Source organism: Pipistrellus hanaki, assembly GCF_964339955.1.
Source record: "Pipistrellus hanaki genome assembly, chromosome: 11".
In the NCBI taxonomy this organism is placed as follows: domain Eukaryota; kingdom Metazoa; phylum Chordata; class Mammalia; order Chiroptera; family Vespertilionidae; genus Pipistrellus; species Pipistrellus hanaki.
In genome coordinates this window covers 20,423,024-20,567,202 of record NC_140513.1, presented here as the reverse complement: position 1 = coordinate 20,567,202, position 144,179 = coordinate 20,423,024, and the positions used below count along the sequence as shown (strand labels likewise).

Genomic DNA, 144,179 nt, shown 5'->3' with positions numbered 1-144,179 from the left:
AACCTTAGAAGAAAAGGAAACAATAGGATTTGGGATTTCTTTTATGTTACTTATCCTAACCCACTAGGGCATGAATAGAAACAGAAACTCAGAGCAGAAGCTCTGTCCATAAATAAAAAATATATTTGAAGTGAGAAACCTCCCTCACCAGCTGTGTTTCAGGGACATGAGTGTAGTGAGCATGATATAGGATAATAAGGCTCTCCTGCGGTTGACAAGAACCCCTAAGTCATCTTACAGAGAAAGTTTAAAAATTCAAGGGCAAACAGAAAGTCAGCAAAACATTAAGTGTTGTTTTGGTATATTGTCACTAAAAATAAGTAAGAGAGTTTTTAACTGTCACTTAAAAGGAATCATCATATTTAATGGGGAATATGTTTGTGAAACACCTAATTTGTGGTATACTAGTTAAATAAATACAGAAATAATGAGAAAAGACCTTTAATATTCTCCACTTCAGGTCTTTTTATACTCATCTCTGTGTGGTAATCATTCTGACATAAAATATGTTGGAGTTCTTAGGAAACATGTAGCCTGTGAAAAACAATTGTGAAATGACAATCTTCTAACCTAATTACAAGACTGTGTCTCTTTTGGAATCTATTACTGTCATCAAATATTTACCTTTTTGTTTCTCAGGGTGTGCTTTTTGCTTTTTCTCAACCTACTGATAATGTTATTTGATAATTTTTAACAAAAAAAGTGTTTAAAATCATAAGTTGGTAAAAAATAGAAAACTCAATGGATTAGAACTACAGTATACATTAAATCAGCAGACTAAGAAGTAGGGACCAGCCAAAACTGGTTTGGCTCAGTAGATAAGAGCATTGGCCTACAGACTTGAAGAGCCTCAGGTTTGATTCCGGTCAAGGACATGTACCTTGATTGTGGGCACATCTCCAGTAGGGAGTGTGCAAGAGACAGCTGATCGATGTTTCTCTCTCATCTATGTTACTAACTCTCTATCCCTCTTTCTTCCTCTCTGTAAAAATCAATAATATATATATATATACATATACATATATATATATATATATATATATATATATATATATATATTTTTTTTTTTTAAAGAATTAGGGACCATGGAAAAATCAATCAAATGAACAGTCATGGTTCTTATTCTGTAAGATGAAACGTCACTCTCCTTCCAGGGGGGGAAAAAATTCAATGAAAGAAAGTATAAATTATGTGATTATATGGGAGAGATTGAAAGTTGATTGAATTTAGGGAAGGTTATAAAGAAATATTTACTTTAAATTTTAATGTTTTAATATAAGGCTATCTTAACATTTCTAGACCTCCAAAGTTTTTTGCTCAACATACATATGACAGGATGATATCCCATAGTGGTAATGTTGTGGGGTTATTGTCTTTTTCTTTTCTTTTTCTTCTTAATGGAACACAAAGTGTCATTTTCTCTCTCCCAGCGCACTCCAGAGCAGAAATAAAGATGAAATGCTCATGAGCTAACTTACAGGCTGTTTTTACTCCCTCACAGAAAGTGTATAAGGCTAGATCTGACAGAGAGCAGAGTGGATGACCAGGTCCACCACGTGACTCTGTTCAGTGGGAATATTTTTTACAACTGTATCTCAAGGCCTCCCATCAATGTGGCTGTATTGCAGCCACTGCCCATTTTTGGCTAACACCCACAAATCAAGCATACCTATCTGTTAGCCAAATTCAAGTTTTGTTTTCTTTTTCCTTCCTCTGTGTGGTCATAGATGTAGGCTGATGGAAGGACAAACTGTGTTGGGCCATCTAACTTACTGGTATCCTCTGACCCTACTTCGTCTTGAACACAGGTACCATCTTCATCTTACAATGGGCCCACCTGACTTTATTGACCTGGTAGATCTAACAGAATTCAACTCATAATGTAGAGCTCTGGATGCATGGTCATTCCATCACTATAGGACCTGTAACACTGGGAAGACTCAGAGAGCCAGGAGTCCTACTGTCAACCTACCTTTGGCAGGACTCCATTCATTACCTGGTCCCTGGATGTTCCTACTCTGATAAGATCCATGATAATACTTGTGATTCCAGGTGTCACTATCAACACAGAGCCTGCATCCAATAACCTTCAAAATGTCTAAATATTACTCTATCCCTGAGACACAGTCTCTTGAATAAATCACTTAAGAATCTTTGAGGAATACATAACAGTCTATCCCTGCATGGTGTGGTATGGTACTTCTTCCTGGCAGTATGACTATCTCTTCCGTCAAAAGTTCTAGGTCAAAAAAACCGACACAGATTGAGAATCTTGGCAAAAGATTATGGCTTCCGGCATAAGTGGCCCACCCGCAGTCTTTTGAATATGCCTAATATATTTGCATATATTAAGCCATGCTCTTGATGACTGCTAATCTATAGTGCCACTAGGGATACTATTCTATTCATCATCTCTAAGCATCCTCAGTTGCTCCTCTTAACTTTTTGCTCATTAAGGTAATTGTGTCTCCTTGCTGCAGCTTTGGGACATCCTCCTCCTCACTGTTATTAATATGCCAAGCTTGTGACCATCACCCAGGGATGATGGTGCCTATTTCTTCAGTGCATCCCTGCAGACCTCAGTGAATGGTGTGCTTCTTGAAGTTTCCCATTAAGCCTCTGCTGAATCTTCTGGCCTCACACAATATATCTGTCCAATATGTCCACATTCCTGAGCCTTTTAATCCCTTCCTAGACTGTTGGCTACTCATGCCTCCAACTGGCTTCCTGAAAGATAATAACTTTCTTTTTTTTTATTTTATTTATTTTTTACAGAGAGGAAGGGAGAGAGATAGAGAGCTAGAAACGTCGATGAGAGAGAAACATCGACCAGCTGCCTCTTGCACACCCCCTACCGGGGATGTGCCTACAACCAACGTACATGCCCTTGACCGGAATTGAACCTGGGACCTTTCAGTCCGCAGACCGATGCTCTACCGCTGAGCCAAACCGGTTTCGGCATAACTTTCTTGATATAAAAAACAATCATAGGAAATTTTTCATTATAAAAAATGGAATTTTTATGCGCCATAACTTAACTATCTTATTGTTGTGCTGTTATAAATATTACAAAACATGGATTGTGTAAGTTAGAATTGAATTGCATTATGAATTTTTTTATTTTTGCAGTGTCTCATTTTGTTATTCATTATACCCTTCTGTTTTATATTTTATTAGTGTTTGTATCTTATAAGTAAGTCTGGTGGTCCAGTTAGGCAATTTTTGAATACAGAATGTGAAATGAAAGAGGAAAATTCTAGAATTAGGCCTATAAACCATTCCTATATGGTTAGTGAGGAAGAATTACAATCTTCTTAGTTATTTCACAGCACTAGAACATAAAAGGAGACCCCCCAAAAAAGCTCTTTTATAATAAGGGAAGCTATTTATCCATAGATTTTACATGGGCTATTAATTCAAGTAGTCTTGTTCCATTGCGTGTTTTCTTTGGCAGGCAAATTAAAATGCTGCAATGCCTCCAGAAGTCCCGGAAAGACATTTAACTACACACTGTATCCATTTGACAAGGAAAAGTGCTCATTATCTTAAACATCTATTGGAATTTCAAAACAGAGTAAAACTGTTGTCAAGAAAAGGTCACATTCAGTAAAAAGTCTCAAAATCAAGTTACTAAGCAACAAAACATATCACCTAGAAGAAAAGTTACATAGTTGATGAGAAACTTAAAAAAAAAAAAAAAAAAAAGCCAGCATATAGTGAGTAAAATAACATTCAGTAGGAGAAATTGAAAAGGTTCCGTTCTTGAAAAAATATGTCAATACAGTGATGACATGTCCTAAGATATTGAGTAGATTTTTGTGTAACGACCTGAAAAACCAGAGCATTTCTATCCATATTGATGAAAAAATAGATTTCACCAATAATGTCATACTATAGCATTTGTAAGATTTGTAAATGGTGGAGAAATTCAAGAAACATTTTACTACTGCAATAAATTGCAAAAAAGCAGAAGTCACGATATGTTTAATGTTTTGTTTTCATACTTGGGGAAAAAAATAATGTTCTCATATCTTAGAGAAATTACACTGCTTCTGTCCTGGTAATGTGCATCAATGGTTGGCTCCTTGAGAGGGTTTTTCTTTCTAAACCTAATGCACTGATTTTTTTTTTTTTTTTCAGAGAAGTGAAGATGAAATAAGTGATATTCTGGTTGATGCTACTGAAGTGATTAGCTTTTAAGCAATGACCATATTACTTGAAAATGTTTTAAGAACTGTAAAAACCTTGGAAAAGAGCATATAAAATGTTCCTCTAAATGCAGAAAGCTGGTGACTTACCAAAAAAAGACTTCTCGATATGGTGTTTGAACTAAAATATTTATTATAGGAGTGCTAGTACTTTCAAAAAGTAGTAGATGGATTTTTCTGAGTGCTTGAAAGAAGCCTACAGAAACTAGTCTACTTATAAGAGGGACTTTTTTTTCTCTCACTTGAACTAGTTGAACACATTTGAAATATTCTTGGATTTAAAAGGAAACTGCATTGCGGGGAGGGGACATCATATTGCAAAAGAAAATCTTATAAAGTTTCCACTGCTGTTTAAGTTTGAGTGTAGGAATTGATTCAAGTTCTATTGAAACCACCTAGGAGAACTTCAGGGGGGTGGGGGGGGGAATGAATAGTATTTTTTTCTCTCTTTAACACACATGTATGATGGGTATGACTCTTATTCTGAAACTTCTGCTCAGTCTGAGAAGTTGACTTCGAGAGAAAAGAACTTTGTGAGCTACAGACTGATCCAGTATTTAAGATAGTTACTCCTTTGCCTGGCTAGTGTTGCTTAAAGGTTGAACTTTAACCTATGGCCCAGGGATCACAGTTAGATTCCCGGTCAGGGCACATGCCTGGGCTTAGGGCTTGATTCCCAGTAGGGGGTGTGTTGGAGGCAGCCAATTAGTGATTCTCTCTCATCAGTGACGTTTCTCTCTCTCGCTCTCCCTTTGAAATCAATCAAAAATATATATTAAGATATCCCCTTGCCTTAGACATGTTCTAGTTTATCTGTGAATAAAGAACCCTACCATTCAATTGTAAAGCAATGGACATTTTGGTGAAGTTTCCAAATTTTGACATGTGTGAGCCAGCTTTTTCATTTAGCAGTTATCAAGGACAGAAACTACCTTATTTCTGTTAAAAATGAAATTTGTTTGTACTTATATCAAACTTCAACCAGAACTGAGAATCTGTGCAGTAAAAATGAAACACTGAGTTCATATTAAAAGGTAAATCATTCTTCTACTTTCAAAAATTATACTTATAAACATAATCATATAAAATAGAGCAAGAAGCCAACACCTGTATAATAAATAGGGCTAGGATTAAAATTGACATGATCATATGTCACTCAGTTTAAAAAAAATGATCAAAGCTGTACATAAAATTGTGTTTTAGGATACCCATTTTATCATCATAATATCTTGCTTTATCATTTTAGTAATTTTATTATGTTATCTTTATTTAAAGAAATTTATCTATCAAGTTGACCCTTAGAAAAGAAGCAGTTATTTAACACAGGCAGATTGCAGCCCACAGTTTTCATAAATAAAGTTTTATTGGAACACAGCCATGTCCATTCCTTTATGTATTTTCCATGCTGCTTTTGCTTTACCTCGGCAGAATTGAATAGTCAAACAGAGCCATATGCCTTGAAAAGCATTAAATATTTACTATGTGACCTTATACAATAAGAGGTTAATAGCCATTATTTAACAAAAGTTTAATATTTACCTTATGAGTTTTAACTAATTGTAAAGAAAAAGGTAATCTAGGCTTAAAAACCTAATTAGGTATTTGTTTGTTTTTCCCTGAGAAGTTTGGCTGTAAAGTAATCTTTGATTTAAATAGAGGAAAAACCTGATTAGCAGTTTGTTTAATATAAATTTGTGTAAAGATTTTTAGGCCTACTTGGATAACATTTTTAAAAATCAAGTAAGAAATTTAAGAAAAGAAAGAACTAAGCTGTTCTTTATAACACTGCTGGCTTAGAGTTTATTTTCTCTGTGGGGAAGCAGAACTACCCCCACCCCTAAAAAAAGAGAGGTTAATAATTTGGGGCTAAATAAAGAAATCCATAGAAAAAATATCATTCTCTATTCAAAAAAAGCATTGGCAATTATTGTAGAATGATTATACCTACTTACTGATAATCTTAAGGTACTCTGGACTATTACTATAATAACTTTTATGCAGGGGCTCTCTGAAACCCCACAATTATTTCAATAGTTCATCTAGAGTAAAAGGATTAAGAAGGGCTACTCTTAACAGGTTATGGAAATAAAACGGAAGGGAACCAAAGAGCGATCTCTCTATTAGTGGGATTTACCCCCAAACCCCCGAAATCATCACTGATGGAAAGCCTGTCTCTCACATGTTCTAGAAATATGTTAACTTATTTTTATACAAGTAAAGATTATGGACACAGGAAATAGACACATGTGGAGATGGAACTCACCATCCAACATAATAAATCGGGCAGAAGCTGTGGAGAATATCCCTAGGAGAAGCACCTTATAAGAGGAATAGGTCTCGCCAATACTGGTTTGGCTCAGAGGATAGAACGTTGGCCTGCGAACTGGAAGGTCCCAGGTTCGATTCCAGTCAAGGGCATGTACCTTGATTGCAGGCACATCCCCAGTAGGAGGTGTGCAAGAGGCAGCTGATCGATGTTTCTCTCTCATCGATGTTTCTAACTCTCCATCTCTCTCCTTTCTTCTCTGTAAAAAAATTAATATTATATATATATATATATATATATATATATATATATATATAGTATATATATATATATATTGGTGTTTTATTTTAAAAAAAAGAGGAGTAAGTCTCTCCCATTACCAAGAAGAAGGAGCGCACCTCTGATGAGGAGAGGGAATGGGGCAGATTATGACACATAAGTGAGCAGAGGCCCAATGCTGATTCCTACCTCTTACCTCCCTGAATGCAAACATGGGATGCACCACAGAGGCAAAGTTAAGAAACAGAGCTGAGAAGATATAGCAAGACAGAATGAGGTGCCACAGGTCCAGAGCTTTCTTCCTTTGCCATAGTTTCTTACTGAGTACCGGCCATAGGTGGGTTCATTTGTAACAGGGAGCAGAACAGCATTATATTTTATCTTTATCTTAGCAGAGGAAACTGATGATACCACTCAGTAGGTGGCCTAACTAGTCGTTATGGCCAATCCCAGCCAGTCATTGTCCATTGAATACAAATTACAGCTGCATTTAAACATTCATTTGTGTCAAAAATATTTACTTAGCCTAACCAGTTTGACTCAGTGAATAGTACATCAACCAGCAGACTCAAGAGTCCCAGGTTCGATTCTGATCAAGGGCATATACCTTGGTTGTGGGCACATGCCCAGTAGGGAGTGTGCAGGAGGCAGCTGATCAATGTTTCTCTCTCATCAGTGTTTCTAACTCTCTATCCCTCCCCCTTCCTCTCTGTAAAAAATCAATAAAATATATATTTTTTAAGTATTTACTTAGCAGAGGCAATTCATTTGCTTTACAGACTAACTTCATCTGTAAGCATGTTTGCTTACTCTGTTCTGTTTGGGACTCAACAAGTTTCTTTAAGAAAAAGAACAGAGGAGAGGGAGAGGAAGAGGGAGGGGGGAAAGGAGACGGAAGAGAGAGAGAGAGAGAGAGAGAGAGAGAGAGAGAGAGAGTGAGCGAGCGCAGAGCTGGTAAATTGTGGAAACAGATTTTATTGATGCCAAGAAGGGAAGGCATATAATTTGCAAAGTATCCACAGGGCCCTAAAACATGATTAGTAAAACACATTGAAAACATTTTCAAACCTTTTCTTAATTGTAGCAGATGGTTGAGCAATAAATTTATATTTCCAGCTAAAGACTGTTCTGCAAAAATATTTGTCTTGAGCCTAGGCTGGCCAAAACAGTGTTTCATCACTCAAAGAAGATTATGTTGGTATTAGTGAACTATTAGAATTGCTCCCTCAGTGTCTGGAACTATTATTATTGAAATGAAAAACCTTAGTATAATGAAATTTCAGACCTAAAAAAAAATTCTATATTCTTCTCATTTTATATGTAAGAAAACAAAAACATAAAAACCAAACAAACAAAGGTTAAGTGTTAATGCTCAAACCACCTAGCTATCCTATTGACGAGCAGGAACCCAAGCTTGAAACATCTGATTTTTAGTCAAGTACTATTTTACTCACCATTCCATGTGTGAAGCCATCAGTAATACTGAATTTCAGAGATTCAACACTAGCTTGTCCAAACTCACACAGCTACTCCAAGACCCTCTCACTTCAGATTCTATTATTTCTGCACTAGGTTCCATATGATGACTTTAAAAAAAAAAAAAATCTCCAGGAGAGCATGGGACAGAAAAAAGAACATTGATTTTTGGGATTAAGCAGACCTAGCCTAAATTCTAATCTTAATACCGTCACTTGATAGTTGTATTCCCTTTAGCAATATACAAATCTCACCAAGTGTAAGTCATCAGAAGATCAGTTAGTCATCCATAAAATTACACATTGACACTAACATCTTAAAGTTGAGATGTGTTTTAAATGAGAATACAGTTGATTCTTGAACAATGCAGGGCTTGGGAGTGCTGACCCTCAGCAGTTAAAAATCTGAATAAAACTATTGACTCCCTCAAAATGTAAGTCTTCCCTCAGTGCCTATAGCAGACAGGATACAGGACCTGCAGATACCAGATACCAGAATTCACAGATGCTCAAGTTCCCTGTATAAAATGGCCTAGAACCATGCATACAGTAAGCCTTCCACATCTTCAGACTGAAATTTCAAGTATTTATTGGGAAAAAAATCTGGGTATATGTGAACCTATGCAGTTCAAGCTCATGTTGTTCAAGGGTCAACTGTATATATAAAATACCTAGCCTCACATAACAAATATTCTATAGATTCTAGTTGGGTTTATAATCCTCTCTGTCAACATCAAAATTTTCAGATTATTTAGGACATTGGTCAGCAAACTCATTAGTCAACAGAGCCAAATATCAACAGTACAACGACTGAAATTTCTTTTGAGAGCCAATTTTTTTAAACTTAAACTATAAGGTAGGTACATTGTTATTAACTTAATTAGGGTACTCCTAAGATACCCTTTGCTAAAAACTCAAGGGGCCAAGGAGCCGCAAGTGGCTTGCAAGCCGCGGTTTGCCGACCACTGATTGAGGATATATGTTGCCAGCATCACATTGATTTTAAGTAGAGAGAAGAAATTTTTCTACTTTGTGCAGACCACATCATCTCTGTACTTATATCTTCAAGTCAGTGGTGGGGCCTGGAATAGGAGGAGGAACTAGCACAAACAGGAAAGTAAAAAGGGTATATCCAAAACATTTGTATTCTTCCCACAAGTGATTGAAAACATCAAAAAATATATATAGGCTTTGAATTCTAACGCCCTCTATTTCAGCCCCTGTCATTAGTTGTAGCTTATGATCGGACCCGCCCCTGGAGAATGTTTCTCACACCCAGAACCTTCTAACAAATGCACACCCACTCTCCCTCTCCTCCCAGTCATATATCTGGAAGAAATATGCCTTGCACCTTCTAGTCAAAATATGAAGCTCTGTGAAGAGAGAAAGCAGCCATAAGTAGCCATGCAGACTTAGGGGAAGCTGGCTCTTTTGTGGGTTCTCTGTGGTTGGGTGCCTTTCACCAGTCACTGCTATCCATCAAGATGCCAGATGGCAATTTCGAAATCCTGACCTGGTGAGGGTGACATTATATTCCCATTTTAGAATAACCAGCCCTCTGACACTTACAGAGGTTAATACGGTGACCACTTTCACAGAGCTTGGAAGTGGCAGAATCAGTCTTGGTAGGATATGCATTCAAGAGAAGAGGCTCCAGAATGGATGGATCACCAGAGCAAGGGTTACAGAGAAAGTCCCCAGAACTAGAGTCAAGAGACCCAGAAACAGAAGCGGCAGCCCTTGCCTGTGATGGGGCTTTAACTTCTGTCGGGCTGTTGGAGCCAGTTGACAGACATGATGAACGCCGGCAGTGTTGGCAAGAAGCACGGGGAAGGCAGAGATTCCCTGTTGGGCTGTGGCTCCGATATCTTCCTAAAGTGATCTGAGCTACAAATAAAAGTATCAACGATACTAAAAAATTTTATATTTTTTCCACTGAGGAAACAACATTGACGTTCTCCCAGTTAATGTGTATAGAGATCATCAAGACATATCAGCTAGTGGTACAAACATTTAGTGGCTTTAAACAACGCAAATTTATTATCTTACGTTTCTATAGGTTGCAAGCCAGAAACACGGGTCTCGCTGAGCTCAAATCAACGTGTCTGCAGAGCTGTGTCCCTTCGAAGGCTCTCAGGAGTGATCTATTTACTTAACCGTTCCTCGTTCCCAGGGCCTGCCTGCGTCCATTGCTCATTGACCCTACCCTTTGGTTAAAGCACTGTACTCCAATCTCCACTTCCCATCAATACGACTCCAAGCTCAGACTGACTCTCTTGCTTTCCTGTTATAAGGACCCTTGTTATTAATTGAACCCATTTGAATGATTCAGAATAAGCTCCCTATCTCAAGATCTTTAATTTAATCACATCTGCAAAGTCCCTTTTATCATGTAAGGTAACATATTCCCAGGCACTAGAGATCAGGATGTGGAATCTTTGAGGGGCCATTATTTTATCTACCAAAAAGGTCTTAATATTTTTTTATTTGCAGCTTTAAAAACAGAATGAAACCTATTCCTCTTTTGTATTTGCCTACTATAGCTTCTCTCTGCTGGTGTTCAATGCTGGAAACTTCAACAGCATCAGTGACTCCTTCCTCTCATTCCTTCCCACATCTAAATTCTAAAACATCTAAAAATGTCCCCTCTCTATCCCATTTGCATCCTTAATACAGGCTCTTTTTTAAAAAAAAATGTTTTTATTGGTTTTAAAGAGAGAGGAAGGGAGAGAGATAGAAACACTGATCAGCTGCTTCCTATATGCCTCCTTCTGGGGATCAAGCCCACCACCCGGGCATGTGCCTGACTGGGAATTAAACAGTGACTTCCTGGTTCATGGGTTGGTCAACTCTCAATCAGTGACCTACACCAGCTGAGAAATTCAGCCTCTTTTTACCTATTTCCTGGATTATTTCAAAGCCATTCAAACATCCTCCTATCAACAATTTCTCCCTGCTCAATCTTTTCTGCAAAGCTCTTCCACAATTATGACTTAACACACAATATGAGTCAAACTCTATTTATAGCCTCCAATAGCTATTCATCAGCTCACAGGATGAAGTCCATACACCTCTGTTTTCAATAAAAATCCACTCACAGTCTTAACTGCAAACTTTTCTTCTTCCATCCCCCTTTAACATACCCTATGTCCCAGCCTCACAGAAATCTCACTGTTTCCCAAAGAGGTCTGTGAGCACTTGAGGATGCTTTGACTTTACTCATCATATTACTCGGTGCCCTTTATCTTCATCAACCTAGCGAGAGTTAAGTCAGCCTTTTCATACACCCACCTAGATAACTTCCCAAATTCACCTGTCGATCTCATTGGGAATTTTTTCTCAAGATGCTGTACACTGCCAAATCAGTCATTCCCATCTATGTCAACAACAATCCCTAGTTCTCTTTATCATTACACCTATAACATTGTTTTTGTTATTACTTGTTTATTTATATCATTATATGCCATTTCCAAACTATGAGCTCATTGAAGGCAGGGCTGAGTCTCATTCTTATTTCTTATCCAGTGCTAAACAACTCCTGGCTCATAGTAGGTGCTCAATCATATTTGTTTTTGTTCTAAGCAAAACTGGAACTCAGTCTGGTCCTTTGCAGAACAGGAGTCTAGTGACACCTGGGAATCAATTTACTAATATTGATATGCATTTTCAACTTGGGATGAATTGGGGTAGAAAGAGAAAAATAATTTCTTATTTTTTCTTTTTTTCTGTTTCTTTTTGCACTAGTTCCTGATTTGATCCAGCCTAAGAACTACATCTGACCTGATCGAAAGTACAACAACAGAAAGAAGCTAAACAGATCATAAGAAGGAATCTTGTAACACTTTGGGCGAGAAGTGCTAATCCAGAGGTTCCCTAAGCAGAATTTCACAGAGGTAAGTGCAATGCCAGTGTCCACCCTACTACAGCCTGTTGGATAAGAAGGTTCAGGGTGATAACTTACAGGAGAATCTCTGTTCTGATCAAGTAATAGGGGAGATTATAGCATCCAACAAACTCTCCCGCTCACAAACAGTCTCAGTAGTTATAGCAGGAGCAGGGGATCTTCTCACAAGTGGCTTTGTGCATCAGATCTTAGACAAACATATCAGAGCAGAAGAACATGGAAGAATTTATTCAGAGGTCATTTTAACTTCCTTTAAGGGGGTTATAGAAAAAACAATAATACTCTGGAAGTATCAGCAGCTGAGGTTCTGCCTTCATGCAAATTAAAGCTAAGAGACATGGGAAAAGGAGTGTTAAAGTTCATCCAACCTCATACTTACCCAAAGCTGGTGAGGCCTGAGGTCATGCTGGTTAAATAAAAGATTTAATGAATAAGTGAATAATGCATTCATTAATGCATGACAGGATGGAAGTCAGCATTTTTTTCACTCTTACCAAAATGCAAGTTTAATTTTTCAGTACAGCTCTATCCTTAGGAAATTGTGAACTCATGTCATTGAATGTCTATTTCAGTTAAGATTTAATAATTTTGCCCAGCTGGTGTGGCTCAGTGGTTGAGGGTCGACCTATGAACCAGGAGGTCATGGCTTAATTCCCTGTCAGGGCGCTTGCACAGGTTGTGGGCTCGATTCCAAGTTGGGGATGTGCAGGAGGCATCACTCAATGATTCTCTCTCATCATTGACGTTTCTATCTCTCTCTCCTTGTTTTCTCTCTGAAATATAATAGATATTTTTTTTAAAGACAATAATTTTAGAAACTTAATTCAGTGGCTGGCACTTATTTTTGTTTGATTCTTGAGCCTATCATCCTCACACAATATCAGCTGTAAGCTTTTTATAATACTACTAGATCCCAAGAGCATGAAATTCATGCACAGGTAGGGTCCCTAGTGCCTGCCGTCTGGGCCTCCTTTCCAATGGTTCATGGTTGGCCAGCTGGCCCCACTCCCTGATTGAACTCCTGGTCAAATCCCAGTTGAGGGGATAATTTGCATATTAGGCTTTTATTATATAGGATATAGCAGTTTTTAATTCATGGACATGTAGTACCGAAAAACTTTGAACTTTGATTTATCCACTATATGGCATAAAGGAAAGTTAGATAGGTAATGTGGTTTTTACTAGAGGATGGTAGACACTATATCAAATAAAGGATGATGATCTACTTAGCCTTGCTACCAACTAAGGAGAAAAAAACAAAATAATATGCATAATTTTTAAAAAGAATTGAAACATTAATATAATGTGTCTATTCTGTTATGTAACTGTCTATGGGATGCTAAGTTGAAATATTGTCTAACATTTTGCCAGTACTGGAGGGGGGGATAATTACAGATGGGCCATGTAGAAGGCAGAACCAAATCATTTTGTATTCCTTTCAATGTATTTTTTCAGTTTCATTACAGATATGACTGTGATACATAATCTTACATCAGAAAACATGTATCAGCTATCCTTAGAATTATACTAGAGTCCTGGTACATGACATTTGTGTACTTGGGGGTGGGGTCCCTCAGCCCAGCCTGCACCTTCTCACAGTCCGAGAGCCCTCAGGGAATGTCCAACTGACAGCGGGGAACAGGTCTAAGCCATCAGTCAGACATCCTTAGTGCTGCCACAGAAGTAGAAGAGGCTCCCTCGACCATTGCACTTGGCAGCAGTGAGCCCTGCTCAGGGCTTCTGGCTGAGTGGTGCTCCCCCTGCGGAAGTACACTGACCACCAGGGGGAAGCTACTGCATGAGCATCTGCCCCCTGGTGGTCAATGTGCATCATAGCGACTGGTCATTCCGCCATTTGGTCAATTTGCATATTAGCCTTTTATTACATAGGATTACATGTGTTTCTTTTAGGACTACTTTTACAAGTAGAATATTACAATTATAAAATATTTTCTGGGAGAGATGGATGAAATTAGGAATCTATGGGGAGTGCAAGACATAAAGATGGAGAGGTTTGCCTGGTCAGTGTGGCTCAGCAGCTGAGCACCAACCCTTGAACCAGTATGTCATGGTTTAATTACCATTTAGGACACATGCCTGGGTTGCAGGCTTGATCTCCAGTAAGGGGCATGCAGGAGGCAACCAATCAAAGACTCTCTCTCAGCATTGATGTTTCTATCCCTCTTTCCTCTTCCTTTCTCTCTCTGAAATTAATTTAAAAAAAAAATTTTTTTTAAAGATGGAGAGGTTTCTACTAGGAAGCTGCACTCTGATGCCACTGCCCTGCCTATGATGTTAACTGATTCTACTCAGAAAGATGTTTATTACATATCACGCACTAACTCTGTTCCCGTTCAATTTATCATCAGGAGCTAAGTGATATAACAGCAAATGCAGCAGATGTTGGATATGACAAGCCAAATTATTGGAAACTCAGCCAATAATTTCTCCTCAAAAGTAAGTTGATTTTATAATCTCCTGCATCCATTTCTTTCATAAGCAGTCTATGGGTTTTCATTGTTGAATCGGAATGCCATCTGTTTGCTGGATGCAGAGAAACTTGGTTTCTGTCCCACATGATAAGTCCACCTGTCACCATTCCACTAGCGTTCTCTTGTCATTGCAAACCACTTCTTCCAACTGCAGCATTCTCAGTCAGGACCACAGTTGGAAGGCTGATAACATCCCCTCAGGACATTTGCATATTTTAGAAGGGCCACCAAAAATTCTAAAGCTCTGAATTTGCACATTGTCCAGCATGTCTTTAAATGTGCTTTTTAAAATTAATTTCAGAGAGAAAGAAAGGGAGAGGGAGAGGGAGAGCTAGATATATCAATGAGAGAGGAACATGGATTGCCTGCCTCCTGCACACCATCTATTGGGGATTGAGCCCACAACCTAGGCATGTACTCTGACCAGGAATCAAATAGGTGACCACCTGATGTATGGGATGGTGCTCAAACATCTGGACGTTGGACAAGAGAGGTACCAATGGTGTATCTATGAGTAAAATAGACATGGGTTCTGCCCTCAAGAATCTTTAGTCTAGTAGAAGAGATAGGGAGTAAACATGTTATATTGTTAACGATGACAAATTCTATCAAGAAAATAAAAGAGTGTGATCAGAGATTATAACAAGGAAGGTTTAATTTAGATTGGAAGGTCAGGAAAGCTTTCTCTGAAGAAGGGATGTTGAAGCTGAAACCAAGATGATTGGGAGTTACGTGGGCAAAAGTAAAGTGAGGAAGGGATGAGGCTTGCCTTTCAGAAGTCTCTAGGTGGAAAAGAGGTTAGCTCTTTCCAAGAGAAAATAGGAGAGCAGTGAGCTGGTTTAAAAGCAAGCCAAGGGAAGCACTGTCAGTGGTGGCAAAGTGGCTTGAAGTGACTTCCCATACACCGAAGGTTGTGGGTTCAATTTCTGGTCAGGGCTCATAGCTGGGTTACAGGTTCCATCCCTAGTTTGGGGGCATACTAGAAGCAATTGATCGATGTTTCTCTCTCACATTGATGGATTTCTGATAAAACTGATTAAGCTGCATTTCTCTATTTGCAGTAGAAACCGTTCATATATGTATCTTTTCAATTTAAAACATTTTGAAGCTGTATTGCAAGTGCTGCATGTGTTGTAGTATATTCTGAACTTGCTAATACACATTTCAAAGGCATATTTTTGAGCACTGAAAGAATAAAAAATTTTATCTTAGGAAAAGATGAATTTGGCATGGTCTTTTCCTAGAGGAACATAGAAAAATGAAAGGGAATAAATTAATTATATAAATATCAATTATCTAAGGCAAGAGTGCATATGTAGTGTAAAACATAGGTAAGTAAGATACAATGCCTAGTAATCCCACTTATGCCCTACCCTGTATTTCTCCTTTCCCTTGTGCTTTTTATTGCTGTTTATAATATTAATAAATCAATACCTTAATTGAGCCTTCAGCTAATTTGGAGGGAAATATATTTTATTTGCATTATATATAAAATGTATATTTGGACACTTAGTTCCTTTTTTTTTCTAATACATTTATACATTTTCTCTTCTGTTAATACCAACATTTGTGAGTTGAATAGTATTTAACTCAAAAGTCCACATGCACCCATAACTTCAGACTGCAACCTTATTTTGAAATAGGGTATTCCCAGGTTGATCAAGGTGAGGACTCAGGTGAGTTCATGGAGTGCCCTAAATCCAGTGGGAGTGCCTTTTAAGAGACAGAAAAGGGCACAGAGATATACAAAGAGGAAATCTCTGGAGGCCAAGATTGGAGTTATCTATAAGCAAAGGAACACCAGAAGCTGGAAGAGGTAAGAAAGAATTCTCCGAGTGGGGCTCCCTGGCACTCTGATTTCAGACTTCCGGTCTCCAGAACTGTAAGAGAACACATTTTTCTTTAGCACGCCAAATTTGTAGTAGTTTGCAGTGACTGCCCTAGAAAAATAATGCAACGACCATTCTGTCTTGTTACAATTTGGTTTTAGCTGAACTTTGGGCTAGGAGAGGAGCCTGTGTTCACCTTAGACAAAGTGCTTTTACAATGCTTGGGTTCTCACTGCTTAAATAGAAGCTACTACTGAGAAACGATGATCTCTAGAGTATAACATTTGCCAGAAGCAAGGGTGTTGGCCGAGGTGGCCAGCACACAGGGTGGATTGAGGTGCATATAAGCCTTTTCCAGCTGAGGTGCATCCTTCGCCATCCTCAACTATGTGTGAAAACAGGAATACAATAAAAGATGTGAATTCCTGCTCCTCAAGTCATATAAGACGCAGACCATACTAGATTATTAGAAAACTAGGGAAGTTGAGGATCTATAAGTTACATCAGAGCATAGAGAAATATCTATAATAATAAAAGTATAAAATGCTAATTAGACCGGATGTCCTTCTGGACGACCTTCAGAAGGAAGCGCTGGTTGCAAGGGAAGCCAGGGTCTCCGGTGCCTGCTGGCGGCCAGAGGGAAGCTTGGGTCCTGGGTGCCAGAGGGAAGCTGGTGCTGGCAGTCAGGGGAAGGAAGGCCTACTCCTGCACAAATCTTGTGCACCAGGCCTCTTGTAATACGATAAAGTTGATTTAAAAGTATAGTAAATACCTTACCCTCTAACTGAGGATGAATCTTATTCGATACCTTATATCGTATTGCCAAGTTCCCACACATAAGACTATATATTAGACATCTAGTAAAATTTGAATAGTATTAATGGTATAAGCCATGCTTTATGACCATAATTAAATTTTTAAAATAGTAACAGTCCTAAAGACCCAATCTCTTTAAAATAAAATTAAGTAAATAATGAGAATCAAAAAGAAGAATAGAAAAGAGTAAATTCTATTCAGAGGAAAAATAATTAGAATACTGTCAAGCAAAATATATAGTATTCCTAAAGCCCTGTTTTTAGAGTAAAAAAAAAAAAAAGAATGAAAATAAAGTAAACATCTAACTAAAAGTTAAAAGACAAAAGAATCAATGCTAAGAAAAGTGGAATGCAGTTCTTTAAAAGGCAACCGTGCCCATTAAAAATCTGAATGACAAATAAACCATAGATCAAATGTTCCTGTTAGGACAAACTTAAGACACATGGCCAGCTTGTCTACTCAGCAATGACAACAGAAGATAAAATGCAAATACCTAAATTTAGAAACGAGAACAGCATAAAGCCACAGGCCTCTGGTAAAGCCTCTGTGCTGGGAGAGCCGGAGCAGCGGGGTGGGGATCAGAATGGCTATGATGCCAACCAGAAGACCTGTTTGTCAGAGTTCAAGCCTCGGGGCATTTGAGTGTTCACTCCCCTCCAGCCTCTCCCTCCCATAATTGGAGCATGGCCTACTTCTCTCTGTCCTTTCTCTCTCCAAGTCATAGCATCAGAAGTTGGGGTGTGAGAAGGCAAAGATTTAAGAGGGAACTATTTGTCATTGGCCTCTTTCCTCCTATGGTTTGTTCAGAACAATTTAGGCCTAATTAAGAGAGGTTTAATTGTTTCACTTGCTTAGGAGTGTTCGGTTTAGCTAAAATATAACAGAAAAACTATTTTTTCATTAACTGATCCTGCGAGGTGTGAACCAATGCGTTTATTCACACACACGTCCTTTATCCCTGACTCTTCACAATTCGTTTTTTGGCGTGACAGCAAACAACAGGATTTTTTTTATCAAACACTGAATATTTTATCTATGATGTTAGAGACTCTGGTTCCTACTTAAGTCTTTTATTGTATTTAGCATGTAGTCACCCTGTTTCAGCTTAGCACAAAAGTCCTGTCCTACTTTTGTGGGCTTGGCTCCAAAGACAACACGTTCAGAGCCTCTGCAGTACCACGTTAGTTGGCTTGGTTGATTTTGTGCCTCTGGGGCTCCCACTGGTCCCTTCTGGCGCTGTCCGAGGTGAAGGAGTCTCCCCGCAGCCCCTGGGTTCTGGGAAAGTAGTCTGAAGCCCACAGAGCAGTGTTAAGGCAGCCCGGGTTATGGCAGGATCCCCACAGTCAGTGTCCCCTGCTGCCTGTGGGGAATAGGAGTCTCAGCCCTGGGATGAAGAGACTTATCCCCTGGCCAGTGCCCCAGCTCCCAGGTGTCCTTGCGTAGGAGGAGGGAGTTCAGGCCTGGGAGAGGAAGGGAATGCTTCCTCCAAGGGGAAGGGGGAGGCGTGGGGGCGGCGCTGATCTTTGGCAGGGCTCCTGGGAGGCATCCTTTGCAGAGGCTGCTTGTTTCAATGCTGCCTATTCTGGCTGTGGGACTCTTGTCAGTCCGGGTGTGGAATGAGCCACTTGGGCCCTCTTCTGTGGCTAGCCTGAGGGTGGGAAATGCCAGCTGTAGGCTGCCTTCTTCATCCAGTCTAGGTTCCCAACCAATTCACCTTCTTCTTCTTCTTCTTGCTTTCCAGAGTTCTCTTCTGGTTGCCTTTGCATCATTGCCAGGCTTCTAGTTGTACTTAGTGGGAAGAGCAGGGAGAAATTATCTGATCATTTAGGCTTTGGGACCTGAAGCTTCCACTTCCTTCAGAGGAACGAATCAGAAAAGGTGTCAAACTCCTAGTTTTTAAAAAACAAAAAAATACTTTAAAAAAACTAATGGTGTCTTAGCTTTTGATATCTGAAGTCTGTGGACTTCTGAATCACAAAAAAAAGTAATCAGAGTAAAAATAAATTAGTTATTATAAAACAAACATATGTAGATAGACAGATAGATAGATATACCATTTAGATTTCATTTTTCATCTTAAAAATCCATACATAGGAAATTTATGGATCTAAATTTTATTTATTGCATTGAAAAATAATTTAAATTTAGCTATAAGTTTCATGAGAAAATTGGTGAAACTGATCACTAATGAGAATTGAAGATGAATTTTGAAAATTATAGCATCATTTACATAATTTTGAATAAAAGTTAAAGATGTATTTACTGAGTTTGCTGAAAGATTTTTAAAATGCATTTTTTCATTTCTATTCACATAACTTCTGTGAGATTGGTTACTAAGGGCATCACCCAAATAAAACATAGATACAGTTAAGTATATGTTATCCTGTGCAAATAATGTCATAAATCCAACATAAATAAATTAACATATAAAAATCTAGAATTTTTGTCACATTAAAAAACTTTAAATATTGGTATACATGTTGTTTATACAAGATATGTAGAGGAATTTAATATGAGGAATTGCTTTTAACCCAAAACTTTTAAAAACAAATATATTTCTATTTGTTATAGATAGCATTCCCAACTATAAAATTGTGTACTCTATAGAAAGTAACTCTGAATTTATGTATATCTTCTAATAACACATATTCTGTATGATTTTACCTCTTTTCCAATGTGTGAAGAGAACACAATTATTCTATAAGCAATATCTTGCATCGACTAACACCTTTTTCCCCTCTCACTTTCCAAAGTGAGATCATTGCAAAAAGAACTTTAAGAAAGCTTACTCAGTAGATTTTCTAAAACGGAAACACCCTAAACCTTTAGAAATAGATGAATAATCAAGTATATCAAGATATACTGTGAATTATTGTCAGTTACCAAAAGAGAGAATTCCAAGAAATACTTAACAGTGGGGAAAGCATTCAGATTGAATCAATCTGGCAAGGTTATGGCATGTTAGACATAGAACATGCTCTGTGCAGTCTTTGCAGGTTGAGGATATTACTTGCCTGGGTCAAGTATATTTGTTCTTCATCCATACATACAAGTCACCTCTTCACTGATTATCAGTCAAAATTAATCAAGTCATTCTTTTTTGTGCTTCACCTATGCCCTGAACTTAGATTGTATTATGCTTGTGGTGCTGTCTTATTTCTAACCTTGCTGTGTCCTACTTACCTTTGTGTCACCAACCACTAGCATTGAGATTATCCCACAGAGCAGCTTAGTCCTTTGTTGAATGCATAAAACAGAGAAAGAGCCCTGATTTCAGATCATGTACTCAAAACAAGTTTCTTGGTTAATTGAGGGGTTTGCACATAAGTGGGAACTCTTGAGATGGATAAACATGAAAAAGAAGAAAGCTAAAGAAAAAGGAAAACCGATATTGATTTTGTAAGTAGTATTTATTGAAAATTTATATAATGGAAGCTCTGAACACATGTTTGAAAGAGGCTTTCATTTCTTCTTGGATTTTTTCAGGTCAATTGATCAATTAAAGAGCTGTCACACTGGCAATTGATCTTAAAACTAGACTGCTCTTATCAGCAAGTCGTTTGGTTAGATTAAAGTGATATGACTGCATTTTCACTTAATTGTTTTTCCTTTGTTAATTTTTCTAAAGGGAAGGAAATGAACCAAAAGGAAGGAAAAATGGTGCAAACAGGCAAAGCACTGACCAATCATTAAAATTCCAAATGCCATTTATTACTGTTATTTATCAGGCACTCAAATTGGGCTTTCATTAGTATTTCACCTCAAGACTCTAATTGTAACTCTGTACCCTGACTGATATGATAAAAGTGTTGTGGGACTTATTGCTACCTCTCAATATGTAGTGCTTTTAGGTATTTTAAACTTTATTTGTGGTAATGGCTAGTTTACATTTCCGCTAATAATGGAACTCTGCCATGCTTACAAAATCTGGGGTGGGTCTTTCAATATTTGTCATGAGTCTGACTACAGAATTCTGAAGTTCTTATATTAGGCAGGTCTGAGGTATCCTATAGATTGGGTTTATAGAACTGGCAAAGCAATAAAGATTAACAGTCCCTCCCATCCCTCATCCCCAAATCCCCATCATGCAAATTAATGATCTACTCATTCATAACTAACCAATAATATATAACCAATAGGGCATTCAGTAGAAATTTGAAGTATAATAGAAGAGCAAAAAACATGGGGCGTTTTGGCGTAGAATGTATTTCTGCTTCATTTTATGCCTTTCCATTTGTCTTCTAAGTAATATTTTAAAATTACCTCTGAAAGAATGAGACTCAACAACACCTACATTTGAACAAAAGTCTAGCCTCTAGACAGATGTCCTGTTGCAATCTAGTGAATCTTTTGAGTTTTGAACTAATCAGCTTTGAATTGCACTGAATCTTAGGTTCTTGCTGCCTCCGTGAAAGTAATAGAATCATAGGCTTGGACTTTGCCCATTGTCTAACCCAGTTGTTCTTAGTAGAAGTGGTATCACCATCTAGGAGTGCTTTAGAAATTTTGGGGTACATTTTTTGATTGTTGCAATTATTGGGGATCTAACTGGTGTTTAGCAAGTGAGAGTCAGAGATGTCCTATCAGGTGTGGGACAGCTGTCCCAAATGAAGACTTATCTCACATTCTATCTGACTGACAAGTATCCCTCAAATGTCAGTGATTCTCAAACTGTAGTCTGCATTAGAATCTCCTGGAGGGTTTGTAATAACACAAGAGGGCTGGTCCCCATCTCCAATTTCTAATTCAGTGGAACTAGGTTGTAGCCAGAGAATTTGAACCTTTAACAAGTTCCCAGGTGATGCTAATGCTGCTGGTCCATGGGCCACACTTTGGGATTGTAAATCTAGATGATGGATAGCATGTAGGTGGAAAATCTGTTCATAGTAAGCCAGAAAACTGGGTCCAGTTGATGTGTAGAAAAGTTATTTTTACACTGAATATTTTGGTACTGCAACCAGTATATAACTTACAAGAACTGTGTTGTGTTCAGAGTTTAACAAGTGTTGTGTAACATTTTATTACCAGTCATTACCAGTGCCAGTGACAGCATCAGTACCACACCTCTGCCTGCGTTTATAGCTTTCACATATAAATATACAACAGAATAGGTTTGAAACTATTTTAACAGAACCAAATATTATTAAATTACTAGAAATGTGAAATTCAGAACTTCCTCAGTATTTCATTCATCTAAGTTATTTCAAAAAACTATGTATATACCATTGCTGTACTATTAGAGCACAGTTGTAAAAATTACATATGGAAATAATTCATTTTTACAGGTGCCATTTGAATTTTCAATCTGATTTTGATATTGTTCTCAGAAAACGGCCCCACAACTTTTCCTCATCCTCTTCATTATTATTTACTTTTCTAATCCATCTGCTATCCCCTATCACATGTCAAAGAAAACAATTTCTAAGGACCATTTCAGTATTAGAGACCTATAGAAGAATTTTAAGATGGGGCATATTTTTTTCTATCACTCCCCTTTCCTATCTCATAAAATAGTTACTTTGATATTAATTTTAAATATAGGGCCCACTTCATTTGTAGTTTTAACATATTCTCTCATTGTATCAATTTCACCATCTCTGATTTGTTTTGATGTGTTAACTTGTTTTCAGATAAGGTTATTTTTCTTTTTTTCCTGCTATATCCAAATAAGTCTGACCTTTTTTAATTGACTCTAAGACTAATTTCTTATTTTAATGTAAACCTTTATATCTATTCTTCTATTTCCTATACTACTTCCTATAGAATAGCTTCTGATCACCTGGTATCCAATAAATCCAAGCATTTATTATTAAAAAAAAAAAAAGTACAATTTCTTACCTCTTCAATATTTTCTTCTGAAGAGTCACACATACTTTGTCTGTAGATTCTATTACATTTTAAAATGAAATGTATTTTGATAATTATTGCCTTTATAATTATTCAAAGTCTATATACATTTGGGGGGTATATTATTTTCTTTTTAATTAGAACACTATACCTGTTTTGCTGGGAATTATATTTGTAGTAGTTTCTGTTATATGTGAATTTCACTTTAGGACAAGAGAGTATTAAAATGTTTATTATAAAGAGATGTTGGCCCTGATAAAACTGAGAACCATTGATCTAGTTCAGTCTGTTGAGGTATTTTTTGTGGAAATAGAGACTCACTGTGAAAAACTTAATATATTTATCTGAGAAGCCACAGCTATTTAGAGAAACCAACCTTTCTAAAATCTGAGTTTACCAATTTAAAATTCAATAGTCATGCAACTAAAAAAAAAATAATGTAGTTGTTTTTCTTTTTCTATATTTCAATGGAGAAGGCAAGAAGCTGAGAATAGAGTCATTTCTAATCATGGATTATAATAGCAACTGAATTTTCTTCATGGCTTCAGGTATAATTTTTCTATGGTAAAATTCATTTATAGACTTTCTCCAATTAAAATCTATAAATCCACAGATTCTTGTTTGAGTAAAAGAAATTGTGTTATAGATTATCCCTTTTTCATTATAGCATAACTTTGTTCTGCCTTGAGATGCTAAGAATTGGGTTCAGGCAATGTTTTGAAAGGGATACATTTCCAGGGAAAATGCACAGAAATGGAGGCAATCATCCTCAACTGACAGAAAAGAGTGGTGAACTCAGAAAGGCCAAGAACTCCGTCAATACGGAATCAGGCCGAGCACAATGAAGTATCAGATTATTAGATAGCGGCCTTCAAAAGTGCAATACTTACAACCCAGGAGGAGTTTGGGTACTTTGAAAGCTGGGCTCAGCACTTATTAAGCACTCCCATTGCACACATCAGAGATTGCTGAGCGTTGGTCCAAAGTTTACTACCACAGGATGCAGTGATTGAATATGTCTTTGTATGGGACCTAAAGAAATGAATCATTTTCAGCAGCTGATATACTTTAAACGTATTACCTTAGCCTTCTACAGAATCAATGCCACTGCATGGGTGTTATTGCTGTGGTCATTGTTATTATTGTTTTATGGTTATAGTTTTTTTGTTTATTGTTTTATGTTGCTCTGGGAAGACTCGGGGGTATCAGTGGCTGAATTGTGTGGCATTGAGGTTGCGGCCATTCTCCCCACTTTCCTGTGAACCTCTCTGGTGCTTCCCCTCACGAGAGATCCACTAGCCATACCCTCTGGGTTCCAGAGGCCTCGCCTGCTGAACTTTTAGTGGCTTTGCCCAGCTGAGGTCAGGGCAAAATCTGGGACAAACTGAGTTGTATAGCTCCAGAGTAGGGACACCCTTCCCCATCTTTCCTGAAGCCCAACCTTCACTTCCCTCTTATGAGAAAGAGAGAGAGAGAGAGAGAGAGAGAGAGAGAGAGAGAGAGAGAGAGAGATCACTAGCCCCATCCTTTCTACACCCCAAGGTCCCACCCTGCTGAACTTTGTCTCCTGCTGGCAGAATTTGAGGCAGACTGAATTGTGTGGCTCTAGGACATGGGCCATTTTTCCCTCACACATCCATCCAATACATAGCCCTCCCTTCATATGGCCAAAACTTAGTCTGATTGGGCTGGATAAACTCTACTGGCCTCACCCTGATGACTCCCTGAGACCCTTCCCCAACACAAAATGTGTGAGCACCCAATGGGTGGCAGCTAGATTTGGTATACCCCGGGGACATTTGCTGAATGGCCTCAGACCCAGCACTGGCATCTAGGTTTGAACCCAAATAGACACTTCTCCAAAAAGGACATACAGATGGCCAATAGACATATAAAAAGATGTTCAGCATCACTAATCATAAGAGAAAATACAAATTATAGCCATAGTGAAATATCACCTCATTTTTGTCAGAATATCTGTTATCAATAAACAAGTGTTGGCAAGGATATGGAGAAAAGGGAACTGTTGGTGGGAATGCATATTGGTGCAGCCACTGTGGAAAGCAGAATGGAATTATCTAAAAAAAAAAAAAAAAATCAAAAATGGAACTATCTTATTACCTAGTGATTTTACTTCTGAGAATATATCTGAAAAAATCCAGAATACTAATTTGAAAGAATATATGCACCCCTAATGTTCTTTGCAGCATTATTCTACAACTAGAGGCCTGGTGCACAAATTTGTGCATTGGTGAGGTCTAGTCAGCCTGCCCGGATGGGGGCTGATCAGGGTCAGGCTGGTGGGGGAAAGAGGAGATGCAGGAGGTTGGCTGGCTGGCCCCACCTCCAATCCAGCCCCTGATCAAGATTGAGGATGGGGGGAAGGCGCGATCAGGCCCAGATCAGGCAGTTGGCCACAACAGTGCATGTCATAGCAACTGGTCGTTCCACCATTTGGTTGCTGGCCTTTTATATATATAGATAGCCAAGATTTGGAAGAAGCTTTAGTGCCCATCAGTAGATGAGTGGATTAAAAAAGCTGTGGTATATTTACACAATGGATTACTATGTGGCCATAAAAAAGAAGGAAATCATACCCTTTTCAACAGCTTGGATGGACCTGGAGAGAATTATGCTAAGTGAAATTAGTCAGTCAGAGAAAGACAAGTACCATGTGATTTCATTCATATGTGGAATCTAATTAACAACATAAACAAATAAAATAGAAACAAACTCATAAGTAGAGAACAGACATAGAGTAGGGGCTGGGTGAAATAGGTGCAGAGATTAAGAAGAAAAAAAAACGCACAAAAATTCATAGACATAGACAACTAAAATAAATTACTATTTTAAAATAAGCCCAGAAAAGTTAAACGCATAGTGCTTTTAACCTTTTCTAAGGATATCACAAGGGTTTCACTCACATCTTCAAAACTGGTAGATGAGACTTTACACCAAAGTAATTGCTGAGAAAAGAAAGAAAAGAACAATTTTTAGAAAACTGAGAGACAGCATAAAATCCTGTTGTATAAAGAGGTCCCTGTGCAATTACATTTAGTACATTACTCGACTGTGTGGTTGAAGTAGTTAATCTTTTAATGGAGATGCAAAACAGGAATCTGGGCTAGTTCAAGGATAATGTCGAAGTGTTCAGTAGGGAAGGATGTTAAGTACTCTGGTTTATTACATTCTGTTTATTGCATTTTGAATACCTTAAAATGACAATTTAATGTAGCTGAAATTATAAGGAGTACATTTTCTGCCATCTACTTCTTAGCAAAAACTTGTGAGATGTGACCAGAGATCAGAGGCTAAATCTTCATTACATTATGGAAACAAGAAATGAATTTCTAAAAAAAAATGAAAGGGCAACTCCCAGCTGTGAAGAGTTTTATGTTTGTTTTTAACAGACTTTTCACTCCCAAGCCATGACTCACATTTAAGAGTTGCCCAGTCCAGAACATACCCTTGAGGCGGAGAGCTTTAAATCTAAACTTGAGAACATTGATTTGTTGAAACTTTTGAAGGCGTAAATATAGACTTTGTGTGACCTTAGCCAGGGTGGGAAAACAACGGTCAATTATTAAACACTGACTCCCTGGAGGGTAAATCCTTTAGTAGAATAGCAGGGCCAAGAAAAAAAGTTCATACTATGAGGTGTTTTCTTTTTAGAAAAAAATAAATATGAAATATAATTCCTAACAATGCAAAGTAAGAACAGGAAGTATAAAACCTGTATTTTTTAACCCTCATTGCTATGGGATGATTCAACAATAACAATAATAACCAAGATACAATTATTATACTTATTGATATTTCAGAGAAAGAGGGAAAAAGGCAAAAGACAAAAGAGATGAGTTGAATCAGAGGGCAACAGTACAGAAGAGGAGAGAATCTAACGGAGAGAAGCAAGAAGGAGAGAGGAGAAAGAACCATCTGCTTAAAAACACAAAAGAACACATTTATCATTAGGATTAGGTTTTGTTAAAAAATATCAGAAAAAGCCAAAATAACAGTGGTTTAAACCAAGTAGATATTTATTTTTCTCTCACATAAAAGCCTAAGCAGGCAGACAGCTCTAGCATCAGGGGCCCCACATCCATTGGCATCCTGGCTCATCCAGGCATTCCCTGCCCATACTGGTATTGGTGCCACATACTAGTATGCCCAGATGGCTGCTCACACTTCTCCATGTCCGTATCTTAAACGTTCTTTGGGAGTAAAGGATAAAGAAAAACATGTCTCTGTCTATTGTCAATTTTGCCAAAGCTGCGTGCTTTACTTAATAACATAACACAACTTAAATGTAAAGCAATCTAAGAAATGTAGACATTATTTCAAGTTTAATGTTGAAGTTTCTGTTACTAAGTAAAAGGGAAAGAATGTGTATTTCCATTGACAGTTAATATAAATTTCTACCAAAACCCATCATTTATTTATTTTTTCTATGATCACAAAAAATCGGGATTTTTTTTTAAGTTATAAGATACTAATATTTCCCGATTCTTCTGAACATTCAGATTTTTTTTATTTCTAGGTTTAATAAGTAAATACTATTTTAGAAGTCAATATGTGTTTTCCCATGAAGTTTTGAATTTTTTCTTCAGATATGGAAAAAAATTACTTGAGATTTTAAAGTTTACTTTGAGGCTCTTAGAATATTCAGTCAATTTACTGTGTCTGCTCATATCCTTGATATTTTCCTCGCCCCACAATTCTAATTTACAGTTGGAATCTTAGTGTGATTAGTTAAGGCATCAAATTTCATGTATTCTTTCAATAAAGACAAATTATTAAATGGAATATTAAGCATAATTAAGTTAATTCCTTTGTAAAACAGTGCATGTAAAAAATAATTAAAGAGAAAATGCCATTTGTAATCCAATATGTCCCTATTTAGAATTATGGAAATAAAGCTATTCCTTCTCTTGGGAATAACTCTAAATTAATTTGTGTTGAAAGAAAAAAAAACACACTGAGAATTACTTTTTTGCAGTACTTACTGAAATTCATAATCAAATTCTGATGAATAGAATGTTACATGGCTTCCAAGGCTAGGCTACGAGCAGTTTCTCCCTGGCTTTCTCTTTCTCCCAGGACATGAACCTTTGAAGCTCTGAGCTGCCACGTAAGAGTCCATCTAGCCGTGCCCTCTGCTAGAGAAACTATGAGGGGAGAACACATAGAGACAGAGCAAGCAGCCCAAGAAGCTGTGGGGTATGGTAGTCACATAGAGGTTTGATATAACCACCTATTCTTCCAGAATAGATGTTATCTAATATGGGACAGGATTGACAAAGTTATTAAATCCATTGACTGACTATCTATTTCTGGCAACTTGATCTGAGATATATCTCTGGAAAACTTGAAGTATGAAGTAAAAACAAAAAACAAAAAACAAACAAAACAAAAAAAAACCTGAAAACTTAAAAGATAGGGCAGTATATTTATTTTACTCCAAAAATTAAAATAGAAAAATGAGCAAAGACTTTTTGAGGCTTTGTGACCTTTACTTACAACAAAGACCTACTCTCTTTAGGAAGAGAAGGAAACACAATATATAGAGAGGGTATAAATACAATCTATACTAATAAAAGCCTAGGTGGTCCTTGCACCCTTGCAAAATGCCCTCATGTTATCACAAGATCTGCCAGAAGATGGCCACCACAAAAAGGCTGGCAAAGAAGGGCAGTTAGGGGCGAACAGGCCAGCAGGGGAGGCAGTTGAGGGCAACCAAACCTGCAGGGGAGGGTAGTTGGGGGTGACCAGGCCTGCAGGGGAGGGAAGTTGGGGGCAACCAGGCCAGCAGGAAAAGGGCAGTTGGGGATGACCAGGCCAGCAGGGGAGGGCAGTAGGGGGCAATTGGGCCAGCAGAGGATGGCAATTGGGGGCAATCAGGCTGGCAGGGAAGAAAATTGGGAGGATTGGACTGGCAGGAGAGTAGTTAGACATCAATCAAACCATCAGGGGAGCTGTTAGGGGGAGATCAGCCTGGCAGGCAGAAGCAGTTAGGGGCAATCAGGCAGGCAGGTAGTGAGCGGTTAGGAGCTAGCAGTCCCAGGTTGTGAGAGGGATGTCCGACTGCTGGTTTAGGCCCGATCCCCCCTGTGGATGTTTAAATGTTTTTATCACCATATTCCTCTCCTTTATAGGTTCATAACATTTACAATTGCATTTATTTGTGTGATTAGTTAAATAAATTTGTCTTCCCCACAAGCTTGTACACTTCATTGGAGTATAGATTGCATTCATTTTTGCTCACCATTATTATCTCCAGCACTTCCCACATTATAGTTTATTATTTGTATTCAATAATATTTTATGAATAAATTAATGGAGTCATAGTCTCCAATTCTAAGTAATATCCAACCATTGAAGTGAATCTGGACTTCGAAATCTCTAACCTTTCAAATGTTTTGAAAAATTTTGTATCTCAGATCTATGGTGAAAAATCTTGCATCCTCACATGATATTTAAAATGCTCTTCTATGCTTTAATTCAGATTTTTAAACTCAATTATCAGAAAGGAAGTAGATAATCACTTACAAGTGAATAAATAAAATGACTGTCTTTGAAGCTCTCCATGGAAGTGGAGAGCTTCAAAGACAGTCATTTTATTTATTCACTTGTTTAATTATTTAGGAACCATTTCCAACAAATACTCTTTAGCACCTCCTCTGCATTTAAAACCACATTAGGTGCTATAGGGAATAGAAAATCAAATATAATATTCAATCCAATCTTGGGGTTCTTAAAGTTGATTTTAAGAGACTAGAAAAATCTTGTGTTGCCCTTTGAAATGAAAAACAATAACATAATGATCAAATTCAAAAGTATTTTGCAGGGAATTAATTCTCTTAGACACTTATTGAAAACTGAAGTTGTTAGATATAATTTCATGAAAAAGGCCAAGGAAAAACAAGACAAATCTTGGACTGATTGTGGAAACTGCCAGTAAGGCTGGAGCAACTGTGTGGCAGTGCAGTTGAAGAAGGAAGAGGTGACAATAATGGAGAGGTAGGCAAAGGGCAGATTGTGCAAGTTATGTTTTCTTACTCCTGAAATCTATTGGAAGCAATGGCATAATTTTCCTCTTAAGTCACCCTGGAAATAATAGAGATGATAGAATGGGATATATTAGGATGGCAATAATTTATAGAAGGCAAGGAGTTAAGCTATGTGTATTTAAGATCATATAGATATGAGACATCAGAATACAGAAGCTATAATTTCTGGTCATTGAGTGAATACTGTTGGTGGGAGGAAGTCAAGTAAGATATAGAGATATAGTATTAGTCCTAGGTTTCTTGTTTCAGAGTTTGGGAAGAAGATGGTACCATTTTCTGAAAAAGAATAAAAACTGTAGAGCATCCAGATTTATGAGAGAGGAGAAATCATGCAGTTTAAGTACATGGATATCAAGGTCTCAATGAAAGATGCAATGATAGATATCCATGTGATAGTGGAAATACACACACACACACACACACACACACACACACTGAGTGGCTAGATTATTATGATCTTTGAATGCATAATATTCTGGCCACTCAGTATATATATTAGAGTCCCAGTGCATTAATTTAATGCATGGGTGAGGTCCAGCCAGCCTGGCCGGGCGGAGGGGGAACATGGGCTGTTGGCCAGCTTGCCTGCTGGTCAAACTCTTATTCGAGGGGACAATTTGCATATTAGCCTTTTATTATATAGAATATACTCTGAGTAGAAAGATTATTATATGTTCCGAGATCATAATAATCTGGACACTCAGTGTATATCACACAGGAAGAATTAGTACAGGGTGGAACAAGAGAAGCGAATATACAATTTAAAATAAATCAGCACATGTAAGGTATCAAGTGGAAAGTTTAGATTAAGTCACAGAAAAACAGGAAGATGAGAATAGAATCCTAGTGAATACCAAGAGTTATGGCATGGAGAGAATTAGAGGAAATTGAGAAGGATTTGCCCAGAAATGTGAAAATAAACTGGGGAGGCTAATGACCCCAAACCATGACAGGACAGAGTATGTGAAAGAAGAAATAGTTAACCATGTCAGGTACTTCTGAAAGTTTGAGTAATGTAAGGACTAAAAATAAAGTGTTGGATCTGACAACTAGGAAATTATTGGAACCACTGTGAGAGCAATTTCAGTTGGGTGTCAGGCGGGAAGCAGTTTTCAGCGGGTTGAAGTGGAACTGGCAGGTGAGGAAGCCAGTTCTTCAGTGAGAAGAGATTAATTTTCAAAAGATCTGGCTATAAAGGCGAGGTGAGATATAGGCTGCATGGCAAAGGGAGGGTATTTTTATTTTAACATGGCAGAATAGAGGATGTAGATTTGCTGAAAGATACAACCAGTAGAAAGAAAATCGTTGATTTAATGAGATTCTTAAGGAATTAGAAATACATGGGATCCAAATTACAGGTAGAAAATTTTTTCTTTTATATAGAATACTGTGAAATGAAGGAAAATTGTTCAATGGAAAACCCAATGCCATGAATTTGATGACAGAGGAAATTCCCGCCCAATGCTCTCAATGTCCTCAATAAAATGGAGGGTACAACAGAAAGGATTTGGCAATAAGTGATGCAGAAAAGAGGAACTGGATTGGTGGGAAAGAAGTGTAGACTTGTATAGGGTGGAGTAACGAGTAGACAGAAAAGATGAGAATCTTTTATTTTCAATGTTGGCAGAATTGATATTGAAATTACTTAACTGAGCTTGGATCCAGTCAGTCAAAGAGGACAGCACGCAATCAACAATGTTAGAATTGGGCCCAGCCAGTATAGCTCAGTGATTAAGGAACCAAGAGGTCAGGGTATGATTCCAGGTCAGGTCACAGGCCTGAATTGTGGGCTCGATTCCCCAGTAGGGGCATGAGAGAAGCAGGCTGATTGATGATTCCCTCTCATCATTTTGTTTCTACTAGTGGCCGGTGCATGAAATTCATGCACGGGGGTAGGAGGTGTTCCTCAGCCTGGCCTACACCCTTTCCAATCTGCGACCCCTCAAAGGATGTTCTACTGCTGGTTTACAAGGAACGGGCCTAAACTGGCAGTCGGACATCTCTTACACAATCTGGGACTGCTGGCTCCAGCCACTGCCCTGACTGCCTGCCTACCTGATTGCCCTTAACCACTCTGCCTGCCGACCTACTCACCCCCAACTGCGACCTGTTGCTGGCCTGTTCTCACCCAACTGCCCCTTTACTGGTCTGCTCACTCCAAACTGCCCCTCCCCCCCACCGCTGTCCTGATCACCTCCAACTGACCCCCACTGACAGCCTGCTCACCCTCATCTGGCCCGCCTGCTGGTTTGCTTACCCCCAATGGCCCCTGCTATCCCGGTGGCCTGATCAACCCCAGTGACCTTCATTATCTCATTTAATCCTCATGGAATTTAGACAATGGACGGGTAAATAGTTCTAATCTCAATTTTTTTAAAAATATATTTTATTGATTTTTCACAGAGAGGATGAGAGAGGGATAGAGAGTTAGAAACATCGATGCGAGAGAATCATCGATCAGCTGCCTCTTGCACACCCCATACTGGGGATGTGCCCGCAACCATGGTACATGCCCTTAACCGGAATTGAACCCGGGACCTTTCAGTCCGCAGGCCGACACTCTATCCACTGAGCCAAACCAGTCCTGGCGTCTAATCTCAACTTATTAATGAATAAATTGTCCAATGGAGAGTTTGACTTGCCTACCATCCTTCATTCATTGGTAAAGTCCAAAAAAGAGCATATACATAGTGGTTCTCTGACTCAAAATCCAGTGATTTATCCATTGTATGCTTCCTGTTTCACCTGCAATGATCATTCAAAAAGAATAAAATTGCTGAGATAGTAAGTGCCAGGCTTAATATATTTCTTAAAGTACTTTGTTGTGTTGACAAAGTCCATTTAAAAAGGAGAAAACCTTTTAAAACTTATGCAACCATCAAACTTTATTCCAGTAACTAGACATGCTGGTACCATCTTAATGCAGATATTTGTAAGCAGAAAAGAGATGCTCATTTTTATCCACAGTGTTTTTCCCATCCCATCTGGCCCAAGCAATTTCCTTTTGTTTGCCTTTAAACTGTGTTATAAAAAAAAATTAATTTTACCCTGAGGGCTTTCACTATGAATCTCTAAATTTCATTCTGGTTATTTCTCATCATCAGTAACAAATTGTTCTTGTGAAGGGAACTGTGCTTATCAATTTTTTTAGTTTACAGCCCATCAGATTTTTTATTAGATTTCCACTAATAAATGCCTTTGTTTTTTTCCCCTAAGTTGTTGACAGCTACTATGATTATTTTATCATAATAATACAGTTTACTTTAGTGTATATTTATTAATTGGAAAATTACCTTCTCAAATTAGTTTATAATGAGAATGATTATGTTTACTGTCACTTAGACAAGTAGTAAATAAAAAGAGTCAATTTATCTAAATATATGTGATTAATAATTTAAAATATAAATGTGTATCTTGTAATTGGTTAGCCATACTTGCTGCAGAGCTTTCCCAACGATTTCAATAGGTGATTAGAAAAATCTGCTGATGCATAACTTCAGCTTCCTAAAGTCCTTGGAAGGTGAAAGACAAAAGAATAGAAAAATTCTATCACTTTTATTAGTTCTTTCTTGATTTACTAATCTAAGTTGAACTCAGATTTGTCATCAGGGACATACAAGTAAACAAGGCATCATTTCTGATCAATTTTGTTTTGTTTTGTTTTAAATATATTTTATTGATATTTTACAGAAAGGAAGGGAGATGGATAAAGAGCTAGACACATCAATCAGCTTCCTCCTGCACACCTCCTTCTGGGGATGTGCCTGCAACCAAGGTACATGCCGCTGATTGGAATCAAACCTGGGACCCTTGAGTCTGCAGGCTGACACTGTCCACTGAGCAAAGCCAGCCAGGGCCTGATCAGTTTTAAAATGTCACAATATTAACAAGTACCATTAATTTGACATTTTCTGGGTAATGGGCAGAACTCTGGGTGTTTTCACAAGGTATATAAATATTTTTTCATTGAGATCAACCCTGGGAGGAAAATTGATATATTGTAAGGAATGTAAGATTCCTAGAACTCACCTGCTACCCTTGGAAGCAACTGGTGGGTTCAGTCTTTCTCTCTCTCTACAAGAGCCTTATCAGTGATGGAACTACCATGCTATATAAGTGCACACTTATCTTGGCCTCATTTATCTTGGCCACTTCTACTCAGAAAAACCTGACCTTAAATGACAGTCACAGTAGTCATTGAGCTCACTGGTTTTCCAAGGCACTCTGTCATTAATTAGAATATCCTGGAGGCAATGACAGGCATCCCCCTCCACCCATCTCCACGCATTGTTGAGGGTTTGGGTCAGAGCTTCCAGACGTCATCATGCTCTGTCTCAGCCGAGAGCCACAACCACTTTAACTCCCACTACAATATTAGAATCAATCTTTAGTTCAAACAGACTTTTTTTCCCCCCTTCAGCTTTAACTCTGTCAGTAACTAAATCAGGAGATAAGGATCAGTGGAAGATTAAGACAGGACATCTGCCCTCAGAAATTCTACTGGAAAACACACTGTAAACACATTTTAATGGAAATGAATAGCACAGTATGAATTTATTTGGAGATAAAAGGTACAAAAATGTTCTGCCTTTGTTGGCATGGGGCGGACGCAGTGGATGGGGAGCAGGAGTGAAGAATGTATAACATCTAAGACAATTCCTAAAGATATGTATCGAAGTGGAATTAGAGAGGCATCACATATATATATATATATATATATATATATATATATATATATATATATATATATATAATTGAATTTTTACAGAGAGGAAGGGAGAAAGATAGAGAGCTAGAAACATCAATGAGAGAGAAACATTGACCAGCTGCCTCTTGCAAATCCCCCACCGGGATGTGCCCGCAACCAATGTACATGCCTTTGACCGGAATCGAACCCAGGACCTTTCAGTCCGCAGACCGGCGCTCTACCGCTGAGCCAAACCAGTTTCAGCGAGAGGCATCTCTTAAAAGTACTGAGGTAGACAGATACGATGTACACCCTAGTTTAATTTTGTCAGTTTCAAACTGTGGCACCAAATAATTTACCTACTTCTGTTGTATTCATTTCCTTATCTGAAAAAAAAGTTAATGATGACATGTACATTTTTCTTGTATGTATGATGCTACAATGACATAGTGTGTATCAAATGCTTAACACAGAATGTAGCACATATTGAGGTAGAATGTACATATAAAACGTAGAATTAGTATTTATCATTTCAGGGCATGTGTCATTTACCTTCAGATATTTTGATATGTAGGAAACAGAATATCAGGCTGTTTCCACAATTATTTAAAAGAAATATAACCAATATTTATTATGCAATGAGGAGACTAGAGCATATAAATGCTAGCTTGTATAATCCTATAAGTATCAGATAATGCTGCTTTTTGGTGTGTTTTTTTTTTATCATAGAGTTGTTAGAATTCTTTAAGATCCTATGTTTACATGGCCTAGACCAGCATGCTCGTATATGCTGATGTGAGCGGCTTGCGGTTATTTTGTAAATTCCTGTGGCACTACTATATTGTGGGTTTCCCATAGCAGGGACCATGAACTATCTTTGACTCTTTAGTACCTGACACAACAGATGCTCAGTAAGACATGCTTAGGAGCAACTGATAACTTTTATCCATTTAAGAATTAAAAATTTCATTTTTGTGATATGTACGTACAGGACATCATTTTAGTTTTTTTTAAATATGTTCTTATTGATTTTTTAGAACTAGAGGAAGGGATAGGAAAGGAGAGAGAGTGACATGTCAGTGAGAGAAACATTGGTCCATTGCCTCCCACACACTCCCTACTTCGGATTGAGCCTGCATCCCAGGCATGTGCCTGACTGGGAATCGAACAGGTGGCCTCTCCTTGCATGAGACAATGCCCAACTAACTGAGCCACATAGGCCAGAGCCATTTTAGTTTCTAAACTTAACATAAATAATGAGAATTACTGAGAAAATCACACAACTGGGAAAATTGATGTAATTAATGTCACTTTAAATTCATGAACACTGTGATCACCAGCCTCTAATAAATATTCACTTACCTACTAAGTCCTGCTATGTGTCTCCAGAGGCTTTTTGTTTTTATTCTTTATTCACCTACTTAGTTTATTTTTCTTTTTGTGCTAGATAATCAATTTTCCTCACTATTTAAATAAGTTAAGGCAGAGTTTTCAGTTACTTTCTGCTGAAAGCATTCCCCTTTATGGAAGCCAAATACAAATATCTCTCTTTCTCTAGCTTTTAAGGTTTTTTTAATCTTATTGCTCACCCCCTTCCTCCCACCTACAACCTGTTTCAATACGATTTACTTTTAAGCCAAACTGGAAAACTATAATTGGCCAGATTATTATGCATTCAGAGATCATAATAATCTGGCCACTCAGTGTATTTCTTTATCTCTCGTGACCATATTTTTGTCTAAGCTGCCTTTCATTTCAGAAATGCTCTCTATTTTTATTTCAGAAATACTCTATTTATTCTCCAAGCTAAAATTCTTAGGACACACTCATCTCAGATCTTATCTTCTCATGAGGGTTTCCTGACTCCTGAAACAGTTCTTATGCTTTCCTCTTTTGAACCCATATTTCAATGAGGTTATACTTGTCTCATGATACAGATTTGACTCCATGCAATAGTATTATGTAGAATTCTAAATCTTGCCCCTACACTTACTCTTCTCTTTGTTCTTTGAGCACCTGATATAAGTTAAAATTCTGAAAATATTTCACTATCTTAGTTACTAGTGAGTTAGCAATATTTTCTTATAATTTTCTAGGCACTACACTTACTTACATCAGTATTTTAAGATAAAGATTAGGGAGAAAATTAATATCAAATGATTAACACATTTTTTGATTGCTAACACATGCTAAAAATAATGATACATCTTTTGCACACATCTGCCCTAGGTAACTACTAACTACTTGGCCAAAGTGATTATTTTGGTGTTAGAGTATTTCTACAATATACATATCACATCACATACTTTGAAGAGATAAATGGAAGCTTGTCACATAGCATGCCAAATTCTTTATTGAGTTAAAAGGAATAGGAAAATAAACATAATCAGTTTCTGGTATACTTCTTACTCAGATGAAATGCCTCTGATATAGCATGCTAATATTAAAAAGCAGACTTGAAATTCTACTATTCCTGTTTAATATTCATGCTAATATTAAAAACAGACTTGCAATTCTACTATTCCTGTTCCAGTTCCTTTGTTTTAAAAAAGTTAATTTAGCAAGAGAAAAAGGTAGGGAGAAGCATGAAAAGACCTAGACTGTCTGAGTGTCTAATATATGCCAGATAATATGTTAAGACTTTTGCGTACATTTTCTCATTTTATCCTCAGAACAAACAACAAAGTTATCACCAGTATACTAATGAGAAATATGAGACAGAGAATTGTGCTCATAAATACAATTTTTAAATGATAGAGCCAGAATCTAAATCCAAGTATTGGTTAACTCATTGGTCGGCAAACTGAGGCTCATGAGCCACATGCAGCTCTTTGGCCCCTTGAGTGTGGCTCTTCCACAAAAATACCATGGCCTGGGCGACTCTATTTTGAAGAAGTGGGGTTAGAAGAAGTTTAAGCTTTAAAAAATTGGCTCTCAAAAGAAATTTCAATCGTACTGTTGATATTTGGCTCTGTTGACTAATAAGTTTGCCTGCCGACCACTGGGTTAACTAAACCAAAGTTGCCTTCACCAAATATATAAGTAAGTTAACATTTTGGCTTAAAGATCAAAAGCTATGTTTAAGAATATAGAATTTTTAGGATGTAAATTGGGGAACTCACAAGTTGGTAGAAGTGGCAAATGCCCGTAAATAATATAATATTTTTTAAAAATCCAGTAAGATTCTAAGGAGTTCAGAATCGAAATGCCTAAGTGTTTGAATTTAGATTTCACTAAAGGATTGGGGTGTGGGTAGATTATTGACAAAGTGACTATAGAAAGCACAAATGAGAGGGTACAGGGAAGGGCAAAACACCAGTAGATGGTCCATTAAAAAACAGGTATGATGGACAACTGATGCTTAATCCAAATGGGAGGAATTTTGTGGAATGAGCTTCAAAATTACTTCCTCCAAGGGTTTGGGAAACTGGGGTAGTTACCTACACACTCCCATCACTCCCTGTTTGAGGATTATCTCTAGGGCTGTTAAAAGCCCAGCACATCAGGGATTCCTTGTACTTTCAGCACTAGCACTAGAGAAAGCTCCAAGGAGAGAAAAGGAGATAGAGATGGGAAACTTGTCAGTCTGCACAGGACCAGAGCCAGGAACTGTCCACAACTCAGAGAGACGGGTGAGCAACAACACAGCCATATGTGGGGATGTAAAGGAGAGAATGTTTAAGGAATATTGAATGAATCAAGGCAGGCATCACAGATGAGATCCCATTTGAATGGGGCATTGAAGGATGGACAGAATTTAACTCAGCTAAGTACTGCACGAGGTGAGGAAAAGAAGCAGGAAGTAGAATTGCGTTTCATTCAATTTCAGGCTACGGTGACCACCTAACTTAAAACTGCAAGCCATCCATCCACCATCCCTTACCACATTTCTGAACTCCTCCTTAATTCATCTACCAATTTTGCATAGCAATTATTAACATACTGTAAAATTTGCTTATTTGTTATATTTATTGTTTAATGTCTCTTTGCTGCTCACCTTCACTAGAATATGTTTCAGGAGGGCAGGACTATTTGTCTATTTTATCCACAGATGTATCCTAAATGCTGAGAACAGTGCCCAGCACTTCAGATTGTTATCATACATATTTGTTGAATGAAAGAATGAATCTGATCATTCAGCTCTTGAGTTATTGGATGGCTAGCTCAACCTTTAATGAAGATGGAGAATCTGAAAGGAAAGGAGGCATGAGAAAAGAATTAATGAATTCTGTATAGAGCCCACTTGAATCTGAGGTACCTATGAGCCATCCCAGCCTCATTTCAGTACAATGACGAAGGACGGGGGTAGGAATTGATGCTCCCTTGACACCGTGTCTCTGCCGTTTAACTTGATATTCAGCAGCATATATTTGGTACATTTTCAAGGATCCTTTTCCTCAGGAAATCATCTATATTTATAGTATTAATATACTCTGGCAGGCACAATAATCTCACATTTTTTCTGGCATCATCTATCCTTAAGGGCCTCTAGGCCTTTTGTGCTGGAAAGTTATTTCTCTTATAGTTTTACATTTACTTCTTTAAACTGAGCGTATCTGTCACCGGAGCGGATTCTCCCTGGCAGCCCCTAATCACTCACTCCTGCCCTTAGCACCACCACCAAACTTTCCCTGTGATCACTCTTCTGCCCTGATATGCCACAGGATTCTCCTCTGATGTTGTTGGCTGGAACTAGGAGATACAAAGTCTTTAGAGAGGGACAACGTCCTTTGATTTAAAGTCTTAGGGAGTCTTACCAGCAAGACTAGGTAGAACTGACACTTATGCTGGATCTTGGATGATCAACAGTCAAAATAAATTATCCAGTGATTGCCAATGCCTCTTTCTTTTTTTTTCTTTTTTTTTTTTAATAAAATATATATTTTATTGATTTTTTTACAGAGAGGAAGAGAGAGTGATAGAGATTTAGAAACATCGATGAGAGAGAATTATCGATCAGCTGCCTCTTGCACACCCCTTACTAGGGATGTGCCCGCAACGAAGGTACGTGCCCTTGTCCGGAATCGAACCTGGGATCTTTCAGTCTGCAGACCGACGCTGTATCCACTGAGCCAAACTGGTTTCGGCAACCAATGCCTCTTTCTGACATTAAGATTATACCTACCCTAACAGGTTTGGCTCAGTGGATAGAGCATTGGCCTGCGGACTGAGGGTCCCAGGTTTGATTCCGGTCAAGGGCATGTACTTTGGTTGCACACACATCCCCAGTAGGAGGTGTGCAGGAGGCAGCTGATTGATGTTTCTCTTTCATCGATGTTTCTAACTCTCTATCCCTCTCCCTTCCTCTCTGTAAAAAAAATAAATAAAATATTTTTTTTAAAAAGATTATACCTGCTACGCCCAGCTACTATGGCTCAGTGGTTGAGCATTGACTTATGAACGAGGAGGTCACGGTTCAATTCCTGATCAGAGCATGTGCCCAGATGTATATGGGCTATCTCCTTCCCCCTGTCCTCTCTGAAATCAGTAAAAATATATTTTAAAACTTAAAATTAAAAAAAATAATAAAGTGAGAGGCATGTGACTCTTCCTTTTAGTTGAATACTGAAAAGCCATTGTAGAGTTATTAATTGGCCTAATTTCAATATTATCATGTCTCAGGGATTAGAGAAACCCAATGAGTGGGAAAGTGCTGGGAACTGTCCATCATTGGAGGAGTCAGAACACACACAGCATTTACCAAATGTTTGCCATCTTATATGAGTTTGTCACACCCTAAGATAATTACAATAGCAACATCAAAGATCGATAATCACAGGTCACCCCAATAAATATAACAATTATGAAAAGGTTTGAAATATTGCAAGAATTCTTAAATGTGACACAAAGACACAAAGTGAGCAAATGCTATTGGGAAAATGGTGCTGATAGACTTGCTGGAGGCCCGTTTGTAAAAAACACAAGATCTGCAAAGCACAAGAAATTGAAGTGTAATAAGACAAGGTAGTATGCCTGTAAGTAGATTACCTTAGTTTGAAATTTTCTTATGTTGAAGTTTACTTTTGTGTTAATGAGGAGGAAATGGTGTGTTAGGCAAAATAATAGAGGAAAACCATTGTGAATACAGAATGTTGAAAGTTTGTAAGTAATTCAAAAAAAGTAATTCCTTTCAAGCAAGCTCAACTACTTTAGAAGTATCATTTACATACAAATACCTGGGAGGATAGGCTAATTACAATTGTTTCTATCCATTGAAACCATTTCTCAAAAACATTCTCTTAAACTACATTTTTATATTCTATCATCTCCTTTGCTTAAAAATAAATAATTTTTAATACTTAATTGAATTAATGCACAGGTGGGGTTCCTCGGCCTGGCCAGCGATTAGGGCCCAATAGGGGGGAGGGACCATGGGAGGTTGTTCAGCTATGAGAGATTGTCTGTGGGAGCACACTGAGCACCAGTGCACTGACCACCAAACACACTGACCACCATAGCAATGGTCACAAGGGTTGCTTAAGCTTTTATATATACAGAGATAATTTAAATTTGTCACTAATTATGCTCCTACCCAATTCATCAGGTTTCCAGCAGTGTATTAACCAGCCATGAAACAACATTATCAAAATAAAATGTCAAAATCCCTATGTTAAGTCTCAACATCAAGAAATTTCAGGTTTTATAGAGTTGTTTGAAAAGAAAGTATAAACACTGAGTAGATATTATTTAAGTAATGGACTAGAATCCCCTCATGGACTACAGCACAGCAAGAGAAACATAGCCATGCAAACCCTGTGCCTTTATGTTATTTTTATTATTCAATTACAATTCGCATTACATTCAATTCAGGTAAACAATAATATAACTGACAAAGTGATCCCTTTGATAAGTCTAGTGCCCACTTGGCACCATCCATAGTCATTATAATGTTATTGACTATCTTCCCTATGCTGCACTTTATATCCCCGTGACTATTTTGTAACTGCCAATTTGTACTTCTTAATCCCTTCATCTTTTTTACCCAGTCCCTCAACTCTCCTGCCATCTGGCAACCATCAGTTTGTTCTCTGCATCTATGAGCCTGACTCCATTATGTTTGTTTATTTTGTTTTCTAGTTTCCACCCCTTAATGATTTCATATGGTATTTATCTTCCTCTGTCTGGCTTATTTCACTTAGCATAATACCCTCTAGGTCCATCCATGTTTTCACAAATCCATAAGATTTTATTCTTTTTTATGGCTAAGTAATATTACACTGTGTATATGTACCACATCTTCTTTATCCAATCATTGATGGACACTTAGTTTTCTTCCATATGCTAGCTTTGTAAATAACACTGCAATGAACATAGGGATGCATATATCTTTTCAAATTAGTGTTGGATTTCTTCTGATAAATACCCTGAAGTGGAATTGCTGAGTCATAAAGTAGCTCTATTTTTAATTTTTCAGGAACCTCTGTGCTGTTTTCCATAGTGGCTGCCTTAATTTGCAATCCCACCTACAGTGCATGAGTATTCTCTTTTCTCTACATTCTTGCCAACACTTATTGTTTGTTGATTTATTGATGATACCCATTCTGACAGGTGTGAAGTGATATCTGGTGGTTTTAATCTACTTTTGATAAATAGTGATGTTGAGCATATTTTCATGTGTCTGTTGGCCATCTGGATGTTCCCTTTGTAGAAATGTCTATTCAGATTCACTGCCCATTTCTTAATAAGATTGTTTGTGGAGGGAAGGGGGTTGTTTTGAGTTCTTTATGTAGTTTTATATTAACCCCTTATCAGATATATTATTGGCAAATATTTTCTACCATTCAGAAGGTTGTCTTTGTTTTGTTGACAGTTTCATTTGCTGTGCAAAAACTTTTAGTTTGACGTAGTCCCATTTGTTTATTTTTTCTTTGGTTACCCTAAGCATTTAAAGGAATGAATGACATAAAAATTTACCACCCCTTGATGACTTTCTCCAAGTGTCTCGTTACCTGACCACTAATGTTTCTATTGCTTATTTCATATGGCAAATTCTAATGTCTTTTTATCCTAATCATTACAAAGACTAAAAGGCACTTCTTATGGATATTGCGTGACTCTGCTCCTCCCTCTAATTATAATTCTGCCTCTATTCAGCCAGAAATCCTCCATATTTATCCAGTTAATGTGAAATTATCTGCAGAAACTTGAAAAGCACATCTTTAGTGTTTCTCCTAGTAATCAATATGATTATTTTACTTTTTGCATTTAACTCTGTGATATGAGGGTAGTGTTATATACTCAATGAATGAGTTTTTTACTAAGCATAATTATTCATATCAATTTTACTTTGCTTGTAATTTTTATTCTACAAGGATAATTGTTGCAAGCCAAAGACAATGGGAAATAGAAAGGCATGTTGACTGGTATAATGGGGTAAACTTAGAAGCATGCAAATGGGTCGGGATTACATAGGGCTGGTCAGTCGTGTCTGTGCCCATAATAACTCCAGCTTCTCCCAGTTCAGTGTACAGAGGAGACATGGCAATACCATGGCTCCAACCTGGCTTCTAGCATCAGGTCCCTACAGAGCACTTTTGAGTCAGGAAAGAACTACCCTTGCTTCTCTCTTAAATCAGGGAGATTTCCTCAAAGGAGCTTTACCTTTCAAACAGCTTATTGGCCAGAATCAGGTGACATGTTCATTCAGTCCATTAACATAAGGAAATATTTAGCTCAGACTACTGATGCCTAATTTCATAAACTTCCCATGCTACCTATCAAATAAAACCAGGCTTCTTTAAATTAGCCTGTAACCAATGACATGGCACTCAAAGTCTTTGAGTCTCAGCTTAGTTATTTGCAATATGTCAAAATAAATAAATGAAAGGAGAAAAAGGAGAGTGGATGAGGACCATGGTTAAAAAAGAAATTGCTGCATCCAGAAATCAAGAAATAGTAAAATGGTAGCTCCCATCCAGATTAGAAGTAAATAAATGAAAAATACATGAAATAAATGCTTAGCTACAATGGTTACACAGTGACATGCCTCTCTGTATTTTTAGGGAGGCTATTCCAACACTCTTTGTGAAAGAGGTTTTTATATTGCTGAAAAATATATATTGCATTCCCAATAATTATATTTGCATAAAAATATAGAGAAATGGGTCAAGAAAGTAATGCATCATTTACATTTAAATATAGAAAGCGCATTTATATGCATGAATTTAAGCTCACCTAAATAGAGACCATAGCTTATATCATGGCATACATCCAGAAGTCAAGCCTAATGCATATAAATAATTATTTGATTTCCATATGAATAGTCACTCATTTTGTATTTATTTTAAACACTATCTACCACATTCTGATTTGTATTTGCATATACTGCTATCACCAGCACAGCGATTGTAAAACAATGGTCTATGGCAGTGGTTGGCAAACTCATTAGTCAACAGAGCCAAATATCAACAGTACAACTATTGAAATTTCTTTTGAGAGCCAAATTTTTTAAACTTAAACTTCTTCTACTGCACTTCTTCAAAATAGACTCGCCCAGGCCATGGTACTTTGTGGAAGAGCCACACTCAAGGGGCCAAAGAGCCACATGAGGCTCACGAGCTGCAGTTTGCCGACCCTGGGTCTGTGGTATCCAGATAGAGGATAGATGGGGCCAAATGAAAAGGGAAGAGAATATCACAGCCTTTTAAAAATGCAAGTTTCAAACTGCATGTTCTCTGTGGCATATTCTGAATGTCAACAACTGCTGTATTATAGTTTCTTTACTTGGTCCTAAGCTGGAACTCATTTTTGTTTCTCAACAATATGTTATCTTGTTAATTATTTTTCTTTCATGTAAAGCATTGATTGTATTAGACATCCTTATACATAGATTGTAAATAATAATAAGCAACTATTACATAAAAAGGCCTAAGCTTCTTATAACAACTTAACAGTATGATCCACCAAATGTCCATGGCCCGCAATAATTTTTCTTCATGCACACTCCTCTTGGGTCTGTCTAGTCTAGAATTTATGCTGATAATGAGCTTTGAATACTGATTTTATATGACACAAGGTCATATTGGAGAGCTTTTTATCAAAATAACAGGAGATGTAATCTTAAAATACACCTCATCTATACAGCTGTCTTTAATCTCTGGGGATAAATAGTGACAAATGAGGCTTAGTTTTTGACTTGTTTAGCTGCTGCTGAAGCAGAGTGGGTGTTCTAATGGAGCTTTTAAGTGGATAATAGGCATGCAGTGAGCATTCTGAGGTGTGATAATGAGCTCTATGTATGGATGCAGGACTATATTTTTCACTGTGTTTCTGCACAAGAAAGTATTTGCAATTTATAAGAGAATCAGAGGTCTATTTACACGGCCACTGGGATGTGTGCTAAATTTCCTTATGCATTTAAATATCCCTATTTTCACACCCACTACAACTATTATTTAGTTTGCAGATTCATTAAGCTACACAATGTGTTCTTATTAACTGCCAAAGGAATCATGTCAAATTAGGTGTGGATTTTTATTACTTTAAAAAAAAATAGCGCATAATAATGCAACATGCTCACCATGGTTAAATCACAAAATGGGTGTGAGAAGAAAAAACTCTGGATAAAAATCTTTCATACAAGCCTTTAAATTAATGTATTGAATGCGCTCCAGTTATAAGAAAGCACTAGTTGTGACTTCAGTACTGGTTTGATGAAAGTAAATCTAGATTCTCTAATTGCTGAAATATGACAGACTACGTAAATGACTATAACCAGGATATAATAGGCATGGAATCCTGACAAAGAAACTCTTGCTCTTGCAAATCTCATTGTGGTTAGTGTAAACGAAAGAGAGTAAGCAAATGTTAAAGTAAAAGCTAGCATGGGGTGCTCTGACAAAAAAAAAAATTGTCTGGTTTCCTAATAAAAACAACAGTTAATTTCCTGCAAATAAGAGAATGTGAAAACATATACATAAGAATGAGATTTATAATGCCTTATGGCTGCTATATTTCCCATGATATGTATCCTACAAAGTGTGGGAATATGATATTATGGAAACAGCATGGACTTTGGTGCCAATAACTCTGAATTTTCATCCTCTGTATGACACTTCCTAGCTGTATGATTATAAACTATGTATCATCTTTATTTTCAGTGTTCTTCTTATTAAAATGTTGCAGAGGGTGTAAATCTGACTTAACTGATGAGCTGACTTCTATTTATAACCCAAAATATTCTGAAAGGCTCTCTAAATACTGAACACCTAGAAAGTATTTGTGTGTAGTTGCTTTTTAAAGCAGTACTGGACTCATAAGAAATAAAACAATTCATTAGCCACCCCTACATTTTTTTTAATTGAACTAAAACCAAAAGGCTTGATTGCCCCAAGTACAAATTCCAGTATCTGTTTTCAGAAGACTATACATTTGACCAGCTATAAAACATTTGCAAATCAAATCTAACACTATGTAAAATATACACAATATATCCTAATACATAAAAACCCAGGTGCTGTTACAACCTAAACGACCAGACAGACAACCAAACAGGAGGCTAGGGAGCTGAGAGAGTGGGAGCTGTAGGCCCTTGGCCGCCCACAGCTTGGCGGGGGGAAGAGAGACTGTGAGTTCAAACAAACAACCAACCAGTCCAGCTCTCACAGCATGGCAGGTTCTGAGCCTTGGAGGCTGAGGAGACTCTCGACCGGGGGCTGTGAGTGTGGAACTTCACGGGGGGGCTGAGGAGGAGGAGTGTCGTGGGTTGTGGACGGCTGAGGCTGAGAGCCTTGCGGGGCGGGGGCTGTGAGCATGGAGCTTCACGGGGCAGGGTCCACAGAGGTGGAGGAGTGATGCTGGGCATCGGATATGTCCCTGATTGCAGCTAGGCCCAAGGACCCTAACTACTCACGATTTAATTGTGCACTGGGCTTTTAGTATAAATATATATAAAGGATAAGATAGCATGTGCAACTAAATGAGCATATTAATAGTCTTAGTAAGAAAACCTATATGATTATCTCAATAGATGTAGAGAACATATTTGCCAAGTTTCAGCATTCAAGAAAAACCTAGGAATAGAAAGGAATTTCCATAACAGGGTAAAGAACATAAAAAAAATAAAACTATAGTTACTATCCTACTTAATGACCAGAGATTGAATGCTTTTCCTCTAAGCTTGGAAAGAAGGCAAGAATGTACTTCCTTATCACCCCTAATCAACAACTATAATAATAAAAACATAATATGTTAATTAGACCTGACAGCTAAACAACCTCTGGCATCATTCTGGTTGTCCTTCCAGAGAAAGTCACCATGGCAGGGGCTGAGGCAGAGGTGTTAGGGGTGATCAGGCAGGCAGGTTAGTGGCTAGGGGTGATCAGGCAAGCAGGTGAGTGGTTAGGTGTCAGCAGTCCTGGATTGTGGAGGGATCACAGATTTCGAGAGGGTTCAGGCTGGGCTGAGAGGACACCCTCCCCACCACCACCACCATACATGAATTTCATGCAGCAGGCCTCTAGTGGAACTATAAGTACCAACTTGTGCAAAAAAAGCGAGAGATAGAAATGAAAGGCTGATAGACTGAATTGGAAAACAGTATTCACCAAAAAACATGCTTATCTATTTAGAAAACAGAATGGGTTTAACAAGGGCATAGGATGCAAGGTCTCTATATAAAAGTCAATCATATTTCAAAATATTAGTAAAGATGGGTTGGGCGTAGTATAGACACTCCCATTCTAAAAGGGATAAATGGGAAGGAAGAAAGGCATAGCAAATCCCAAGTAAGTCAAAACCTACCAAGACAAATTCCATCAGACTTTAAGCCCCAAGATAACTCTTTTTGGTTTGAGGCTCTGCCCTCCAAGCCTGCTAGGGTGGCAACATCACCTTTGGTTGGAAGCCATCTGGCCTGTTGAGGTGGTGATCTCTGGTGATGTCTGAATCACCCATGCAGCCTTTCTCTTTTCTTGAAGGATAGTCCAAGTTCACAACCAAATAACTCCATAGGACAGTCTGTAAGGTCTAAGAAGTCCTACAATCTTCCTTTATTTTGTTTCACCTTCTCCATTCTCTTCATTGTAAACTAGCAGTGTCTTTGCTGGTATCATCCTATCTCTATTCCTGGTCTCTGTTGAGATGGTTGATTAGATTCCTGGTTCCCCCACTCATATTTAATCTGCTTATCAAAATGTCAGTCAGACACCCTCTTGGTTTTCTCATTTTTTGTAAAATGGACAGACTGACAATTTTCTACATCTCCAAATTCTGATTTCTTCTTGCTAAACAATTCCATCTTCAATTTATCTCTCCCCTGTCATATTTCACTATAACTAGTCAAAAGTAACCAAACTGATTTTTAATACTTTACTTAGAAATCTCCTCAGCTTAAAATCTTTCAGGAAACAGGAGAGCACACACACACACACACACAGTTCAGCCAAGTCCTTTGCTGTTTTATAACAGGATAGCAGGGACTATCTTGTCTTCATTGTCCAGTAACACATTCCTCATCTCCATCGGAGACCTTACCAGAGGCCTTTACTATTCATATTTCAATTAATTTCTCTACATGATTATTAATGTATATTTTAAGAAGAGAAACACTTTCTCCAATGCTTTCCTCTTTCCATTCTGAGCCCTCACCAGTGTTACCTAAAAAAAAAAAAAAAAAAAAAAAAAGATACCTTCATAGCAATATTAGATTTTTCTAGTTCTTACCCATTATCCAGTTCCAAAGCCACAATTTTGTTACAGTGCAACCCCACTTCTCAATACTAATTTCTGTCTTAGGTCTAGATCCCATTGTGGGGAGAGGGCAGAGTCTAACCATGACTTCATTCAAACCTAATTACTTCCTAGTAGCCTCATCTCTCAGCACCATCACTTTATGGATTAGGAATTCAACATGTGAATTTTGGGAGGATACAAACATTCAATCCATAGCACTACCATAGTACCCTACCACAAAATTTATCAGATTGTACTGTAATCGCCTGTTGATTTTTCCTGCCTTTCCTGTTAGACTGTGGAACAAGATCTTTGCCAGTTTTATGGCTGTAGCCCATGCTGCTAGCACAATGATGCATGGGCTACTACCATACAACCATACATTTTTATTGAGTGACAGAAGGAATTATTATGTAAAATGGAAATATGTATTTTTTATTTTTCTAGTAGAATATTTTCAATATTTATTATATATCTCTAATGAATAGCAAATGTATTTTTATTGTTTTATACATTTCCAGTGAATTTAGAGTTCTTTTCATTAATTTAAAGTTTGTCATAACTTTTCCTGCAAAGCAGAGAAATTACCATCAGTTTACAGATCAGATCATTGAAGCTCAAAGCAAATAACATCTCTTTCAGAAATTAGTGCTAGCATTCAGATAGAAATCTCCTAAAAATCAGCAATCAGCACATAAAAATTATTCTCTTAAATGCTCTTGGTATTATGATGGTTCTGCGATGTAGGTAGAAAAAAAAGAGCTCTATATTCTTATAAACAAGTATATAATGTAATGTGGAATATGAATGATATAATTAGCTAAAATTCTTACAGCTGTTATTATTGCAAAGTAAGTGTTCTCATTTTTCAAAAAAATAACCCAAAAGACAGTTAAAATACCATTTTCAAGAATTTTTTTCTTTTTCCCTATTCAAGATATATTGAAATATTGAGGAATTGGAGAATAATTGTTTTATCCTTTATCCTAAAGTCTACCCAAATACAAGTCTATTATTCTCATAGTGTTTATTTCAGATTGATGTAAGTTTACTGCTTCAAGAACATTTAATTGAATCTATTGAATAAAGGAGATGAAGCATTTCTGGAAATAGGAAATTACACTGACATTGGTAAGCCATAGAGAATCAACCTGTAAATTGCCTTCAAGTTCTGACACCAGAGTGATTAGTTCCATTTTATTAATTTCTAGTTCTGTTTTCTATTTGTAGCACAAGAAATATTATATCAATAATGAAAAAAAGAAAAATCTCTTATAATCCCACCTTATTGAAAAATCCTTATTTTATTTTTTTATATTGTCTTGATCATAAGAAAACTAATGTTACGTGTTTGAAAGTATAGTATAAATTTTAATACTTTTTCTCACTTGACATTACAGTATAAGCATTTTTACATGTAGCTGTTCTTACCAATACTGCTTTTCAATGGGTGGTTTATAGTCTACAAATTGATATTCTGTTACTTACTGAACTGCTTTTTAGTTTTTAGACATTAAGCTGCTTTTAATTTTTCATTATTATAAGTAAGTTAGCAATGAATATTTTTGCATGTGATTTTTCCTTTTTCTTTATAGAATCTCAACAATAGCAACAACATGTCAAGAAACCCAAAAACTTTTAGTTTTTGCTATTGTGTTTTCAAAAAATTACTACCATTTATAGTCTCAGCAGTATACATTAATGCACTAATTTCAACACAAACTCATTATAAACTAATTTAATAGATTTAAAAAGATACATATTGATTTTACTTCTTTAATAGTCACATTAAATTTTGTTCTATATGTGATTGGTGGTATGTGTACTCATTATCCTCCTCCTCCTCGTTTGCAGCTCCCTGATATAAGGGTTATGACAGTGACAAGGTTACAGAGGAAAATAATAATCTTCTGAAGGGAAAATGATCCTACCCTATTTTAGGCCCTCTCTGATCTGCTGGTTTATCCTCCAACTATGTTTTAAGGATTCATTTTGTACTTTATTCTTACCACAAATCACTAATTCAGCATTTTCTGATGTTGGAAAAGATCATTCTGTATTTCATCTTGTGGATGAAGTAGAAATACCAATTAAGATGGGGATGTGTGGCTCAGTTGGTTGGGCATCATCCCATGCACCGAAAGGTTGCCAGTTTAATCCCTGGTCAGGGTACACGCCCTGCATGAGAGCTCAATACCTGGTACGGGTTGTGCCGAAGTAGTTGATCAATACTTTTCTCTCACATCAATATTTCTCCCTCTCCCGCTCCCTTCCTATCTCTAAAAAAAATAAGATGGGAAGGTGGTGGGTAGCTGCAAGCTCCATAATTGCATAATAGCATAATTATTTCCATTTGGCAAACATTCTAAGAAATAATATAAGTAAAATATGAAAAATACCTGCACTTAAGAATACCACTGATGTTATTCGTGATTGTGTCACAATAAAGTCACCATTTACACTTTTATTTACACTTTTAAGTTATATAACATATACAGCAAAATAAAAACTGATGCTAAAAGCCATAACAACTTAAACCATTTTTCTTCAAATTCCTGTTTCCTAACTTATATTTTTATGTCATATAAAAAGTAGGAATTTTTAAAGGAGGTCTTTGATCATTTTCAACATGTAATTTGTTCAGGACCATTATTTTTGGCAATAGATTTTTTTCGTGGGAGCAAAATAGAGTATATAAATTCTGCATCGCATGCTGGGGAGAAAATCAGTATGGCTACACAATTCTCATGCTTCAAGGATTTTTGCTATAATAGAAATCCACCTGAGAACTTCACTGCTTCAATGCGTCCTAGACAGACATGGTGAGAATGCATTCCCTTGAGCTTTACTTGCTGGAATGAAGAACAACTTGGATTTAGTACCCAAATAAATGTGCTGACTTTACATACAATATTAAAAGTTATCTTATTTTATCAAAGAGCTTTGAAACAATAGTCTAAAAACACCAGTATGTCCAAGAAAATTTTAATATATCAAGGTTTATATATGTAGTAAAACTCAGAGCTGAGATTTGACTCATATGAAAATAGGTACAATTTTTTCTCACTCAATAACAGAATATAATCCCCGATGACAATGAAATCTATAACTTCCCAAATTAATCTGATCTCCTGTTATAGGTTCATATGTTTCTACAGGCCCTATGAACGTGGACTTCAGTATTTCTAACATTTGACTGGCATTTTACCTTTTATACATGTCAAAGGCAATTTTTTAAATAAAGTTTATCAGTGAGAATGACTTTTTAAATATATGTATAGTAGAGGCCCCGTGCATGAAAATTCATGCATTGCGGGGGCGGGGGGGTTGGTCCTCATCCCAGCCTGCCCTCTCTCACAATCTGGGAGCTCTCAGGGGATGTCCTACTGATGAGAAGCGGGCCTAAGCCATAGTCTGGCCTCCCTCTGTGGGAAGTGACCAGGCTGATCAAGGGAAGGCACCACCCCCATCACCCTGCTGCTGCTGCCACTGTTGGCTGCCATAGTCACCAAGTTGTTTTCCTCAACAGGAACTCCAGTTCCTTCACCATGAAAAAATGACAAATTTCTTTAGGCATTTTTAAGATGTCACTTTCATAAAATGTGACATTTCTTTCTTTCTTTTATTTTTATCCTCACTTGAGTATATGTTTCCATTGATTTTTAGAGAGTGTGGGAGAAGGAAAGACAGAGAGAAACATCCATGTGAGAGGACACTTCGATTGGTTGCCTCCTGCATGAGCCCTGACCTGGGCCCCAGCCAGGGAGGAGCCTGCAACCTAGGTACATGCCCTTGATCAGAATCAAACCCGGACCCTGCGGTCCACAGACCAAGACTCTATTCACTGAGCCAAACTGGCTAGGGCAGGATATGACATTTCTTAGCCTCTCCAGCAGCAGACCTTCATTTTTTCCTCCAGGAGTGAGGTGGAAAAACCCTAGATCACCTTCAAGGATTCTTATTACCCAAGTTACCAAGAACACTGGGAATGGTGGCATACAGGAAACTTAGCCAATGAGCGGTCAGAAAAAGGTGTTTCCTCTGCACCCCTGTGTTGTCCGCCGGGGTGAGGGAGTGCTCTGAGCTGCGCTGGTCATGACTGTTAAGGCTTGGAACTGGTCATGACTGTAAAGGTGACCAGGACACATTTGCATATTCTCTCTCTCTCTCTCTCTCTCCCTCTCTCCCTCTCTCTCTCTCTCTCTCTCTTTCTCTCTTTCTCTCATATATATATATATATATATATATATATATATATATATATATATATAGTTGATTTCAGAGAGAAAAAGAGAGATAGAAACATCAATGATGAGAGAGAATCTATTGGCTGCCTCCTGCATGTAACCTGCTTGGGGTCAAGTTTGAAACTCAGGCATGTGCCCTGACCAGGAATTGAGCAGTGACCACCTGATTCATAGGTGATGTACAACCACTAAGCAACACCAGACGGACACAAGCAATTTTTTATATGGAAAAAAAAAAGGCTTAAATGTATTTTATATAACATTTAAGCTTTTCAAATTAGGGTTTCACAATTATTAAGTAGTTCAGAAAGCTCAAACAAAACTATGGGACAATAGAATTAAAATTGTGTGCTTAGCACCTGGTTTTATTATACTCTCACATCAGTCCATATTGGCTGTAGTTATCATTGAGGTTCTTTCTAAAATCTTTCATGTTTCTACAGCCTTCACTCCCTCTCAGAGGTAACCTGCTGTCATTAATTCAATGTTTGTCATCTATGGTTAAGTTTTATAATATTTCTACATTTGCGTTTATCTTTAAACAATATATATTATGATTCTACAGAATTTTTAACAATGAATGATATTACTTTTCAACTTGCTTTGTTTTATTTAACATTACGTTTGTGCACTTCGTCCATATCATTCTACCTTCTGCTCTGTTGGTTTATCTTGGCTGTATTGTTTTTGTAATATTCCATTTTCTGACTATATCACACAATTTATTTATCCACCAGTTGATGGACATTTCAATTACTTCCCATTCTTCCCTTTCTCAAACAATGCTGTCATAACATCTTGGCCATGTCTCCTTTGTTACACATGGAATAGTTTCTCTGCTAGAAAAGAAGCTGCTGTGTTTTAGGGAATATTCACCTTCAACTTTACTCGGTATTACCAATTCACAGTTCCTTCACTATATGAGAGTTTCCTTTCTCCACCTGTCCTTCCTAAAATAAATTATGTCCTTTCTTCATATCATAGAATGACACCTACAATGTCCTGTGATCCCTTTTTCTTCTTTACTCAGACCTCAATGTAGTAATCAATTATGGTAACAGCTAGGCTTTCCTCATTAAGACCATGGATTATAATTACACTGTGGGGCAGGACCATATTAGTTCTACCACCATGGTTTGCCCCAAGATAGTGATTTATTCTGTGGGAGGAAGTATCAGGAATGTTGAAAATGGAGGGAATGTTTGATTAGGTAAAGGCTGACTGCACCATGTGAATTCCCTGCAAATAAGCACACAGATCTCACAGGGCACGGCTCTAGGTATTCTGCAGCATGGGAATCAGTAGGTAAGCATCCTTCCCTCTCCACCCCCAAGTTCTCCCAGAAAGCTCATCCTGTCTTTGGAATAAGACACTTGTGCTGTGTGTTGTATTACAGTCCAGGAGCCAGCAATGTTTGCCCTCCCTCCATCCCCCACAAGGTAATAAGCCTGCTATGACTCTGATCTTCCATGTAACACCAAGTTTGCCTGACATAACAATACATTAACCTCTTCAATTTCCAGTCACCTCATTTACTACAGGAGATGCAACAGGAAATCAGAGAGGGAAAGCATTTTCTCAACACAGCCAGTAGGTAGCAAACCATGAAATGTAACTCAGTCCTGCTTCTTAGTAAGATGTTCTTTCTACTAAGCCATTCTTCCCAAGTGATTCTTCCCTTTAGTTTCCTCTGAGTTTTATCGGTATTTGCTAGACAAAATTGGGTTTTGTAACGTATTTCTAGAAATAATGTTATGTAAACATAAACTTTAGTTTCAATATTACATAGGTCCTCTGCATACAATATTCCATCCCCTGACAAGTTTAATAGCCACAGAATTTCACAGCAGGAAGGGAGCCTCAAAATGTTGGCTGAACACCGAAAATTTCCATATAAGCCAAAGGTGGAAAATTAAATGTAAAGAGGTATTTGCCTAGCGTCAACCTGCTAGCAAGTGGCAGAGCCCCTATCATCTTAACTTTTTCTAATTGCAATAGTAGAGAATAAAGGAAAACTCAGCTACAAAATCCTACCAGAGATAACTACTATTAAAATATCATTGTCTATGATACATTCCCTTGTTTTGGCATATATATAAACTTAAGTATTCATTAATAGGAGAATAGATAAATTGTGGTATGTATGTAATGCCATAATAATTACCACAGTCTTCTTGGGTTTTATTTCAGTTTGAGTATTTATTAGATGTGTGACCTTAGGCCATAATACTTAATTTCCCTGATCTTCAGTTTCCCATCTATAAATTCAGGGAAATAGTTTTGAGGATTACATGCAACACATGAGAAAACAGAGAACAATATCTGCCAATAACCCATGCTTGTTAAAGCACAGATATAATTCTGTCTAAACAAGTGAAAACATATATTGTGTGCCATTATAATAAGACAGATATTTTTACATTTTACATGTATTCTATTCTGTACACATACATAGTTATACATGTAAAACTCTATTATAAACAATGCCTGTGTGTTTCTCTTTTGTTAAAAAGACATCTATCAACATCAGCCTGAAGACTGAAGGGTCCCAGCTTTGATTCTGGGTCGAGGGCAGATGCCCAGGTTATGGACTCCATACCCAGTAGGGGGCGTGCAGGGGGCAGCCAATCAATGATTCTCTCTCATCATTGATGTTTCTATCTCTCTCCCTCTCCTGAAATCAATAAAAATAAAAAATATGATTAAAAAAAGAGAAAGATATCAGATCAATCAGAAACCTGAGATATGTTGGGCATAATTTTATCTTAGGAAAGGCATCCTGCTCAGCCACTCACGGCTCAGGGCACGGCTCTAGGGCACAAAACTAGTCATGTCCTACAACATGACTACCAGTTCAGTAGAAACATTCAGATCACAGGCCCAAATAAGCTTGTTCTCGACAATTAATTTATACGTGCATTACAGGTCAGAAAAAAGTAACAAGGTTTAAAAAAAAATCACCTTAGTTATATATTTTTAATTGTGTATTAATATTAGGAATATATATATATATATATATATATATATATATATACACATATATATATAACACAAATATATATTTAAATAGGAAAAAATATGCCCAAATGGTATCATATACTTTTTTATATTTTTTTGAATTCCCACTATGAGTTAGAATACTTTTGTAATAAGAAAATTTGTCAAAAAGAAATAAAGGGATGCCTTCTCTCCCATATAAATTATTTATAGCTGAACCCATAATACATTTTTTTAATGGAAGACAAAGACAAATCTTTGGGTGTACAACTTAGACTGATTTAATACATTACAATATGTCACAAGTTGGGGCACCCCTCTGTGTTTTGGGTGCCCATGATGCTCTAACTGCCTGGATTCCCTTTTGCCTTTTAGCTTCTTATACTCCATCAAAAGCCTAAGAAAAAAAAGGAACCTAATTGTATCTCCAGATACAATTTGTTTCTCCTTCTGAATTAAGGCTTTATTAATTACTCACTAATAATTGACTTCTCCCATCTTTAGGAGCCATTGTAACTTGAACATATATTTGTCATAAGCCTGAAACAATTTTTTGTACCTTCCAAGTATGTCTGTACCTTGGGATGGCAGAGTCTGCCTAATTCATCTTTGTTTCCTCAGTACTTAGCAGAACAGGTGCTCTGGGAATATTTGTTAAAGATAGGTAGGGAAAGATAAAAAGAGAAAAGGAGGGAAAGAAGAATGGGCTTGGATAAACTGGAGCCAGACTGTAGACAGGGACAATGGGGATTCTGCAAGAGAATTTTCCTAAAGAATTAGAATGAAAAGAAACTGGCCTCTTTTGGTGTTACATTTTTCCAATTATGAATGTGTATAGGTCTAGGGAGAATAAAAGAGGCTCTGTGTAATGAAACTGAAAAACAAAAATAGATCCATAGACAGAGAAGTCAAACCTCAGGGAAGGTAGGGGATAAAAAAAAAAAAAAAAAAAAAAAAAAAAAAGAGGCTCTGTGTCCATTGCAATGTCCGTAGAGAGGGATCCCTTTTCTGAGACCAGCATGGATAGAAGGTGATCGGGTTCCTGAGTAGGGGTGATGGGGAATTGAGAAAACGAAAGAAAGAGACAGACACAGACACAGTATGGAAAGTTGGGACCGGATGAGACCACTGTCCTCTGATGGAGAGACAGGGACCTTGACCTGATACAAAGTGCTTATTTTATACCCCCAAATACCAGGAAGTTTTACTAAAAGTCAAGACAAAGGAGATTATTTGCATGCTTGGGTGGGCCTGAGTCCTATTCATTCCTGGTGCTTGGCTAGATTTACATAATCAAACCCACTCCCCAGCACTTGGGCAGAAATGAAGGTCAGGCTGACAGCACTTCTGCCTTTTGGCAGAATGTGTTTCTAGCACGTGGCTTTGCCTACCGCCCTGGATTCAGCTGACAATTTAAAGAAGTACCCATGTGCCTTCCCAGGTGCTCTCTACAATGTCTATTTCACTGAGCTCAGTAATGATTTGGAACCTAAATAAGTGCTTTGGAATACTTCTGTTTACAAATGAACATAACACACTTCACAAGTGCAGCGATATTTGCATACTGCCAGCAGTGATGGTTCTTGCTATCCAAGGCCACTGGACAGAGTATCATTAAAATAAGGACAAAGCAATTTTGTAGGCCAGCAGCTGGGACATCCCTGTCAAACGAGCAACCCTGGCTATGACATCAGCAAATCTTGAGCGTGGCTAGTTTATTAAATAGCCGTGGTAGAAACATACTGATCTGAAGACAGTGAGAACTGTCACTGCTTAGAGCAGAGATGTCTTCTTTAGAATTATTGAGGCCAGTGGCTGTGGAATCGTGAGTTAGTTAAATTAACTTCTTCACAAATTAATTCATCATTTATTTGTTTAACACCTACTCTAAGTCATAGCCCTGAGTAGATACACACTGGGGAACAAAGCAACTTCTCTTTCTGTTCTCATGGAGCTAAAATTTTAGGAGGAGGAGGAGGAGACAGAAATAAGCAAGGAGAGGAGCAAATAAGTAATGGAATTTTAAGTATTCACACCCAGGATGATCTAGGTTTTAGCAGGGGTCTTCAAACTACGGCCCGCGGGCCACATGCAGCCCGCAGAGGAGTCTGATCCTGCCCGCCAGGTTTTTTGGGCAGTGAGCGCAGCCGACGTGTTACAGTAGGAATTAGTAGTTCATATAGTCCGGCCCTCCAGCTCTCTGAGGGACCGTGATCTGGCCCCCACTTTAAAAAGTTTGAGGACCCCTGTTAGAGAATGGTTATACCATTTACTGAAATGTGGAAGCATAGGGGTTTCAGTAGGCAAAATCAAGTGTTTGGTTTTGAACAAGTAAATTTTAAGATGCTGACTTGATATTAGCAGAAATATTGATGAAGCAGTTGGGTATAAGAGCCTGGAGCTTGGTGGATAGGTTTGAGCACAACAATGAATCTCCACTGTAACTAGCATGGGATTAGGGTTAGGGGCATTGGTAGTGCAACCTGGAGTATAAGTAAAGGCTGAGCCAATTCACAATCCCATCTAGGGCTGTTCCCCCAAATGTTTAGGAATAGTTACTCTGAAAAGAAAGGAACCAGAATTGTTTGGGGAACATCTTGGAGTAGTGGAAGCAGCAAGATTTGAGCATTTTTTATTTTTTTTTTACCCACCCCATGTTTTGAGCATGTTGATATGATCTCATTGATACCTACAAATTAGTAAGGTATGGCATGCTTCAGTGGTAGATATACATGCAAAAGTGCTATGTGATTGTTTAACAATGTCCCGATGTGATGATTCATTTTCATTGTATAACTTAATTTATAGTTAACTTCTATCAATGTCTACAGAATAGTGATTCTCTATTAGTGGAGATATAGTAGTAAAGTAGAGTAGAGTAGAGTAGACTAGAGTAGAGTAGAGTAGTATAGTGTAGTATAATGGGAGGGTCCTGGATTCAAAGCCAAAGTGAAGTAATTGCTTTTTAATGAAGAACTTGTTGCCTCAAGCTTCCGGGAGTCTTTTTAGCAGTCAGTCTTCAGCTGTTACCACCTTCAGGGATTGTTTCAGCTGCAGAGAACCATGTTTCCCTAGTTCACACCCCTAGGGGAGGGTGGTGGCACATCCAATACAAGGACTGTGTGGGGAGACCACAGAGAGAGCTATGCTTGAGGAGCCCCAACTGTTGTCACACCAGATGTTTGAGTCTTCCCAGCCCATGTGAGTGAAGCCTCTGCATGACCTCAGCCCCAGCCATCACGCGGTTGCAACTCATGAGAGACCACCAGCTGAGCCTAGCTAACCCTCAGGTGAGCAAAAGAAATGAGTGCTATTATTTTATGCCACTGTTTTAGGGTGGTTTGTTCACAGCTATAAATAACTGCAAATATAATTACATTATTTTAACTTTTTCAACCTCAATTTCTGTATTTATGGCCTGGAAATAATTTTATTAAAACTTCCGGAACCAATCTCATGAGCATATTGAGCATATTGTGGAAATAACTTTAATAGTATATGTAAACTTGGTTTATAAGCTCTAAGAGGCATTAGAGGTGCAATTTATTATAATTATCATCATAAATCATCATTAACTTGAAGGATAGTGTACAGAATACCAAAAAGCATGGCTCCTGATTTCAAGGCACAGTGACATCAGCTTTTAGTTCACAAAAACTTATCCTAACCATATAAAGATTTGTAGCACTATATGGAAAAAAATAGAATATAAATAGAAGAGTCTAAATGGTGGGGTAGAGGAAGGATGGAAATCAAGAAGTGGATTTAAATGCCTATGAGTCCCAAAGTATCCTGTTGCTACAGTGTCTTGTAAGCTAGCCTCTTCTCTCTTTTTACCATATTCTATGTTTTATTCTTCCATTATTGTTCCTAAAGCTTTCATAAAGGATTGTCTAAATGTTTCATTCTCTATTTGGCCTGTTTCAGAGGCTTAAACAAAGAGCGGACCATTTCAATTCTTTCTCAGGCCTTCTGTTCCCATTCCCACCCCGACTCCATTCCCCATTCATGCCTGAATCCCTCATGGTGGATGTAGTGGTATTTGTGAGGGATTTCCCCTAGGGCAAGGCAAATGTCAGAGTGTGAGAGCCTGGCTGTCAGGTCTACCTGTTCTTTTCCAAGTAGGAATCCTCCCTACAGTGTCAAGCTCTGACTATCTAATTATTTTAATTTTTATTTTATAGGGAAGCTATTTATTTATACTTTAAGTTAAAAGTACTCATACATATATTTTACTACCTTATTAGACCATCCTTAATTTATTTGAGATAAAGAGTAAATTTAGGAAAACCACTAAAGCCTTCATTTCTCAATTGGAGAATGAGTGGCTGTAATTCTTCAAGGGCTCTTCCAGTTGCAGGGCTTACTGATTTTATGTGAGTCAGCCTAGACACCATAACTCTAGGAAGGTGGCGCATACCTTATCTCCAGTTTCCATATTAGTTTGCTGGCAGATATGCTGCTTACATTTTTTTGTTGCTGTCAAGTGAAATAACTGCTCTGGAACGGAGGGTGAGAATAACACAAAGAAATAAAACAAAGAAATTCCACATCAGCCATCACCAGGAGCTCAGGGGCAATTTGGCTAAAAGGAGCTTGAAATGTTAAAAGAAAAACTGAAAATGCAATCTGTTTCTTATTTGCTTTCTGTTTCTCCCTTAAACAAGCACACTCTGACCCACCAAAGATTTCTCCTAAAAAGAAATACATTGCACAGCTTGACCTGTAATTTAAATCACAATTAAGGTTCCAGTTAGAATGTATGTTTATCATAAATCTGCCACAAATCCACCAGTGCTCTGGTAAATTCCCTTATCCTCTTAAACAGCACGACCCTACTTTTATTTTCCCTAGACAGAAAATGCTAAATTATAGCTTATTTATGAGCTGCATGAATAAGACTAATTTGATTGCCATTTGCAGAGAAATTCTCACCAGGTTATTACACTCTTAGATCCCATTAACTAATAAAAAATATACAAAATAAGAATTACTCCCAATTAGTTGTACAAGCAGCTTTGCTGGCAATATTTCTTTGCATTAAAAAGAAGGTGCCACCACTATTAAGAACTTTTCCACCTGTTCCCTACGCCCAGCACTTCTATCTATGCTATATACATATGCTTTTTAAAAATATATATTTTATTGATTTTTTACAGGGAGGAAGGGAGGAGATGGATAGTTAGAAACATCCATGAGAGAGAAACATTGATCAGCTGCCTCCTGCACACCCCCTACTGGGGATGTGCCCGCAACCAAGGTACATGCCCTTGACTGGAATCAAACCTGGGACCTTTCAGTCCGCAGGCCGACACTCTATTCACTGAGCCAAACTGGTTCCGGCTCCATCTGCTTTTTATAAACATTTACAAATATACTTTTTAGCCTGTTATAGCATTTATTACTAGTGGGCCATTGCTTCTCCCCTAAGAATTCACTCCAGATGAGCAGTGCCTTCTTTTTTTAACCTATTCATTGCCTTTACCTTTATTAGAAAGCAGCAAATAGCCCCCCTAAATATATTCATGTTCAACAAATATTTATGATATACTATGTGCTAGGTACCTGTGGTATGTCACAAAGGAGTGGAGGTCAGAAGAAAAATCTGGATAAAGGATTAAGGGATTATAGACGAGGTTGCAAATAATTCTTCCAGAAACGGACCAGATTCAGGATTTGAAATATAGAAATACACATCGTGGAGAAATAGAGAGAGGGGGTGATCATTTCAAGTTCAGCACGTGCAAAGACAAAGAGCAGAGAACATCGATATTTTAGGGATGACAAAAAGTCCTTTAAAATGACACATAAAATGCTCCGTAGTCTGGTTTCTGAGCTTCTCCTACACTAAATCTTGCTCCTTCTTGCCTCATATATTGTGTTTATCTTCTATGCCCTTGCCTGTGCAAGCTTCTCTATTTATAATACCTTTCATTCTTCTCTTGCTCTGGTTATGTCTTTATATGTGTTATCTCTACTCAGCTATAGGCTCCTTTTAGTCAGGCCCATATTTTACTTATCTTGGTATCCCAACACTTAACACTATCTTTAGCATAAGGTAGGCATTCTATAAGTGCCTGTCTTTCATATATTCATTAACAAAGTTAGCTAACATTATTTTTGGCATTGGTAGGTGCTTGGTACACAGTAGTAAACAACAACAAAACAGGAGATGAGTCTGGGAAAATAGGTTGAGGATAAATTGTCAAAGACCAAGCATGCCACCTTAAAAAGGTTAGAATTAAAGTTCTGTAAGTGGTTTTCACTAAAGGTCTACACAGTGATGAGATAACATATTTCTGATTTAGATTCTATTTGTAGATTAGACCTTTAGAGGGGCAGAAACAGGTGGCTAATAAGTATTGTTGAAATAGAAATTTAAGTTAGAATTTGAAGACCATGACTGCAAAGGACTACAGAATGATGTACAGAAGAGGTAGAACTTGTGAAAAAAAATCTGGTCTCTTTGGGTTTAGTAAAAACTGAGTTGGTAATAACGGAAACCAATAGGAAGACAAGCAGATATGTAAGGATCTATATATATAAAAGGCTAAGTGATTTGCCAACTAGCCGGTATGTATGACACACACTGACCACCAGGGGGCAAACGCTCAATGCAGGAGCTGCGGAGCTGCAATGACTTGGCAGCAGTGGTTCTTGGGTGACACATCCCAGAACGAGAGAAAAGGGAGCCTGATTCCTCAAGGGGCCACACAATTCCACCTTCGGCCATGGGCTATGTTGTTGCTGGGACACTGTTGCCCAGAATCTGGTTTGCTGCCGAGCTGCAGTGACCGCAGAAACCCTTGGAGCTGTATTGTGGTGTTGCCCCAGGTGCAGCCGGCAGGGAGGGACCAAGGGAGGCTGGCTCCAGGGCATGTCCAGCCCATCTCACCCAATCCTGCTCCACTGGCCACCTAAACAATTTCCTTTCAATATGTATGAATCCGTGCACCGGGCCACTAGTTTTAAATAAAAGATAATAAGCAATCATGATGACAGGGAGAACAATGAAATGAGAAGACCAGGTGAGAAAGAGAAGCCATAAGGGAAGAGATGTGACAAAGAGGAAGAGAGATGGGATGAGTGGCCTTAGCTATGAAGCAGCATGGACGTGATAAAAGCCAAGGCAATATGGGAAAACCGAAAGAACAAATATGAGATAAGAAGAACCAGGATTGTATAAGTAGTGAATAAAAATATTTTAAGAACTGGTACCAGAATTCTTTTTTAAAATCTACTTTGAATGTGGACTATGGGATTCTGAAAGAAAGGCTTGGCAAGAGTAAAACAAAGATCCCTGATGTTTTTCCATAAAAAGTAAATGAGAAGACCTCCTCCAACATAGTTGGTTGATGCCAGGGGTCACCAGCAGCCCTTTAATGAGGAATGTACAGAGTATTCCAACAGTTTCACTGTGAAAGAGAAGGCTAATGGACAGCCTGGCTATAGCAGCTAGGCAGCCTTGATTGCCTGCCTCATTAGGCTTTTATCGGAATTTTAATCTTTAGATACAATCAGTAGGGTGAGTAATCTTGGGAGGAGAATGTATTTACATTGTCCACTAGGCAAGGGCATCCAGGGATTAAGCAGAAGGATTCCAGTAAAGGATTCCTAGGTCTACATATGCACAGACTTGTTTGCAAAAGTCAAGGAATAATTAGGGGTGCTGCCTTCGACACTCCTCTAAATCTCCCCTAAGTTGGAATTCTATTAAATAGGGCAGGCAGCCTTCTACACACTTGCCTTTTATCAGAATGTCTTCCTTACAAACTTTCCAACCAAGTCTTGTATGTTCCCCAACAGATTGAAGTTCTTTTTAAAACTCAAGCGATATACTTAGTAAAATATAATTATTATTATGTTAATTACATACCAAGATCAATAACAGAAAACAACAATAAAAAGGAAGTTCTCAGGCTTGCAACTGATATAAATTTACAATATCTGCATAATTCAGGAACCACAAACAGAAATAATAATTTACCAATGCTCCGAGATCTTTAAGAGCCAATAACTCTGGCAGAAGCAAATACATAACTGCTCTGTAGGGACTCATTTACAATTTAGGGCATAAGAGACTCCCATAAACAAGACTACCCCATCCCAAAACAGCACCATGGGAGGAAATAAATCGCTATGAGTAAAGATTCAGCAAATGTTGTAAACAGCATTTATATCTTTGAGTTAGGAACTTAAAAGCTTGAAAAAAAGAATCTGAAAGAGAAGATAAAATAAAGATATTTAACTTGATTAAAGACACAAAACCCTATATAATAAAATCCCAGCGACTGAACAGCAAAATGACCAGAATGACTGGTCAACCATAAGTTCCAGAAGTGAAGATTCACGCAGGACCCTAAAAAGCTACTTTAGGGCTTCAAAGTTTAGAAAGTGCATCTGGGAAAGAGGACCCCTCCCAATGCCTGGAGGAGACCAAATATTTTCCTAGGTTCCACTTTATAACTTTAATGGTATCCTCCTATCTAATAAAAGGCTAATATGCAAATTGACCATCACTCCAACACACAAGATGGCCACCCCCTTGTAGTAAAAGATGGCTACCCCCAAGGGGACACAAGATGGCCACCACAAAACGGCCAGTAGGGGAGGGTAGTTAGGAGGGACCAGGTCTGTAAGGGAGGGCAGTTGGGGGTGATCAGGCCTGCAGAGGAAGACAGCTGGGGGTACCCAGGCCTGCAGGAGAGGGCAGTTGGGTGGGACCAGGCTTGCAGGAGAGGATAGTTAAGGGCAACCAGGCTGGCAGGGGAGGGCAGTTAGGGGTGACTGGCCAGCAGGGGAGGGCAGTTAGGGGCAATCAGGCCAGCAGGGAAGCAATTAGGCATCAATCAGGCTGGCAGGGGCGTGGATAGGGGGTGATAAGGCTTGCAGGCAGAAGTGGTTAGGGGCAATGAGGCAGGCGAGCAGTTGGGAGCCAGCAGTCCAGGATTGTGAGAGGGATGCCCGAATAGGTCTGATTCCTCGAGGGGTCCCAGATTAGAGACAGTGCAGGCTGGACTGAGGGACACCACCCACCCCATGCATGAATTTCATATACTGGGCCTCTAGACTTTACAAGGACAAGATTCCTCTGGCCTGCCACAGTTGAAACTTTCAAAAGCTTTAGATCCATGGTGATAAAAGAATAGTGCTCTATTTATACACATACAGGATAGTCTACCTTTACTTAACAGTTCTTTCCTCTCCAAATTAGGGGCGGGGGGTGGGGGGGAGCCCTTGGTCTTCCCCCTTTCCTGTGATCTCAGGAGGCAGACTTTTACTTCACCCATTAGTGATTTCTTCAAGCCATCTGTACTAACAGTTCCTTAGTATTTCTGGTATGCACTAACATTGATACAGATCTCTCCCTTTATAAGCAATTTTCATTTTAATAAATACTTTTAGTTGGAGTTAGTTAGATGTGTATATTCTTGTAACTACCCAGAAGCCTTTATTTGGCAAAAGTGCATTTGTATACATTTGTTTGTTCCTTTTATCTTAAATATATCAGCTAGTTATTAATCTATTAAACAAGTGCAAAAGCTATATCTGTCTTACACTTACATTTTCACCCAATAAGAATTATTTCACAACCTAAAAAAATTCAATTGCAGTTTGTTGGCAAATTAAGATTCTTTATTCACAGTGATGAAATGAGGGGTACACAATTGAAAATAAATACATTAAGATTAAATAGAATCAATACAAGTGAATAATAGCTATGGAGTGAAAGGGATGCAGGAATTAAGGTCAACAAAAATAACTGCTTAACTAAATTGGTTTTAGGGCCGTAATGGTTGACATTACAGGCGGAGGTGAGATATAAGAGTAAATAAATGAATTCTTAAACAACTCCACTGACCTCCAAACACACACACACACTCACACACACACACACACACACACACACACAAAGTTTTTTATTCTCAGAGAATTTGGTAGTGTATGTAAGACTGATGTCAAATACTGCAAAGCCATTCTCCAGCCACAAAGGAATTCTCCATGGATGGCCTAAAATATACTCTCCTCACCTTCTTCTTATTTCTTAGGATATAGCTCCACAGCGCTCTCTCAAACCAAGCTCTTCCTAAGTGTTAACATAAGAAAACATTACAACCTGTAAAGAATTTTTGTGGGTTTATTTGAGCCAAACTGGACAATTGCTGGGAAGCAGAATCTCAACTTTTTGGGATAATGCTCGGGAGAATGGTCGTTTTTATAAATTACCACTAAAGGTGGAGACTTAAGTAGGTTACATGAAATCTATAGTTAGAATAGGAAGGGGGGAGAAAGCATAAGGGTTGCTGGGAGACCTCTGGGATTGGATAAAAAGAAAAATGATAGACACAGTGCTTCTTTTACACTGGTAGGTGCAGGATAGTTAACCACCAACAATTCACAAGGAGCAATAACAATGAGGGAATCTGTGGTCTCTGCCCTGAGGGGTCCAGAAAAAGGGAAGTTACAGATTACCCTGACCTTCCACAGGTAGGTTATTTTAGATACAGACAATAGGCTCAGTCAAGATCTAAGTTGATTTTGTCAGGGAAGATACTGGCCTGGGACTTGACTACCAACTGCTTTTTACTGAAAGGTGTTAATTTCAGACCATCCTTTGTGGTGACTTTAGGTCTCTGAGTTTGCAAGGCCTCCACGAGGGCCTTCCCTGAGTTAGGTTAGCATGGGGCCCCTTTTCGCCCACATAACACACTAGTATCAATGTGCCCCACTCTAGGTAAACGGGCCAGTTTGTGTGTATTTTCTTAATCAACTTCAGAGACAAGAGGGGAGTTAGAAACATCAATGCTTAGAAACAAGCATGGGCTTCGTGGGAGCTGCAATCCCGGAATGTGCCCTGATGGGAATCAAACCGTGACCTCCTGGTTCATAGGTCCACACTCAACCAGAGCCACAGGAGGGGGTGGGGGGAGGAGACGGACGGGACTGGGGCACAACAATACACACTAGCACTAGTGGCACTGGATTTCCTGGAATGGAGAGGGAACTATGAAGTAAGTATTTAAGACAAAACCGGTTTGGCTCAGGGATAGAGCAGCGGTCTTCGGACTGGACTGAAAGTTCCCAGGTTCGATTCCGGTCAAGGGCATGTACCTTGGTTGCGGGCACATCCCTGGTGAGGAGTGTGCAGGGGGCAGCTGATCCATATTTCTTTCTCATCGATGTTTCTAGCTCTCCCTTCCTCCCTGTTAAAAGTCAATTATATATATATAAAAGAAATAAATATTTAAGAGCGCACGCTCTGGCAGGCTGGCTGGTAACAAGCCCCGGCTCATCCACTTACACCTGGAGTAAATAAGGTGCCTAACTCTGTGACCCAGTTTGCTCCTGTGTAAAATGAGCACAGCATCACCCATTTCAACCTGTGGCTACGGGGAGAGAAGCTTTTAAAAACCCTGGGAACCCAGAGCTCAAGGAATATTAGCTGTGGGAAACATGTTTCCAAAAGGAATTCTCTGAGCTGTTAGTTTGCCTTTGCTTATGATTTAGAGCAGCTTGGCACCCACTGCCCGCCCACACAATCTCTCCAGCGGGCTCAGTGCGGTGGCCGGTTGAATGGAATCGTCCCTTTGGACCGGAAACTCCAGAAGGAAAGGCCGCCGGGACCCGGGGGTGGCCAGGGGCAGAGCCAGGGACCGGCGCCTTCTCCGCTCCAAAGTTCAGCTTCCGGTTCTGAGGAATCGGACCCGACCCGGTGGGTTCCAGCCTCCCGTCCCCGCCGCTCGGAGGCGGGAGCTGTAGGCGCCGCCGAGCTCGCCCAGCCCGCCAAACCCGGGAGGGGGCGGGGCCTCCGGGACGCGGCCCGCGGCCGGGCTGTGCCCGAGGCGGGGCGGGCCCAGCGGAGCGCGAGGCCCGGAGGCTGAGGCGGGGGCTGCCCGACGTGTGCCTGACGCCGGCCTTCACCTATGACACCCGCTCCTTCAGCCCGCAGGCCCGAACCATCGCGTCCCCCGGGGATGATACTGTCGCCATCCCTTTCCCTATCTCCCTGTCACTCTGATTGTTCGGTGGGAGGGAAAAGTGGAACCCTCCAAGTCAGGCATCTCCTAGGCGTCAGCCAATGGACTGAGCGGAGGAGGCGGGGTCCTTTGCTCGCGCCGAAATTCAAAGGTATAAATATTTCCGGGCGGGGACGCGGAACCCGGAGCGAGGGCTGCTTCTGCCATGGTGGGAGCCGGACTCTAGGTGCCCGAAGTGGGGCCCGGTTGGCCCGGTGAGCAGGAAGAGCGTGTGGGGGCCTCGAGCGAGCGCGGGCGGCCGGCCCAGCTGCGAGGCGGGCGGGCGGGCGCGCGGCCGGCGGGGCCTAGCCTGGCATCCCTGCAGCAGGTGGGGGCCGCGGGGCCGGGCCCGGGGAGAGCGGCAGGAAGGGACTCCAGGCTAAAATTAGGACGAAAGGGCTCCTGGCAGAATGGCCAGTTCCTATCCAGCCTTGGAGTAGGGCGGGGGAGTGTTGACAGGCCTGGCGAGGCAAGGGAACAGCCTGAGTGGAAGCAAGAGGCTGGAGAACATGTGGGATTCTTGTGTTTAATAAATATTTATTGATGCAACCCACTCCCCTGCATTCAGGCATAATTGGAGCTCTCCGAGGATACGAGGCAAAGATCCGTGATGATATGTTGGATAGATGAATAGATAAATACTGTTTATAGTGTCGCCTTTAAGTTCAGTGAATGAAAAAGAAAGCAGAGTTACGGGCATGGGTTGAGGTGCTACGAAGTGGATTTAGATAGAGACGCCGGGGAGGACCTCTGGTAAGGTGACATGTGGGCAGAGACGTGGGTGGGCGAGGACAGTCTGGGCAAAGGGAATGAGTGGCATGGGAAATGATCTGTAGCCTGTTAGCTGGGTATTATAACGGTGGAAGATAAGCCTGGAAAAGTAGTTGACTTCCAGGTTGAATTAATGGCTTAATCAATCTCCAGGTAAGGACTAACGCCTGTATGTTTTTAAGTTGGAGAAAGAGAGCTTTACATCAGAGGAAGTAGCTTGGGTTGGCAGGTTACTGTTTTGTTTCTGTTGAGCTGTCACTCTCTTTTAGTCTTGCACGTGCTACATATGTATGGTTCCAGGTTTTCTCATCCCACGTACGTGTTGTTATTTCTGTTTGTACAGAACTTCCTCTGTGGCCCATTTGATTCCTAGCAAAGGTTTACCTGTTCAAGTCAATAGTGAAAATGCACATCAAGTCAATCATTCTCGAAGGATTCAAGTCCTACGCTCAGAGGACTGAGGTCAATGGTTTTGATCCCCTCTTCAATGCTATCACTGGTTTAAATGGCAGTGGGAAATCCAACATCTTGGACTCCATTTGTTTTTTGCTGGGCATCTCCAATCTGTCTCAGGTAAAGTGTAAACTTTGTGATGTTTGGGGACTTAAGTTTGGGGAAATCCTCATTGAACTCGGAAACTGTTGCCAATATTTGCATTTTTTACTTTATGTGAATTATCTCTCACTGCAGCCCTTTAAAGGTAGAGATGATTATTCAGTTTTTAAGGAGAGAAACCAGAAACTTAGATGGGTTGCGTAAGGTTCATCTTCTTATGTTATTTGGAGCAACACTCAAACTCAGGTATTCTTACTTCAAGGCAGTTAGTCTCATTCCAGAGTCTGTATTCTGTTCCCCCTACCCCACCCCCAAGGTTAAAATGCCTTTTCAGGATCTGCTCATGGGATTAGATGAATACTGAAATTCTTAGATCTGTATACCCTTGAATACCTTTATATGAACTTTTGTTAAGAAATGAGTAAAAAACAATTCAATTTAAGGTTGAAAAATTCTATGGAAAGATGCATTCATTCAGTTTGTTGTATTTTCCTGGCCCCGTTGCCTGTCCTTAGTTACTTGATGGATAATACTACATGGGTGGTTTTCCAAATGTCAAGAAACCCATTTTTAGTGCCATTTTGTGCAATATGGGGTTTTGTAATTGATAAACTTTATTTATTTATTTTAGGTTCGGGCTTCTAATTTACAAGATTTAGTTTACAAAAATGGGCAGGCTGGTATTACTAAAGCCTCAGTCTCAATCACCTTTGACAATTCTGATAAAAAGCAAAGCCCTTTAGGATTTGAAGTTCATGATGAAATTACGGTAACAAGGCAGGTGAGTGGCTAATAAATATCTGGATACCTTAGAACTTGCATGTTTGCAGTTTTTTGGTGATAATGACTTTGTTGGGGAGAGGAGTGTTTTATGTGAGAAATTTATGCATCAAATACTGACTAGACTTCTTAAAAATATCCTCCTTATGTTAAAATTTGACCATGCAAATCTTAACCTTTTACCATGAGGACTGAAAGGAATTTGAAAAGTCATCTATTATTATAAGCACTCAGCCATGCTTCATTCTTGAACCATAGCTGTATCCTTTCTGCTGGAACTCATAACAGTACTTTAGAACTTACTGTCTTCTACGGTAACCCATTCTGGTTTTGGACAGGTCCAACTAGAAGCTTTCTTTCTATAATTTGAACATAAGTGCTGTCTTAAAGTTTTATATATTAATCCTACTTCTAAAGAGTAAATCTAATTTATTCCATATTTCAATATTTAAGTGTTCTATATGTCTAAATGTTATGACCCATAAGGTATGAGTTAATAATACCTTATGAATTCATATCTGATTTACTTAAAATTGCACTAATTTTTTTCATGTGTGCTATGTTATTGCCATTTCTGTATGCAAGCAGGTTTGTGAAACTGATGCAGGACCTTATATTTTCCCTTTAAAATCTTTTTTCTTAATAGTCAATGCTTTTAGTTTGTCAAAGTTTTATTTTTAAAAGTCCTAATTTCCACTTATTCTCCACCTTAGTATATGTAATTTATAGACATCCCTCTCTGCTTTAATAAAACCTCTGGTTTAAAAACAAATTAAAAAAGCATTGACTATGATGTGACAGAATCCTGTTCTGTGTCATTAAGCATACATCAAATAATCACTCTTTAGGAATTTTCAGTAAGTCTCCTACTAATCTATCTAAAATTCCTGTCTTCATGTAGTCCATATGTCTATATCTTAAAAATTTTTGTTGCAAAGACTTTATTAAATTACTAATATAGATGTACTAGGTCTGTGATTCAAGTATATTAATATATGTTCTATCAGTCTAATAATCCTGTCAGGAAAATAAAAATTAACTTCATTCAGTATTAAGTGCTTGATGTATGCTGGGGATTCTTGAATGCACTGGGAAATAACAGGGAGAATTAAGAATGAGAAACAGATCTTGTCTTTAAGGACCTCAAAATATGAGTAAGACCGTCATACCCAATAAATGACAATGTAAGTGCTGTTGTAGAATATAGACAAACTGGTTCTGATATAAGTTCTTAGTGAACCCATGCTGGAGCTCCATATTTTTTTGCAAGTATTCACAAATCACATCGTTATTAATCCCTTTTAGAATCTTGTAAGGATTGATATCAAACTGCTTACCTTTAGTTTTTTCATATCTGACTTTTGTTCTTTGGGAACAAAAAGGTAGAAGAAGTGGGGTTAAACTCTGAGTGGAAAAAATTGCAGTCATGAAGAGGATGATCAGGAATAAAAACATATTGGAAACAAAGCAAGAAGAGGCTCCCAGTGTAGGGACATTAGGAGTTTGTGAGTGGTTACATGACTTGTTAGTAAAAGTCTCTGGACTAGAAACCGATTGTCCTGACTCAACCTTATATTTTTCTTGACCATGTCACATTTCCTGCAGAGTGGTTTTGCTCAGGATTGGTTTTGTATCAGTTGGACGAAACAAACAAATGCATGATAATGTATTTGGGAGTTTATTATCTTAGTTCAAGGTGTGTGTGTTTGTATCTTTAAAAGTACTTTTTGTTTTTTTAGGTGGTCATTGGTGGCAGAAATAAATATTTAATCAATGGAGTAAATGCAAACAATACCAGAGTACAGGATCTCTTTTGTTCTGTTGGCCTTAATGTTAACAACCCTCATTTTCTCATCATGCAGGTATTCTGTTTAATCCTTTTACCTCTTTCACAATGGTTTTGACTTTTTTTTTTTTATTGTTTTAAGTATTACGATAGGGAACGCGCTTCTTTTTGAACTTTTCCATTTTTTTAATTTATTCTGTTGGTGTTTGAGCACTTGTTAAGAAATAGGGTTTTAAGTTATTTGTACTGATGTGTTCTAACATGTTGTATACATTTGAATTTTGAAGAACATCTAGAAGTAATTTTCCTTGATTTACTTTGTTACTTACTAAAAAAAACAACACATGTTCACTCTAAAATTTTTTTAATGTTGTCTCATTATGTCCTTTTAAAATATTGGATAAGTATTTTACTTTAAATATATATTGAATTTTAAATAATTTTCTTCTTTAGACTTATCCAAATGGAAAATAAGAATTAGTGTTAATCTTGCCTTTATATTATCTCACTTGACCCATCCAGCTATCCTTTGAGAAAGTGAAGGCAAGATCAATGGCAGGATCCTGATGACACCAAAATAAAATTATTCTCAATACATCACAGCCTCAAAACTGAAAATTTACTTAAAATGAAACTAAATCTTAAGTAATATTCTCTAGAGAGTTAAATAGCAGTTTTGGAGGTGGGGAGTTTTTTTTTTCTTCTTTTTTTTCTGAATGATTTTGGCGATTTTAGCTTTGAAATAAAATATTTTACAGTTTACTATTCTATTTAAGGCCTAAAATACCCATGGGGAACATCCAGCCTGCAGGCTATATAAGGCCTTGGAAATCATTTGGTCTGGCCCTGCCAAGGCATTAGTGATGAATTAATTAAATGTTTGACTAAATATAACAGACTAAGTATTAAGTTGATAATTTTGTATGGCCCGAAAATGTTATCAATATCCAAATGCCCTTGGTAGAAAAAAGTTTCCTACCCTTGGCCTAGAAGTGTGCAGTCTATTTCTAGAAATTATTTTGGAGAGCTGTCTTTCAAAAAGACCAGGAAATATTTAAGAATTATGCTAAAAGTTTATTGATATGCCTGTTTTTGAATTGGCAAATTCTACATCAGTAGTATTACCTGTTGCAGAAATCTGGTCAGAGTTAACTTTGTATCTGTCATGGACTTCTGAATTTGTATCACTCTAGAATTAAAAGATACCTTCAAGTCTCAAAAGAAACATCTTTTATTGTATGAAGAATGGGTGTGGGGAACCTTTTTTCTGTTAAGGGCCATTTGGATATTAACATTATTCCCAAGCCATACAGAACTGTCACCTTAAAAAAATTAGCCTGTTATATTTGGTCAAACATTTAACTCACCTCTAATACTTTGGCAGGGCCAGACCAAATGATTTCGTGGGCATATTAAATAGCCCGCAGGCTGGATATTCCCCACTCCTGATATAGAAAAAAGAACTCCCAAAAGATTGATGTATTAGGATACAGTAGCTTCAGGGCAAATAAAAATGTATGCCTTTAATTTTTTATCATTATGGTAAGTTTACCATTTTATTTACAGGGTCGAATCACAAAAGTATTGAATATGAAACCTCCAGAGGTAAGAGAACTACTTGATGGACAGTAAAAATAGTAATAATACATATTGTTTTAATTTTCTAGGTAATCAATTTTTAATATGCTTTCTTCCATTATTCTTGAAAACATTTTATGTATGAATGATTAGTAAAGAAAGTTTTTTTTTCAGCATTTGCCCAATATTTTATTTTAATTTTATAACATAACCATCTGAGCCTTAGTTTTTTAATTTATAAATTGGAGTCAATAATCCTAACCCCAGGATTAAATGAGAATGTATAACAAAAGGTGTGAGACAATGTTAAACAGATTTTTTTAAACTATTAATTGAAATATAATTGGCATGTTAATTTCAGGTGTACAACATAATGATTCAATATATATGTATATATTGCAAAATGATCACTATAGTATATTTAGTATCACCACACAGTTACAATTTTTCCTTGTGATGAGAACTTTTAAGATTTAGTCTTAGCAACTTTCAAATACAGTATTAACTATAGTCACCATGCTATACATTGTATCCTCATGATTTATAAATGTTATAACTGGAAGTTTATACCTTTTGACCACATATTTCCCCAGCTCCAGGCCCCTCCCTCTGCTCTTTATTAGTTTGGTTTTTGTTTTTGTTTTTTTAGAAAGAATATATGTGAGATTATACAATATTTGTCTTTCTCTCTCTGACTGACTTTGTTTAATATAATGCCCTCAAGGTCCTTCCATGTTGTCACAAATAGCAAAATTTCATTTTTTTAAAATTGATAAATTACATCATATATACAGGCATACCTCAGTGTTATACGGGTTTAGTTCCAGACCACTGCAATAAAGCAAATCATCCGGTGGAGGGTCTTGCCTTCAATTTGTAAGAAGTAGAGCATCTATGAAGTGCAATACAGTGAGGTATGCCTATATACCTCATTGTTTAATTTATCAGTGTTTCAATGTCTTGGCTATTGTAAATGCTGCATTGAACATGGAAGTACAAATATCTTTTCAAGTTAGTGTTTTTTCTTTGCATAAATACCCCAAAATGGAATTGCTGGATCATATGGTAGTTCTATTTTTAATTTTTGAGAAACTTCCAAACTGGGAAGTTTTTCCACAGTGACTATATCAGTATACAATCCCATGAACAGTGCACAAGATTTTCCCTTTCTCCATGTACTTGCCAGTACTTTTTACAATATTTCTTGTCTTTTTTATAATAGCCATCCTAAAATATATGAGATTACATGTTATTGTGGTTATGATTTGCATTTTCCTTATGATTAGAAATGTTGAGCACCTTATCATCTACTTCTTGGCCATCTGTCTTCTGTGGGAAAATGTTTGAACACTTTCTGCCCTTCTTTGAATTGGATTTATTTGTGTGTTTTTCTTTTGAGTTTTGATGTATTTGAATATTAACACCTTATCAGGTACATAATTAACAAGTATTTTTTTCCCGTAGATTGTCTTTTCATGTTGTTGATGGTCCCCTTTGCTGTGCAGAAGTTTATGTTTGTTTGTTTATTTATTTAGTTTGATGTAGTCCCACTTGTTAATTTTTGCTTTTGTTGCACTTGCTTTTGGTGTCAAATCCAAAAAGTCATTGTTAAGATACAGTGCTCTTAATAACTGTTGTTGGTAGAGTAAGTAACTTCTAGGATACCAGGGTCCATGACTACAATTCCTAATTTCAAGGCATTTGGGTAAATGAAAGGTATTGAACCAAACAATTAAGTTTTCTCTGTAATATTTGCAGCTTCTAACATAATGATGGCAAGGATGTCAAGAAGCTAACCATCTATGCTTCCTTCTAGGAGTTTTGTGTGCCCAATATTAAAATAAATTTTGAGTGTATAAAGCAACTTTTCTCTACTGGTGTTTCATATCAGAGTTAAGCCCTATAGAAAAATCCTACAGAAAAATATTTGAGTTCACTCAAATTAATTTAATGGATTACTTAGGGCATTAAGGCATATTTTCTCTTGACGTCCCCTTGAGAAGAGTTAGTATGAAGGAATGAATGTTTTTTAGAGAACACAGGCTCATTAGTTATTGAGAAGCACTAATAAGACTGATAATTGATAATATTTTTCTAGTTTGAATATGGGGCGTGCTTATTTCCTTTAGATAACATCTTAAGGAAAAACTTCTAATTTGAAAACTGCCAAATACATAGAAGTCAAAGTGAGTTCCAGAGGAACAATCCCCTTGAAATAGGGATTGGTCCTGAGTAAAAGCTTCTGAAAATGGAGTGCTGGAAAAATTGCATTACTTATACTATTATAATTGATTAATATTTGCCTTTTTCAGAGTGCCTTTCACATGAATTATATTAGCAGTGCTCTGAGATATTATCAGTACTCTCGATGAAGAAACTGAGGCACAGAGAAAATTACTTGCCCAAGTTCTTGAAGCATGTGCCATGGTTGGGATGCAGATGTCATACCATGCTTCATGCTTCTAGGCACAAAATGACTAAAGTCTTACTTGGATAACTTTAAGTAGAAACTTCTAAAATGAAAGCTGAATGGAGTTAGCTTTTAATTTTTTTTTTTAGACTTCTATTTGAAGGAAAAGAGGAGTGAGGAATTGTTGGCTTCAATTTTAAAAGAAATGTACTCTGGTATAGCTTAAGGTTTGATGTTAGAATTGGAGTGACAGTCAGTAATGTTTCTGGAATGTGAGGGTTATGACTAACATGTACATTTTTATGCTTCATTTGATCCATTATTTTGATAAGCTCTTAGTGTGGTCAAGGCTTTAAATGATATAACTAATGTAAATTTCAATGAGATTTATTGTCTTAGATTCTTAAAACAATACAATTGTCTTTCTAGATTTTGTCCATGATAGAAGAAGCAGCTGGAACCAGGATGTATGAATACAAAAAAATCGCTGCCCAAAAAACTATAGAAAAAAAGGAGGCTAAGCTGAAAGAAATTAAGACGGTAATTAAATTTACATAAAACAGTTTTAGAAAAGAGTCAATTTTGCATTTAAAGTTTCTCTGCTCTAAAGAGGAAATCCCCCCCCCTTCCGCTTGTTTCAGTTTTCTAATCTTCTGTATTACTCCTTAAAAATTTTTTTTAAATGATAGTTTACATATTAAATATCTTTATTTTCCTTTATTTTTCAGATACTTGAAGAAGAAATTACTCCAACCATTCAGAAATTAAAAGAGGTAATATATAAATGTGAGGACAGCAAGCTAGGATCTCTCACAGTTGGTGATGTATCCAAGATCATATACATAGGGCTAAAATATGTACTTCATTTTAGGGATTATTTTCTGGGATGAGATAAAGAATTAGAGTTGGTAACCCATACTCAGCCTTCCATTCTAGAGAACATGCACTTTATATCTATTAAGTCATAATGATTTGGGATGATCTTAGATAATGATATGCCAAAATTTAAGACTCTGTTAAAGATAAATTAGATTTTTATTTTTTTTTTGATAATTAGAATTGCACATTTCTTAAAGATACAGAACTCTTAGTAACTTCTAGGATATAGGGGCCATCACTACAATTACTACTTTGAAGGCATTTGGAGAAATGAAAGGTATTGAACTAAATAATTAAGTTTTCTCTATCTTGGCAATTTATGATGCCATAATTAGTGCTTCAGGGAAGGTGCATATATAGCACATTTTGAAAGTTAGGCATATAGAAATTTACTAAATTCTTATTAAAATTTGAAATTTTTCAAAGCTCTTCTGAATCCATATAGTAGAATAAATGTCACTGGAAAAACTGAAACATCGTGATCTTGAAGGTACCCCCTCCCCTGTGTGCATGACTTAGTGGAAAACACTAGGTTACAGTTTAAACCTAAGTTTCACACCTGATTTTGCCAAATTCTTTTTAAATCTAACACCATGAAAAGGTCATTTAACTACTCTGAATTTGTTTCTTTGTCTGCATATTAGGAAATTTAATGGTTACTTTGTGTGCCCCAGATGGTCCTTAGGGTAATCAGGCTTAGTGTTGTGTAAGTGCTTAGAATAGTTACATGAATGAATGTTGGATAGGCATTTTGGTAATAGGAGTACTTTATATTATGCCATCCAAATAGTAAAACCCTAATATACAAGTTGACCAAAGACCAGTTGCTATTACGCACACTGACCACCAAGGGCAGACAATGCAGGAGCTGACCCCCAATCTCCTGGGCGGTTGCCCCACAGATTGGCCCTGATTACTGGCCAGGACTAGGGACCCTACCCTACATATTGGGAACAGTCTCTTAGATTTAAAAATTAAAACCTGGCAATGCAGCTCTGACACTGAAAAAAACAGGATGATGCAGTGATGACATGCATGGACTCTGGTTTGCATATTTTGTGGTCAGCCTGATTCTGACACTTATAACTGTGTGACAAAGCCAATTACTTCTCTCCTTCAATTTTTCCATCAGTAAGATGGGGAAAATGGTACTACTGCCTCAGAAGGATCATGTTATGTACTACTTTTTATAATCAGGGCAAAAAAAATGTGGCTGCCCATACAACAGCAAGATGCCTTTCACCTGTATGAAAAGCATGGTCACTGGTGTATGCAGCATCTTGGATTGCGAGAGGGATGTCCAACTGCTAGTCAGATATCCCCGAGGGGTCCCAAATTGCAAGAGGGTGCAGGCGGGGCTGAGGGGACCCCTCCTCTTTCATTCCCCGCTTCGCCACCCCTTGCAAGAATTTCATGCACCAGGCCTCTAGTTTTATATACTTGAGTATCTGCAGATTTTGGTATCCACAGGGGGTCCTGGAATCAATCCCTTGCGAATAAAGAGGGATAACTAGACTATTGAAAAATATATTAATGTTGTATCATTGATAGTTGTATATGCTGCTTTTATAGACTTATGAACCCCAGTCTATGAATCTATATTCACATTTCTGTGTTAATCCCAACTGCCTGATTATGAATGAAAAGAAATAGCCACATAGGATTCACTAGACTTGTAATGTTATCTAAAAAGACATAGTTTTGATGTTATTTCAAGTTTTTTAAAATTTACAATCCATGATCAATTAGTCTAAGACAAAATTCTATTATGTCATGGGAAATTTTATACATGTTGCTATAGTTTGATTCTTTCCAAGTTTGTTTAAAAATACGAATTCTGAATTATGTTTTATTGCTGATTTCTCTTTCAGGAAAGATCTTCCTACTTGGAGTATCAAAAAGTAATGAGGGAAATAGAACATTTGAGTCGTTTATATATTGCTTATCAGTTTTTGCTTGCTGAAGATACCAAAGAGCGCTCAGCTGAGGACTTAAAAGAAATGCAGGATAAAGTTCTAAAGCTTCAAGAGGAATTGTCTGAGAATGATAAAAAAATAAAAGCACTTACTCATGAAATAGAGGAGTTGGAAAAAAGAAAAGATAAGGTTAGACATACATGTTCGAACACATAATATATCCTGAACAAATACTAAATTATATACAATGGTTATTTAGGATTCACTAGGCATTGTCATTCTAATCTTTTAGAAAGTAATTTATGTACAAATCATATAAGAAAATGATGACATGAACAAATTTTAAGTATTTTGATTTAATTGTATATATTTGATTACAGGAAATTGGAGGTGTACTCCGATCTTTAGAAGATGCTCTTGCAGAAGCTCAGCGAGTTAATACTAAATCTCAAAGTGCCTTTGATCTCAAGAAGAAAAATCTGTCAGGCGAAGAAAACAAACGCAAAGAGCTGGAAAAAAATATGATTGAGGTAAGCAAATAAGCTTAATTTTATGTCACTAGTAATATACATTCTGTTTAAATTTACTGAGTGCTACGGACCAAGTGTACTTGTTTGGGTTGTGTGTGTAGCAGAGGACAAAGTGACAAAAATGGACAATACCTTCTGGGTCTTCATTCTAGTGAAAATGATAAAAGAAAAATATAGCATGTTATATAGTGATAACTGATGTGGATAGAAAACAAAGCAGGAGAGAGGATTGGGAATATATGAGAGAGGGGTGCAATTTGGGCTTTTAAGTTGGGTAGCCATTGAAGATCTCATGGGGTTATAGTTCATTTAAGACCCAACGGATGTCAGAGGACCTTATGGATAAATTTGGAGGCTGTGGGGTCACATGGTCCAGGCAGAACAGGAATTTCCCCAGGGCCTAAGGTATTGGGAAAGCAAGGACATCAGTGTCGTTGGTTAGCACTAAGTAGTAGGAATGAGGAAAGGTAATGGGATTTAGGTTCACCTGTAGTTTTATAAGGCAGTGTGAAGGACTTTGACCTATATTTCCAATGACATGGGAAGCCACTGGAGTTGTTGGTTGAACAGAAACATGACATTTCTTGTTTTAGTTGGACTACTTGTATTGTGTTTTTAAATTATATTTGTTTCAGGTGTACAGCATAAATATTAGACATTTATATAACTCATGAAGTATTCAGCTCAGTAAGTCTTGTACCCATCTGACAATATATACTTATTACAGTATTATTGATTATATTCTCTATGCTCTACAACCCTGTGACTATTTTTATAATTGCCAATTTGTGCTTCTTAATCCCTTCACCTTTTCCCCCCATCCTCCAAACCCCCCTCCCATCTGGCAACTATGAGTTTGTTTCTGTTTTGTTTATTTTTTTAGATTCCAAATACAGGTGAAATCATATGGTATTTGTTTTTATCTGACTTAACTTGACTTAGCATAATACCCTCTAGTTCTATCTAAAATTGTAGCAAATGGCAAGATCTCATTCTTTTTATGGTTGAATAATACTTCATTAATATATATGTACTACATCTTGAGCCATTCATCTGTCAAGGGAAACTTGAGTTGCTTTTGTATCTTGGCTATTGTTAATAATGCTGCAGTGAACGTAGGGGTGTATATCTTTTTAAATAGGTGTTTTGGATTTCTTTGAATAAATACCCAGCAATGGTATTGCTGTGTCATATGTTAGTGAGGACTTTTTATACTGTTTTTCAAAGTGGCTGCACCAATTTACAATGCTGCTAACAGTGCACAAGGGTTCCCTTTTCTTCACATCCTTACCCAACATTTGTGTGTTGATTTATTGAAGATAGCCTAGGTGTGAGCTGATAACTCCATTTTTAATTTGCATATCTTTGATGACTAGTGACATTGAGTAGCTTTTTCATATGTCTATTGACAATCTGTATGTCTTTGGAGAAGTGTCTGTTCAGGTCCTTTGCCCATTTCTTAATTAGACTTGTTTGTGTTTTTGAGATTGAGCTCTTTATAAATTTTGGATATTTATTAACTTCTACCATGCGATCAGATGTGTTCTTCCATTAGCAGATATGTTCTTCTATTCAATAGGTTTGTCTTTTCGTTTTGTTGATGGTTTCCTTTGCTGTGCAAAAGCTTTTTAGGTTAATGTAATTCTATTTATTCCATCTATTTCCCTTTCCTGAGGAGAAACAGATTAAAAAATATATATTGCTAAGATTGATGTCAAATAGTTTACTGCCTATACTTTCTTTTAGGTTGTGTGTCTTACATTTAAGTCTTACATTGATTTTGAGTTTGTTCTTGTAAGTGATATAAGAATGTGTTGTAATTTTATTATTATTATTATACTAGAGGCTCATGCACAAAATTCGTGCATGGGTGGGGGTGTCCCCCTCAACCCATCCTGCACCCTCTCAATCCAGGACCCCTCAGGGGACATCCCTCTCACAATCTGGGACCACTGCTCCTAACTGCCCACCTGCCTGCCTAATTGTCCCTAACTGCCCCCCTCTTCCCCCCACGCTGGTCTGGTCACCTCCAACTGCTCCTCCTGCCAGCCTAGTTGTCCCCAATGCCTTCCATTCCCACCCCCCACTGGCCTGGTTGCCCCTAACTGCCTCCCTCTGCTGACCTGGTTGCCCCTCACTGCATCCCCTGCCAGCCTGGTCATCCCATGCAGCCTGCTGTTCAGTTGTTTGGTTGCCCCTCACTAACCCCCCTGCCAGCTTGGTTGCCCCACACAGCCTGTTCTGTTGTCCATTGGGGTGCAATGGTCACTTAGGCATGTATATCCTATTTAATAAAGATGAAATATGCTAATTGACCCTCACACCATCACAAAGCTGAGGCATCCACAGCCAATAAGGAGGGAATATGCTAATTGACTGTCCTGCCCTCAAAGATGGCAGCACCCACAGCCACAAGATGGTGGCTCCCAATCCCCTCAGCCCCCTAGCCTCCCAGGGCTGGCCACAGGTGCAGGTAACCAGGGCCGGTCGAGGCTTGCACTGCCATCTGTGGCAGCAGCAGAGATGTGATGGGGTGTTGCCTTCTCTTGATCACCGGGTCGCCTCCTGCCCCTGAGGGCTCCTGGACTGTGAGAGGGGGCAGGCCGGGCTGAGGGACCCCTCCTCCAGTGCATGAATTTTCATAGACTGGGCCTCTAGTGTGTGTGTGTGTGTGTGTGTGTGTGTGTGTGTGTGTGTGTATAGATATAGACTATGTATGTGTGTGTGTGTGTGTGTGTGTGTATATATATATAAAATCTGGCCACTTAGTGTATATTGTATTTATCTGTCCACTTTTCCCAACACTGTTTATTGAAAACTGTCTTTATCCCATTGTATATTCTTGCCTTTTTGGTCATAGATTAATTGAACATATATGCCTGCGTTTATTTCTGGTGTTCCTATTCTGTCCTATTTATGTGTGTTTCAGCATTGTACTAGTATCATGCTGTTTTCATTAATATACCCTTTTAGTATTTTAGGTGTATCGGTTAATAATGTGGATTTTGTAATAAAAGAAAACACAATAATTTCAATAGAAACATCAAAAGTGCTTTATTCAAAGTAATGTCCATTACTAGCTACACATTTCCCCCATCTTTAAGGTAATTTGTGGATACTGTCCCAATAGAACTTTTCTTATTTTGAGGAAAACCATTTGGAGACCTAGTTTTCCACTTCTTATGTTTTGAAGTGCTGTTCAGAAAGTGCGTATGCCATGGATCAGAACAAGGGGTAATCTGAAGGAGCAAGTTATGGTGAATATGGCGAGTGGGTTAATACCCAGGCAAGATCTTTTAACGTGTCTTTAACTAGTTTTGAAGTGTGTGATGGTGCGTTATCATGAAGCAAAATTACTTTGCCTTGTCTTCTGGTTCATTCTGGTCGTTTTACAATCAAAGCATGGTTCAAATTGATTATTTGTTGTCAGTAGTGGTCATTATTAATGGTTTCACCTTGTTTTAGAAGCTCTTAATACACCACACCTTCCTGATCCCACCAAACACAGAGCATTGTCTTCTTTCCAAATCGATTTGGTCTTGCAGTTGATGTTGATGGTTGACCTGGATCAACCCATGATTTTGTGCATTTGGGATTCTCAAAAGGAATCCACTTTTCATTGCCAGTCACAATTCTATACAAAAACTTTCTTTTCTGCTGTTTGTTGAAGCAACATTTTACTGACGACTTTTTGGTTTTACATTTGTCTTTTGTTCAGTTTTTGGGGCACTTGTTTAAAATCTTTCCCATTGCTTGTAAACGATCGGAAATTGTTTGCTGAGCAATGTTTAATCTTTCTGCAAGTTGTTTTTGAGTTTGACATGCATCCTCACTCAATACTTTTAGTTTTTGGTCTTCAAACTTTCAGTTGACCTGGATGTTCTTTGTCTTTCATATTGAAATCATCACTTTTAAAGCATTTAAGCCAGTGTTCACAAGTATCTTGAGATGGAGCATGTTTACCAAAAGTATTCAGCAGCACTTTTCTTCAAAATAAAGTAATTAATTAAAACATCCCACAAATGCTTTTTTTTGGCCACAAATTTGACATTTATAGGCATAAAAATGTCTATGATGTTAACACCTTTTGAAAATTTGACATGAAGTTTTGATGGTTGCTTTAAGTACAACAAAATAGCATACATATCAAATCGCATATATATCAACATATGTGTAACTCCATCTATAGAAAAAATATGCATTATTAAATAGTATACCTAGTAGTTTCATATCAGGTGGCTTAATACCTCCACTTTGTTCTTTCTCAAGATTGCTTTGGCTATTTGATGCCTTTTGTGGTTCACATAATTTTAGGATTCTAGTTTTGTTTAAAATGCCATTGGAATTTTGATAGAGATTTCACTGAATCTGTAGATTGCTTGCAATAATAAGTTCATTTTAATGATGTTCCATGAGCACAGTATTCCATTTATTTGTCTATTCTTTTTCTTTTATTTCTTTCTTCGGTGTCAGAGTTTTCTGACTACAGGTCATTTATCTACTTGGTTAAATTTACTCCTGGTTTGTGGGGTTTTTGTTTTTTGTTTTTTACAGAATTGTAAATGGGATTGTGTTTTTAATTTCTCTTATAGTTCATTATGGTGTATAAAAATACAGTCAGTTTCTGAATATTAATCTTGTATCCTGCTATTGTACTGAATTAATTTATTCAAATAGTTTTTTGGTGGAATCTTTAAGGTTCTTCATAGAATCATGTCATCTGCAAATAATGACAGCTTAACTTTTTCATTTCTAACTTGGATGCTTTGTATTTTTTCTTGACTAATTGATCTGGCTAGGGTTTCCAATACTATCTATATACATATGTCTAAGCTCTATATACATATGTATAAGCAACCATTACAACAGAACAACCAGAATGACCCGTCGCTATGACACACAGTGAGCAGGCAGCAGGTGAGCAGTTAGGAGCAAGCTGTCCCTGGTTTTGAGAGTGATGTCTGACTGCTAGATGTTCTAGATGTTCGACTGCAGGGATTGAGCTTAAACCAGCAATTGGCCTTCCCCAAGGGGTCCCAGATTGTGACAGGGCACAGGCCGGGCTAAGGGGCCTCCCCCATGCACTAATTTCATGCACTGGGCCTCTAGTGTTGAATAGAAATGGTGAAAGAGTGGGCACCCTTATTTTATTCATGATTTTAGAGGGAAAACTTGTGGAGTATGATTTAGCTGTGGGCTTATCTTAGGTAGGTGGCATTTATAATGTTAAGGTATGGTTCCTCTATCCCCACATTTCTGAGAGTTTTTAAATAGATGTTGGAATATATCAAATGCTTTTGCTGTATCTGTTGATTTGATCATCTGATTTTTAACCTTCAATTTGTTTATGTGGTATATCACATTAGTTATGTGGTATATCAACCTTGTTTCAGGAATAAATTCCACTTGATTATGTTGTATGATCTTTTTAAAGTATTGCTGAATTCGGTTTGCTAATATTTTGTTAAGGATTTTTGCATCTAAGTTCATCAGAGAGATTGGTTTATAATTTTAATTACTGATTCAAATTCATTAATATTTACAGATCTGTTCAGAAATTCTGTTTCTTAAAGAAACAGAATGTCTAATTTGCTTGCAAATAACTGTGATACTTTCTTTTAATCTTATTATTTCTGTGGTGTTGTCACTTTCAATTGTGATTTTATTAATTTGGGTCCTCTTTTTCTTGAGTCTGGCTAAAGGTTTATCAATTTTACCTTTTTACAGAAGCAAATCTTGGTTTCATTAATTTTTTTAAAGACTACTTTATTTCCACTCTGATATTTATTATTTCCTTCCTTCTACTCACTTTGGGGTTTGTTTGATGCTTTTTCTGATTTCTTTAGTTGTAAGGTTAGATTGTTTACTAGAGATTTTTGTTTCTTGAGGTAGGCTTGTATTGATGTGGCTTTCCCTCTTACAACTGCATTGGCTATATTCCATAAATTTTAGCTCATTGTGCTTTCATTTTCATTTGTTTTAAGGTACCTAGATTTCTTCCTTGATCTTGTTAACACATTTATTGTTTAGAGCATGTTATTTAGCCTCCATGTGTTGGTTTTTCAATTTTTTTAATTGATTTCTGATTTCATACCATGTGGTCAGAAAATATGCTTTTTATGATTTCAGTCTTTTAAGTTTATTGAGCCCTGTTTTGTGTACTAATGTGTAGTCTATCCTAGAAAATGTTTCATATTCACATAAAAAGAATATATTTTGCTGCTCTTGGATCAAATATTCTAAAAGTATTAAATCAATCTGATCTAATGTGTCGTTTAAGGCCATTTTTCCTTATTGATTTTCTTTCTGGATGATCTATGCATTGATGTCAATGAGGTGTTAAAGTTCCCACTGTTACTGTATTACTGTCATTGTTTCCCTTTATGTCCATCAATATTCGCTTTATATATTTAGGTGTTTCTATGTTGGGTGTGTATATGTTTACAAGAGTTATATCCCCTTGTGTATGGCTGACTTCCACTAGTTTTGCATTTGGCACCTTTTGATGGACACCACATTGGGGGCTCAAGCTTGCTGCCACTTGTGCCAGATTTTTGTTAGTTGAAGCTATGTTCCAAACCTGCTTATGCCAGGGTTGGGGCCATCTGATGAGAGAGTGGTCACCACTTTGTGTGGTTGGAATAAACAATAGGTACTGAGCACACCAAGTCTTATTTGGAATTTGTGTACCTTTGAAAGATTTAAGGGAAGTCCACAACTCAAGCTTAGGCAGGTTCCTTCTGTCTAGGAGCTGCTGGAAGAGGTTCTGCCAGGTGGGTGAATTGGGTGCACTAGGGTCTCAGGAAATTACGAGTGTGAATGGTGTTAGATTAATGAAGAGCTCAGATTGGTGTCTGCCTGCACTGGGGAGTTAGAGGGTGGAGGACTCAACACAGGAACAGTAGCACCTGCCAGCACTTTCCTCTGGGAGAGAACTGTCCCTGCCCTTCCAGCCCTTGCCCTGAAGCTAGTTCTTCCCTGTGTGTTTCTTGGCTTTTTGAGCTGCTGTGTTGGGGCTCAGAGCTAGATTGTGAGTGAGTCTATGTCCAGGCCCTCTAAGACTTGCAGCGAGTAGGACTCCAGTACACACACCCCCGTTTCTCTTATATACAATGCCCATTGGTTTTCACATCGTTGTTATGGGGACTCCTCTTCCTGGCATTGGAGCTCTAGGCTGGGGAATGTGAAGCTGAGATAGGCCTCCTGATTCTTAATTGCCAGCATTTGAGACCTGCCTATTCTGTTTTTCTGCCCTTTCTACCAGTCCCAGCATGGCTGAGATGTTGAATCCAGGTTAAAAATACAAATCAAAGTACATATGTTGGCATTTCCCAAATTCTTCACTTCTTTTCTGCATTCTAGACTCAATTGTCTAGCTGCTTAATTGATAATTTTACATGGATGGCTAACAAAGTCTAAAATTTAACATATCCAAAATAAAACTCTTAAATTTACTCCTCTTACCCAAACCTGCCTATATTACTGAATTTTTCTCTTACTGGTAAAGGACACCACTGGTAACCTAATGGTTTTGTCCAGGAATTATAGGATCCTCCTGGATTTCCCCTTTTCTCTCAAATCCTGCATCTAATCCATCAGCAAATCCTGTTGCATTTTTCATCACCACCATCACCTCCCATGAGGAATACTGCAATAGTGTCCTTACTAGTTGTCCCTCCTGCTCTATAGTCTGTTCTTTACAAAAGCTAAAATACAAATTAGATCACATCATTCTTGTTCTTAAAACCTTTCAGTGGTTTCAAAGTTACAAGTATAATTAAATCCAAATCTTGACCTTGTTTTACAACTCTGTATGGTCTAATTTCTGGCTCCTTCACAGTTCCTACTAGTATAGCATAGCCACTCCTTTTATTTCAGTTAGGCTTCTGCTCAAATGTTATCACAAAAAGACCTCCTGTCATTCTTCTTAAAACAATAGCTCCCCTTAACTTTCCATCCCTTTGCTTTGTTTGCTTACTGTGTCTTACACTCTAACATACAGGCTCCCTAAGAAGTCTAAAACAATACATAATTTTATTTGGTACACAGTAAATGTCTGGTAAATATTTATTTAATCATGAATTAAACAGGTGGGCCAAAATTTCTGGTCACTTTCATATAAACAATTAGTTATATTTTTTAGGGCTGGTATCTTGAATAGTGCTCGATTAATAAAACTTAAAAAGGTGTTAAAAGTAATGCTGCCCCACAATTATTTAATGCTTAAATTTTATGGCCTTTAATAGTTTATAAATATATTCTTAAAATTTTCTAATTATAGATTTTAGAGAGGGAGAGAGCTAAACATTGTTTTGTTGCTCATTTTATTTATGCATTTATTGGATGATTTATGTATATACCATGACCTGGGATCAAACCTGCAACCTTGGCGTATTGGGATGATGTTTTACCCAACTGAACTACCAGGCCAGGGTCTAAAAATATGTTTATATACATGTTCTTAATCCTAAAATCTCTACTTTTAAAATTGGTGTAGGTTGGCTTAATTATTTAGATTTAGAAACTGATTTAGTTTTTTCAAGTGGTTTAAATTTGCAATTATGTTTCAGCTCATATCTCAGATTTGACTATAACATGAAAGTATTTCTAAAAGAATAAGAAGCACATTTATCTTAAAAATAGAGCAAATTTAAAATGGGAATCAAGTGTTTAAATTATTTTATTTAAGGTGACGGTATTTTCCTTGTAACCATGCCCACCTTCAAATTGCAGTGAAATTTGATGACATAGTGTATATGTGTATAAGATGTTTCTCCTAAAATATGACACTTTCCATTCTGAAATTTTTCCTAAAGGATTCTAAAACTTTAGCAGCAAAGGAAAAAGAGGTTAAGAAGATAACAGATGGGCTGAACACCCTTCAAGAAGCAAGTAATAAAGACGCTGAAGCTTTGGCTGCTGCACAGCAGCACTTCAATGCTGTTTCCGCTGGCCTGTCCAGTAACGAAGATGGAGCAGAAGCAACTCTTGCTGGTCAAATGATGGCCTGTAAAAATGACATAAGTAAAGCTCAGACAGAAGCCAAACAGGTAAATATAAACATTAAGCACTATGTAATTACTTTTTTTTTTGTTTGAGAAGATGCTTCACATTTATGCTTTGTTAAAAAATAATCAGATCAGTGTCAAGGAACTTACTTTCTTCTGCCACTTTATAGCATTTGCTATAATGAAATTCTAATATGTGGATTGCTAAATGTTGATAGTTTAAAGATGCTTTAAAACATAATACCTTTATAGGTTAATTGAAATTGTTAGTGCAATGAATATTTTGTTTCCAGCACTATGTGGAATATTTGAGGTTAGTCAATTTTATATATATATATTTGCTATTTTTACTGGTATCCTAAACTTGAAGTACTAAGCTTTAACAGGAACAGAAAAACATCCTCTCCATTTCTATGCTAACCACATCTATTTCTTAAAATCTTGGTTCTAAAACATGACAACATAGTCTTTGGAAGTATCTCTACCTCCCACCTACTCCCATTCTAGTCTTTGGTTTTCCTATTCTGACAAGCCTTTGAAAATTATGAAATCAATCTATTAGAATGGTTTTCAAACTTGTTTAGATAGTTGTACAACTCTTAAAATCCTGTGAATACTTTTGATAGCAGAAAGAAAAAAATTTATATATACACATTTTTGTAATGGAAGACTCAACTCTGAAAATATATATGGACATGTGTGTGTATTTGTGTATTAACCAATTCAAGTTTTTCTATTACCTATTGGCCACTTTTTTATTCAACAAAGATGGTCACAAAATATTTAAAAATCAATAGCCCCCAAAAATGTTAAAATCCTCTTAGTTTTCCTATAAATTTATTTGATGGGGAAAAGCCCATTGTTATGCAGTTTTAGAGGGAGGATATATCGATACAGACCTTAGAATACTACATGGTTTTAAGGAATAGTGTTCAATTATATAAACTAGCATTTAAATATCAGACTCTACATTTAAATTGCTGTCAATTTAGTTTCCCTTTTTCTATGTAATATTTCTCATTGCTCAGTCCAGCTTCTCTTGTTAAACATTGACAAATATACATTAGTACAATCTAAGTGGGAAGGAAGAGAACTAGTTAGATTTCCAGCTTTCTATTGTGTTTTTAATTTAACCAGTTAATGACAGGTATTGTTTTATATAATTATGAATTATTTCACATTTTATAAATATTAAAAATAGGGATTTAAATTGCAAGTTATTTAATGGTTTATGTTAAACACATTAGTTTTTATTCTGAGTAGTTTGTTGTTGTTTTTTTGAGGAGAAAATGTTGGGAAATGATTGCTCTGTTGGGATACTAATCCAAGTGGCCAACAGTTGCATTTTCAAGGCTGATTCTTTTAAACCAATCTGAACTGTCTGTCTCAGATGGTCTGTTATATTTTTCTTTGTAGGCTCAGATGAAATTGAAACATGCCCAACAAGAATTAAAGACTAAACAAGCTGAAGTTAAGAAGATGGATAGTGGCTACAGGAAGGATCAAGAAGCTTTAGAGGCTGTGAAGAAGCTTAAAGAAAAACTTGAAGCCGAAATAAAAAAGCTAAATTATGAAGGTTTGCCTTTACAGACATACTATTAGACCATTAGTAGGTAGTGGTGATTGGTGAAATGAACTAAAAGAAATAGCAAGCAGGAAATTTTTATCCTATTAACGAGTATTAGTATGAGAAATGTTTACAAATTTAGTCACAAAAATATCTAACTATAACATATGCTTTGAATTTTTGAAGACTCACTACTCAGAATTTTCTGCTCCAATCACTCTGACCTGACACTTGAAAACTCAAAAATGTCATTTGTATATTTCTACTTCAGTAGGCATTCAATTCATTTGTTATTTTTTGGAATAGAAATTGTATTATTTGTCAGAAATGTCTACTTGACATGATAGAAATTTGAATGTTAAGCATGCTATTTATTTCTTATCAGAAATTTGTATTGATATTTTGCTTCTAGAAATGCTTTGGAAATAGAAATTTGTGTATTAACCAATTCAAATATTTTTGAATATTTTCCTTAAAACAGAATATTTTAAGATTTGGTTTTAATTTACTTATGATTTACTATTTAGAAAACAAGGAGGAAAGCCTTCTGGAAAAGCGTAGGCAGCTGTCACGTGATATCAGTAGATTGAAAGAAACATATGAAGCTCTCTTGGCCAGATTTCCCAATCTTCAGTTTGCCTACAGGTATGAGATTTAAATCTTGAATTTTAGCATAGTAAAAACCAAGATCTATTTTTATTTTGGCTGGAAGGCAGTCTGAAAATTTCATGGACATTAAGGTTTTTGTATGGAAACTATTAATAAACTGCTTTACCTTAATTGCTATTTTTTTCTTAAATGTTTATTGAAATGTTTCAGGTGTGGGCAGGGGAAGTTCTTTCTTGTAAGATTTTTTTTTTTTTAATATATTTTATTGATTTTGTACAGGGAGGAAGGGAGAGAGATAGAGAGTTAGAAACATCGATGAGAGAGAGTCATCGATCAGCTGCCTCTTGCACACCCCATACTGGGGATATGCCCGCAACAAAGGTACATGCCCTTGACCGGAATCGAACCCAGGACCCTTCAGTACCCAAGCCGACGCTATATCCATTGAGCCAAACCGGTGTCGGCTCTTGTAAGATTTAATGGCTATTAATGCTACCTATCTTAGAACCAAAATGAGGGAATTTAATCTCATTCCAAAGTTTCTTTAAAGTTTTTCTATCATTAATGATATTATAAATATCCACATTTACATTTTACAATTTGACTTACTCATAGGAGTTTTTCATAGAATCTGTGGTAATTTATGTATTACAAAGATTAGAAAGTCAAAGGTTTTTTGTTACATGGAAACAATATGTACTAAAAGGGCTTTTGATTGATTTAAAAACAATAGCTGGGTAGGCATCTGGGACATTTTCCAGTTTGTTTTGTTAAATCTATATGATTCTTTCAATTTAATGTGTTGTCAGAAAGAGCTCCTGAGTATTACTATATGTATAATTTTTTTCTATTTTCTTATCTAAAATTGACTTTAGTCATCTTTTCCATTTTAGGGACCCAGAGAAGAACTGGAATAGAAATTGTGTGAAAGGCCTTGTAGCTTCTTTGATCGGTGTGAAGGATACCTCTGCAACCACAGCTTTAGAATTGGTGGCTGGGGAACGACTCTACAATGTTGTAGTAGACACAGAGGTAAATTGATTTTAATAAAGGAAATTTGTAATTGCTGGTCAGCTTGAAAATCATGTGCTGCTAGAAGATTTGGGTACTTTCTTGATGTTATAAGCTTCTTCCAGGGTTGCTTATTTTTACAAGTTAAAACTTTTCAGTTAATGACATTTTTAGTATATTACTTATTATATTTGATTAGAGGCCTGTTGCACGAAAATTAGTGCAAGGGGCTCGGCCCTCAAAGCCCCAGCAGCCTCGGGTCATTCTACTGTTTGGTCTAATTAGCATATTAGCTCTTTATTATATTGGATTTAGGTGTATTTCAGAGGAACTCTCAAGTTCACTCGGGTATCCAGAATGTACATTATCAGCCTTAGACTTTTAATTGTTCAGGATAGTAGGCACTAAACATTTGATTGTGGATTCCTAAAGGTGCACTCTTTTTATTCAAATGTTTTCTGTTATTATTGATAACATGCATGCATTTTTTATTTCACATTCGCTGTGTTTTAGATTACTGGAAAAAAGCTACTAGAAAAGGGGGAATTGAAGCGTCGATACACTATAATTCCACTCAATAAAATTTCAGCCACGTGTATTGCTCCAGAAACCCTGAGGGTCGCTCAGAATCTTGTAAGTCTTACTTAAGTATTTTATCTCTATCTTTAAAATTAGAGAACATTAATTTTGGCAGACTTAATCATATGCAGAACTACAATTTTTGCTACCATGCTTTAAAAATTAAGGTACAAAAAAATGGTGTTTCAAATTTGTAGTATAAGAATCTCTTTAACCCTTAAGTCAAGTTATATAACTATCAGATGATAGTAAAAACAGTGCTCTCCCCATTAAAGAACCCTACATAAGGCCTTGGTCCTATGAGATTATAATAGAGCTTAAAAATTTTAAGGCTTAGTGAAGTCCTATCCTTAGTAATATCATAGTACATATTACACAAGTACTTAACCCTTGTGTTACAGTTGCCTACAGTATTTCATACAGTAACATGCTGGACAGGTTTGTAGCCTAGAAGCTGTAGGGCAACAATTTGTTACTCCTAAATGCGTCTATTTGGTATAAAAATATTTTAGGCTTGTTAAGAAAGTTACCCTTTGTAAAAGATACTTTCATTTGTAAGGGTGAAGAGGGAAGTAACATTACCTCTAAAAGTTCATATCCATATAGAAGACATAGCAACCTTACCTCTGTTTACTGTGCTTTTCTGGTATCTTACTCTTCCCCACCCCAATGTCTTTAAGGTGCTGGCTTCATCTATTTTGAGGAGTCAGATTCCCCAGGTCTCTTTCATGTAAACAAAGTATTTGTTATTAAACTTTTTGTTACATTATTAAATATGTTATTAAACTTTTGTTTTTCTCCTCTTAATTTTCCCCCCTACCCCCTGTAGGAATGTCTCAGCTAAGAACCAGAAAAGTGAAGGGAAAACTATTTTTCCTCCCCTACAGATCAGTAGGCTAGTTGTGTAATAGGCTATACCATCTAGGTTTGTGTTAAGTACAATCTGATAGCTGTCGCCAACCTTTCGGACCTCATGGAAGACCAGTGGTCCTCCGACCATCGGTTGGCGACCACTGTCTACGATGTTTGAACAGTGATGTAATCATGAAACAATGCATTTCTTAGAACATATCCCCACCATTAAGTGGCTCTTGATTGTATTGAATTTCTGTTTTCTGAATAATTACAATTATAGTTTACTAATACCAGAATTCTTCAGTTTTTTTCATGCTAGGCACATGTAAACTGTCCACAGCAAGAACTGTATAGAAGGTGTCTGTTGATCTTTCAGAGATGCTTCTCTGTTAGAGTTCTTCTAAGTTGCCTTTCAATCTGTGAACGTACAAAACATAGGGCAGAGATACCCAGTCAGCTGTTGAGAAATAATAGCTAACTCCTACCCCTGGTATGATTACTGGTAAATAGCAGATGAGTATAAGGAAGTTCATTTAAAAGGCAATTATGATTGTATAATATTCAGCAGTAGAATCAGCTTCAATGGTTATTTCAAGTGCAGGAGTTGAAAAGATTGAAAGCTCAAAGTGCATTTGTAATTGAGATATTAAATGAATATTCGGTATATTTGCTGAAATTTTGAGAAGCCTTCAGTTAAAATTACTTCAAAGTATAATTGTGTTGATCTATACACTGTCAGGAGGTGAAGATGATTGCACAGTAATTGGAAGGTGGTATTTTGGGTTAGTACTTCCTTTACTTTGAAGGCTTTGGAAGTTATTAGGTCCAGTCCCAGTGTCAGAAGTAAATTGGGATTTCAAGTAACAGTAAAAATACAGCTAAATCTGTTAGCCAGATATAATGCAGCTGCTACATCGCTGTACAATGCTGAACATGTGTTACATAGTCTCCTTTATTTTGACTTCTGCTGCTGCAAAGCTTCATAAAGAATACTTAGTTGTTCTAAAAGACGAACAGAGGTAGACACTATAAATAAAGGACAGAGATTTTTAAAAAAAATTTTAACTCAGTTATTAGTTGTGTTTTTATTTTAGTGGCTGCCCTAGCATATTTAATTTGAATGAAAAACCATTCACTGTGGAACAATCATATTACTAATAATTAAAACAAAACATTTTATGTCATAATGTTGGTCCAGCATTGCTATACTTTAATTAAGAAAATCTGTCCAAATAGTCCTATTTGGATTTAGAAACTTCATAGTGGCTCCTGCTTGCTGGAAACTCTCAATAGGTCTTTGAGGTTTTAAATTTGTATTTTTTATTTTTTTCCTAAATAAAACTCTGGAGATTTCCGTAACATTTTAGAAAGTTCTAAAGGAAATATTGTGTTAGATAAGTATATTACCTAAATTTCTATTGTAGCAATTCTTACTACTTTCCTTTCAAAATTATTTTCAATAGTAAGTACTATGACACATCTGTTTTTCCCCACAGGTTGGCCCTAACAATGTTCACGTGGCCCTTTCCCTGGTTGAATACAAACCGGAACTGCAGAAAGCAATGGAGTTTGTGTTTGGAACAACATTTGTTTGTGACAATATGGATAATGCAAAAAAAGTAGCCTTTGATAAAAGGATAATGACTAGAACTGTAACTCGAGGAGGTGAGGTATTTGATCCTCACGGGACACTGAGTGGAGGTAGGTGTTATGTGATTTGCCCTCATAATTCTATGTGGCAAATAGGATGGGAGCTTTTATTATCTTTAACAGGAAATAGTAGGGTTGGAATGACAATCCAGAGTTTTATTACTAATCTAGGGATTGGGTTTTCTTTTGAATACCTACCACGTGACAGGCATTTAATAATAATATTGAGAGATTATGTGATGTCATAGTCCTCAATGAGCTCTAGTCCAAGCATCAATCCTAGCTTTTTTATTCATCTCAAGTAAATCTGTTACTTTTTGTTTTCTTTGCTTATTGCCCTATCAGAATATTCTAGGCACTGGGAAATGAACTCTTTTCCCCTCTCCCCCCAGTTTATTTGTAGCCTAACCACCCATTTTTCCTTCAGCAAACATGTTAACTTCTACTTTGTGTATTGTAAGACTGTGCTGTCCAAAATAGGAACTGTTAGCTACATGTGGCTCTTTACATTTAAATAATCAAAATTAAAATTCATTTCCTCAGTTGCACAAGTCACATTCTCAGGGCTCAATAACCATAAATTTAGGTTAATTAATGGGTAACTGGAAAATGCAGATAGAGAACATCTCTATCATGCTATAAAACCCTATTCTAAGCGCTTTAAATAATTAACTCATTTAATCCTTATAGCAACTATGAGGTAAGCATATTACTATCATTTCTAATATACAGTTGTAGAAAGTAAGTTACAGAGTGGTTAAATAACTTGCTGGTAAGTGGCAAAATTCAAAATTTGAACTCTAATTAGAGTCCGTGCTTTTAACCAAACCAAGAAGCTATATAACACCTCTTACATATTAAATGACAATTTCTTTCTAGGCCAAGAATAGTCAACAAAATTAATCTGATGATCAAATTCCCCAGTACTCAATAAGATGAGTAGTAATTACAATTGGAAGACAGACCAAATATTTTTAAATATCTAAAATAGAAGAAACTAGATTTCATTGACATGCATGTTCTTGAAATTACTGCTTAAGGGATGGCAAATATGTAGCCCCATATCATATTAACAAAATTCTCATAATGGCATTGCTAATTGACCTTTGTATTTTACCAAACCTACAGAGTTGCCTTGTCTATATAACATCTCGGCCTGTCAATGCCAGACAAATACAGTTGCTTATAAAGTGAAACCAATTTTCTCTGCTATATCAGAGCCCGGACAAGGTTATGGTGTAATGAACAGCCCCCAAATCTCAGTGGCTTACAATAGCTGTAGGTCAATTGTCTCTGTCCCATGCTAATTCCATTCTGGGACCCAGACTGAAGGAGAAATGGACAAGGGGGAAAATGTGATTTAGGGGCTGTCATTAAAGGCTTACTTTCAGAAGAGGCACATTTCCTCTTTGTTGACCAGATCAAATTACATGCCTAACCCCGATCTTTATGGGAAGCAGGCAGGGACAGTGATTAGCTTGAACAAATAATCCACCACATCTACTTAGAAGTACTTTACCAAGTATGTATGTTGTAAGATTTAAATGAAGTAAATTCTATTGTTTCATAAGCTCATTGTAAAGGATTGCCTATAGAATCATTTCAAGTATAATTCAAACTTAACGTATAATTTCAATTTGTTTTTATCAGGTGCTCGATCCCAGGCGGCTTCTATTTTAACAAAGTTTCAGGAACTCAAAGATGTTCAAGATAAGCTGAGAATCAAGGAGAATGAACTACGGGCCCTAGAAGAGGAATTAGCAGGTCTTAAAAGCACTGCAGAAAAGTAAGACCTGTTGAATTAAGCTACATATATTTATATATATTCTTTTTGGTCAAATATTTTGCATGGTAGAAAAGGAAATATATCTTTACTTAAAGAAATGCAACTTTGACTTTTTCTTCTGATCCTTGGTTTTAGTTGAATAAATTGTCAGTTGATAACTTGCTTATCAGTTATTTCATTTTTATAATAAAAATGTTTTTGTGATAAAAAATTAAACAGAAGGAAAAATTAGCCAAATATCCCCCTTTCCCTTTGAGATGTACTCTGGAGGTTGATAGCAGATACTTGGTCCTTGATTTGAATGATATGATACAGTATGTATAGCATTGATCAGGTGTCTGCACTGACTTTAGCAGCATTATGGCTGTCCTATAGCTATTTAAAATTACTAGGTTACCTATGGAGAAAGTAAACAAGTTCTTGTCAGAAAGTCCCTGCTGAAATTAAAGTATCCTTACATGTTTCTTCTGTGGGTGTAGATTATAGGTATGTATGTGAACCTTTATGTATGGTACAGGGTATATGTATGTTATTTTCAAAATTGGGATCATGCTGTTTAATGTAACCTCTTTTTTTTTTTTTTTTTTTTAACAACATAATTCATTTTTGAGTGCCTCTTCCTATGTACCAAATACTGGAATATAATGATGAATCAAACAGATAAATCTCTTCATCCTGTTTATAAATATATATATTTCCTAAATATATATCAACATATTAGTTTAGGAAACAAACTCTAAAGAAGGTTAAATTGGTAAAGTATGTTAGAGAAATGCTAAGTTCTAAGGAGAAAAAAGGACTACAGAAAGGGAGCTAATGAGCTGGCAGGACATAGGTGCTGAAATTTCAGATTTGGTGTTCAGGGAAAGCCTTGCTTAGAAGGTGGCTGTTGAATGATGTGAGTGAACACGTGTGGTTATCCTGGAGAAGAGTCCTTGTTTTGAAAGGAAGGCTTCAGGAGTATAAATCCCCCAACTTACAAAGTACATTACATGAAAGTAATTTTTTCTAGTCCCTCTGAAGCTGGCAACTGAGATAAAATCAAACATTTTATTTAGAATTCACAATGCTGAATAAAGGTTTTTTAAAAATCTACATAAAGTTAGAAATGAAATTTGTAGCATTCATCTAAAATTATCAAAGCTTAGAAGGGTAACAAAATTTTTAGGATACTGTGTATATTGAAGAAATTGTTATCAGTCAGCATGGTCATTCTAAGGTACAGTATATCAGAATGCCCATTTGCAAACATCATATACATGTATAGGCTGCATTTTACCTTCAGTAACATAAATTAACCATAAAGTGACTGAACTTTTTCTGTGAGGAAAATGCAACAAAATTTTTCTGAGCTGTGTGGAAGCTCTGGCATGGCAGCGAGTTTGTGCTCACATTGGGCTTAGAACTGTTAACTTTGTTCAGCAGTATTGGATCATTTATTTTGCAGAATTGTCCTATAGATTTATAGCACTGGAGTCAAGGAAAGGAAATAGATTTTGAAAAAATATGAGAATGGAAGGGTCAACTAAAGCTATTCTTTCATAGACCATATCAGGAACATAGGGTTTTTGTTTTTGTTTTTAAATAAACTGAAAAATTACTAGCTTAAATTATGGCTTTAATTTATGTCAAGCAGTTTGAGGCAATATACGCAAATAAGTATCGATATTTTATACTTTTTCCTCAAACGTCATAAATTTCTAATTACTTGAAATTTAACTAGATGACTTAGCTAAATATTTTTAAACAGCCAGAACTGGGGTAGATCACAGCATTTGCAAATGTTTACTCGGTGCTAAGCACTTTTAAACTATGTCTCATTAAAAAATGTAAGGGACATCATTTTTTTTTTTTTTTAACATTTGAAAATGGAGATTGCTAGATAATATATTATTATTAATGGTTATTTTTAAGGAAGCCTATTTCATTCAAAGATGATTTTTAGTGTTTTCTAAAAGTAGGAGTATTGCTGTAAATAATTATTAGTCTTAGTCATTTAGAGTTGTTAACCTTCAGCGACCAAATCAACCTTGAATTTAATTGATGCCTCAAAACTATTCTGGTAACCAGTTGTATCTTATATTGTTTATATTTAGTATGTGAGTTTATTTTAGGTAAAAGCCTGTAGTTTGGATGCATGTCTTAAACATCAGAAAAATTGTGTTCATTTGGTACAAACTTCTCTTTTTCTAAGGTATCGCAAACTAAAACAGCAGTGGGAGATGAAAACCGAGGAGGCAGATTTATTACAAACCAAGCTCCAACAAAGTTCATATCACAAGCAACAAGAAGAATTAGATGCTCTTAAAAAAACCATTGGTAAGATGAGGAACTGTGTTTAATGTGTTTCTGGTAACCTTACTTGAGTTATTTAGAGTTTATCTTTATTATGTAGTTACTTGAATTGTCTTTAAAACTTATTTTAATTATTGCATGTTATGATTACTATACTGCCAAATTCTGCCCATTTGTAAAAGTCCACATTTGCACCAGTAGCAAATGAAAGTTCATTTCTCCAACTTCATTCCTGTTCAGACTTAACTTTTTTTTTTAATACATTTTATTGATTTTTTACAGAGAGGAAGAGAGAGGGATAGAGTTAGAAACATCGATGAGAGAGAATCATCGATCAGCTGCTTCTTGCACTCCCTCTACTGGGGATGTGTCCGCAATCTAGGTACATGCCCTTGACCGGAATCGAACCTGGGACTTTTCAGTCCGCAGGCTGATGCTCTATCCATTGAGCCAAACCGATTTCGGCCCTGTTCAGACTTTTAAAATTCTCCAGGTTCTTTCAGCGTGTCATTTGTGAGAGTAACATACTTATTTTATTTTACTTTATTTTTTCTTCATAAATTTAGAGACAATATGTTTCATCCTAGACATTTTTCACAATATTTCTCTTGAATCAAAATAAGTGAGTGAAGAATACAAAGTAAGCTTATTTATAGAATTCTAAGCCTTCTGGCAATTAAAATAAAGGAAAAATATCATAGTTATTCTCTCTGTTCTGATTTTAGGAAGCACACAGATATATTTAAAAAGATGGTCTGATCTTTTTTAATAAGTTATAGGTTACATTTATCTTTTGTTATTCAATGTCATAATTGGAAATAATTTCATAGATCTTCAGATCAAATATGGCTCTCATGCAGGATCTTTTTCAACATACCATTTCAAAAATAAAGTTGGAATAGTTTTTTATGTTTTTTTTTTTTTAAGTTCTAGTTTCTTAACTTTCCAGACTGTTTTTTTTCTATTAAGAGTTGAATTTGTAAGCCATTATCTATAACTGTTAATAGTTGGAAGTATCTCAATTAGCCACATTTGCCTACTTTATTAAACAGAGGAAAGTGAAGAGACCTTAAAAAACACCAAAGAAATTCAAAAGAAAGCAGAAGAAAAATATGAAGTATTAGAGAATAAAATGAAAAATGCAGAAGCTGAAAGAGAGAAGGAACTGAAGGATGCTCAGAAAAAACTTGATTGTGCCAAAACAAAAGCAGATGCTTCCAGCAAGAAAATGAAAGAAAAACAACAGGTAATAATAACCTTTGTTGAAAGAGAACCAATCTTTTACCATCAACAGAGAGCTGAAGGTGGTAGAGCACCATTGATTGGCCTTATTTTTCAGTATTCTCACAGAATCTAAAAACAAAGCATACTTTTTTAGGAAATACATCTTGTTATGTCATATCAGATTCAGTATTCATTTCTTTTGTTGATCATTTATGTGAATGTGTACTCTGAAAAAATGATGTAGGACAAAGCATGCTGTACTTATGGAATGCCCTTCATTTGTAGGCTGGTGATATTTGATTATATCTTTTGGATTGTACCAAAGCTAGGAATTAAACCTAGATTTTTTTTCTGTCTCCAATGTCTATATTCTGAATCCACTGTTCCATAAAAGTTCACTTTTCTTCATAGTTATTTTTTAAACTCATGCTTTTGTCATTAAATAGCCGCACAAATTATTTTCTAATATAATAATAGGGAAGGCTATATATAATAGGGAAGAAGAAAATCGAGAAACTTTTTTTTACATTGTACTTAACGTATCTGTTATGTAGAATTCAATATTGTTTTTACCTATAGGAATAAAGGAAATAGTCCATGCAAAGTTTCTTGAATTAGTAAAAATGACAGATGTATGTGCAATATTAAGTATAGGAGAGTAAATATTTTCCCTCCCTTCTTCTGATGAAGCACTTTAGATATGTTTTAGGTAGTTAAGTAATTAAGCTGTTGGTTTTACTTGCAAGAGAGTCTTTACTAATTTTGTTGATATGTGGTATTTACTTTTCAGTAGTTAATGCCCTGTGTTTTTTACAGGAAGTTGAAGCGATCACTCTGGAACTGGAAGAGCTCAAGAGAGAGCATGCATCCTGCGAACAACAGCTTGAAGCTGTAAATGAAGCTATCAAATCCTATGAAGGTCAGATTGAAGTAATGGCAGCTGAGGTGGCTAAAAGTAAGGTAAGGTTTACTTACCATATTGAAGAAATGGCAAGTGTTAATCTACTTATAAAACACTGGCTAGAAGCCGTTTAACTTCAGAGGTCTCAATCTCTTCACTCTTAGTCCAGGTTTATTCAGATAACAAAAACACAGTAATTTGAAAGGGCAACTTGTAAATAAAGAAAATTAATAGGAATCTGGAGTGATGTGGGATCACTAAGGGGTTTTGAGAACTCTGAAAATAGGAACCAGCAGATAAGGGAACAGGCATTACCTGTAGGGCTGAAGCAGTGTCCCTATAGATGAAGTAAATCAGAAAATAGCCCCATTCCACTGCAGGGCTGAGAACCAGATCTAGTTGGAGAAGACTTGACTGTAGCCCACTGGTGGTGAGGTTTGGAGAGCCAGGGAAAGCCCTTTGTAGGAAAGTTCTGTGATGCCAGGGGAGACAGGCTGTGAACATGCTGAGAAGCCCCCTCACTGCCATGAAGCTTGTCCTTGAGAAAAGCACACCAGACAGACAGTAAAGCCCCTTCCTTCTACAGTGTCCCCACAGCATCCTTTACTGAGGAGGGAGATGTGAGATAGCAGAAGCGGGCAGTGGATTTGGAGTCAAGGGGGTTTTTTAGGGTATGTCTTTATTAGAGATCGCTCCTCCTTAATATTGGATACCCTCTTGTCCCTTTTTATGTTTCCCACCTTGAATTCTGTTGTTTGATGTTAATTTTCAAAAAGGGGTAGAAATAAGTTATAATTGACATTAGTTTCAGGTGAGGAATACAATGATTAATATTTGTATATATTTCAAAATGATCAAAGTAAGTCTAGTTAACATCTGTCACCAGTTACATTTTTCATGTGATGAGAACTTTTAACTTAGCAACTTTTATGCATTAACTAGTAACCACGCTGTACAGTGCATGCATGTATAATACTTTGATTTTGTGATAAGAAATGAAGTTTTCTGCCATTTCAATACTGTTTTTGTAAATAGTAAATCATTGATTTTCATGTTAACAAAATGTATGTAGCTAGCTTAACAAGGGTTCCATTCATTTACCTCCATTGTGGTAAAAGAATGTTTTTGCCTTGCTTCTACATCTTCCTTTTAACATGACTTAATTATTGTATCATCCTGTGTTTTGAAAAGTAGATCTTTCCTCTTAATTCTGTTGTTGTTTATAAGGGATAGAAATGCTTCTCAGGTATAGTTTTCTATTTATGTCTCCAAAGGAAATTTTAGTTTTTAAAACATCGACTCCTTTGATTTGTTATCTTTTAATCGTATTCCTTCATATTTTCTACTGTCTTTCATGAACAGTTAATAAGATAATCTGATAGACTCCCAAATGACACTTATCAGGAGGAGCAAAGAGTTTTTAAAGACAGTTTTTAAAGAGAAGTGTGAAAATTGGCCCCTCCTTCCTTCACCTAAATAAAGTTAAAGCATGTACCTATTTTTAAAAGTGTCTTTCTCTTTATGGAAAACTATAAAATGGATCACTTGGTTTTTAGAATGTAAAGTCGGAAAGAACAAACTTTAAATTGTTTTTCTTTGATGGTAAGCTGTGTTAAGGACATTCTAGGGAGTTAAACTGCCTAAAACTAATTAGCTTAAAACAAATAACACTAAAATTTTGTTTCTGATCAACCTTAATTGACAGATTTCCTGTTTTTCCCTACCATTATAAAAACGATTATCTAAAAGATTAAGTCAGTCACACCTGCAGTGCAATCTTTAATGGTTAGGTAGTCTTCTTCATAAACATGTTTTTGTCAGGTACAGCATTAGTTAATTCAGCATAAACTTTCTCTGTTTTCCTTTGGTGAATATCACCAGAGTATTTTTTTTTTAGCTTTTTAAAAGATTTTTAAAAAAAGTAAATGTATTTTAAGATCAGTGATTTTCAACCTTTTTCATCTGATGGCACAAATAAATGAATTACTAAAATTCTGTTGCACACCAAAAAGTATGTATATTTTTGCAATCTGACAAAAAAAATGGGTAAAATTTTGATTGATATACAACAGATGACTATTCTGTTGGCGGTTGTCTTTTTTTTTTTTTTTTTTTTTTTAATTTGACAATCTAAGGGGAAAAGGCCAGTGCCCCTGACTAAATAGTCAGGTATTGCTTGTTTTAAAAATACTGTGGGCACACTGGTTTAGATAAGTGCCATGATTTATCCTCCTCCTGCAAAAGCATTTTGGGTGCATTCAGTAACCTGATCATAATGTCAAGTATTCTTTAATGTTCAAAATTACCTTGTTTCCTTATGAGCACACTTAAAAGTTATTACATTCACTTACTTTTAATCATTCATGGAGATGGTTGTCCTATTTGTTTTCCATCACCTAAATACAAGTTGACCTAGGTTTTTTTGTCTGTAGGTATTTGTGTGAGTTAAGATCTAGGGTGAAGCATTGGTGGTAGACTAAATCCCAGGTGTGATGACCAATTTGGAGGTTGGGGGATAGAAGTCAGACCAGGAAGTTTTCCTTTGTGCCACAGATCTAGTTCAAAAAAGTTCCTTTCTCTTCCATTTCCTTGTTTTGCTCCCTGTTCTAGAACCAAACAATGACCTTCCATTGTCACGGGTAAAGGTAATGTATGTGGCTCACATCCACAGAAGGGAAAAGGAACAGATCCCAGACTACCTTACTTCTACCCTTGTTCTTTGCTCCTCCTGATAAACTCCCAAATGACACTTATTAACTACCCAGAATTGCCACTTTTTCAAGAAATCTCACCAGTCAGATTCCAATAGTCTCTTCTACCCCCAATTTACCCCCAATTAATCCTAACTACACTATTCAGCAAAAACTTAGTTGCCTCCAGCATAATCACTACATCTCATCTCCCCACCCACCCCCCTTTTTTTTCCCTAGTAGAAATCCCAGTTTTCTCCTGTATATAAGATTCATTAGTCATTTTAATGGGGATATAATATGTAGAGGATCAGGTGACCATCTGCCTGTAATCACATTGCTATCTTACCCAGAAGGCTGTTAGATGATCTTTTAAAAATATCTCCTATATCGTTGCTATATATCTTCTAATTATTTCTTTCAGGAATCATTAAATAAAGCTCAAGAAGAGATGACCAAGCAAAAGGAAGTGATAACAGCCCAGGACAATGTAATTAAAGCTAAATATGCAGAAGTGGCAAAGCATAAGGAACAAAACAATGAATCTCAGCTCAAAATTAAGGAACTGGACCACAACATTAGCAAACATAAACGGGAAGCTGAAGATGCTGCTGCAAAGGCATGTTTGTGTTCATTATTACCCTTAATCATACTGAGTTATTAAAATATTCCAGTAAACTGCTGGATGCAGAACGACTGTGTAACATAATTTTGAAGCCTTAAAAACTACGTTAACTGCTCAGCGATGGGTATTTGTACCAATCTTCAAGATTTTTTTTTTTTTTACCACATATTTAAGTGGTTTCCCATACAAATGACTGTTTTTTCCTTCCCAATATTCATAGAACTATTACTAATGTATTGGTAGTAATAATATATATTCTTTACCTTATTTCACATTGGATTTAAAGACTCACAGAAATGTAAATACAGGCAACTTTTGAATTTAATTGGCTTCTGGATGACTTTCTAAGGATCAGTATAATCAATTTTTGCACCCTCAGCTGAAATCTGATATTTTACCAAGCAGTTATCTTTTTATATTATCTCAGGTTTGTTTTTTTTTTTTAATGTATTTTAATTGATATCAGAAAGATAGAAACATCAGTAAGAGAGTCATTGGTTGGTTGCCTCCTGCATACCTACAGGGATCGAACCCTGACATCCTAGTTCATAGGTCGACACAACCACTGAACCACCCTGGCTGGGCTATCTCAGGTGGTTTTGTTTGTTTGTTTGTTTTGGTTTTGGTCACTTAGTTTTAAGTATTTTAAGGAAAATACATGCTTTTGGAAAAATCAATTGCTTGGTTAGTGGGCTGCATCCATTAGTCTTAATAATTTACCCATTAAGTTTTCTTACAGTATGTAACAGTTTGGTGCCTTTAAATTTTTGTTAGCATCATAAATCTACAACAGTTTAACTTCAAAAAGATCATAATATACAAAATAGAGCCATATTTAGGTTAGTTTCTTGGTTTTAAAAATAGTTTTTTATAGCCACATTATAATATCCTAATATTTTACTAGTATTGACTACCCATTAGCTTTTTTGGTCATTAAAAACACTAATATTGGTGATTAATAGGGTATTTTATTTATAGTTAAGGTGGTAAAGAAAGGTGCCTGAAAGTGGAACTGCTAAAAGTCAATCAGTGATTTTTTGAAATACATGGTTTATCAAATATTTATTACCAACTAGTATCAGATGCTAGATAAAAGACTGAGCAACATGTACAAAAAATGACTTTAGAAATGATCATTTTTATTTAGAAGCTTAGAGATGAGACCATACTCAGGGAGTTAATAAGGATAAACAAATTGATAAATATTATTCTGCAAGTCAAAATTAACGTTAAACAATTCTAGAAGAAGAAAGTCTTCCTTAAACACTGTACATTTTTTTTATTGGTTATATAAAGGAATTTTTTTGTGTGTGTGCCTGGTCAAAAGAGAGTGATGGAGATGCATTGAATGGTTAGGACAGTTTCTTAGGATATAATTCTGAGAATAATTATTAGGTACCCATCAGGAAGAGGCTTCCATGATTTTACCAAACCTATAACTTAAGTATTGGTATAAGAATTTTAATTTTCATAGATGTGTATTTTTATTTGTTTTTTTAATATGTTTTGATTTCAGAAAGAAAGGGAGAGGGAAAGAGATAGAAACATTGATGAGAGAGAACCATTGATAGGCTGCCCTCCCTGACTGGGAATTGAATTGTGACCTCCTGGTTCAAGTGTCGACACTCAACCACTGATTCACACCAGTTGGGCCACAGGCTGTTTTTTGTTTTGTTTTTTTTGAAACAATGATTGAATTTGGTAAAATCTAAGAAGCTTCATCTGACTTACATTTCATTCCAATGGAAGTACTTTACATATATATTGTAAAAATTTCTGATTTGGCTTTATTATCATGCTTAAGTATTAGGAAATTATTATTTAGCATGTGTACAGATTTTTTAAAAATATAATTTAACTTCTTGGACCTGACTTCCAGGTGAAATTACTTGTACTTACTATAGGTTCACTGTCAACGTAAACCTCATTTTTTTTCAAGTGAGTCGTTGTGGTGTTTTCCTCCAGTTTTATTTAAAAATAGTAAATATTTAAATGTAGTTTTTTAAACAGTGATAGATCTTTCTCTTATAATATGACTAGGTATCCAAAATGTTAAAAGATTATGACTGGATTAATGCAGAGAAACACCTCTTTGGGCTACCCAATAGTGCCTATGATTTCAAAACTAATAACCCAAAAGAAGCTGGTCAGAGACTTCAAAAATTGCAAGAAATGAAGGAAAAACTAGGAAGAAATGTCAACATGAGAGCAATGAATGTACTAACAGAAGCAGAAGAGCGGGTAAGTCATTTTCTTATGGCTGGCCATGTTAGATTACGAATAGCATTGTAGCCTCAATGGCTCTGTATAATCTGAGGTGGTTGTTAGGGTCAAAACTTTTGCCTGATGTCTTTGGTACTTGCTTTTCCCCTGTTTTCATTTTCTCCCTTTTTAGTTCTTTGTTTTCTTATTTTATTCTTTTTTTTTTTTTTTTTTTTTTTTTTTTTAAATATATATTTTATTGATTTTACCCAGAGAGGAATTGAGAGGGAGAGAGAGTTAGAAACGTCGATGAGAGAGAAACATCGACCAGCTGCCTCTTGCACACCCCCCACCGGGGATGTGCCTGCAACCAATGTACATGCCCTTGACCGGAATCGAACCTGGGACCTTTCAGTCCGCAGGCCGACGCTCTACCACTGAGCCAAACCGGTCCCGGCTGTTTTCTTATTTTATTCTTATGTTCTGTTGTACTTTGAATGACTTCTGCTTGCTTTGCCCTTTTGTCATAAATTTGTTCTACTTTCATTCTTAGTATAAATAGAAATACTTTCAAATCATGTTAACGCCTCACATTGCTATCATTTGTTTCATTTACCTTGAGAGGCTAAGAAAAATAATGTATACTGCCTCCTTACCAATCTGCAGTGTGGACTGGAATCATTATATATATAACAATTTTAATCTCTATCCAGTGTTTTCCTAATCTGTAATTCCAGCAGCATTTCCTATTTAATGTTCTCAGTTGCTCAATAATGTTATCCGTTGCCCAGTAATGTTATCCATCTCCCTACTCGGACAAAACATTTATAGTCAGACATGTCACTAGGAAAATCCAGGGGGGGGAGCAATCCCTAATCTTGACTAGCAGTCAGAGATTTTATATTATGCCCTATACCTTCTTTAATTCTGCAAAATTCCGTTTGCATTTGTATGATAGAGTTAATGAGAGCTCTGTAAAGCTGATAGTACTTAGGATGAGCTCAATTACTTTTAAGGAATTTTGCTGTAATGAGTTTAAAAACACAAAACTGTTGACATACAAACTGTTGACATACAAAGAATCTGTATTATGTTAGATACCAAAAGGCTAAGAATGTGCGTGTTGTGATTTCTATAAAATGTTCCTGCTGGTTTTCATTTCTCCATTAAAGCTTTGCAGTGTACTGTGGAAGTATATTGTTAGCCTGAATGTCCACTGCAGAACATCATGAAACATGTTATTAGGTAATAACTGGGTCTAATATTTTTTAAAATTCATTAACTTTCATCTCCTGACCAGAGAGAAAAGCACTATTGGTCAACAGATGGCCTTTTGTTTTGTTGTATTTTGGGTCTGTCTACATAAATTACTTCATGGAATTATGCAAAGAATAAGAAGAAAAGTAATGCTGAAAGTTATATACTTTGGGAAGCTTAAGGTGAACATGTTCTATCTCAAGATACTTGTGAACACTGGTTAAAACACTTTAAAAGTGATGATTTCGATGTGAAAGACAAAGAACATCCAGGTCAACATAAAAAGTTTGAAGACCAACAATTTAAGCATTATTGGATGAAGATGCATGCCAAACTCAGAAACAACTTGCAGAAAGAGTAAACATTGCTTAGCGAACAATTTCCAATCGTTCATAAGCAATGGGAAAGATTTTAAATGAAGGAAAATGGGTGCCCCATCAACTGAACGAAAGACAAATGGAAAACCAGAAAGTTATCAGTAAAATGTTGCTTCAACGAATGGCAGGAAAAAACGTTTTTTTGCATTGAATTGTGACTGGCAATGAAAAGTGGATTTCTTTTGAGAATCCCAAATGCACAAAATCACGGGTTGATCCAGGTCAACCATCAACATCGACTGCAAGGCCAAATTGATTTGGAAAGAAGACAATGCTCTGTGTTTGGTGGGATCAGGAAGGTGTGGTGTATTATGAGCTTCTAAAACAAGGTGAAATTGTTAATACTGATCGCTACTGACAACAGATAATAAATTTGAACCACGCTTTGATTGTAAAATGAACAGAATGTGCCAGAAGACATGCAAAGTAATTTTGCTTTATGATGATGCACCATCACACACTTCAGAACCAGTTAAAACACATTAAAATATCTTGCCTAGGAAGTATTGGGTCGGCAACTAGGTAATTGCGGGTTTCACACATATATGGCTTCAGTTGAATTTTTAGGCTTGCAGACGTAGTACAAATGTAAAACACATTTTGTTATTTGATAGTTGGCTATTCAGCTGTTAATCAGTAAAAAAAGTTTTTTGATCTGTTTTGTAGTTTTCGTTTGGCGTTTGTTGTAAAATGGAAAATCAAAAGGAACATTTTCGTCATATTTTGCTTTTTTATTTCCGCAAAGGGAAAAACGCATCGCAAGCTCATAAAAAGTTATGGCTGTTTATGGTGACGAAGCCTTAAAAGAACGGCAGTGTCAAAATTGGTTTGCCAAATTTCGTTCTGGTGATTTTTCACTCAAAGATGAAAAACGCTCTGGTCGTCCAGTTGAAGTTGATGACGCCCTAATCAAAGCAATAATCAATTCGGACTGTCACAGTACAACACGTGAGATTGCAGAGAAGCTTCATGTATCACATACATGCATTGAAAATCACTTAAAACAACTTGGCTATGTTCAAAAACTCGATACATGGGTTCCTCACAAACTGAAAGAATCACAGTTAACGCAACGCATTAGCAGCTGCGATTTGCTAAAGAAACATAATGAAAATGATACATTTTTAAAACGACTGATAACTGGCGATGTAAAATGGGTTGTTTACAACAATATCAAGCGGAAAAGATTGTGGAGCAGGCCAGGTGAACCAACTCAAACAACATCCAAAGCTGATATTCATCAAAAGAAGGTTTTGTTATCAGTTTGGTGGGATTACAAAGGAATTGTCTACTTTGAACTCTTACCACCCAACCGAACGATCAATTCTGATGTCTACATTGAACAACTAATGAAATTAAACAATGCAGTTGAAGAAAAGCGGCCCGAATTGACAAATCGAAAAGGTGTTGTATTCCATCATGACAATGCAAGGCCACACACATCTTTGGTCACTCGGCAAAAATTAATGGAGCTTGGTTGGGATGTTTTGCCACATGCACCATATAGTCCTGATCTTGCACCATCTGATTACTTTTTGTTTCGATCTTTACAAAACTTCTTGAATGGTAAAAATTTCAATAATGATGATGATGTCAAATCGTACCTGATTCAGTTTTTTGCTAATAAAAACCAGAAGTTTTTTGAACGTGGGATTATGATGCTGCCTCAAAGATGATCAATAGTCATTGATCAAAATGGGCAATACATTACAGAATAAAGTTATTTAGTTCCATGAAAAAATTGTCTTTGATTTTCTTTAAAAAATCCGCAATTACTTAGTTGCCGACCCAATATTAACCCACCCACTGTATTCACCAGACCTTGCTCCTTCAGATTACCCCTTGTTCTGATCCATGGCACATGCATTTTCTGAGCAGCACTTCAAAACATATAAAGTGGAAAACTGGGTCTCTGAATGGATTCTTCAAAACAAGAAAAGTTCTATTGGGACAGTATCCACAAATTACCTGAAAGATGGGGAAATGTGCAGCTAGTGATGGTACTAAATTGTTTTCTTTGATTACAAAGTCTGCATTATTAACCAGCACACCTGGTGTATGTTCAAGGACCTGAAGAAAGAACATATATGGCGACGGCCTGAGGAAGAGTGTGATGTCAAAAAGAGATCAGTAAAGGCCAGATTAGTATTTGTATATCATGGTGAAGAAGTGAAATTTAGTGTCACTGCTGAGACTAACCTTAAAGCATGCAGGGCTACTTTTGAGTTGACATATGACACACTTTTCTTTGTGTTTTGGCTTCTAGAATATTAGAAAGGGAATATTATTGGCTTCTAGAATATTAGAAAGGGAATATTAGTGGAGTCCAAATATTTTGGGTCCTTGTCCTATAAATTCTCATCTAGGTGATATAATTTAATTATAAGAAAAGTAAATATAACTATTAATACAGTATATATATTTTTGGTAAATAAGAATTACATAATATAATGTATTGAAAATAATGAAAGCTCTTTATTCCTGACTGAATTCTATAATATAAGGTTTTATGTTTTTCCACAATATTTTTATCTTACTAGTATAATGACCTGATGAAGAAGAAGAGAATTGTAGAAAATGACAAATCCAAAATACTTGCAACTATAGAGGACCTTGACCAGAAGAAAAACCAAGCCCTGAACATTGCTTGGCAAAAGGTATCTGAATCAAAAATAGTATCATTTATTCTTTGTGAGGCAAAGATGAAGAATATTGGCAATAGGTTATACTCTTAAGTTCAATTGGAAATGCTGGCTTGTGTTTGAAGGAGGTATAGCTCATACTAAATTATAACCTCATAGACCTCAGGCATTTTGTCCTTTAGGACTTGACTACCAATTTGCAAAGGTAAGTGTGTGTCACCCCATCATACTCTTAGTCTACTTCTCTGGTTCCTAGGTTATAGTCTACTTCTCTGGTTCCTAGGTTATAGTAAAATCCTAATTCTTTAGATATTTGTCCTCTTTCCTTCCCATGAGATCACAGGCTATTTGGAAGAAACCTCAGATACTGCCCACTCACCCTCTGCTTGAAATCGGAAGCAGTATTATTTTCACATCGGGAATCTGTTGGAAAGCTCTCCCCGGAGCTCCTTCAGTTCTACCCTCATGGTTCTTGCCCACACTCATAGAGTGTTTCTATAGTAAAATTTGCACATTGCTTACCACTTAAAAATTAATAAGTATTAGTTAACACATCTTAAAAGAATGTTAATTTTAAATGATTACTTTAAAACAAATGTTAATTTTAAATGATTACTTTAAAACAATTCCATAACTTTGGCAGTTAGTATCCCTACTTAATACATGAAGAAACCAAAGCTTATAAAGATGAACTAGCCTACAAAGATCATATATCCAAAAGGTAAAAAAAACTGAAAGATGGGGATGAAATCCCCAAGTTAAAACTGCCTTTTATTCCTAACTACTATCACCCATGTTCTTTAAGAACAGGGCAGTAAACAAGGAAGTTTGATATTCTCTTTTACTGGACTCTTAATTTAAAAATCCCAATTACCATATTTGTTTTATGACAACTTTGGAAGATTTAAGGATTTTCATTTATTTCCACTCTCCTGTAGATTATTATTTAGCATGTGTACAGTTGCTCTTAAAATATGCATTCTTAGTAAATCTACATTCAGGAGCACTACTGTGTCTAAGATTTCCTTATTACTAAAAATACTCATGAGAAATATATTTGCCTTTATTTGAATTTGGAGATTTCCTTAGAGAACCTGGGTGTCAAGACCATGTGTGTGTGTGTGTGTGTGTGTGTGTGTGTGTGTGAGTGAGTGTATACACCCTCAAATTTGTCTGAACTCTCTAAGGTTATTAGTCATGTCTTTGAGAACAGATGGCCAAATTCTCAAATCATTAAGTGTGTATGCACAAAAATTATCCAATTATAAGCTACCCTATTGGCCCTAAATCTCTGTAATCTCCTACTGTGCCTTGATGAAGATAGGCCAAACAGCTTCTTTAGCCTCTTTGTCTTGAATTTGAAGACTATTCCTATTTCTTGCCACCTCAACTTCACTAGCTATGAGAAAAAGCATAGAAAGAACCATTCAACACTTTGAGCAGATCTGGTGGTTTGATTTCATGCCTCTTTTTCAGGTTAGCTGATAACCACAGGCCCATCTTACCATACATTCAACAGAAAACAAGGTTTATAAGAGAATATTTTGTGGCAAAAAGAGTTAGTTTTATTTTTGCTTCTCTAACCACGAGTTGAATCTATGTTGTACAGTCATGTGTCTCAGGATTCCTGTATGATAGCCCACAAAACTACCAGAACTTCAGGGTCGAGTTGAAGGTCCCTCTGGAAGTTAGAACAGGGTTCAATAAACTATTTCTGTAAAGGGACATACACTTTTTGTATGTGTGTGAGCCAAATAGTCTCTGTTGCAACTAATTAACTCCATTGTTTTAGTGCTTGCAGACAGAAAATACGTAATTGAATGGATATTGCTAGATTTGTCACATGTGTCATATTTTGCTAACTCTAATAAGAGTAATAAACAATAGAATGCATTGTTGGGTTGCAAATACACCTGTCAACATTGATATTTTAATCTTTTTCCCTCTCCCCAGGTGAACAAGGATTTTGGGTCTATATTTTCTACTCTTTTGCCTGGTGCTAATGCTATGCTTGCACCACCAGAGGGGCAAACTGTGTTGGATGGTCTGGAGTTCAAGGTTGCCTTAGGAAATACGTGGAAAGAAAATTTAACTGAACTTAGTGGTGGTCAGAGGTGAGTAATCCCTTAGGTACATTATAATTACTAATTACTAATTACTCTTATTATTACCCATCATCTCATTGCCTACCACTTTTATATTTCTCTTTTCTTTTTTTTTTTTTTTAAATATATTTTATTGATTTTTTACAGAGAGGAAGGGAGAGAGATAGAGAGCTAGAAATGTCGATGAGAAACATCGACCAGCTGCCTCTTGCACACCCCCCACTGGGGATGTGCCCGCAACTAACATACATGCCCTTGACCGGAATCGAACCCAGGACCTTTCAGTCCGCAGACTGATGCTCTACCACTGAGCCAAACCGGTTTCGGCATGCCTACCACTTTTATTTCAGTTTGCATCTTTAACTCTCTTTGCGTATAGAATTTAAGGAGCCTGTTACGTAAGACTATCTGCCTGCCGCGAGTTAGACATGCTTGTACTACACATTTTAGATAAAACATTTTATTAAAATGGTAGGCAAAAATGTAAGAATAATCAACTAGATAAAATAGATGAAAAACAATTATTTTTAGATGAGTAGTCCAGGAGTATGTGCCTGAGAGAAAGGAAATGAAAGTCCTGTTTTCCACCTTAAAAGCCCCAACCTTTACCTCAGCTTTCTTCCTGGGAGCAATTCTGGAATGCCGCAGTGAGAAATTCCCACAAAGCCCAGTAGTCTCACTAAATGCAGTAACAAGGATTAGAATTAAGTCTATATTATCTCTGAAGTGAAGGCTATTATTGATGCACCTTAGCAAAGTTCATTGCAGGCCTTGAGGAATAAAGCTGATCTGCATGTAACTTAAGTGACTCTCAGAACAAGGGCCAACATTCTTTATTAGCACCACGCTCTAACCTACTGAGTTAACTGGCCACAAGCTCCAGCATTCTTTAAAGACAACAAAAGTGAGACTCTGAACAACGTAACAGTGTGCAGCATATAATAAAAATTTTTGGGTAGATATTAAAAAAAAAATGTGATTCATACCCTAAGCAGTGGTTGGCAAACTCATTAGTCAACAGCCGCAGTTTGCCGACCACTGCCCTAGAGAAAAATCAGTCATTGGAAACAGACCTGGAAATGATAGTCAATAAAACTAGCAGATTAGGAAGGTAAATAGATACCATTTCCAAAAATTATTAAAAAAAAAAAAAAAAAAAAAAAGAATGTCATGAGAGAAATGTAAACTAAGAATTTGAGCCCAGTAGAACTATACAGGTTAAGGATGTTCTGAGGTGAAAGGAAAATGGTAGTGGATAGACAGTGAGACCTTCAGGAAAGTCTCCCAGCCTTTCTTGGTGATTCAGACAATCAGTGTACCAAGAGAAATTGAAAGTCATATGGCCTGACTCCTTACCTGTGGAGAACCAAGTTATTAAAACTCCCTAAGCTGAAACCATTTTGGTTCAATGGATAGAGGGTCAGCCTACGGACTGAAAGGTCCCAGGTTCGAATCCAGTCAGGGGCATGTACCTGGGTTGCGCCACATCCCCAGTTTGGGGTGTGCAGGAGGCAGCTGATCAATGTTTCTCTCTCATGGATGTTTCTAACTCTCTCCCTTCCTCTCTTTAAAAAAGAAAATAAAACTCCGTAAGACAAAATTGTGATTGTTTACATAATTGAAGATGGTTATTAATATTTCTTTTGGAAGAGGTACAGTACATAGTTCTTGAATTATTCTCACATGCCCCATAATGCCATGTTACTCTTTTGTACATGGAAAATACTAAGACCCGATCCGTTAATTTCCTTATGAAATCCTTTGTCATTTTATTAAAATAGCAATCCATTCTCTATTTTTCATTATTGATAAAATTAATTTTTTTTTTTTTTTTATTGCCTGTCAACCAAAATTGAATTTCACAGTTTGGAAAAACATTTAGATGACTAGTACCTAAAGTCCTTGAAAATATTTTGAGGAAAATATAAAATGAATGTTTAAATTATTTGTAACTATACCACTATTCAGCAAAGTAGTTTAACTCTTGGTGTGTGTGTTTTCCCTCTTCCTGAATGAGTAAGTTTAAAACTCAATGCCTTAAAATTTGGCACAGAGGAACCAAATGGAAAATAATTTTAGGTTGTTGGAGTGACCTCAACTACCTGCTATAGAGGCACATTTAACTCTGTTACTTGTTTATTGTATCATTTCATTCATTTTCTTTGCTAGACATTTTGGTTTCACCTCCTGGACCCCCCTCTGCTTGTGCACACTTTCCCCTCACCCCCACTTGTTTCTTAATAAATACCTATTGGAATACAGTAAGCAAGAAAGTGACAATTCATTCAAGTGCTGCATATAGAGGATATTTGATATAGAAAAAGTGTTACACATTCTCTTGTAATTTTCTAATGTTAAATAATTACATTTTGTATTAAAAATACAAATTATTACAGTTCTTTATACCAGATTAGAATGAAAATAGCTACCAGTTAAAGGGAGTTAGCTAGAAGAGAACTTTAAAAGAAGCTGCAGAATCTTAAGAGTGGGGGTCACAACAAATTTTAAATAGATTATATATATACTAATGGTCTGGTGCATGAAATTCATGCATGGGGGGAGGGAGGGAGTGTCCCTCAGCCCAGCCTGCACCCTGTCCAGTCTGGTGTCCCTTGGAGAATGTCCAACTGCCAGATTGGACTTACCCAAACCGGCAGTCAGACATCCCTCTCGCAGACTGGGACAGCTGGCCCCTAACCACTCTGCCTGCCAGCCTGCTTGCCCCCAACTACCCCCCTACCGCTGACCTGCTTGCCCCCAACTGCTCTCTCTTCCTGGCCTTATCACCCCTAGCCGCCTCTGCTTCAGCCCTGCCACCATGGCTTTGTCCAGAAGGTCTCCCAATCTAATTAGCATATTACCTTTTTATTAGTATAGATGAAGAGATTTACTACAAGGAATTGGCTCATTATTGTGGAGGCTGAGAAGAGACTCAAGAAAGCCAATAGTATTTCAGTCTGAGTGTGAAGACCTGAGAATCAGGAGCACCCAGGGCAGAGATATTCATGTCCCAACTCAAGTTGGGAGGGAGGGAAGAATTCTTTCCTCTACCTTTACTATTCAGGCCCTCAGCGGACTGACTGCTGTCCACCCACATTATGGTGGGCAGACTGCTTTACTGAGTTCCTATTCAAATGCTAATTTCATCCAGAAATAATGTTTAGCCAGACATCTGGGCATCCTGTGATTCAATCAAGTTGACAGAATTAACCATCCCATAAGGATTGCTTAACCCTCTGGCACTATGAAGTATTTAGAGTAATGGGCCACAATCTATTCAACTTACTCAAATAGTGCCAATAAAAAAATGGAGAGTTTATGTATGCACATGGATGCATATATAGTAAAAGTTTGAAAGAGGGCACCTGAACTAGTTACACTATTACCAAGACAGTAGCTGTTACTTAACAGGTGTATATAGCCCTCACTCATTTGCCGCCTATGCATTTATCTCTTAGCTAAATCTGTATTTTTCATAATAACATCAGAGCAGATTTGCTTCAGTTCTTTGGTAAAAAGTGGTAAAAATCAAGTTTTGACAGCTTTCTGTACACTTTTCTTAGGTCTTTGGTGGCTTTGTCATTAATATTGTCCATGCTCCTCTTCAAACCTGCTCCAATTTACATCCTGGATGAGGTCGATGCAGCCTTGGATCTTTCTCACACCCAGAACATTGGACAGATGCTGCGTACTCATTTCACACATTCTCAGGTAAGAACCAGACAGAAAGTCTTCATTTCAAAAGCATAAAGTCTTAATATTAGTATTTGTTTTTCTAAAACTGTTCTTTAGTAGTGGTCACCATTAATAAGATATTTAAGATTGAGGAATACTAAAGCATTGTATATTACTTTAAATATTTATTAATATTCAAATGGGTTTAGAATGAAAGAGTTTGGTCTCCTATTAAAGAAAAAGCCAGACATTACAATTGTTGTATTGTAGCATGAAGGAGAATCTAATATGTTCCTAGTTAGGAATTTAGGGTTAAATGCAATCATTTTTCTAGATAGTTGCCAAAGATGCAGTCAGAACAAGCATGTTTCAGAGATGTATACCTACGTATCAGAACATCATGTGGCACTTGGTAGGGTACTCTTCATTCTCCTGGCTAGAAAGTAGAGGCAGCCCCTTTAAGTTAAGAACCGTTTGTGTTGAACTGGGGCTAACACATATGGTTTATAGATCATGCATTATACAGCTCAGGTCTTCACTTAGTGGTTATCATAGACTATTGTTATGGCAGCTCTTTGCGGACAACAGTGAATTGGTACCTATTAATTATACAAATACAAATGTTCCATTTGAGCTAGTAGGAACTTCAAACCTTGACATTATTCAATGTCCCAGGGAAAAATATTTCACTAGAGCATTTAGAGCTAACAGTAAAATAGTTTGTCAGCTACAGATAACCAACAAGCTGTCAAGCAGCAGGAAATATAAACCTGGATAATGAAGTCATCAAGGTAAAATTAAGAAGACTCTTAAAACGAATATGAAAAGCTACAATATACTTAGATGTCTAATATTATAATTGGTTGTTACCTACATTTGAGGGTATGAGTTTAAACAATCAAACTACCTCCAAATAATTCTTTAACCTCATTAGGTTTAAAATGTGAACTTAAGATTTTAATAAAAATTATCTCTTATGTTTTTCCCCCATTTCTCGTAAGTTCATTGTGGTGTCTCTAAAGGAAGGTATGTTCAACAATGCAAACGTCCTTTTCAAAACCAAGTTTGTGGATGGTGTTTCTACAGTAGCCAGATTTACTCAATGTCAGAATGGAAAGGTCCCAAAGGAAACCAAGGCCAAGGCCAAAGGACCCAAGTGATCACACATGGAAGCGAAAAGGATGAATTGATTCCTTCACCTTGACCTGCCTTTTTAAACAGACTTTTTAAGAACCTGGGATTTATCTCTTTTGTTTATATAAAGATATAATGTTATTTTATTTTGTTACTTGATCCATATTTTCTCTTCCCTTATATAATCACTTATAAGTGAACATGATTCCTCTTTTCTTAATTAGTTTAACTATGGTCCAATTACTGTGATTGTGATTATATGCATGTCATCAATTATTTTTCTTACACAAGTCCTGTAGATTAGGGAGCCTGAGATACCTGTTTGGGGGAAATTCTGTTTGTAAAAGCAAAAATACAAAGAAACAGGTAACATTAGATTATGGAATAAATATCGCTGATAATCAGCTTTTAGTTTAATTCCTAAGATAAAATTAATGTGTTTTCTATTGATAATATCTATTGATAATAAAGTTACTAGGTAAGGAAGAATTAAAGAGCAAGGAGCTGGACCAACAACGGGAACATGGAGCAAGGTGTTAGGCACATTCTGACCAATTTGTGGTTATTCCCTGAGAGAATAATGCTAGATCCCTGATTCAGACTCAAATGACAGAAATCAAGACCTATTTCCCATTTTGTGATGTTTGAATATCATGTTTGTAGATGCTCAGTAATTGATCTGTACATGCATAATTTTAAAAAAAATCTTTATAAATATTTCAGTAGAAATTTAGGAGAAAGGTATATTGCATACTGCTCTCTGGTGCAAGTTTATCTGAAGTCTCCCAATATTTCTGTCAGCCTTTTCATAATCTAGTCAATAACAAGCTATTGGTGGATGTGAATGTAGAAGCCAACTGACCAAATGAAATTTGACTTTTTCTTCAGTCTAATATATTTGTAAGTAAATTAGATCATCCGTTTAACCAAAAGAACTCAAAATTTGATTGTTTCTTAGTGTCTTCTACTCTCCAGTTCAAAAGGATGGTGTTTAAGAACTCAAAAGATTGTCCTGACAAACAACCTAAGTTAGTGTCTCTAGGTAAATATCCCCAGTGTCTCCAAACTCTGAATCTTAAAAAGCTCTGACATGATCTCCTTTGATCTTGGGTATTTATTTTGATCCCACACCCTTCATATTTCAGTTCTAATTCCTTTGTTTTTTTCCTTTCCCTAATATATGCTCATCCTTATTGGCTATGGGTTTAATATTTTTCATCATTTTTCATCATTTTTATGCATATGTGAGCATGTCAGATAGCACACAAGTAACTGATATTATGGGATACCTTGGAAAGGATTGAATCTGGAGTTAGTCCTGACTGCTGTGGCAGGCGAGGGGAGTAAATGCTGTTACAGGAAGCCCACTATCACATAGAACAGACATAAGAAAATTATTTCCTCCCAAATGCATTGCAAATTGTTTGCCAAAACAGTTTACACTGTCACAGTATAGTATACCTGTTGGCCACAGCCTAGTCAGCAAGGCTGTTAATTTTAATACTTGTGACTTACTAGTTATAAAATGGCACTTCATTGTTATTTAACTAGTATTGTGTAAATAACCTGTGTGGAGTATTTTTGCCATATGTACTAATTTTCTGTCCTTTGCTACAAATTATCTTTGTTTACTTTCCTAATTTTTGTCATATTGCTCTATGATGAAAATCCTCAAACATTAAATTTTTGTGAGTAATGTTTTTATTCTTTGATTAGAGGGAGGACAGTAAGTGGAATGGGGACATTATTTCACACATCCGCAATTATATGAGTAATGTTTATTGAGCTCTATCCACATTAGACACTATTCTCACATGCACATATTTTCATTTTTAACCTATTAATGGCCCAGTGAGGTAGTACTGTGTCAGGATCATAACTGAGGAAACTGAATTGAGCAGAGTTAGACTTGCCCACCGTGATACACAGTTCAGCGGCAGAACCAAGATACAGATGTTAGCAGTTGGTCTCCAGAACCTATGAGGTACTACTGCCTGACAGCTTGAACATTTGTGTTTGTACCTAACCCATTTAAGAGGTACCTACATGAGCAGGATACACAACATGTGAATTAGCTACAGGAAGAATCTCAAAATGTTTGAAGACTTTTTTTTTTTTTTTAGTTTTAGCATTTCAAGTACACTAACAAGTGTAAAAAACAGACTTGAGAATCCCTCTTCCAATGGTGGGGTTTCCTGTCATGTCAGCTTCAGTCGGCAGTTTTATTTCTTTTTTATCATGTAACTTCTTTATAGCCTGTTACTATTATGAATTAGCTTGCTTAATTTCTTACTATTAAACCAGCCTTGTGTCCCTGGAATAATTAATCCCCACGTGCTTCTATTGTATAGTTCTTTTTATGTATTGTTGGATTCAATTTGCTCATAATTTGGTCATGACACTTCTATGTTTCCATGAGTGGCATCGGTCTGTAGGCTTTTTTTTTTTTTTGCTTTTTCTTTTCTTCTTTCAGCCTTTGTTTAGTTCCAGGGTAATGAATTGTGAAATGTTTTTTAATTTTTTGGAGTGTATTTAACTTTCCATTATAATGGGAGTTTTCCAGGTAGTTTTTTCTTAACTGATGGTTAGTTTAATTTTGTTATGGTCAGGGTATATCATTTTAAGTTTTTTAAAAAATCAGAAAGAAAATGATAGATTTAAATGCTTCTCTTAGAAAACAAAGAGGTACAAATTCAAAGGTTCTATTTTACGCTATATCTTTAAGATATGTTAGAACAAAGTAAACCCAAATTAAATAGATGGAAATCAAATAAAGGGTAGAAATCAACAACATGTAAAACAAAAACAATGGAGGGGAAAAATCAATGAAACCAATATCTAGTCCTCAAAAGAGCAACCAAATTGGAATATTTCTAATTAGGCCAAGTAAACCAGAGGAATTAGAAGTCACTAGTATCAGGAATGAAATTAGAGTTGCCACTATGGATCCTACCTAAATTAAAAGCATACAAAATCATGACCATTTTTTATGCCAATAAATTCAATAATTTGGACAAGATAGGAAAATAAAACTCACCAAAACTGGCACAAGGATAGAAAACCTGACTAGCCTCACATCTGTTAATGCAGTTGAAATTATCTTCCCACAAAGAAAACTCCAGTATTATATGGTTTTACTTGTAAATTTTACCAGTGAAGGAAGAAATAACATCAGTGTTACACAGTCTTATGGAAAACAGATGGAGAGGGAATATCTCCAACTTGTTTTGTGAGAGCAGTGTCATTCTAGTACAAAAACTTGACCAAGACATTACAAAACAAAATTATAGGGCTGTAGTCCACAAACAAAAATTCTGAAAATATTAGCAAATTGAATCTAATATCTATAAAAGATAAGCTATTTTCAAGTTGTTTTCAACAGATGGTACTGACATATTTACACAGAAAAACAAACACAGACCCTTCACACACATGTAAAGGCATCACAGCACACACTACTGGTAGTACTGTGCCGTTTTCATGGCCATGTATCTGAATGTTTTTTAATGCCAGTTTCACTTCAGAGTATCTGATGGAACTATTCCAATTTACTTTTATATCAACCGGCCGAGTACATGGCTTTAATCATTGGAATGACCAAGTGGGAATTATGTATAAGTTCTGCATACCAAATCATGATGTGTATTTTGCAAAATGTAATTATTTCACTTGGGGTCTGAAGTACCTGCTTTTTTATTTATTCTCCCACGGAATACCATTTTTACTTGAACATACAAATAACATTAAGTCTATGGTATTTAGTAGACATTCCTCAAAACTGAACAAAGTTAGCCTGCCATAAGAACCTGATATATCTGTTGCAAGTAAGAAAATTGAGGCTTTCAAGTAAAAATTAGAGTTTTGGCAAACTTGTATTCATCATTGTGAACTTGACATTTTCTCAATACTTAAAGACTCTTCTTGCCCTGGCAGTGTGGCTCAGTGGTTGAACATCAGCTCATGCACCAGGAGGTCAGGGCACATACCCAGGTTGTGGGCTCGATTCCCAGCAGGGGGTGTGCAGGAGGCAGCCGGTAGATGTTGATATATGTTTCTCCATGTTTCTGTCTCTCCTCTCATCCTAATAAAAACAGGTGTTTTGTGTGTTTTTTTTAACTTTTCTCATAAATGGGTTTTTAAACATAACATTTTGAAGATCTGCATCACCTGGTGAATGATATTTTCCACTGTCCAATGTGCAATGTTAGAAAATCCTGCCTGGGTAAAATAGTTGTTGTAAGTATAGTAAAAACCAATGGATTTTAATGTTAGAACAGTTGTTGGCAAACTGCAGCTTGCGAGCCAAATGAAGCTCTTTGGCCCCTTAAGTGTTCTAAGGCCACTTCAAAATAGACTTGCCCAGGCTGAAAACCAACTTCTGCCCATGGGCCACGAAGTTTTAATCACATTGCCTATGCGTGCCTGCAAATGGTATTTTGTGGAAGAGCCACACTCAAGGGACAAGAGAGCCGCATGCGGCTCGCTAGCCGCGGTTTGCCGACCTCTGTGTTAGAGTATGAGAACTTTATTGGTATGGTTCAGATTCCACATTACAACTAACTTGTAAGAAGCTATTGTCTCATTTTGTTCTTAGTATCAAGAAAGAATATTAAATTATCTAATACTACTAGTATATATTCTCAACTACACATTCTCAACTCTGGATGAGAAACTAGAGTAATTTGTCTATTTATATAGCTAGGAAGTGGCTCGGGCAGTGGGCATGTGGGCAGGACTTAAACTCAGACTGGCTGAAGAGCCGTACTCTTACGTACACTCGCAGGGGTCTTCAAACTACGGCCCGCGGGCCACATGCGGCCCGCAGAGGAATCTGATCCGGCCCGCCAGGTTTTTTGGGCAGTGAGCGCAGCCAAGGTGTTACAGTAGGAATTAGTAGTTCATATAGTCTGGCCCTTCAGCTCTCTGAGGGACTGTGATCTGGCCCCCACTTTAAAAAGTTTGAGGACCCCTGCCTCTTGGGTTTGTGCCTGGAGCTGAAATAGCATTACCATTAAGCCTTGTTTGCATCGACCCTAGTCATGCATGGGTGGGAGCAAGGAGAGAGAGATTTACATACATAGTAGAGGAAAAGGTTGTAGTTCTAAGGCTCATGCTAGTGGATCATTTTTTGCCAATCTGGTGAGATAGTATGGCAACTCATCCCTAAACCTCAGAATGGTAAGAAGCTGTCCTTTTCTTGCCTCCAATTAAGGACCAGCGTTTTCTTCAACAAATTAAGGGTTTACATACCCTTACAAGACAATTTTTTTTATGAGGTTTATAAGATGAGCTCTGTTATTTGATGGCCACTAAGAATTTTCTAAAGTTCTCTTGAACTTGAAGCTCATTCTTGCTTCATTCTGTGTATTGGACCTGGTGCACATTACTACCTGTTCAGACAACATGGCACTGTAAGCCCTCCAGTCTCCCACATTGTGGAGCCCCGTTTTGTCTTAAACTAACTGCCTTTCTGGAACCTATATTCTACCCGTCTGCAGCAGTGGCCACTCTGCACACACACAGCTTTGTCTCTACAGTCAGTGTGACAGTCATTATTCCATTCCTAGCAACAGTGTGCCCATCCTTTAAGCATCTACTCAAAATCTGTCACCACCTCTTTGGGTCCTTCTCTGTGCCCACCCCCTGGCTTAAGGCACCAAGTATTCCATAGTAGTAATGAACATGTGTCTTTGTTCTAATTGGCTCTTAACTACTGAGTGCATCTTTTTAGAGCCCATACCGTAGCCTATTTCCTTCATCTCAAAGATTATTTGCTTTAATATGTGAGCAGAATCATAAAAATTAAAAGACGGAACAGACCACGGTATTTAGTTCATGTACCACACTGAATTAGCAAACTGACTTAGGAGAATGTTTGACCTGAAAAGTCACTATTAGGATTTTGTCTTATTCCCGTGCTAGTAATAAAGTCTCTCAGTAAAAATTTAAAAGCAAAGATTTCATGCTGGAGATGTTTCCTCCAAAGAATTAAAGCCATCATTGTCCTATTATATACATTCTATTCAGTACTTCCGATTTTTATAGGCATGGAAATTATGTAAATTGTTTAAAGTTGTGCTGCAAAGTTAACGTTTTGATTTCACATTTTTCAACTTCAATCATAGACAAAATTTTACTCCCTTAAACGCTCTTATCTCCTTTGTCTAATATTAATTGACAGATGTGGGTTTCTTCTGGGGCTCTCTCTTCTGTTTCATTAATCTATATGTATGTCTTTACGCCAGTGCTATGCTGTTTTGATTATTACAGCCTTGTATAGTTGTTTGTCAGGTAGTGTGATACCTCCAACTTTGTCCCTTCTCAAAATTGCAGAAGCTATTCAGGTTCTTTGTGGGTCCATAATTTTTTTTTTGAATTATTCTAGTTCTGTGAAATACATCATTGGTATTTTGATACAAATTGTATTCAGTCTACAGATTGCTTTGGGTAGTATGGACATTTTAGTGTTATTAATTCTTCCTATCAGTGAGGATGACATATCCTTCCATTTATTTGTATCTTCAGTATCTTATAATTTTCTGAGTACAGGTCTTTTACCTCCCTGGTTAAGTTTATTCCGTGTGTGTGTGTGTGTGTGTGTGTGTGTGTACTCGCGTGCGCAGTATATCACTAATCAAATAAATGCAAATTAAAATTATGAGATCAGCCGAGATCGGTTTGGCTCAGTGGATAGAGCATCGGCTTGGGGACTGAAAGGTCCCGGGTTCGATTCCGGTCAAGGGCATGTACCTTGGTTGCAGGCACATCCCCAGTTGGGGGTATGCAAGAGGCAACTGATCGATGACTCTCTCTCATCGATGTTTCTAACTCTCTATCTCTCTCCCTTCCTCTCTGTACAAAATCAATAAAATATATATTTTAAATAAATAAATAAATAAATAAATAAATAAATAAATAAAATTATGAGATCACCTCACATCTGTCAAAATGGCTACCATCAATAAATAAACATGGCTACCATCAATAAATAAACAAGTGTTGGTGAGGATGTGGAAAAAAGAGAACTCTGTGTACTCTTGGTGGGAATGCAGATTGATATAGCTACTGCAGAAAACAGTATGGAGGTTCCTCAAAAAGTTAAAAATGGACCTGCCTATATATAACCCAGGAATTCCACTTCTGGGTTATTTATCTGAAGAAACCCAAAACACTAATTGTGAAGAAATATACGCACCCCTATGTTCACTGCAGCGTTATTTACAATAGCCAAGATATGGAGGCAATCCCGAGTACCCATCAATAAATGAGAGGTACATTTATACAATGGAATAGTACTTAGCCAAAAAAAAAAAAGAAAAAGAAAAAGAAATCTTAACCATTTGAGACGATGGGTCTGGAACCTAGAGGGTCTTATACTCAGTAAACTAAGTCAAAAAGACAAATACCATATTTCACTTATATGTGGAATCTAAAGGACAAAATAAATGAACAAAATTAAACAGACTTGGTCACAGAGAGCAGACTGGCGGTTGCTGTAGGGGAAGAGTGTGGGAGGACTGGGTGAAAGCGGGGAAGGGACTAAGAAACAGATTGTTACAGAACAGTCACGGGATGTAAAGTACGACATAGGGAATACAGTCAATAATTCAATGACTATGGTGCCAGGTGGGTACTATCGAGGGGAACACTTGGCAAGGTATGATGTCCAACCACTGTTCTGTACACCTGAAACCAGTACAAAATAATATTGAAAGTAAACTAATTGGGGGAAAAAAAATCATTTAAATCCCTTAATAATTTAGATATAAAAGTTTGCTATATTGCTTATTTCTCAGGATTAAAAATTCAAAGCACATGTTAATTTGAAGAAAAAACAAAATAGTAAGTTTTCTACCCTGAGATTGCTTCCAGCTCAGCATAAGGAAGCAGGTGTTAAACACATCCTGATTACTTCTGCCTTATTACCTCTGCTTTGAGGGACTAGAAAGCACATGAGTAATTTACTTTTATAAATAATTCCAATATCCTAAGCCTCATCTTCCACTTCCTCTCCCACATAATTCCCATCAGGCCTAAATGGGCCAGAGGTGGACTGAGCTGCTACCTTGCTATTCCCTGGTGGGTTCTACTGAAAAATAGCACAAAATGTGGACTGAAGATAAAGAGAAAACAAGCATACATGACTTCACAGTTTTATCTCTTCCTGATTTTAACAAAGGAGCCGTTATTCTCCCAGATGAGAAAACACAGACTCAGAGAAGGTAATTTCCTCCCTCCCAGTTAAGGTGCAACAGAATCAGAATTTGAATGTGCCTAATCCCAGTGTTCATCATCTTTCCACTTCAGTTATTTCTAAAACATGTTGCTTAACAACATAAAAACTAAAGGAAACATGCTTTCCACACAAGATATACTCTAATATGTATGAACATAAACTTCAAAATGAACTTTGCCTTCCATTCCAATAAAACTTTAAAATAGAAAATACAAAGTTAAGTACAAACAATTACAAACAATGTTTAGCTTAATAACACTTATCTAATTATGCCAGTAGAGGATGGGATAGAATTGTCTGGAGTGAAGACTATGGTAAGTGCAGCAGAGCAGGCTAATTGGAGTTTAGCATGTCCATGTGAGCCAGGGAATGACTCATTTGCGCCCCCATTCCTCACTGTACCCCACTCAAACTGCACGGCACAGTGTCATCTGGTCTTCATAACACACCGTGTGCATTTTAAGAACACCTGTTTCATTTCATGGCACTCTGCATTAAAATACAGCTACTTCATACTAGAGGGATTGTTATGTGAGTATAAACCATTCAAGGTTTAAGATGCAAGTTGTTGAGATGAACCCCAAATATGTAGGTGCTCCTTTTTAATGTTATCAAAAGCACAAAACTAAGTATCTAGAAGACATTAGACTCTTGATAATGTATCCTGACTCCTCCCCAGAGATGCTCCAATTGCAATTTGGAAAGGACCACAGGAGAGCATACTGAAGCTGCGTGTGCATGATTTGGATAGAGGGTCGTTCTCTGGCAAAGGCCAGGCTCCTTCTATGGGCGCATACGGACTGGTATCCCTCATCTGTTCCTTTGTGCTTGTGTGACGTTCCTCCCCTCCCTGGAAGCGGACAGCTTCAGAACTCAGTTACTTTGGATCTAAGGAAAAGTTGCTGGAATAGCTCTCTCACTTTGGGTCTCATTTTTAATTTCTAAAGCCCTGTAAGAATGCCAAAGGTAATATAACTTGTGGCAGATGTTTTTGCAGAAGGCTCATTATGGTACCTGTAACCAAACCCCTGCAGTTTATTTGTAAAACATAGCTCAAGGCATGAAGGCTCTGATTACTTCTGCGTAAGAGTAGGAAGGGAATGAACCTTTACTGGAAGCCAAGGCAATAAATGCCACCCCAGAAAAGAGGAAGGGGCATGCATAATTGTCATAATTTTTTAAAATTTTTTAATATATTTTACTGATTTTTACAGAGAGGAAGGGAGAGGGGGAAAGAGTTAGAAACATTGATGAGAGAGAAACATCGATCAGCTGCACACACCCCACTGAGGGATGTGCCCACAACCAAGGTACATGCCCTTGACCAGAATCAAACCCGGGACCCTTCAGTCCGCAGGCCAATGCTCTATCCACTGAGCCAAACCAGTTTGGGCCATAATTGTCATTTTAAATCTAAATGTATATTAAATGTGCATGTATATTAAATAGAAAGAACACTGAATGTTGGAGAACTGAAAATATTTCTATGCCTGAGATACAGGTGGGTAAATGAAATCAAGAAATAAAACTGGAGGATGTGGAGGAAAAGAGAACCCTTGTGTACTGTTGGTGGGATTGTATATTGGTTTTCCACTATGGAAAACGTAGTTTGGAGCTCCCTCAAAAAATTAAAAATAGAACTACCATATGATCCAGCAGTCTAATTTCTGCATATTTGAAGAAATGAAAACACTAAACTCAAAAATATATGCACATCATGATCAATGCAGCATTATTTACAATAGCCAAGATATAAAAATAACCTCAGTGTCCATCAATAGACGGTTGGATAAAGAAGATGTGGTATATATAGCCAATTTTTCAGCCATTAAAGGAAGAAACTCTTACAATTTGTGACAACATGGGTGTATGTTGAGAGCAATATGCTAAGTAAAATATGAATATTGTATGATTTTACTTACACATTCAATCTAAAATAGATAAACCAACAAGACAAAAAACCCTGAGCTCATCGTTACAGGAGAACAGATTGAGGGTTGTCAGAGTTGAGGTGTGGGTGATGGGTGAATGGGGTCATAAGGTCCAAACTTCCAGTTAGAAAAGAAGTCAAGAGTATATAATATACAAGCATGGTGACTATACTTAATAATACTGTTTTACATATTTGCAAGTTGTTGAGATGTTAAAAGTTCTCATCACAAGAAATTTTGTAGCCATGTACACTGATGGATATTAATTAGACATATGATCATTTCATGATATATTACAAATATTAAATCATGTTATATACCTGAAACTAACGCAATATTATCTCAATTATACCTTCATTTTTTTAAAAGTTCAGAGTTAGGACTGGATTGAGAAAAGTCTACTTGACTAAACTATCCTCTTAAATCTGACTTTAATGAATAATTGATGTTAGAAAAAAACTTATCAGAAATCAGAAGACTGAAATTGAAACTCCATCCTGAAATATAAAAGGAAAATGGTCAAACAGGAGAAAAACAATGTGCTAAAAATTATTAAAATGTGGATTTGAGCCCATCATCCAACCTTGAAAATTTAGCACAATTCTAAGAAGAGCAATAATCTGAAACAAAGTGTTCCCAAATGGGGAGAAAAATGCTGCAAAAGCAGGTAAAAGATGTTCCTGAATTTTAGGCAAAATTGATGGAAAAGGATCCATACTTTGTCTATGCCTTCTGATTTGTTTTTTGTTGTTGTTGTTGTTAAAAAGGCACTGCCTATAACAATTAGAATTGTGTTGCATTCAAACTGGAATTCATGGTGTGAACATTGTCAGTTCACTAACTTTTCAATCCCAGGCACACAGAAAATCTATCACACCTTTTGGTGCCTGCTGCTTTCTGTAAACTACAGACATGACCACAGACTGAACCCAAGATGGGAATGAAGTTAGACTAGATGCTTAACCTCAAGAGCCAGTTTAGGCAACAGTGTCAACCAGCCCAGGCCTCAAGCACTCTCCTTCCTTCCCCCTCTGAACTAGTGGCAGGTCTTACTGACAAACCTGATTCTGCTTTCGCCTGGCCTCTTTTTGCTCATTAATCACCGGCATGTTCTTGTAGGTCCTTTGCTAATATTTCTACAGGAAGTTTCCCAAAAAAAACAATTTATTTCTCCAAAGCCCTGTTCCTAACCCATCCCCAGGCCCAGCCTTGGTTTCTGGCACCACAGCCCTAGATCCTCCTGCTTGTCTGAGAAGAAAATATGGAACCTGTGCATTTAGCTAAAAATATTCTAACAAGCATTTTGCCTCAAATTCTTTCTTTTTTTTAAAAGAACATCAAGTTCAGAAGAATAATGCCATGTACACATTTTTTGGTGTATGTTATGCATTTGGAATATACACTTTTTCTAAAAAATAAGTACCTGCATAATTTGCATATATCTTTAAGAGTTTTTTTTTTTACTACATAATTTTAAATTATACCTATAATCTAAAACATATATTTTATATACATATACTTTATATAAATGTATAGATAGTTTAAACTATATTCCATAACATTATGGCATATATTTGCATCCATTTCCATATACACACATGCTACAGGTATACATGTGCTATACAGACCTATCTGATCATGTTATTCTTTTAAAACGAAGCAATGTTTTTACATTTAAATGACAATTATGGAAATTGTTCATAATATATTAAGAGGAAAGATAATGTATGAAAGACATGTGCCTTTTTAAAAAGAAGTTGTATATATACATACCATATGTGTAGTGTATTTTTTAATGTATAAAACAGAAAAATCAGTATTTTTAGCCAATCTAATAAGTGTGGACCTTTTTATTATTTCCAGACATTGTAGTTGTAAATAACTTTGCAGTGAACATCACTATAGCTAAATCTTTGCACAGCATTTTGTTTTTTCAAAGTCTGTTACATGATAGGTATCTAATAAGTATCAAATGAAAAATTTCAAAATATTTGTAAATTTAATTGTAAACGTATAATTCTGCCTTTCATAAAAATCTTTCCAATACTGAAAAAATTAAATAGAATATATTTTATTACTTAGGATGTTGCTATGACCTTGTAACTATTTCTGTCTTTTGTCTATTTCCATTGCTCACACTACTTCCATTGCCTTTCTAAAAAACAGGTCTATCTGATCATGTCATTCTTTTAAAACTGTTACTTATTCTCTACTGTCCACAAACTAAACATGGACGGTTCTATTTAACTGTAGTCCCATACTGCTAGGCTCCGTGTCCACCACCCCACCCCTTCACCTCCCTACCCCCCCATTCAGGGTGCTCCATCCACTGGGTGACACACACATTCAGCCACACCCCATGACAAGTCAGGAACAATTTATCCAGCCACTCTAACCAGCTCTTACCAGCCCTCCTCAACCATGTAGCATTCTCCTCCCAAAACTTGTTCCCTGTAAGAGTTATAATCCCTTTTTCCAAATCCTGGGTATTTCTGACTCAGCCCTTTATATCTTCTTAAATATAATAAAGAAAAGTGCACAAACCATAAGAGCATAGCTAAGAGGGAACACATCTACCCAAGTGGCAGGGAGCTGTGTTGGCCCCGGAATACCTGTAGGAAGGGTTAGGAGGGGAAATACCGCGAAGGGGATGCCACTTGAAGTTGCATTTACATAGCTTCATTCCCAAGAAAGCAGAACATGATGAGGAAAATAAGACTTTTTTTGTTGTTGTTGTTGGTGGTGGTGTTTGTGGGTTTTTTTTTGTGTGTGGGTGTTTGTTTGTTTTTTTTTGGGGGGGGGGGGGAGGGAGAGGTTGCAGTTATAAGCCTGAGTCTGTACCTAGTTAATCAGTATCCCTAATGCACATTCTATTTAGCCTATAATCGAGTCATTGCCCCTTCCTTAATTATCTGGTCTTGCAAGACCTGTTTACCTAGATACTCCCATTTTACAGAGGCATAAACCATGAACCATACACAAGCCCAGGAGGGGGTTATCAGCGCTGGCTCCAGACCAGGCCTTCAGGTGTGTCTCATGGCCTCCATCCCAACACATGGGGGTTTTTGCAAAGCCCATGAAAGATTCACATTTGGGGGACAAAGAAACCAAAGGGTGTAAAGAGAAATCTTCCTCCATACTGGCTTGCTCATGATTTGGAAATGGGCTCCCCCGAGTCACGGTACTAGTACATCTGGAAATAAATGGGTTTTTCATGTATCTCTGACTACTCCTGTGTGTATTTTCCGTAAATTCTGTAACAAACATGGAGAGTAAATAACAAAGCAACTCAGTCCTAGGAACTGGGCCAAGGAGGGAGTAAACTAGCAGAAATGCCATCTATTGACAACAGGTGAATTTGATAATGACACACTATGGTGGTAGCATGGAGAAACAATGACACATTATGGCCCTTAAAAATTACAAATTATTATGCCTGTCAGTTTTAGATATCATATCCTCCTCTAACCTTGGCATCCTTTACGAGGGTGGGTGCTAGTCTGATAGAGGAGCTACAGAACAAACATGAAACAACTTGCTTAGAACGACTGCTAGCATGAGGCAGAACAGAGAAAGCTTCTTAATTTAGATTTCATCATCAAGACTAAAACAGTATGGGAATTTGAAAAGGTAAAAGTCATAAGAGGCATGCCAATTATTAGACGTTAAATTGTTCTTTTCATTATGAAAACAATTTAATTTAGTGCATCATCAAGGGATAGTATTATGGTCAATGTCCTAGTTGTAATAATATATTAATAATTTCTAGATTGTTCATAGGGCATATGAGTACTATTTTATGATTTATGAGGTTATATAGATGTTAAAACCATTTTTGCTATAAAGCAATTTATTCTCAAAAAGGATTAAAATCATTAACATTTAAGGAGTCATTTCACTTAGGAAGAAAAATACAGAAAAATTAACAGATCTTTCCTCTTCTCAGTAGACATGTCAAACACTTGCATTTATCCATAAATAGGTCAAATGGGCCATTTGTAAAACAAAACACTTACAGTTCTTATGTCAAAGAGTGGTGAAATCATTTAACACATGAAAGAAAGGAAACTGCAGGATAATTCAAAACCACCCAACTAAGTAAAAATGGTCTAATAAAAACTATTGAATGTTCTTAAGTGTTTTTAAGTATCTTACATGTCATGACTCTGATTTATCAGAACAGTAATAACAGTAAGTTTTAACACTCTTGTAAGGATCACAATAATTTCTAAGGTTTTCAAAATTCAATTTTGGGGGTTCAAATTCCAAGTAAAATGGAGTAAACACATTCTATCCTATCTCTCCCACTTATTAAAACTAAAAACCCTGGACAAAATGCAGAAAGACACCATCTGAGAACATATATATATATATATATATATATATATATATATATATATATATTATTGATTTTTCACAGAGAGGAAGAGAGAGAGATAGAGAGCTAGAAATATCAATGAGAGAGAAACATTGATCAGCTGCCTCCTGTACATCCCACACTGGGTGCCCGCAACCAAGGTACATGCCCTTGACAGAAATCGAACCTGGGACCCTTCTTTCCGCAGGCCGAAGCTCTATCCACTGCGCCAAACTGGTTTTGGCCATCTGAGAACTCTTAAAAAAATGAAAACTTGAGAATAACCAGGACAGCCTTGCATCTCTCGTTTTGTTTTGTTTTGCTTCCATGACCCCTCCATGGGTTTTAGGGCATCCTAAACCTGCAGTTAGTGGCAAAATAATCGCAAGATCCTTTTCTGGCCAGAAGGTGTAGAATAGCTGTAGAGGAAATCCCAGTCTTAATAACTCATCAGCCCCGTGCTATGTAAGCCTTGGTCATGAGGCTGTCCTGGCGTAGCTTGGACAGCAGTAATAGCCACTCAAGACCCTAACACTGAGATCAAATCCTTCTTTCTGACCAAAAGGACTCAGAGAAGGAGCCTTGTGATCCAAAAAAAATGTGGGACAATTCAGGTTACTTTTCTCTCTTTTTCCCCCCTCTCATCATGCTGCTGGTGAAGTAGACCCTGTCATAGGAAGTGGATGACAGGACAGGGCATTAAAATGTAAGCTTAATGGCCAAAGGATCTCCTGAAGACAGAGTGTGGGGGAAACCTCAGATAGGAGGGATCTATAGAAGACATCCCTAAATCTGTGTACAAGACCCAGACTCACCTTCCAAATTGCATAAGCATGGAACTGACCTGGTATGTGTTGTCACACACGAGTTTTAAATCACTGATGAGTTCCCAAACTCACACAAACAGCATTGCATGAACTTGGAAAACTGAGCCAACAGCTGAGCAGTAGCCTACAAAAGGTTAAGACTTGCTTCTGAACAAAATGAGGTAGGCTGCTGCTAAAATGAAATGTCAACACTCTCTGAAGAATGGAACAATCTCACAATGTAATATTCAAAAAGCTCTGGATACAGTTGAAAAGTACTTTCTATAGAAAGTACTAGTAAAATATCAGTAAAGTTTACAGGTGCTAGAAAATTTATAGGTGCTAACCCTGAGATGCCTGTGAGGTGGAACTATCAAACAAGTTAAAGCAGAAATTAATAACCATATTCCATGAAAGACAAATATTCTTGAAATGAATGGGAAGGTATGTTCTCAGCAAAGAAGTAGGAGCTATGGAAAAGGAAATAGAATTTTTAGGACTGGAAAATATAATACATTTTTTGAAAATTCACTTAAATAGCTCACGTGCAAAATGGATTATGACATAGGAAAGAATCAATTAACTTGAAGATAGACTGGTTACAGTTTTCTGTCTAAAAAAAATGGTAAAATGAACAAAGACTCAAGAACCCCATGGGACAGTATTGAAAAATTAATATTCATGTCAGTGGAGTCCCAGAAAGAAAATAGAAAAATCAATGCCAAAAAAAATTATTTTAAGAAACTGCTTAAAATTTCCAAAAGTTGGAGCAAAACAACTGAACAGAAAATTTCCAAAAGTTGGAGCAAAACAACTGAACATTTGGTGAAATCTAACTAGGATAAATGCAAAGAAAACTACATTATGATACATCATAATAACAAAAATACTAAAAACTAAAAATGGAGAAATAAATCTTGAAATCAGCCAGAGGAAAGCAACACATCACAGATAGGGGAACACCAGTTTGAATGACCTCAGATTTTTCATCAGAAATCATAGGGGCATAAAACAGTGGGGCAAATAATTTTGAAGTGCTAAGAGAAAAAATTATCTACTGAGAATTCTCTATTCAGAGCAAATAGCCTTCAGAAATGAAGGAGAATTAGCATATTCTAAGATGAAATAAAGCAGGGAATTTGTCTCCAGCAACCTCCTCTAAAGAAGGACATTGTGCAGGCAGAAGGATGGGATCAGAGGGCCACTGGGAACTTTGGAATGAAGGAGGAACACGGAAACAGTAATAGACAGATGTACAAAATAAAGTTTCCTCCTTTAATTCCTTAAAACATATATGGCTATGGAAAACAAAAATTATAGAATTGTCAGAGGGGGTTTTCAATGAATCTTTCCAATTCTGAATATATATATATATATTATATATATATATATATATAATCTTCCCAAAGCACCACACCCACCCAACCTTGTCAGTCCAAAGCCTTTGAAGAGACAAATGAAGTAAAGAGCATGTTTAATGGGGATACTGTTACATTTGATAGGAAAAATTAAAATAAGAGCTTTTAATTTCATTGAGAACCTTGGTATATCTAAAAACAAGAACTGAATGTGTCTCTTTGTCTACGATTGAATAGAACTCATACATTTTAAGAGGCTAGATACTTTTACACTGCTCCTTTTGCCTAATCTTTTTTTAGTTCATTACTTTCTTATTCATGTCCTATTCCCTCTGTCCCCTCTCCCCTTCAACTCTTCCCTATTCCTGCCATGTGCAATGCATAGGACAACTACAAAGGAAAGGAGGTGAAGTAAAGAGACTATAGCCACAACAATTTTACATTTCAGTTGAAGGGAAGGGATAAAACACCATGAGTAGACTGAAAAAATTAGGTAAATATATTGTAATATCTACAACAATCACTAATAAAACCTAAATGAAGACATATAATCCAAAAGCCACACAGATCAATTAAAATGGAATTCTAGAACAACCTACATAATAAAAGGCCAATATGCAAATTGGCCCTACAGGTGGGGAGCTAAGGAGGGAAAAAAGAGGAACAATTGTAATAATCTGAACAATAAAGATTTATTAAATTAAAAAAATAGATTCCAAATTAAAAAATAATAATAGTAAATAAAAAATAAATATATTAATTACATTAAATAAAAATGGTATAAATTACTAAGAAAAAAAGGCAGAAATTTTCAGATTGGATTAACAAAGAAGACCCCATTATGTGTTAGGTTAGCTATGCCCTAGAAAAAGGTAAATAACCAAATATTTTATGGAATGATGGGTAGAGTCCGAGTTACACTGATACCTGGAGGCGTGTAATGATGTATTCAAGTGGGGGCACATGGAGGGGGCAAGGAAATAAATGAGAACTGGCTCACAGGGGTACACGGGGGGCACGAACCCACCTGATGGTCATTCTCCTGGTCCCAAAGGTAGTCAGAGCAGCCATCTTGGTCATGAATGGTACATGGGGACCTCGGACTGGAGGGTAAAACTGTTCTAATATGAAGTTTAAAGGAAAAGCCTCCGATACTGCAAACCTCCTTTCTAATACGGCAAACCGGAAAAGATCCCACATCCCAGATCCCACTCGCAACAATCCACAGCCATTTCTCCCCCTTTTCCCCAGTCCGGCCCCTACACAAACCAGATGGAGCTTACAAAATGGCATCAGGCTATGGCAAACTCACAGCCAAGGAGTAGCCCTCAGCTACAGCCACCACCCCAGGTGGAGCACCTTTGCTTGAGCAAATTAAAACCCCTCTGGGTACATGGAACACAGCCATTGGCTTTTGCAATGAGTCTTTTCCATCACTATCGGAATAGGATATCAGAAATCACTTGAATTCCGGTAATAGGCAACAGGATATATTTAGAACATAGCTCCAGGCTTATGTTAGTTTTTCCTTCGGCTATCGTCATAATATATAAAAAGGTATGCACCGTCTACACATCTTGCAAAATACCAGGTCGATCCACAAAGGCGTCATGCATGTGGCTAGCATATTAGAGCTCCTGTGCTCCAGAGGATGGGAGATAGCCTCTAGGGCAACTCAGTAAAATTTTAGGGTCTAGCGGTCACAGGCATTCCGGAGCTTCCCATACGAAGGAAGTAAGATAAATTATCGCAACCTGCACCTCCCAATACCAAGAAGCACAATGAATGGCAGGTGTCTTAAGATTCTGAAGGCAGTATATTCAGCAGCAAGGAATACAGCCAATGCACACACCAAGGGTCAGGGACGCTGGGAGTAGGACCAAACCAGGAGAACTGTAGGAGGCCAGGCTGTGCTGGACGAGACCCTGTGGTGTGACCAGCTGTGGGAGAAGATGCCATGTGGCCTTGGGACAAGCCCGCGCGGTATTTACAACACAGACCCAGGGCAAGGCCGAGCCGCGGGCAGCAGAGACTTCAACAGCTCCTGAAAAACCACTCCCTGGGGTCGAGAGTGACCACACCGCCCAGGTGGGTCCAGCAACAACCCATTTTTAACATAAAAAACGCTTCATCCAGCACCAAGCCCAAGTCTGTTCTCAGCAAGCCCAGGACTCCACACAAACCACCTCTTACCCAGGGCCTCTCCCTCCACCCTGAGCCACCACCCCCCACCCCCGGCCCCTTCAGAGCCCACGTCAGAGTGAATGTCCCACAACGAAGCAGCGAGCCCAGGACCCCAACAGAATCTGCAATCTGCACCTCCTCTCTCTCCCTCCCGGGCCTGGGCCACACCGGCCCATCAGGCCACCATGGCAAAGCGAATCCTCACAACAAGCTCTCCCGGCCCAGCAAGGAGCGAGGGGCCGGCCCTGAGCACGGAGACCCTCAGGGGAGAACCGCACGTGAGGACGCCCAGGGCCAGACCCCGCACAGGCTGGGACAGACGGACGGACCGACGCCAGGCTTACCTCGGTCAGAGGCCGCAGCATCACCAGGATGCGGTTGCATCCTCTTGGGGGCCAGTCCTTCCTCCCGCAGCTCCACCCTGGGACCCAGCCACCCCCTGCATCCCCCCCTCCCCCTCCCAGCACCCTGCGGGCCCCCCTCCCCCCGGAGCCCCTCCATCAGCAGCGGCCTCTGTTGAACACCAGGAGTGACACCCGAGGGCCAGGTGGGGGGTGCAGTGGGTGGCGTGGGGGTTCCCCAGCGGGGTGAGCAGGAGCCCGCAGGGCACCCCAGGTGGCTCAGAGTGAGGGGCAGTACCTGGTGTCCTGGCGGAAGGGCTACGCGGAGGGACGCTGGGAGAGCAGGGCCCTCAGTGCTGCTCAGGGATCGAGCTCCAGGAAAGCGGTGCTGGGAGATATAGGGCGGAGGGGCGGGGGCTGGGAGGCCTGAATGAGAAACACCTGGGCGCCCGGGCACCTGGTCCCGGCGGCTCCTCCTTAGAGTCTGGCTCACGCCTCCTGACCCCATGGGCGCCTCGTCTGAAGGGGCCTGTGCGTGTTTCCAGGGGGATGTACACCGAACCCTGCAGATGGAGCTGATACTGCACCACCCGGGCCCGCTGGTGGGCCAGCAGTGAGGAGCAGCTGCACTGGGACCAGCTGCAGCCAGTGCTGTTTGCTCCCTGCAATTCACTCCAGTTTATTAGAATTTTGTAGGGGTTGCTCAGGAATTGTCTCTGAGAAAGCAGCTTCGACGTGTACAAGGGGGATTTCATAGACACTACATGGCCCAGATCTGCCTTCAGGGAAGGACTCGTTGCCCTAATTGTTGACAGTGCTGCTGACCTACAGACACCCCGCCTCTCCCCACACACGCTTCAGCTGTCAGCCATTCCAGGGCCCGCCTCAGCTGCAGGGAGTCACCTTGCCCAAGGCTGCATCTCATCCTGGGAAGTTCACCTCTACATGAATGACCAGTGAGAGTCAAGAGAGGCCTGCCCGTCTTGACCCAGCCAACTCAGGAGGGACTCTGAAGGGGTATTCTGGCTTCAGAAGGATTTTGTGGTCAGACCTGCCTCCGGGCCTGTCTTCTCTCTGCTCATACTGCTTCTTTCCCCTCCCTTCTACAGAGTTTGTCCCTCAGGGGGCTCCTTAGTAAGCATTCAGCCAGCCAAACTCCGTCTTACGAGTCTCTGCTTCTGGAGAAACCCAACCGGTAATAATTCACCTTCAGTTTGAATTTTTGTTTTGTATTTGTTGATTTCAGTCATTTCCTTTTTAAATTATTCTTGTCTGTCTTCTCCTTCTCCAGGACAGAGTGTAGGACTAGAAGAAACATTAAGGCCACCTACCTGGTTTTCTTCTTGGGTACACTGCTCTCCCCTGTATCATACACAGCTTCAGCCTGTGGCGGTGTCTCTTCAGTGATATCAGACCAGACAGTAATGCGGCTCCAGTGTTTACCACGTCTCCTCCTATGAGAGAATCTGTCCCCTTGTGTCTTCTACCCAGTCGCCTCTGTTTCATTAATCCACATCCAAAGGACAGCTTCAAATAAATGAATCTTCCTGAGGCTACATAAATCCAGTTTCCTCAATTATTCCTCATTTTTTTCAAGATCCCTCACCATGATGGCCCCGCCTCCCTTGTAAACTTTTGTAGATTACTTATCCTCGAGCACAGAGACAACTCAATTTTTAAATCTGTTCTGTCATTCCTCTTATCCATCCCATCTTGTCCAGGGTGAATATGAAAACGAACAAACAAAAACAGTGTGCTGGAAAGATAGTACTTTGAGTTTGTTTTTCTGTCCCTTGCAATACTAATGTACTTGAAGAAATACCCAAATTTTTCAATTTAATCTCTCTCTTCCTCAGATATAATGGCATGCCCATAAATGTCAGGGTGGGAATTCTGGTCGCGTGGCAGGGCTAATATGATTTATTAATGGTATCATTACTCTGTGAAATGATTTGACAAGTCAGAGGTAATTCAATTTTTCATTGTTTCAGTTAAGCGTGAGTGACTGATTCTTCCTCTGACTGGCACCGCTAATGACAGTGTGGGCTTCGGCATTCTGTGCTCTGCCTCAAGGACAGCAAGAGGGTGAAGGAGCTGCCAATCTGACTGACATTTTATGCAAATGACATGAACCGACATGCCTCTCGTCCGTGGCTCATTGAAAATTATAATTGTGTATTTAAAAATGCATACGGGCCGTGTTTTATGTTGGCCCACAGCATGTGTTTTGTGGAGCAGGTAACACCTGACAAGAAACAAACATCCTTTAACTTATTAAGAAAATGAGGCCCCTCGCTAAATGAACACACAAACTTTTTTTTTTTAAACAAAAGTGTCCACTTTAACGAGAAATCCTAATTATTAAATTACATTTTTAACGCCGAGTTCCATAAAGGACTTGCAACCCACCCCTTTGGAAATTACAATGATATGGGGCTTATGTCATTTGGAAGCAAAACTCATTAAATTAATTCCCAGTCCCTAATTTACTTTCGGAAAGTATTAATGTTGAAGAGATTAGTTGGGAAGAAGATGGATGAGTTTAGTGTTTTTTTTCCTCACGGTACACGGAGGTTGTAAAAAGAAAGTCAACTGATTTATCATTTTTATATTGTGTGTACTTCCTACCTTAATGAACAAGCTGGCATTTGGTTGCCTCCATTTTTATTATTTTATAGTTCACCACAAGCAGGGGCTTTCTTAGTGTTTCTGTCTTTGGTGAGGAGGTGGACGGCACAGTGAACAATGAGCACCAGCCTTAGAGTCACCGGAGTTTAACTCCAGGCCTGCTGCCTGTTAGCTACCTGATGTTGATTCAGTTTTACCTTATCTTCTCAGCCAGGTTTTTCTCATCTATAAAACGAGAGTGGCAATAGCAATCACTTAATAAAATTGAAAGCATTAAATGAGATAGTACACCTATGCTCTGTAAGCTTCCTCAAGTGGTAGCTGCTGTCATTATAGTTTGGATGGAGTATGATTCAGGAGCTTTGATGCAAGTAAGGTTCTCTTAATATAAGAGAACAATGACTAATGCCATGCTCATTAATACTAGGAGAATAGTGAGAGAGGGGGAAATCAGGCATTCTGACTCCAAAGGCCATTATTTTCTTACCTCTTAGCACAAAACACAATAGAGAGATTTTTGATAACTCTTGAGAGAAAAATGCAGTATTTTTGGGGGGTGGGTGGAGGTTTGGGCTTCAGGGATAAGAGCTACAGAGAAACTCCATTGCAAATATTTGACATGAAGTAACTTCAAAATGAGAATGGAAGGAAAATACCGATTTCTTACTATGTGTCAAACTCTGTGGTAAGTACTTGTTTAAAAATCAGGCTCACCATTCTCATCATCATCCTAATGGTAGTGACAGCTGCTATTCATTAAGGACCTGTTCCAGACCAAGCACTTCACATATGCTATTGGGTTGAATTCCTACAATGACCTTGTAGGCATACATTATCCTATATAATAGCTTAGCAACCGAATGGCGGAACAACCAGCACTACTGGTCAACCAGTCACTATGATGTTCACTGACCACCAGGGGGAAGGTGCTCAACGAGGAGCTACCCCCTGATGGTCAGTGCAGTACCACAGTGAGACCACCACTCTGGCTGACTGGGATGAGCAGCTGCTCCCGCTGCAAATCCCAGGCCGGGCAGAAACCAGGGCTGAGATCATTTCCTTCTTGCCCCAGGCTCCTCCTCCTCACTGTCTACCACCTCCTCTGGATGCCTGCAGGCTATGCTGCACTGCCTCCCAGCCTCTGAGGTCTGCGAAGAGCTGACCTCAGAGGCTGGGAGGCAGGTGTGTGGCTGCTGCCTATTCTACCACCTGTCAGATCTATTGTCCCTGGGCCCAGCCCCAGTTGGGTCCCCTGGAGAGGTGAGTGCTCCTACTCCATGTAAGATGCCGGACCAGGCAGCAGCCTCACAGAGGGCGGGTCCACAGCCACTCGGCTGACCTGGATAAATGGCGCTCCCACAGTGCACAAATCCTGTGCACTGAGCCTCTAGTTTTATATAATTCATTGACAAGGAAAGCAAGGCCTATTAAATTGAAGGAACTTGTTCCAAATCATTGGCACTAGAATTGGAATGGACTTCTATACAACAAGGACCAAAAAACAAAAAGAAACAAACCCCAAGACAATGGTTACTCTATTTCAACTCACTTTACTGCGGTTTGCACTAACACAACAATCTTCTAATATATTTTGTATTGTCTCCTAAAAGCATGACCTCTGCCTAGTGCTGCAGAGGCTACAGCGAGCCCCTGGCTAAATTCCAGCAGTCGTGAGGACCACCTCCATGATCTTACAGTCTCCTTGAACTTTGTTCTGTATCTGCTGGACACCACTCACCAACCACATAGGTATGTCCTCCATCCACGTAGGCCTGTACTTAACATCCCTGTTGCTATAGGCCAGTGGTTGACAAACTCCTTAGCCAACAGAGCCAAATATCAACAGCACAACGATTGAAATTTATTTTGAGAGCCACATTTTTTAAACTTAAACTTCTTTTAACACCAGTTCTTCAAAATAGACTCGCCCAGGCCATGGTATTTTGTGGAAGAGCCACACTCAAGAGGCCAAAGAGCCACATGTGGCTCTCGCTGACCACTGCTATAGGCCATGGCCCCAAGGGTGTCCTAGCCAGTGCGAGCACCTCAGCTACTCAAGACAGACCCCCGTCTTGCTGAGCACTCTGGCATTCATACAAAGCTTCCTCGGCTGGCAATGGAGTTGGATTTTTTTTTTTTTTCCCCCTCTTAAAATACATACCATGCAAGCTCTCTCATAAATGAGAAGTTTCAAGTTGTTTCGTGGTTCTCTCAGTCATTTCTCTTGCAGGAATGCTTTAGAACCCATTGAACCAGGTTGTCACCTGAGGCTCAAAAGCCTCATAGATCATTTCTCCTTTGACCAAGTTGCCTCTTATGTGAATCAGAGAAATTCTGCTGTGAAATAATGATTGGCCTCATAATTAAAAGATAGTATTTTATACATTGTAGGTGTCAGTTAAATGTATAAACATGGTCTCCAAAGCAACTTGGACTTTTGCATGGATTATCACTACATATCTGTTGTACAAAATCTACAATGCTGCTACAACCAGAGACACCAAGAGATGCAAGGGGACATCAGGGGTAATTCTGTTAAAAGACAACAATATATTTTGACCATAATGTCTTTTCAAGGTACAGAACAATGGCCTAAGATACCCTAACTGGTTTCTTTCTTCTCCTTTTTTTTAAAAAAAAAAATATATATATATATTTTATTGATTTTTTACAGAGAGGAGGAGAGAGGGATAGAGAGCTAGAAACATCAATGACAGAGAAACATCGACCAGCTGCCTCTTGCACACCCCCTACCAGGGATGTGCCCGCAACTAATGTACATGCCCTTGACTGGAATCTAACCTGGGACTTTCAGTCCGCAGACCGACTCTCTACCACTGAGCCAAACCGGTTTCAGCCCTACCTGGTTTCTTATCTGATGTCTTGAGATCTCAATTGTGAAATATACTTTATTGTGTAGGATCAAAAGGAAACATCCAGAAGCTCCAGTGAGTCAAAGGGAAAGGTCACCGATGAAGGCAATCCAGGTGAATGATGCTTGTATGATACCCAAGGTCCAGACTGAGAATGAGAGGGACCCACACTTGACCGTCTTAGAGGCAAATCTACCAGGTTAGCCGGTAGGCTGGAAGGTCAGATGAGACATGCAGCAAATCAAACCCAATTAGTTCCCAAATGCACGATTACCATATTGAGGAGCAGAAAGGTCCTTGTGCCAACTGCTTCATGGGAAGCAATTCAGGCTGGAGTTTGCATCATAACAGTCCCAGAGATCTCTCTCTCTCTGAACTTTTATGACATCCTCATGGCTGAGCTGTGACTGGAATCTTGAATCCTACTTGGGAAGGGATGCTGTTTTGTGGGCAGAAGGAGAACTGGAGAGGTTCAAGCTTGATTTACAACAGAAGTTTGTGTGGAAAAAGTTGTAAAAATAGTTTGAAGCTACCTTAAAAGTTGAAAAAATAGCAGTTCAGCCTTGTGTAGCTAAGGTTATTTCAACCCAGAAAATGCTACTCCACATTACAGGCTCAGAGCTTGAATTGAAAAGGAAGTCTTTTTATTCCAGTTGCAGTATTCTTTCCCAGTACATAACCCCTTACAGGTCAAGGAAATGCCAGGGGAAACAGAAAAAAACAACAACAGAAAACGGCATTCTAAAAAAAAACAAAACAAAATGACCAAGAGCTCAATGAACATGCTAGGAGAATTTCCTGTGATCCATTACTATTTTTGCTAGCATATTCTTCTTTTTAAAATATGTTATTTACTTCAGAAAGGAAGGGAGCAGGAGGGAGAGTGAGGTGGGAATATCAATGATGAAAGAAAATCATTGATCAAGCTGCCTCCTGCATGCCTCACACTGGGATCGAGCCCACAACCTGAGCATGTGCCCTGAGCAGGAATCTAACCGTGACTTCCTGGTTCATAGGTTGACACTCAACCACTGAGCCACACCAGCCGGGCAGCATATTCTTATTTTAATAAATATTTACTCTGAGCCAGGCACTTTCTTATTTAATCCTCACGATTTTCTTGTGAGGGAGGAATTATTCCATTTTTGAATGAAGACTCTGAGGCTCCAAGAGGTTAAGTATCTTTGCTCAAGGAGATGAGGTAATTACCGGGCGGATTCCAGCTCGTGTCTTTTGACAAGCAAGTCCAATGTGCCTCCCTGAAGTTTTGCGCGTAGCTTGACCTGGCTTCTGCACACTGTTGCCCTAGTGAGCCTCACAGGGAACTCTAGAGTTGAAATACCAACTCAGAGATTTTTACAAATGGAAATGCACAAAGTGAGTGGATTACCTCAACTCCAGCCTTCTTTAGTTGAGAATCATTTGCTAATTGGGCATTTGAGGCTAATGTCTCTGGAGATAGCTAAATAATTGATCTAATGTTGGACGAGGCTCAGCACCGTGAGAGGTTTCTTTGACTGACTCTCATAAAGACTCTCATCTTTCCAGAGCTCCTGCTGCTAGTCTCTATCTTCCTGATATACAGTGCCCACATACACAGTAATGCAACGAGTTTATTCCTTCAATAGGAATTGAGAATTTACAGCATTGCAAGAAATGGCCTTTCTTTTTTTCTTTTCCTTCACCACAGGGAAGCCCAAATCAAATACGTATCAGACCTCTAGAGCTCAGAGGACACAAAGGCTTGCATGGTGAGTGTATTATTCTCCTGTCTTTATGTCCCTATCTTTACGTACCTTCCCCTCACTGCTTTGCCTTTTTCATTTGGGTACGGGTAACATTAGCCGGAAATGAGAGCTGACACAGCAATGGCTGGTACAGGGCTCTGGCCCAGATCTCTTAGCCATCCCGGCTGGCCATTCACCACTGGCAGCTGCTCCGTCTGGAACGTGTAGTCTCTCTGGTCATTGGAGCAAGAGATTCCGGAGATGTGCATACATCATTTTCTTTGTCAGCCAGCAAGGGACATGCTTAGTTCACCTTTGTGTGGCTTCCTTGGCCAGACCTGGCTGCAGCACCCCACCCAAAAGCAGGGGAGTCGGGAAAGGGAAAAGTAAGGGTTCAAATGGAGCACACTATCAGAGTGGTTTTTGCCATGGTTTTGAGAAGTATTATTAGAATGAGACAGGATATAAGTAATTTGTAGGTCAAAATGGTTAAATATCAGCAGTTTTATGTATAGGGTCGGCAACTAAGTAATTACGGA

General features: G+C 37.6%; 1 protein-coding gene across 4 annotated transcripts; it reads left to right on the top strand.

The window, feature by feature from the left end:
* Window positions 1-67,420: 67,420 nt before the first annotated feature.
* Window positions 67,421-118,896, top strand: SMC2 (structural maintenance of chromosomes 2). Of its 4 annotated transcripts, none has more exons than XM_084898920.1 (25): window positions 67,421-67,498; window positions 68,917-69,146; window positions 69,760-69,909; window positions 71,648-71,770; window positions 73,261-73,299; window positions 76,112-76,222; window positions 76,411-76,455; window positions 78,433-78,666; window positions 78,858-79,007; window positions 87,824-88,057; window positions 89,432-89,591; window positions 90,110-90,227; window positions 91,085-91,223; window positions 91,716-91,835; window positions 94,133-94,337; window positions 95,937-96,072; window positions 98,267-98,391; window positions 99,420-99,613; window positions 100,408-100,551; window positions 103,607-103,801; window positions 105,848-106,048; window positions 110,184-110,300; window positions 112,239-112,399; window positions 115,954-116,101; window positions 117,067-118,896. In XM_084898920.1, exons 2-25 carry the CDS (start codon window positions 68,979-68,981, stop codon window positions 117,223-117,225), a joined length of 3,576 nt encoding a protein of 1,191 aa, XP_084755046.1. In that variant the 5' UTR covers window positions 67,421-67,498; window positions 68,917-68,978; the 3' UTR covers window positions 117,226-118,896. The 4 variants fall into 4 exon arrangements, with proteins under 4 accessions (XP_084755046.1, XP_084755045.1, XP_084755043.1 ...); XM_084898919.1 differs by lacking the exon at window positions 67,421-67,498 and adding an exon at window positions 67,882-67,914; XM_084898917.1 differs by lacking the exon at window positions 67,421-67,498 and adding an exon at window positions 67,904-68,017.
* Window positions 118,897-144,179: the final 25,283 nt, after the last annotated feature.

Coding starts and splice junctions, on each gene's coding strand:
- SMC2 (XM_084898920.1), top strand. CDS start 68,979: ATGCACATCAAGTCAATCATTCTCGAAGGATTCAAGTCCTACGCTCAG. Junction 76,223..76,410: donor AGCTGAAAGAAATTAAGACG/GTAATTAAATTT, acceptor TTTATTTTTCAG/ATACTTGAAGAAGAAATTAC. Junction 91,836..94,132: donor TGAGGGTCGCTCAGAATCTT/GTAAGTCTTACT, acceptor TTTTCCCCACAG/GTTGGCCCTAACAATGTTCA.